A 121,896-nucleotide genomic window follows, 5' to 3' on the forward strand; every position below is an offset into this window, starting at 1 on the left:
TCTATTATTACCTAACGGTAAGGATATAACATAATATATTACATAACACATTTAGATTTTGTGACAAATTTTGAACTTTACATCTTATAAAAACCTTTTGAGGCAATTCTACAAATTCCAAAGAATTGAACTTCCTAAAGACATTATCACTGTATTTACAGTACACTTAGTCCATAAACCCCGCCCGAACAACAATAATTTAAAGCGAAAGTAATACCTTACTGTCTTTTTACTAAACTACAGCCGTAGCTCAAATTGTCCCCGTAGAGTTACGTGGTTTTTCCCAAGAATTTATGTTGTACAATAGATAGTTACCTGAATATACAGAGTTTCGCTAATCACCGCAGGACAAACAAAAAGCCGAAGGTTTTTGTGGCGTCAGTTAACAGCGTTGGAATTGTGCCAGCGACCAGTTCCAAGCGCTTATAACCTAACAATCAAGCTTATGGCGAATAAACGTGTTGCTATGTAACTATTCAATGGAGATCGCAGTATTGTCAATTGTCAAGTTTGAATCATAGGTTTTTGAAAATCGAATCCGATCGTCCGTCAAATTGGATTTGTGAATTGGAGTGGATTGTGGTGAGACATATGTTTTAATAAAAAAAACAATGGCGCTATAACCTTTTGAGGTCAGGTCCTCAGGTTTTGGCACTGTTTTAAGATCATTTGTTAATCTAATAGGTAAGGTGATCAGCCTTCAGTGCCTACTTGTTGGATCAAAGGCAAGCCAGTTTCCTCACGATGTGTTCCTTCGGCTTTCGAGCGAATGTTAAATACGCACATAGATAGAGCACCGTGCGACAATAGCTGTGTACAAGTCGACGGCTTCAGGGATGACAGTCGCTGAAGCCATTTTCCAAACATTGCTTTATATGCATATTAACATATAATAAAAATTCCAAATACAATACATATAAGTATTTGGAATTTTTAAGTTTCTTCTAAGTAAGTAAAAAGTAAGAAGTTTAAAAGTCCTTTTTCGATGGAGAACTTTTTTAGTATCCACACTTATGAAATGTCAAAATTATACGGCATAAAAAATCAGAGTATATAATATATATGTCAGTAATAAATGAAGTTATAATTACTCAGTTCGCAATTGTATCGCGTTAAATGAAACACAAACGTATGAGTTAAAATGAGACTGAAATTATGTCGCGGTTGGTTATATTAAAAAAGTTTTCGGTTTGAAAGTCGGCCTTCGTTTCTATTGCGATCACACTCCACTTTCATAAAATATGAAAAAAGTTTAAGGACCCTATTTGTAGAAACGTTTAGGGAGGAAATTTTTATAACTTTAATATTATGTGTTTTGGAACGATTGCTACAGATATATATAAACTTTTTTACTCTGAAATAGAGTTAGTTTAATTTTTTTAAGACTTCAATTAAATGTGTATTTTATGTTACTAAAATTGAATAATTATTGAATGTAAGTATTTAGGGTTTAAATTCAAGATGTGTATACTATATAGGGCTAGCTCATATCCGTACTTTCATCTGGCTAGACTATTTGTATTAAGTATTTCCAAACCAACTTGACGTAGGGTCCTTTAATTTTGCTATATTTGTTTTAAATATTGTAGTATTGTTTGATGATTTGCTTTTTTACGCCGGCTTTTTCTCTCGGCCTACACCCTCTGTCTGCTTTGCCGATGAGTAGTGATGCCTACAGGTTTCAATTTAATGACGTGGAATAAGTGATCAAGGTATCACTTATTCCAAAATAAATTATCTTATTTTCCAAAATAAACGGATTTTTTTTTAAGAAAAAAACCTTAATCTTTAAAACGACGGCAACGCACTTGCGAGCCTTCTAGCACTGTAAGTGTCCATGGGCAGCAGTATCTCTTAACCATCAGATGAGCCTTCTGCCCGTTTGCCTTCTATTACATAAAAAGAAAATCTTCATTAAGTGCTACACTAAGTCAAAATGAATCATTTGATACGTATATTATCTATCTATTGGTGAATCTGAACATTCCGTTCGGTAGTTTATCGTCGTACAAATGCCATCGTTCATTTATAGAATATGCTTACAAATCTTTAAAATAAATTTGAAATTCGAAGTTTACAATTCCGCACCGGTTATAGAAAGTGGTACATAGTTCCTTGGCGGATATTAGAGTATCCTTCAATGCTAGCGGTATGTCCGTGATCTATGGTCCGCGTCCAACAAAATGTCATCCATTTCTTAGAAGATCGCCCGCAGGACACGAATTTATGTCATGTAATTCCTTTCTTGTGTTCCTAGTTTATTTTTCGTATTAGAACGATCGATGCTTAACAAATAATGTTATGATTTAAATCATACGAAAACTTACTTAACAAGTATTTGTGTTTTTTTTTAATATTTTACTTATTTTAAAAATATTAAGCGTTAAATTATTATGTAATTGTATTACGCGAAAAAAAACATTAGTTGTTATTTTAATATAAAGTCTGCATTAGGAGAAACCCAAATTAAATGTATCAGTTAAATAACGATAATTTGTTTTTGAACGAATTTCTTTGAATTTCCTTCTTTGTTTTCACAAAGTACGGTTGCCGCTTATTATATTTTCTTGATATTGAGAAAGTTAATTTTAGTATTTTTCAATTAAATTTAGTAATTGTAACAAAGTTATTATGATCTAACCAAAGTCAATCTTTTAATGTGTTATAATCACAAATAAATAAATAGTGCTTGTTCGTAGCAGGACAAAAACCTTTAGCATGGGCTTCTGGACTGACTGGCAAACGGAATAGACATCCTGGTATATAATAGAATAGAAAACAAATGTTGCTCTGCCAAAATCTTCATTGCCCCAGTTAATAAGACATCCTGAACATGGAGAACAGGTAGTTCAGAAACTTCAAGTACGAAATAAATTATAGGCTCTTTCTTCCGTAGAAGACGTAAGTAGATATAAAAAAGGATCTCATAACAATTATTTTAACAGTATAAAATAACTCTGTAATGACATATATTTGATATATTTGTTATTCACCTTATTTAAATAACTTCAGTATTAAAAATTTCCAAGTTAATCTAGTTTAAGTACAGTTAAATTGCATTGTAATTAATAAAATGCCGAGAGTGAAGCGAAGTGACAGTGAAAAAGTAGTGGTAGAGGAACAAATAATAGCAGTGTTTATTTCAGCGGTAATGGCTAAACTGCTCGTTTGTACCTTGTCTAATCCCCGGTAATAAATACCTAATTAGAGGAGGTTTCATTTTTAACTATCCTCTAACAGCTATTTATTATAGGAAATAGAAATTTTTATAAACCCTTAGAAGCTATGTTATATAGCTTATTTTGCTCATATGCAACCTTTAATTCTATATACGAAAATAGATAAAAAAACTATTATTACTATTTTATGAGCAGTGTTGGCCTAGTGGCTTGAGCATGCGACTCTCATCTCTGAGTTCGTAGGTTCGACCCCCACTGCTGCTGTGCACCACTTTCTTTCTATTTGCGCATTTAACCTTCCCTCGAACGTCAAAGGATAACATCGTAAGGAAACTGGCTTGTCTTAGAACCAATAAGTCGAGAGCGTCAAGCACAGTAGGCTGATCACCTACTTGCCTATTAGATTAAAAAAATATCATGATACAGATAGTCTGAGGCCCAGAGCTCAAAAGGTTGTATATATTAATCAGGTCGAATAGCTATTTCTGCAAGTAAATAGCTACTTGCAGAAATAGCTATTCGACCTGATTATGTATTCATTTATAACCAAGAAATCCTCAGTTTTATCATAATTGAGGCATTGTAACCATTTGGTTACTTCGTTTTTACACAAGACTCTATTATAACTACATATATTTAATATTTAATTAACTTTATTATTTAAATAGGGGCTTAGGAAGGATAAAATCTTTGTTTAAAAGTAGTTGAGCAATGATGAACGAATGAAGCCTGCCTTCAATTATATACCTTAGCTTGAAATATATTAATATTAGCTTGAAGTATTCCAAATTCAAAATTAAATATCAATGTCCTGACCAAAACTAAACGTTCTAAGACAGTTTTACTGACTACGATATCAAACCGACGGTCCATACATGTATTTCCGCCTTGTTTTAAAATACACAAGAAACGTACTGACAAGCCTTTTTGGCAATGTGATTGCTTTATACATAGTAATAGTATTACCATACGTGGCTTGAAGTTACCCACTTGATCCTTTCACCGATATAATCACGAAAAGCTTGGAAAAGTAACACAAATAACACTCAATAACAAAATCTCAGTGCCTTGTATAGTAACACTTTATACTTCACAAAGAAAATTGCAACACTGAAGATTCTTAGGGAGCCGGCTGTTAAGGTGAAATAAATTAAATGAAGGTAACAGTTTTAATTAACTGCAACGCAAAATGGAGCGAAAATTTTACTATGGATTTTGCACTCCAAATTGGCCTTTGTACGTTTAATTAAATGTACATGCAATTAATGTCAAATTGAAATTTAAATGTGATAATAAAATTATAACATGTGGTTTTTATACATGTCATTATAACTATAAAAAATAATGGAATGTTTTTCATTACTCACAAACTGTAATTTTTAGTATATGAATATCGAAATTTCCTTCCTAAATTTTATTCAGTGTGTGGTAATCAGTGCAGTAGCAGCCCTTATTATATTTCTAACCGACATGTCTTTAACCCCAAAAAGTCGACGTCGTGTGTCAGGCACTGGAGGCTGATCACCTACTTGCCCATTAGATTTAAAAATTATCATAAAACAGATTCAGAAATTTGAGGCCAAGACCTAAAGAGATTGTAGCGCCACTGAATATTATTATTATTACTCTAGTTAACCATGTAGTCATTTAAAACTAAAGTCTTATACGTAGCTAATATATAGCGATGAATTTCTCATCTGAAATAAAATTTATTATTATTAAAATAACTTTGACGTAAAAATATAAAAAATAAAAGCAGAGCATCTGTAGTACATTATAACCCGCTTTTACATTTAAGAAATATGAAAATAATGGAAACTCAGCCTCTTTTGTGTGTATTTTTCTCTGGAGCAGCTGTTCGCTAAAAGGGTCGCAGCTAATTAAAGCTTAGATGTAAATCTTAATCTCATTTGGATTGTTAATTGAAAAAAGCCTTGATAATCCGTCCTGCTGCATTGCGGTGTCGGTGGGAACGTGAACTTATTCTGGACGGGTTTATTTTATAAAGTAAAACAAGTCATACATTATTCGCATAAAGAATTAAAATAAACAATTAAAAACCTTGAATTTTAGATAAGCAATGGACTTTTCTTTATAGTAAAACTTGTACTAAGCGGCTTATCTTAATCTCAATATAGAGAAATAAAGTACAGGAGACTTATCAAATACTTGTCTATAATGTAAAACGTATCAAAGAAACGGATGCAACCTCTAACTATAATAATCCAGCGCCACTGGATTATTATTGTATGTACCAAAATGTTAGGCTAAGTTTGTAGAGGTCGTAAAGTTTATTGGGATCATGATAATAAATATGAGCAGTGTGAGAAAAAAGACGTTACGACAAGGATACGAAAAATAATACTAGAAAAATAACCGTGTTTCGCCATGTAGAACGGATGTATGCCGAGCGGTTAAGTATATATGTCGCAGTAAACCAGTTAAATCAGAGAGTTGAATCTAGACAGTTAATTAAAGATCAATATTCATTCAAGTCGCTAGCATTTTGATTAAAATATAGCAGCGTTGAAAACGTTTAACTACCTGTTTGACCGAAAGCCAGCGTGTTGATTGTTGAATTAACTGTCTAGAGATTCAATTAACCTTCTGATTTAACTACTTTACTGGGATATGTCTCATCATACCTCGGTAATAAATTAAAAGTTGCATTTCTCTTCTTTTTTGAAGAAGGCGTGATGATATAATTAAATAAAATTAAAATAATATTAGTGAAATTTAATCACACACACATACTCACTGTTATATTATTATATATGTACATCATTTTGTGTGTAGTCTTTTACTAAATCGCTATTAGTTACTTTAAAGTTTGTTAGTATTTCCTATACCCAGAATAACTACACTTGCAGTCAGCAGGATTTGTGAATAAGCCACCGCTCACCCAGTTATGTTTGTTGCCAGATATTCGAGCTAACTAGCTAGCACTTTGAGTTTTATTAAAATACTAAGGATATGCCCTGGATCGTTTATTATAATTGAGATCCTGTAAAACGTTACGTTGCGTTACAGGGTCTTTGAACTATGGGTTTTTTTCTTTAAATGGAAGGTCCAAAAAAAATTTTTTTTTAGTTATTTGATCGTCATATAACCTTTTTTAATGGGTTAAAAATCTTCAAAAATTGGATTATGTAACTGGAACGCTATCAAAGCTCGAATTGTCGAATTATGTAAATAATGCAATAAAATTTCAAAGAAGCTTTATCCATCTATGGATTATATTTATTATACTCGCATAAACTAATACCGAAAGTATTGAATACGAAGGTCGATGTTAATTTTTTAAACATTGTTTTGTACATTGTGTGTATTTTGCTCCTTCGCTTATACATTCTAGACAACTTAAAACATTTTGTTGACTTTAAGGAAATGTTATAACTCCGTTTTAATTATAAATATATATCTATAATAGAAAGTACAAAAAATTCATACAATCCTGTTTTTTCAGTTCATGAATTACTTTTTTTTATGGAACAATACTTACTGCCGATCATCCACGGGCTCACCAGGAGTCATGCAAGTGCGTTGTCGTCCTATCACCCAGTGGTACGCACCTCTCTTCGTTTTGTTATACATATATGTTATAAGTACAGACAACAAATACATACAATATTATCGTGTGTTTTTATCTGCATGCTAATGAAAATAATATACTCACGTTTTTACCTCGGTGTTGTTTTAGTGTTCAGGCTTGTTAAAATTTAAAATTAATTTCTCGTTTCTAGGCACTCGTTAATTGTTAGAATTTTTGGTTTACTTTTTCTGGGCTAATATTAACTACAATTATATTGGTATCCTATCCTACCAAAGTACAAAAAACTGACATTAAATTACTGTGTAAATACTACTCGTATATATAAAGTATATGTACCTAACTTCCCTATTTATTACGGTTAAAATATCTTTCTATTATTTGAGACGTCAGACCTTGTCGCATCGCGTTAGGATAAGTTTGACAAATCGACGATTGTGTAAGTCCAAATTCATCCATTTCTTATCCACTGCGTTTTGACACGTGAGATTCATACTTAGCACTTCGCGACTCTAAATCTTATTCTTACAAACTGATAAGTTATAACCAAAGCACTAATTTGCGTACAGAACAGAGTTCAAAACACCCGCTTGATACAATTACTTTCTGCTTAAACAAGTTTTACATATTATATCTTACTACAACAAAAAAGTGTTTCGTAGGAAGAAATATAATTACTTATGCAATTAACTTTCTTTAAATATTATTAAATCCTAATATTTAATTACAGAAACATGAAAAAAGCAAAATCAGTAAATATTGAGAAGCAGCGTAAAAATTCCCATCTGTCTGCAAATTAAAATGTCCGGAACACGTTAATTATTAACAAATTTTCTTGAATTATATCTTCTCTGAGAGATCTAAGGACTTAACAAATAAGTACCTTAAATATAAATTAACGTTTTGTTGGCTTTATTCCATGATGACATCTTATTTTTTTATCTCAATCATAAATTATTTGAATAAAAATCCATCATAAATTGTTTGATTAAATATTTATCGTAGTTATTTTCAGGAACATTGTTATTTTAGTACGCAGTTGGTAAAGAAGAATGCATATAACTCGGAGAGTTCGATTACTATTTATTTAGATATTTAAGAATTATTAGTATGTGTGTTTACGTTAAAATAGTTGTGCAAATACAAATAAAAGTTATTAGGTGCATAGCTGGGGATCGAACCTTTAATCAAAAAAATGAGAATGCTCAAGTCCCTAGGCCAACATTGCTATATATAGAATAAATAAAAGTTTACCACTAATTAAGAAGGAAAAATGTAGCTCAGTGTATAGTATAAATTTTCTTTACTTATGTAACTTAACATTCTTGCGTAAAATCTCTATTTAATCTGTGTAATCTGTTTTGGCTTTGTGTATTGTATTTGTATTTTGTATAATAATATGTATTAAGTAGCTACTAGATTACTTATAATTAAATAAATAAATTATTTATTTTATAACAAAAAGAAAAAAAATAAGTAGAGTGTACTAGTGAGGTGCTAGCAATTTGATAAATGTAATATTATTAGCCACAGGGCATTAAAACTTAAAAGAACATTCAATTGTTTGTGAAAATTCTACTCAAATAAAGTCGTAAAAACAATTTTAAATTCTTGTTATGCAATTGAATGAATATAGGAAAACTATTAGGAAATTGTTTCAGTGGGTGCAAATCGCCCTCATTGGGTGGGCGGCCATAATCTATGATCGTAATTAGGGACACATCAACGCCTCTATCCGTCTCACTCTAATCACTCAGCCGGACACAGTACGCCAATTTTTCACCGATGTCTAATTATGTTCCGTTGGGATTGTGGAATTTTCCTCATTTTCATTAGAGGCCTAAGCTATTATTAAAGGTTATTTTCTAACAATGTTCTTATAGAATAACAAGAAGAAGAAATCCTGGCGTACCTCTATTGGCACGTATGATAAAACATGAAAAATGGATAACAGGTATAAAGTTTTTTCTTTTTAATCCCGCACCAAATAAACATCTTATAACTAGGGGCCTATAGTTGCAATGCTGGACTATTTTATATATGAAAATAAATATACTCTCACGGGAAATTTTTAATTTCGGCTCAGTAATATTTACACAACACAAATAGAAAAAATGTAATAGTTTTTATATACATATAAAAAAAAATTTACTTTATTTTACTCAAAACAAACGTCACATTCTAAATACAATATTCACTGTGGTTTCATAATATACTAATATACTGAGATGAGCATTAGCGTTTAAAAGCCCTAGTCTGTATCTAAATCTTTATATATATATATATAATTCTTCTGTGAGTGTGTATGTCACTGAACTTCTCTCAAACGACTGGACCGATTTCGACGAATTTTTTTGTGTGTGTTCAAGGGGATCTGGGAATGGTTTAGATTCACAATTTTGACCGCTGGACAATGTTTTTTTAATTAATTTTTAATTTATAAGTAGTTGTTGATTTTGGAATGTTTTACATTGGATCCGACAGACGGCGCTACCATCGCAGTGTCAAATTTTTAATAATATTCGAATTTTAATTTTAGTCTGTCTCGACAGTTAGCGCTGCGATCAAATTAAAAAAAAGTTTTGTTATCATTGTGTTATTGTAGACCATGTGCTGGATCGTTAGATTTTGTCATAACATTTGAACAATAATTTTCATCAAAATGGTCCAGAATGTTTTAGCTTATTAAAAAAAGTTTGAAATTTTCAAATTAAAGACGTGTCGACAGGACAACAAGTCCTGTCGACACGTCTTTAATAATAGGGTCCGCAAGTATAAAAGTATAGTACGGTATTTATTTTACTTATTAACTGATTGCTAAAGACTTTCTTGTATAGTTCTTTTACTAAGAGAAAAATGAGAAAATTGTTTATTGATTAGGTTCATGGGCGGCGGTATCACTTAACATCAGATGAGCCTCCTGCCCGTTTGCCCTCTGTTCTATAAAAAAATAATGAAAATTGAAACAAAAAACCATTTCCTAAAACCGTACATTAAGACTATTTTAAACGTTAATACTGTTTTTATATTCTACTCGATGCGAGGCACTGCACCATTGAAACACTTTAAATTTTAAATGAACGTTAAAATGTACCTACGGCAGTTCTGTGTGATATGTAGCCGCCGTAAAATGTTGGCAATCTTTTAAAACTTTTCTGTTTTTCTGTCTTATGTTTTGAAAAATAGTATTTATGTAAAACTTTGTTCAGAATGTTATATTCATGATTATATATACAATATACATTATCGATCGCGACTTAAAAACTCAAAACATCGTTATGTAAAAAAATAAATGTACGATGTACATTGTACACGTACGATGCGTTTGAATCTTAAAAAAAGCTTAATTTTTACATTAACTGAATTTTATGTTATACTATACATATATACATGTTATGTTATAACATATTTAGAGCAGTATTGGCCTAGTGGCGACTCTCATACCTGAGGTTGTAGGTTCGAACCCCGGTTGTGCACCGGTGGACTTTCTTTCTATGTGTCTATTATATCGAACTGTGACATGGAAAACATCGTGAGGAAACCGATATGTCTTAGACCCAAAAAGTCGACAACGTGTCAGGCACTGGAGGCTGATCACCTACTTGCTAAGATTTAAAAATTGATCATGAAACCGATTCAGAAATCTGAGGCCAAGACCTTAAAGAGGTTGTAGTGCCACTGATTTATTATTTATTTTATACGTATAAGCTACTCAAAGAGGTATATAAATAACATGTATAGTTTATTTCTTGAAATATTACAAATGATATTTAGGTTTAAAAAAGTAGGTATTTCATAGCGAAAAGCATGACCACCGAGTAACACAAAGGACTGGCTTATAAGAAACTTTAAAAGTAATATTTTAAGACAAACTTGGCCACAATTGTGCTATAAACTTGGGAATAGTCAGTAAATGTGACAAGTTTTAATTGTTTCATCGCTATATTTGTTGCTTAAAGTCTTAACGTCTTTATGGAGCTTTTAAAAGAATAAGTTGCATTTATGATTATCATATATATTACTACGGAATAATACAAATATGTTAAATTAATACCTTTTTTTCTATATACATGTGTCTTCACTAAAATATCATGGAACATTACGATCTAGCCTAACTTAAGACTAATAAGTAATTTACGTCTAACCTAATTTACTAAAAAGGATTATTATATTATAGTGTCCAATAACACTACTTACAGTCTCTATTAAAGGGAAGAAGACACTCTGTTCTTGTGTTCTATTTTACAGACACTCTTTAACACTTGATATTTACGTACATTATCACTAAATCACTAATCAATGGTTTTCTCCTTTTCAGTCTTCTCACTAAGCCCGTTTGTATCAAGGAGTTGAATAGCTTCGACATTCACGTGATGGTGGAGCCTAAAAGAATACCTAATCGACTATACTAATCTGTTTTTCGCTTTAACTAAAGGTATATTTGCAAGTTGCAACTACACTTTAAACTACACGCAATATTTGCGATAGCAAATGCACAAATATTGCAAATTAATTAGAAGTAAATCCTTCACACTTAAACACGTTTACATTTCTATCTCTTTATGTATCTGTGTGCCAAAGGCCTCCTCCACATTCCGCCATTCCTGTCTGCAGTGTACCAGTCTCTGCCATGTACCACCTAACCAGGTTTATAATTAATATCCACAAAAAAAAACGTAAGGCGCGAAAAAGCATTTGTGTTCTAATATAAACGTTTTTCTAAAAACAAATGAATACGTTATTTATAAGGTTTTAGATGTATTAATAGAATTTCTTTTACAAAATTGTTAATATTGGGTACAAAGGAGTTGGAAACGAGGAGCACTTAGAAGTGTAGTGTAAGTGACGAATGGGTGGATTCTCTACGGCTTCACGCAGCCTTTGATTGTAGCTATTCTGTCTTAGTCGGGTTATGTACTGCCATAAACAGAATCTAACCTTGCTTTAGTATATCTAGAAGGATCAATACCTAAAATATGATTCTTTATTTATTTGGAAACAAAACAGATACATCTATATATAAAGTTTAAGATAAACACATTGGATGTATCCACAAAAGGTTTCACTAATAAAAAATATGATACAGAGAAAAGCAAAACAAAAAATTACAGCACAAAATGTATAAATCCGGACAACGACAAACATACCAGTTTAATAAAGAAGAAAGATACAAGGATTAGGACATTAACAGTAGTTTTAAATTAATTAATGAAGCAGTAGAGGAGTGTCGATTTTATTGACAGAATCTAAAGCAGAAGTGCCTGTAAAGTGACAAGAGGGGCCTGTGAATAACCTGGGAGTCGCAAGGTTAAAAGTTATGTGTAAGCGTAGCGCGTTCCACTTATTATATGTTTATAATTAAATTTTAGTTAAGTTGTGCGTAATTTTTAACGTGGCTGCACGCATACGCTGTTAAAGACGCAAACTCAAAATAACTTTATTAAGGTCACAGTTACTAAAATCGGTCAACTACATTTTGAGCCATTCCGATACAAACATACATACAAATCGGTGCTCTTTATAATATTAGCATAAATGTATTTATAGCCTAACGTTGATTTGGACTAAAGCGATCGAAAATTTATAACATTGTATTTGACTAAACAATGCTCGTAATACTGATCTAACTTTATACTTCGCTTAATGATTCAGATTATATCCATAGTTTAAGTAAGAGTTAGTAACAATTCTCTAAATTGCTATATTAGTATTGGTTAACAAAACAAAAAAGTATTTTCAATACAAACCTTCCAGTTTCTTTAATATAGGAATACATTTCGCCTAGACGTCCCTAAAAATGTTGAGATCATTTGGTGCCTTTCTAGAAAGAGTCTTGACTCGAAATCTTTGCTTGAGCGTTCTTTGAATGCGTGCCTCATTTGCCGAAGGGCGTAACGAGAGGCCCTGATTATATCACAAGCCATACACAATGCTTATCTTTGCGAGGGGTAATTTTTATTCCCTATTCAATTTAATTAGCAAAACGGTTTAAGCCTGAAATCAATACCACTTACATGTAAACCGCTAATTATAACGATTCCTGTAATCTATAAAGATCGACAATCGACAAAAGACCAAGTATAATTGAGATGAATGAAGTAAACACATTTAGAAAACTTTTGTGAGGATTTTTATGAGCATTTTAATGTGGGTTAGGCTCGTGGTTTCAAACTCAGATTATTTAACAATCAATTTTTCAAAAAATTTTTTATAGTTATTTATTTTTAGAGGGGTAAAATTTTTTGGATTTAATTCAGTATATTGTCTCATATGCAAGTGTAATAAGAATAATATATAATTATAATTATTTAAGTCTGAAATTAATAGTTTATTAGGTAATAGCTAATTCGGCTAATTCGTTCCTCCTTATTTTAAGATTTCGTAATTAATTCATTTATTTTTGCAAATTCAGAAATGTTTTATTACTCGCCATTGCGAAAGAAGAATTGCAGTTTTACATAATATTAAGTCTCTTCGCTAATATTACTATACTGCATGTTAAAGCATTTTTTGATATAAGTACAATATTTTGTGATGATGTACATGCGATACACATAATATCTGCGATCAAGATCAAAGCCTGGTTATGCATCTCCTCATTCACCTCAAAATTAATACTGACACAGACTGACTGTCAACAGATGGCACCACATGCGCTTTGCATTCGTAAAATGATTTAATTTATTGTTATTCGATACTTATCCGCTATTTTATTACTTATTCGGAGCGGAGAAGAATCCACAAAAAAGTGATATCTTACATCGGGCCAGCCGTTCTTGAGTTATAAATGGTATAACTAACACGACTTAGTTTTATATATTTAGATTTAGTATAGGTACAGTCGTTATTAAAATGTCCGTGGTGAGAATCACACGCCTAGACACGGCTGACAATGCTCCTAACTAGCGTTATTTACAATTTCAATATCAAGTTATTAATACCTAATTTTACAACCTGATATAATTTCCAAAGGTTTATATTCCTCAAGATATGAGCCAAGTATAGAGGCCAAGAATAAGCCGTGCCAAACTTGCGTTGGTTAGCCTCAAATGCGGTTCTTACCTACAGTTCAACGGAATTAAGTTCTACACAGTTACAAACTGAAATACTAGCCCCGTCTCCAGTGTAAGGTGATTTACTAATTAACTGTTTTCGTGTTTGAATGAATGTCTTTTATTACAGATAACGTATAAGCTTGTTAAATTTTCACAGTAATAATATTTTAGGAAAAAGGTTTCTTTACCAAAACAATAAAAGACGATCACGTTATTTTCTACAAAAGGATGTTAGGTTAGGTTTTGTTCGTTGCTTGCAGGTTGCCATGGCAACGAGGTTGTAAAGCCCATCTTAAGAGAGTCAGCCTCAGCATCAGGTTTCTATTAAGTGATTTAGCGGAAGGCCTCGATATCCCTTTGACTAGCTGAAGGTTCCGAGTGTAGGAACCGTCCCACTGATCACAGTCATCTGTGGGACTGCGTAAGCGAATTTTTGCCTTATTAAAAAATCTATCCCTAGCGGTCATAATAAGTAGATAACTTTGTAGCGACATCTACAATTTCTTTGCTATAACGTCGTCTATAACTGCACACATCAAAGTTATTTAGATAAAGAAATTCTGAATCTTAGCTACTGTTACTGTTAGTTCGAGGATTCTGACGTTAGGTTGGACAGACTGTTCACGATCTTTCCTCCACAACTCATTGTTTGAGAATGAGATTGACAAGGGCCGCATTTAGAGGTCTGAAGTCCTCGGGGCAACAAAGGAGTGGAGTCCTCATTATTTTCCAAAAAAAAAAAAAATTGTGGAGTTTTTAATCAATAATTTATTGTGAAATAAAGTAGACTCTTAGTATTTAACAAAAATATAAAAACAAATCAAAAGAAAAGATGGTTACTAGTGTTTATTAGTCAGAATTTCTCTCTTGTGGGGCCCCTCTTATGTCCTCCACATAAAAGGGGCCAGTTCTCCTACCCTAAATCTCAGACTGATAATTAAAAAGAGCAGTAATTACTACATCCTCCCTCGCGGGGGGATGTTTAAGCCCGTTCGGGGCATATGCCCCCTTCGGGTGGTGTGCGGGTTCGCGCCCTGCTGATACAGGGCGGTACGGGGCCGGGCTATTAGCCCTTGGTGAGGCTGCTTCGCGCGAGGAGGCATTGGCTCGACTCGCTGCGCGCAGCCGATGGGGTCTAGTCCGGGGTGTCAATCCGGTGGTGTGGGGTCAAGAAGTAATCTTGACTTGACCCTGGTGTCTTGGTAGGTGGTATCGGGCGGCAAGCTACGCGGCTCGCGGTCAAGCTCCGCCGGGTGAGACCCCCGGTAAGCCCGGGGGAGGCCCAGCTGCACTAGTGATTTCTTAAATAGGCAGAAATCCTGGGTTCGTGTTTATATAAAAGTTATGTAGGTGAATTAATAATTTTTGGGTTGGCACTCAGAGCTGTCGATTTGGAGCAGCTTGTCTTATATACACAGTCACATGATAATTATATATAAATAGATATACATAACTCGATTTCATTGCTCGAATGTGTTCGCGTTTATATTTATGTCCGTGAAAGACGTTTTATGTCAATATAGTCTATGTTTTGTAGTAGGCTAAAATTAAATGGCATTTTGGGCACTGGTTAACCGAAATCGTGAACCGTTATTCGAAAATTCGTTTTCAAATAACTGCCCACAAAACCTAGCAAGTTAGTTTTCCAGTAGCCCACTGCAATAGTTTATTTTATGTGGCAGTTAAATTCAAATTGCAACGAACACTGCGACCTTTTATCGGAATAATAAAGAGGGATGTCCATCGTAAAAATTATTTTATGTCACCATTTTGGAGACGTGGCCTGAGTGAAACAAAGGCAGTAAAACTGATTTAACAATAAATCGTAACTTATTTTAAATAGTAGACTAACTACCAACTGTTCGAATCAATCGAGTTCGAACGAACACTTAATTCATTATTTTGAATTCTGGTTCAGCGCTCAATAGTAGGTATTTATTATAATTTAACGAATGTAAATCGAAATATTCATGAATATTAACGTCATAAAACTATTTCATTTATTAGTTACAGATATGTTTCTGTTTTAAAGAATTCTAACAGACACAAAGCACCTGTATATCAAGTCACACTCTAAAAATCCAGAGTGTAACACACCCATACTCATACATTCACGCATACATGGTCGTCATTTGTTTGATTACATGTAATTAAGACTACTTGCTCTTAAAAAAAACTATTTCAAACATACAAAATACCACGGAATAATTTAATTTTGTTACCAACAACCGTGGGCTAGATAGATCAATTAGTCACAACCAAATGTCTCATGAATAAAGTTTTATTATTATTTAACACGTCGGTTCATCTAATTGTTTTGACAAAATGGTATTTTTTTATAATTTCCAATACAATCACAATCTTGCAGACAACAAACAAATGAACGTCGAGACAATATAAATGATAGCGTTTTATTTACCTGCAAGTTGAAAACGCAAGATTTTCCTCAATGTGTTTACTTGAGAGAAGTTAATGCAGCATACTTGAATTTTAAATTGAAACTGTAGTCACTTCATTGAATATTCTTAAGAGCTCTAGTATTTTTAAGAACGCTTTTAACGTTTGATATTCATCCTGGAATTAATTTGATTTTAAAACTAGTGATGGGCAATCGCGTTGTGTGATTTATTCGTTATTATCTGTTATTTCACAGTTTCATAACATGTATATACTCCTAGAGGTACGCAGGCTTTTATTTATGAGTTTTTGCTTTAGATTTCTACGTCAATTTTATTGACAATATTTCGGTATTTATAGATAGTTAATCCAATTATATATACGTACATTTTACCGCTGAGACATGCCGCTTTTGGTACGTGGGGGTAAAATTTAGTACACAGCCGGGATTTGAACGCAAGAACTCTGATTAAGAATCGCACAGTTTACAGTTAAAGTAAATGTTTTATAGATCAATTCGGGATAAAAATTATCACGGTTCTGTTTTCAATTAAAAACCTTATATTAAAATACCCAAAAAAGGAAATTAATAAGCGATAGCTTATCGCCAATTTTGTATCTATCTTAAAAGGAAACCCTAAGTAAGTAGTAAATTAATATTTCCTCATATTATAAGAAGTAGCATTGACGGCTTTTATTTACGTCAACAAAAAAAAGGATGTATGTAATTTAATATGAAATTGTTTGTTTAAAACGACTTTAATTTCTTCCAGTGTAATTCAATTATTCTTTATTATTCTATTATATTTTTTTCCAATGTTAAAGTGTGTATAAAAACATCATAAAGGTTAGGTTTTGTAATGACAAAAGATTTTTCTTATTAATTTATTTATTTCCATTTTTCCTCAACTAAATATAAACAATAACATGAAAGGCGACAGCTGATTTCTACTTTAACTTACATAAGATACATACAATAAATACAAATGATTGAATTTAAATGATAATATTAATTTACATCTTAAGACTAGTCAGGAAGCTATTTCGATATCATAACAAGTTACAAAATAACAGTTATTTATAACAGCTATTTTTATTCAAATAAGTTTTGCAAAGTAGCTTTTTTTCATTAACGTCGGGATATCACAGCTATCATTTTAATATTTAAATTTTATAGTTAATCATACATTACTTTTTCTTTTGAATTACACAAACGTTTTAAATATTTTTAACTCTATTCAACGCTGAAAGAGAAGGTATTACGTTTATGTACAACAGAAGATATTCAATACTAAATTTTGGTTTTATTTTACGCTAAAATAGTGGCAAAAATTACCTTAAAATATAGGAATTAACTTATTAAATATAAATATTACGTATTGAAGAATACAACAATTTATGTAGTTTCAAAGAATTCTCGCATTTGAAAAAGAAACAGAAAGATCTCTACTTTGCACTCGATAAATGCATCCAATGAATGAAACTTTGTTTGGTACAAATGCTGTATTCTTGTGAATGAAGATTAAACTTTACTAAAACTTATTCGATCTGAACCGATCTCCAAGTATTCGCTCACATCGAAATAAATATCCAATTAAAAAACCAATTTCTGATTTCGTTTCAAATATATTTGAACTTATTGTGGTCTGTAAAATAAAGTTTTGTAAAGTTCAATCGCTATTCAAAACTATTGTGATCTTAGATAATATATTGTAACAACTTAAGACCAGTTTCGCTTCTCAAACTGTCACTTTAAGCATGCGTAACTGAAATAAATCCCATTTTCATCGGATTGTAAGTGATTATGAACTTATAGGCAGAAGTTTTTAGCTTGTGATTCTATAATTTTTTGCTTAACACATTGTATTAATAACATTTAGGCAAAGTGTTATATCAAACACACAAACACTCGCGATGAAATTTATTATTAATTTCTAGTCAACATAGGGTTAATCATAATATTGGCAAGGGCGTTGCGACGTTTTCTCCATGCGCCTGCGCCTTGTGCGTGATACTGCAATTGACGGTACCAAGTCCGAGTGCGTGTATTCTCATCCGCCTGAAATTCAGAAATATTAAATCAGATTTTCAAACATCTTCATGAGATGGTGTAATGGTTGCAGCTCCTTACAAACGTTGTGTAAAACGAAGGTAATAGATATTATCATAAAGTAGACCTCTCTTGGAATTCGATTGACTTGATATTGGAAAATTGAATCCTTAACTAGAATTGGCTACGAAGGCAAAAGTCGTCTTGTTTAAACTGTTAATAACAAAGAACTACTTTTACCCTTACTGAAATAGTACAAAAATATATAATTTCTATAACAGAGGATAACATAAATATATATAATACATAACCAGGTTTAGTTGTAAAATCACTTGCAAATGCTAAAACCAACATCAACCGTAGAATTTTTTCAAAACAAAAAAATTCACTACAAATCCAACTATATTCGATAACAAAAATTCCAGTACTAAACAAACGCATTCTCCCGTAAATAGAGTGCAATGGTTCGTACCAAATGTATAGCGAGTGAGTTTGCTTTTCTACGCTGAGGTAACTTGCATTCGAATCGACTTATGGCCTTCGATTTATAGGTATACCGGATATAGGCTTTCAGCTTGACATATCAGCTTGAAGTCGTTTAGATCATGCTTGTGGTTTCTATTTTCCACAAATTGTACCGGTATATTGCGGTCCTTAAGCTTTCAAACCAATGAAGTTGTAAGAAACGATAGTGTTTTGTTACCTTTCCTAATGTCCCTAACTAACAAAAAAATGAATAATAATTTAAGGATATTAACATTTGACCTATTTCATGCGTTTAATAAACTAAATCCTTCTGAACATAAATTTATCAATATTAACATGATTTCTCCCGATAGTGAAGTTTTGAGATTTCCAGTCAACAACTTACCTTAAAAATATAAGAATCTTTAGTGGTTATCTCGTGAACTTCGAAGAAGTGTTCAGGCTCGTGATCGGCAGCCACAACGCAACGGTCGAGGAAGAGTGGCTCCCTCTGTAAAGTGTATCTTCCAGCCTTTTCCCTAACGAGGAGTAGAACAGCTTCTCTAACGCCACTTCTAGCGAATAAAGCCTCCCCTTCTTTCTCGCGAGCCTCCCGATCCCTTGCTTCTCTCGTCTCACGTATTTCGTTCGTTTTGTGCGAGTTCGTTGGCTGAAAGATATATAATAATATGTTAGGATGGAGGTAGTTTTCTTAATGTACATATAAGTATTAACTTAAAATGAGCTTCAGGCATCCATGAACATACAACATACGTTGTTATTATTCTAACTGACCCAACTGCTACTTTTTTATTAGTTATTAAGTAAAAATGTAGCGTCCTGTCAGCCCTTAGATTAAGCTTTGTAACAAACAACATACCTATGTTTTGTTTTATATATATTTTCATATATGTACTTCAAATTATTGTTTCGAACATATTATATATCTAGCAAGTATACTAACAGGTTAAAGTGTTCATTAGAGTTTGTTGATGAGCGATTTAATGAGTTTTATCTGATATTGTAACTAGATACATCTCTTGTGTTCCTAATATAATAATGGAGAAAATGGAATAACATGAAAATATTTGCATTTATATTATAAATAAGAGATCATTATCAATATAATATAAGTAGTTTTTGTGTCTAAATTTGATGTGGAATATGCAATACATGCATTCGAAAATAAGACTATTTATTTTATTTAAGTCTTTACAGTTTCCCTAGTTGTAATATATTACATAAATATTTGTTGTGTATTTTATACCAATGCTTGTTATCGGACTTTGTTAAACCCCACTTTAGTAAGGTTACGTAACTCAAAAACAATTTCCAAATATTTTTCTAATATGATAATAAAAAAAACATAAATATTTTACCAGCATTCATTCAATAATTAAAATCGCGTGACGTAAGTGGCGATACAATCTCTAGGTTCTCTTACCTCAGCCTTTATGACTGACACACGTTGTCAATGTTTAGAGGACAAGTCGTTCACTTATATAAAAACACCTTAAATTATATATAGTCTCACCTTTCCATTAGTTACCAAAAGAGCATTTATCGGCATCAATTTGATAGTGCGTCCTTTACGCCAGTTGTTGTCGTTCGGTTGAGTGAACAGCAGCTTGCCCTCCATAGCGAATCTGTACATTGAAATACATCAATAATTCCCGCTGTGCATACGTCTAGAAACAGGCGAGTTATGTGTAGTGCTTTCTACACAAACACGTTATACAATCTTCGGATCATATGTCATTTTAGGTATAGGTAGATATGCAATTTTTTTTTAGTTTGGAATAGTGCATTATCTTTGAATGTATTTTATTACTAATGTTTTTTTTCTCGATATTACAAATAAATAATATCGTCACAGTATATTACACATTTTTAAATGAAGGTAACCACGTTAAATTAAGTATTAAGCTCGTGATTATATATATAGCATATGCATTATAAATATGTTATTAAAGAAAGGTTTTGGACTCATTTAACGTTTTTACGTTATAAACCCTGTGACATACTTTGACATTGGTCCGATTATAGAAATAAAATCTTCTCAAAAGAGCCCTCAAGTTGAAAAAAGACAAATATTAACGCACAAATAAAACACAATGGAATACTTCGAGGGTGATAATTCGGATTTTCAGTGTGGTAAGCGATAAAACTCGTATCTTAAACTTGGGCGTATAAGAGCAATGATTCTCGTAATAGAGCAATTTGTTACTCCATCCATTTTAGTATATCTCTTAAAATTTTCCAAACGTTATCTTTTATTTTATAAATATCGCTTCTTTACGATAAACTTTTTTGGCTAGATATTTTTATTTTGACTAAGACCTATTAAAAATGTGATGTTATTAAAGGTAATAAAAAGGTAAATTTTGTAAAAAGCCGATCCTATTTTTTTAGAAAAAGGTCTACAAAAATAACTCATTTTAAGAAAAGGTGTTTTAATCTTTAATGCTTAAGAGGTTAACCTCCACAATTACCACAGATCAAAACTAACCTGGCATCATCATGATTCCAGTCAAGCACGTCAACCGCCATCTTCCTCAGTCTTATATCAGCTACGTGAAGGTCATGTGCTGTTCGTCGAGCGGCGGCCAGCCTTCTCCAGAGAGGAACGTCTCTTGCAGCAGCCGCGGCCGCTGCAGCCGCTGCGTTGATTTCTTCAAGTCTAGACTCAACGCAGCGCTGCGCATTCTTGACATCATCTCTTTCGCAGGCACAAGAGGCAGTTGCACGATGTAAACGAGAGAGAAGGAGCGGATATTTTGTCACGCGTTGAACGGGTACCTGTAGTAGTAGTGTTTATGATTTTCTTAATTTTGTGGTTGAGTCAGAAATTAAATTCGGCTTAGATGTATGATGCGTACAAATATTTTATAAATATTCGTATTTATATGATCTTCCATATCTGATCTTAAAATCTACTAAAACTTCTTTAGGTCTTGGCCTCAGATTTCTGAATCTGTTTCATGATAATTTTTTAATCTTATAGGCAAATTGGTGATCAGCCTCCAGTGCCTGACGCACGTCGTTTTAGGTCTAAGACATGTCGGTTTCCTCACGATGTTTTCCTTCACCGTTCGAGCAAACGTTAAATGTGCATATAGAATGAAAATCCATTGGTGCACAGCCGGGGATTGAACCTACGACCTCTGGTATGAGAGTCGCACGCTGAAACCGTTAAGCCAACACTGCTGCTGTTGCACTGGACCAATTTACAATAATATAAAACTAGAAAATTACATTGTATCTGAGTAACCATATTACTTACTATTATAAATTATAACAAATGAATGTCGCCGTCCGAAGCACGATATATTTAGATGTAAATATGTTATGGAAGAACTTAGAGTACTTAGACTATATTACTTTTAAATACAAACCATGAGAAAAGAATTTAGATTCATACGCCTCAACACCGTATTTTCCATTTGTGAAACGCGTAAGAATATCCTCAGAAGTTCTTTCTCCTTCTCAAGACCAGCCAAAAGCAAGGCGGCACCGGCTTGCTTCACACAATAGGATTGGAATGCTGTCAACATTCCGGAACATTCCAGGAGAATTTTTCCAACATTCACGGTCAGTAAATCCTATAAATAACCAATAAAATAAGTACCGGGTATTACAGCACAATAGATTATAATTGAAATCTCTGATAATATATACGCAAATATTTCATTCCGTATACTTTTTCATATAAATGAAGGGTTTAATTAAAGTCTTAAAAAGGCGTTGAACATATATAATGTGCTATTCGTTTCTACTCTATAGAATTTTGAATATATAATTGTGAGAGGACTGAAAAATATATGTATAGTTTATTATATACATAGCCTATGCATACATGAATACAAAACACTATTGTAATATATATCCGTTTACGTGCCTCATCTCCTTGTTCCACGGCAATTTCTAGACCATCTCTTAATTTTTCCGACAAAACCTGATTGTTATCAATAAGTTCCTCTACGTTTAAGAAAATAGCGCTTAATTGTTCTTGGGTAAGTAAGCCTGCCACAAGCATGGGTTTGTAGAACTCCTCTAGAATTATTTGAAGATCTCGTCCGTATTTTTCCTCAGTTTCAACTATTTCTGTTATTATTTCTTTTCTCTCCGCTCTCTTTTTGGCACATTTACGGCATACCAGGGGTGCATATATTGAACCTGTAAATAAATATATCCAATATACGTTAATCAATAAAAGTACCTTGTTGTATACAAAGCCATAGAAATGCTTATTTATATATTTATTTAAATTAATTATTACCTTGCTCTGTAACTTGTGTCTCAACTGCAGTATCACAATCTTCACATAAGTGTATTGGAGTATCTTTATCACTTATTGAATTTCTGGGAGAAATTTTTCCTTGAAGTCTGCTCCTTGATGATTTACTTGTCTCTGAACCTACGCCTGAATCATTTCTTTCAATTTCTGTCGATGATTTTTTACAAAGTAAAGTTTTTTCAGCATTATCGTTTGTAATGATTAATGAATTATCTTCACTTGAATCAGATGCATTCGATACTTGACTGGTATTCCTTTCAACTCCATTGGGTTTTGTATCGCTTTTTCTATTGCTATGAAGTTCTGAAGTATTACCATAGTTAGTTATATATGTTTCTTCATCATCAATACCTCTTTCTTTAGCATCAACCAAATATGATAAGATATCATATTTTGATGCACCTTCAAATATTGAACGGGAACCACTCCTTTTTTCTTCATCAGTGATTATAAGTGAATTTGGCGGTGGATTTACTGGTAGGGGAGGTGGCATATCTCCTATTTCTTCGTATATTGGATCACTATTCAGACGGATCGATTCGTAATGATGATCATCATCAGTGTTATTAGCTGTTTCAATATCACAAATCGCTGCATCTACCAACATTTGATAAAATTTGGATCTTGTTGAATTAGTATCGTCTTCTGTTGATAGTTCACTTGCAGATGCATTATAACAATCCGACATTGGTTCCAAGTCTGAAAAAACTCCAGCTACCCCGCTTTCATACTCCATACTTTCATAGGGAGCTGAGCAGATATTATTTTCATTTTGAAAATACACAGTATTCCCGATATTGTTAGTAACATTTTCATTTTTACATTCTCCGTCAGATATAATACAAGATTTATTCATTTCCTCTTTCATACTTATAAGAGAACTTTCAATTAACTTTTCTATGGTAACCTTGCTATTATTAACTCCTTCCTGATGTTTCGTTTCTTGCAATTTAATTAATGAATTTTCTATTAACTTCTTGACTAAATCAGAGTCTAAGCCATCTGCCAGATGTGCAAAAAACGGATCGTCAAATAACTTAGCAACCAGATTTCTACCTTCTGAAGTCTTTTTAGTGTCACAATCAGATAGACGTAAACTGTTATCTTTTTTCCCACAGACGTGTGGAATAAGATTGCGTTTCACAGCTTCTACTGGATCATTAAGTATTGAAGAAATACTAGAATTGACACTTGCTGAATTATTTTCATTACAGTACTCTTCATAAGTATTATTGAATTCATCATTTTTATTCTCTCCAGGAAACACAGCTCCAATATAAACTTGACTTTTAGATTTTTTACCATCATTTTGTGGAGACCCAACGCTTATAGTAACGGTTGTTCCTGTCTGATATGTATTACACGAAGTACTGGACCCATCATTTACGACAACCGAAGATAAATAAATTGGAGTATCGTTACTGACATTCATTGTGGAATAACACTCATTCCCATTTATCTGTATAGACGTCTTTCTAGGCTCGTTATCTATAAATTTAAGGATTCTAGTAGATTCCTTTGAACTTTCCTGAGTATCTTCTGATTCGAACTGTTTCACTTTTAAAACAGTCTTTTGTTCGTTATCATTTGAATCTGACCACTCATCACTAGTGGAACTTATAGAATCATTACGAACAAAACGGGTTTTAACATAATTCTGTCTTTTAGAACGCGATTTTAATCTCGGTGGGGGCTCTGGTAACTCAGTTATTCCGTTACGTAAATTTTTCAAAACTTTACGTGTTATTTCACTACTATCACTTAGATTTTCAATATCATTATCATCCTTAGATGTTAGTGTAGCTGTAATATTACTAACAGAATCTGCATTCTGTTGTAAATTAACATCATTTTCAGTAAAAGATTCCAAAAATACTTGGCTTGTATGACAGTGTTTAGATTTGGATCTTAAAGCCATAGTGTCTAAAAATTTTGGTGGAGTTATACTTATAGTTGATGTTAATCTCTCAGATTCAGAACGTCGTAGTGTTGGTACTTTTGGCACGTCGTTATCTGTAAATTTAAAAAAATTATAAATTAAAGAAAATATTAAATGAAAATATGCCATATTTTTCATTATAATTACCTTCAATGTCAATGTTTTCCTGTACTGAATTAATTTTATCTTCAGTAGATTGAATGAGCGCCGCCTTTATGTCACAAGTAGACATTGTAGAAGCATCAAGTGACGATTCTTCCTTTTCTAGGTTGATCACTGCAGATTGTTGTAAATTAAGTTCAGTCAACGGTTTGTGTTTTGTTTGTTGTAAACTCTTACTAACTATATCACCTTCCGCAATGCTGTCGTCACTGCTTTCTACTTTAAGATTTTCAGGCATTTCTTTTATTATATCATCGTGAAGATTAAGTTCAGCGGTAAAAATTACTTTGGTTTCATTACTATCCACTTGAAATTGAACCCGTTTTCTGTGTAAAATATTTTGCGAAGTAGATATATTTTTAGTGTCCTTCGGTTTAGGTAGATAAAAATGCGAATGATTCATACTTTTTCGATCAACCGAATTATCCGTTACTTCAACTTTAGTGGTTGATTCTGTTGAGTTTGTTTTAGGTTTTTTGAGAATTGATTTTATGGCATCTGGTTTGTGATTTTTATTTTTCACGTTACGTAAATGTTCCATTGAGGCCTTCTTGTAGTTTCTTTCTGGGATTCTTTGATTGTCACTCTCGCTATCATCCTCAATTTTTGTATTTCTGAGTTTTCTAGGAGGTCGTTTCGGTGAAACACTTTTCTGTTTTGTACGATTTGAGGTGGTATTAATTATTCTCTTACTACTAGCTTTACTTAGTGTGCCTAATTTACTGCTTTCATTTTTAATACTTGGTAAACTTAAAGCTGAAGACATATCTGTTGATTTAAAGTCATAATTTTTGAGATCAAAGTTAACAGGATCATAGACAGATAATTCATCAACAATGTTTGTTTTAGAGTCATTCGAAACTCTTATTCTTTGTCCACTTATATTTTTTACATTTTTATCTGGTGAAACTTTATTTAATCGATGGCCACCGTTTTTGTTTGAATCTTGAAAGGGTCCATTAAAATCATCATCAAATTCAACTTCCGAGTTTGATTTTGATATTTTCATTAAATCGTACGGATTTATATCACACGATAAAATAGATTTCTTTGTGTCTGTCACGTTAATGTCTTCATCAACCCAGACCTCATTTACGCGACTAACAGATTTACTTCTATTTTTAATCAAACCTTCGGGACTTGGTTTTTTATTTTTAATTCGACATGGACTTATACTTTTTGCTCGAGATCGTGATGTTGAAAATTGACTTCCGATTCGTGTTTCATGCGGAGGTGCTAATCTACTTCGACGCATTAAATCATATGGATCGGGATCTCCATTAGATTTGAGGATGCTAGGTCTAGACTTACTGCCCTGAACACGAACAGTGCCTGCTCTTAATAAACCAGCATCACGATTCACTTGTGGTCCTCTCACCGTTCCGCCAACAAGCAACCGTGGGCTGTCAGTTATTGTTAAAGGTAAACGAGATCCTTTACATTTCTTACAAATACTGACTTTGGTTGAGCTGGTTTTCTTTGTACCATTAAGGTATTCAGGACAGGAACATAGTATGACTGCGTAGTTATGTGGTGTCGGCTTCTGAGGAGTACTGATCAAGACAGGTCCTGAACTTTCTGGGTAAGATGTAAATACGCTCGGCCGTAAAGGCGGAGTCTGGGTCCTAACAGACCCGTACAACCAGGTTTCCGCATACTTCATCGATTTAGATAAAGCTGAACCCCCTGGTCCACTAATAGTTCCATATAAATATGGACTATCTGGTGATTTCTCTGAAGATTTGCTGCTCCCTGATGTATTTAGTTTCAATTTTGAAGACCATTTCTTCGGACGCGTACTTTCTGCCGTGTCGTAAACCTGAAAACAATAAATATATTATTTATATTTAATAAATAAAATTGTCACTTTCTTGTTAAAGATATTTATATATAATATATTCAAGCCAGCTTTCAGAGCGATATTTAGAGTTAAATCCACAGTAAACCACATAAACGAGAGAAAATAACCTTCGTTTGTTCTCATTCACTTAACGTTTCATTTGTTATTCAAACAAGGATATACCAATTAAAACCTGAAACTGAATCGGCAGTTTTCAAAACAAACCTTCATTGACGACGATTATCAAAGCCTCCAAATTTACAAAGCGTTTCCGTTGTTCTGTATTTGTTCCTAACAAGGTACTCTCATGTCAGGCTTTAAGCAAGTTATTTTTGGAAAACATTGGTCATACGCATATTTACTATCATTACTTAAGTTTTCATAAATTACCGTAATAGATTAATGATTAAACATTGTGTGAATATTACAAGTCCGAACATAAAAAAGTTTAGCTTCTAAAAAAAATTAAGTTTTTGAAATTCGGAATAAACTTAGCTAACTATTCAGAGAGTGGCCTAATGAAAGTGACCGTGGCGTATTGTCCTCCGGGATCTGCTTGGACAAAGCACGTGCCAGACAATCCGGACTCGTGATTGGAATCGAACAATCCCTGCTGGGATTTAAGTCGAATCTGAATCGAAACCTCTGGATTGCAATACGGAAGTTTCGTTTTGAAATGAGAACTGTGACTGAACAATAAGCTGCCTCTGACACGTGAAAAGGTGTAAAGCTTCAAAATTCGAATGTGTAACATGACAGGTGTTATTGTGAACTTTGCTGAATAAAGCTTTTGTTTAAATTTATTATAAGCATGCATAGACACACACAATTATGTCATTTTCGTTTCTTAACTAAAAAATATTCACTCAACTATCGCCGCAGATTTCGGTGACTTAGTAGCTAACAACAAAATTCCTTTTCTAAATTTTCACAAGACTTTTTTACATTGGAGAGGAGACGTGACCTGTTAGCGTATCTTTATAAATCGTTTAATAACTAAGTAAAATAAATACGGACATAACACAATGTAAAATCACTATGTGTTTTATGTATATAATTTTATTGTCTGCATTCAAGTGTAAATATATTTAAATAAAATAATTTAGTGGCGCCTACACCTATCTAGGTACCTACCTTATAGGTACCTAGATACCTTTCTAGGTCAGGGCCTCAGATTTCTGTATCTATTAGGTAAGCAGGTGCAGGCATCACCTGTGCTTGACACACCGTCGACTTTTGGGTCTAAGGCGGTCTCCTTACTTTGTTATGAGCGAATGAACCGTTAGAGCGAATGTTAAATACGCACATAGAAATTACCTTGATGCACAACCAGGTATCAAACCTACGACCTCAAAGATCGCACGCTTAAGCTGCTAAATAATTAATACCTAATTTAATAAGCCCCTTTTGTATTCTGATGAAAACAAAGCTCGTCTTAAGTCGTTCAATTATAACATTAAACTTTAACCTTCTAGGCACCAAGAAGTAAATAGAGCCTGACCCTAGTTAACGTGAACAACGGCAAGGCTTTTAGTATTGCAGATATTCTGCGGTTTTCAATTAACTACAACAATGGATTTAACCGGATAATACAGGACTCTGAGATACTTGCTGGTAATCAAAGTCACTTATTAGAACTCAGTTCACTCAATCTCTAAGCTTTAAATGCCATAATCTAATGTTTGAAAGGTTATAAAAAATATCTGCGAAAATGCAGTGGTGAAATTAATAATACTATATTTTAATGAACCGATAATTAATTAAGTAAATAGATCATCTTCAGGTAAAAAAAAATCAATTAAACTGTACGGAATACTATTTAGCAAGGATTTAAATGCGGTCAGTTATCTGATACTGAAGTATTATTATACTGGCCTTACCTAGATGCTAAGAGACCGTCATTAGTATTGAGTTACTGAGGTAACATAACTCTAAGCATTTAATTCATGAACAAGCATCAATTTACAAATAATGTTTTCTCACTTTTCTGGATAGAAATTAGGAAAACATCTGCATCTGTTTAAAAACATATTAAACTTCAAGTTTTTTTCCTCAAATTTTTTATTGCTTTTGTATTAGTCGAATTAAATATTCATTACTAGTGAGTTTTTTGAGATTTAATTAAACCCCTTTGTAGTTTTTGGGTACCCGTTTTTATTTATAAATTTAATTTTAAAAATAATGCTTATTAGGTAAGTTGATGACTCAAACTCATAAGATGTGTCAGTCTGTATTTTTATAAAAACAAAGACAAAATAATCAGAAAAGTTGATAAACATTGCTGACACGCTTACAGACTGTAGATATATATACCGCAGCGATTTAATAAATAAAGTAGATCGATTCTATCTATTATGACTACCGGGGTCCCGTCTCAATATAGGGTAATATCCCAAAAAAAGCCAAAAAAACCCGGCAACCAGGCTGTGTTGGAGGGATGGAGTTGTCAAGAACCTCGAAACAATAGGTATTTGTTGTAGACGCAAGAAGCATAAAATAGATTGCGATGGCGAAAGATACTTCTAAGATGTAAATAAAATATTTCGCTAAAGCTCATAAGAGGCTGTACAGCTATTGATGATGATCCTTTGGGTAGAATTCTCCTTGGGTAGAATGCCTGGCGAACCCCGAGGACCCATCTACACGGCGTGTGGGGTCTACCCCTCTGAATAGCTGAGGGATTTCAGTCGACCCAGCCCCAAGTCCCCACGTCATGCTCGACATCCATAGCGCGGCCTGCGTAAGCGCATTTTTACTTTAATAATAAAAAAAGCTATTGATGATAATGTTCACATGCAAACGAACGAACGTACATGACAAACAAATTATCACAAATCCAGCCGAATCGGGTATTACTCAATTGAAAGTGTGAACCTTTTTGGATATATTATGTATATATATATGTGTATACTAACTTTAATATTTTCAAAGTAGGAATATTCAAGATGTTGATTATACAAGAAATAAAAATGTTATATGTGAAAAACTTGAAGCCTTCAAGATGCAAGCGTCGGAAACTTCATCCAGAGAAAATATCGGTTTTTACTTCTAGAAACTCGATAAGTATGCCGTTATCCAACTTCAAACTTTTCACAAATAATGTTGTTGACAACATATCTCGTAAACTTGGTTGGGTATAACTTTAGTTATAGGTACTATATTAATTTACTACAACAAATAAGTACATTTGAAAATTTATGTTGTTTATAATTTGTAATTTACATTGAACAACACCCCATAGCAACAACGAAATCCAACTCAAATGTAATTCATTGACAACGAGAACGAAACTACGACGAAAATATTTGTCACAAGGATAAAATTCTGAAACACTACCTAAATCATATTACATATTTCCCTACATTACTTTCAATTGTCACACAATATTGTGTTACAGTAACATATTTACGAAAGTGTAACAAACGGGTTGCTGTTCGCAGTTTGGATCAAATTCACGCAGCGATTTCTTTTCTGATTTTCTCTTATCTCTTATTACCATAACTAAATCTATTTGTAGATACTGTAATGCTAATTGGAGGTAGTACTATATATAGTTTAAATATTAAATTTCAATCCGAATTAATAAGCGGTTTACATTGATGTGTTTTTTTTATATTTCGCAGTTTTTTTTAATTTAAATAATACGCATTAAGTATCTTACCACGCAATTTCAATTGGTATAGATAACGAAGGTACAATAATTAAACAATGTTATATCAAAAATGGTAATTATTAAGGTGTAAAGAGATTAAAATATACAGTTTAAAACAACACGGAATATTGTTGTCAACGAAAATATTGTATGCGTTTGGTAAGTATGTTAAAAGAAACGTGTTATATTCATTTAATCGAATCATACGTAGAACCAAAAGCTGCGGTTCACTGGAAAATTCTTTTTTCATCAACTAATGGTTTTCGCATCGTATTCGTTTTGGAATCGAATTTTTCTTTGAAAATTTTCTGTATTTCCATTTATAACATTATATCCGGATGTATAACCGAATGCTAACGTAGTTATTGTCTCTGTTATCTATGCTTAGACACAAAATAATGTTATTTAAATACAGCCTCCATGCAAGACGTATCATTATCATATCAAAAAATATTTCTTCAATTGCCCTCGGGTTATCTAAGTTTAAACTGCTTCTAATTCAACTAAGTGAGAAGTTTGAAACTTATGCAGAACATTTAAGAACGGAAATTTTCCTATCAGGGTCACGTGTTGCGCCATGACGGCTACCTATAATAACCTACCTTCAATGGATTTTAAAGGGGTTAAAACCAGGGTAAACGCCGTGTTGGTAGAAGGAAAAATCATGGGTTCACAATGATATGGAGTGGACAGGTATGGCGATAGCGGAATAGTTGCTGAACATGGCACAACACAGGACACGCTTCAACAGACTGACAGCTAACCTCCAGTAATAGAGATACACTAAAATAAGAAGAATTCAATGAGTCTTACAACAAAAATTTCTGACAGATCAAACACATCTTCAATACAAGTTTGTACATCCTTTTTTAAATTATTGAAATTGGTTGCATCCTTAGTATACAATATTAACAGCTTGATTTAACTTAATACAGCATTTACATTCATCTGTAGTGAGCAGGTAAGGACGAGTGTGTAAACGCGATACTTCATCGTATGTATTACAGTGTTCCACTGCCCATTTGGTTCAAAGTAAAATATTTTTGTGTCGAATAATCATATCAATCAATAATCGATTAGAGGTGTGTTTTGCATCACTTATTATTTTATGTTTTTAATTTGTTTATTACTATATAAATATAAATTAAAAAATAGTATAATATATATAGTAATAATAATATAGTTCAGATTTCAGTATCTGTTTCTTGTTCTAACCCTTCACCAAGCGAATGTTAAATGCAGACATAGTAAGAAAAGTCAGGGTAGCCAGGGTTCTACCTTAGGGATTAGAGTCACTCGCTCGATTGTGCGTAGGGGATTCCCTAGGTCAACACTGCTCTTTATCTAATCTAATAAAAATATTTATATCCATTAAATAATATTATTGAAGTAAAGTGTTTTCGTTTCAGACTAATCATATTATTTTCTGAAATATATTTAGAAAAGCTTTTATGCCAAAAAAAGGGAAGTAATGAATTTACACTTGAGTAAGCATAACCGCGAAGGCAAGAATTAAGGTAACATTGTTACCCTAACGTTTATTAATATAATTTACTTCGAACAATATTAATATTAAATTATCTAATATTAATCATACTAGGATCAGTACTAATGTCCGTTTGTTTATGTAAAATATGTTGTATCGGAGTATGAAATACTTAAATAAAATTATATTATTATTATAGTGCATTACTTTTTTGTCCCAAATATTTATTTTGATTTGAAATTAGAATGCTCACAAAAAATCACACATCGAATTTTGCATGCATGCACGACTGTTTTGTCAGTAGCTCATGTCTGCGAGTTGTGGTCAACATAGCATAATGCACAAATGCTCTGTCCATAACTCTCAAACCTACGAACCTACCAACAACACATGCTCATTCGCATCACGAGAAATAATACGGTATATATCTATAGTTTGATTTTGTTTTCATACTATTCGAGAGACATATCAGGATACCAGTCTAGTCCATTAACGCAGTGGAGGATTATTAAAGAACCAGACAGAACAAGGGGAATGCCTAGTCAATATATGAACGTTTCTATCTGAACGCATTCCTATAACGTAACACACTTCACTGAGTCCATGATTTTTATCGAGCTGTTTATTCAGGATTCGCGTTCAATAGAATTAATGTGGGGAAAATTTACTGGGGATTTAAGTATTAAAACGATTGCATTTTTAATAGTTAAGTGTAATTATAATGAGCACGTAACTATAGTACTTACTGACAAGTTGTGTTTACGCTCGCAAAGGGATATACGTGCTTAGTCAAAAAGGTGTAATTAGAATTTAGTTTTTAATTTTGGTAAGACTTGCACCGAATATTCGGTTATTATTCGGTATTCGGCCTATTCGGCTGCTTTTATTATATTCGGCTGTATACCGAATATCTGCATATTATTCGACCAAATACCGAATACTTAAGTATTATATTTTATCAATTGGTAAAATTAAAAATTATAATCGATTGCTTACGTATGTATATTTCATGCATATTTTCATTTCTTTTATAATCATTTCAGTCAAAACTAAGAGAGATTAGTCTCTATTCTATATCTCTGTTATTGAAAGTGCTATCTTAAACCTTCTATAACATACAATTAACAATTTTAATGTTTGGCAAAATTCTTAAGCTTTTCCAAATAAAAATGTTATCTTCGGATAATTAACAATTAATAAAACCATTCTGTTTATAATGAATTACAACAATCGCATTTGCATCGAGGCTGCATAATATGTTCTAAATGTTTTTTTTATATTCATGCTTTCAACACAGAATTGCGCGCATTCGTGTATAATTCAGGCTTTATATTTTTTGAATAGAGGCAAATACGCGATTTTCATTGAAAATTATGGTTAGCAAACGTAGACTTTTTTCCATTGTTTACGATAAAATTGAATGGATAATACACGGCACATATATTTAGGTCGCAAAACTTTTTATTTAAACTGCGTAGTTTGCCTATGGGCTCTAGTTAGACAAGGGTTTACCAAGGACAACGATTGTCCAGGGAATTGCTGGATTGGTTTCTTTTGTATTCAATATACGCCTTTAACTTAACAGTATCTGATCATTTGGTCAGGTCCTCACGACCCACTGGTAGCTCAACTGGTAATCACAGCTTGAAACTGGCGTTACTATTTCCTTTACTCTGTAGATCCATGTTCGAAGATTACTATAACTCGATCCTGAATTCTCTAACTGATACTTCCTTGGTTATCGAAGTAACTGAATTCACTCGCCTATATACTTTTGTTAATTGTTATTATATATTAATATTATCGCTTCTTCTTCTTCAAGTGCCTCTCCATTACTGGAGGTTGGCCGTCAGTTTTCTGAACCGCGTCTTGTCCAGATGCAGCCATATTATCGCACGTAAACTAAATAATTTGAAGAATGTATATAAGCATTTCTGCTTGTTTTGGACGAGTGTCGCTGCTAGTCGTCGGTAAATGATTGGTTTTTCAGTAAGTCGTGAACGTAAGTTTAAGAGCAGTATTGGCCTAGAGGCTTCAGCGTGCGACTCTCATACCTGAGGTCGTAGGTTCGATCCCCGGCTGTGCACCAATGCACTTTCTTTCTCTGTGCGTATTTAACATTTGCTCGAACGGTGAAGGAAAACATCGTGAGGAAACTGACATGTCTTAGACCCAAAAAGTCGACGACGTGTAGGCACTGGAGGCTGATCACCTACTTGCCTAATAGATTTAAAAATGATCATGAAACAGATTCAGAAATCTCAGACCATGATCTATAGAGGTTGTAGCGCCACTGATTTATTTATTTTAAGTCGTCAATTATATAAATCCGAGCAACATTATAAAACATAAGGTCACCTAAGATAGCCGTATTAAGGAGATGCGATTCGTAGTCCGCCATTAAATTTTTATTGAACTTTTACGTCCTCATATAAAAATCCCGTATGAGATCTTCCGACGTGTAAAATCGGTCTATTTTTATGTGAAAGAGCGTCGTAACGTTCGAGTGCTTTTTACCCTACGATACTTTCGCCAAAGCTCAGGTTTTCAATAAAATTTGGTTGATATTCCATTTAGATAGCACTAGCTGCCGTGGTTACATTAGCGTTAATTCGATCGTAGCGTTATATTTAATGGTAAAACCTTTCTAAATAAATTTAAATAGATGACTTTATTACTCAGTGATATAATTTTTTTTCATTGGAACGGATTCCAATTCAATTTGTATCAGATGTTTTTTTCAAAATTAATTTGTATTCATCTGATAAAAACATATCGTTAATATAATACACATATTAGTTTTCTGTATTGTAAAAATGTTTGAAAATATTAATAATACATACGCATTGTGAGGATTCCACATTACATACCTGAAACAAAAATTTACAAATTAGTTAAATGAATAAGTCAACATCTCTCGATTTTAACTGGAAAACTTATAATAAAGTATCATAATAGTAAACATGGCGGAAGTATTTGTTCAGTACAAATAGAAGTTCTCCTGTATCATTCAAATTTTAATCAGGCATGAAATAGTCGAAGAGTTAATTTTTAGCTATTGACGTCCCTTTAGGTGTTTATTTAAACTGTTTGTAAATATACTTGCTCCACAGACTCGCTCCCAAATTTCCCTTAAAAAATAAGGAGCATTTTTGAATGGTGAAGTATATTTATTTATTTCAGAAATAAACAAATTATCTTTACAGCCTATGCCAATACGACAATGTGGAGAAACATTTAATAAAATATAATAAAGTAAGATACATGTAATGTATGATGTAAGTGATTAGATTAAGATTCATCTAAATGCTGAATACGTTGGTAAAATGCTTCACATAACAAAACATATTGTTTTAAAGTTTAGTTTCATTTCATTCTGTGCCAATTTGGATTTTTACTAACACATTTAGGGTTTCTTTCACAATGTCCGGATAAGTTCCAAATAAGCTATTTATTGGTAGGATAAACACTATTGTTGCGTTTCACGACTGACAGATATTCGTCATGAAACGCGAAGTTTCTTATTCGGAACTTTTATCTTCCAAATAATTTATGTATTGCTTTACTTTATCCATACATTGTGAAACAGACCCTTAGCATGACAATAATTTTTAAATTAGTATTAAAAGTGTTCAAGCTAATTCTATCCGACGCATAAATTTATTGCCAGCCAAAATTATACGCTCGACCAAGGGTTGTCAAAAGATGAACCTCAGGGGTATAGGCCACGTAATTATCGGTTCCGACAAAGGACCCCACAATAACCGGTGAACAAAATTCATATCCATATGAATTTACGTAAAGTATGTAAGTGTATACCTTTTTTGTAGTTATACTTCTTTTGGCGCGTTATGGATGTATGATGAGAGTATTTTTTTACTATGCACGCGCACACACAAGAAACCGACATATTTCTATAATTATGAAGAATTTTTTTTTTTATATTTAAATAAACTTTATTTTAAATTATCGAGTAATATAAATTTAATTTAATTTAATAATAAACAGTGCCTTTTAAACAATTATGCGTAAGTACAAAAACATGGTAACATTAAAAATATACGTAGGTATTAAGTAAAATATTAAATGAACGAGAAATTAAAAAGCTAAATGAACGAGGAACGATGACCTCAAAACGTACATAAAATCTTTATCAAGCTCGAATTATGGGTTTTATTCATAAAATTAAATGGCGTTAATTTCTTATAGCAATTTTCTTGAAACACGCGATATCAAAGCTATTAATCATCAGTTATCGTTACATACATACAGTAGGTAACATATTAAGTTGGTATTACTTTTTAGGCCCTTGAGCTCCGCGGATATATAATGTGATGATTACTATGATAAGCATAAGGTTGTATTGCCAGAACAATCTAGTTAGTGGATCGCCTACAAATATCCTTTACTACTTAATACATACAAAACTGAAAAACAGTCTTAGGCCCGTATTCCTAAAACTCTAGTACCTAAATTATCAGGAACTGTTACCTTTTTTAATGTTGGAAGTGTCACATATCTGATATTATTCTGATATAAAAGAAAAAAAAAACGAATACAATAATAGAAATTAAAACTAAAACCTTACCTTAAAAAATATTTATAATTTCTAGAAATTAAAAGGAGTCCCTTTAGGCAAGGTTCCGAAGATACTGGCAGCTTCCCCTTTGAGTAGACTAAGTCTTTGTCCGAGGTAGCTGCCAGCTCTTTGGATATTGTTTCACATAGTGATATTAGAACGGCCTAACCAGACCTTAATACAAATTGGTTTGTACTTTGCTTATAGTATAGTATATGAAGCTGGACTCAAAATAAACAAAATTCAGCAATTCAGATCTTTGTCCTATGAAGATGCGAACATCTTCCCTGAGCTAGGTTCGATCTCCAACTTTCAAATCAATGGGCTTGCTCTCTATATGTTCGTACTTATTTCGCCTGTACGTAGAAGAAAATATTGAGGTAACTGGCATTAGACCGAAAAGTTCAACGTTGTTGTAAAGAATCACGAAATACAGAAATTTAAATGTTAGCCATTGTTAGTATATTTTTAATGCACTTCATAAACTTCTTGGCTTAGAATCATAATCGTAGCATAAATTACTAATACTAAAGTAATTACGTGAAGTTCTAGATTACTATTACAAGCAAACTTTCCAAAATCGAACTTCAAAGGGATCCTTTCACACGCAAGTAGCTGTATTGTATTCATTAGAACTTTCTAAATTAGCGATATAATGCCACCGAGAGTGAGAGTATTAGTCTATCAATGTAGTATTGATTTGTCGTAATCCCATTAATACGTTGATTGTCTAATAAAAACTCAATTTTGTATGGCACAGCCCAGTCATTGTATGTCCACTATTTATGCATTGACCTGCCTTTAAACTTTCGAAAACAAAATTCAATGGGAGTATAAATTCCATCCATATTACTAAATTAAGTGCATGATACACACCCTCTCGAACAAACGTTCACACTGTTAAATGTATATACATTTTTTAATTGATTTTTCCATTAATATGTATTCCATCTGTGGTTATATCTTTCGTAGAATAGTTTTTTGTTATATATTATTCACGTAAGGTGTAGGTTAAGGAAATAAATAAATAATTGTATTATGCGTTAAAGAAGTGTCTAATTCAGTGCTTTATAGAGACACGCTTATGTTTTGTTATTTCTAAGACGTAGGCTACCAACGCCAATACATGGGCTATTTCACATTTTTAACATTAGATTTAAAAAAACATTTCAGATTGTTAGTGTCTAGAACCTATATACATTGTTATATTGATATTATTTTAAGGATTTAAATTTCTAGATAAGATGGCGTTGCACTGGAACCTATTTAGTATCATAAGTGTAAACAAACGACCAGTTTGTTTCGTGTTAATTTGATAATTCTTAAACTACAGAAATAAACATTTTAATCAATAATGAAGTCGCTCATCGCACACTTGTAGCCAGAATGAATGCTCGGCAGTTCTCTTAATCTCACTCGCTCTCTCACTTTCTCACGTCAGACAGTTTTAGTTACACTTACTGTAAGAAAAATTGTCAGAGTAACCTGGTATTAGTTAACCTAATACGATTGAAGATATTAAACGATAAATTTTTAATTAAAGCCAAGTTAAACCACTATTAGCACGGTCTCATCAACCCGTACGTGATCCTGATACAAACACGATCTCTATATCTTCGCTAAGATAATACTTAAGTTTTATACTTCAAAGATATCAAGCTTTACTTTTTTTTGTAGTGTAGTAATAAATGCACAACTATTAATTCAAGTTAATTAAGGTAAGTTCAGTCTATACCGAGCAGAGTGTTTTAAATGTTACTCAAATTTTCATATAAAGAAGAGATTATGTTGATGAACATTTAAATAAAGATTAAAATTTTCATCCCACGTACTACTACTACTGTGTACTGTGTACTGAATTCGCTAGACTTTTATTTATACTATAAACAGATTTATTATTTTTATTTTCGTTATAGCTCAATATTTTACATGTGCACAGTTTTGTAAACAAAATATACAATATAACTAAAATTCGTTAATTCAAACGAAAATCATTTCACTAAATCTAAATCTTTACATCTACTAAAAAAATAATAAATACATTATCAATTGTCTATGTTATAATACATACAAAAGCCAAGACGCAGAAGTAGAAACTTAAAATTTTGGTATTTGGACAAAATAGAATGCATAAAATGTAAATTATTTACATTATGGACATTTAATTTTCAATTGTATAACATACAAATTTGCATACAAATTGTTTACAATGTGTTATACACGTAGCAGGCAGAATGCAAAATACTCGTATTATATATCCTATATCGAAACATTATTACCGTTTTTGTGTATTAGTCATATGGATTATTTAGGTAGTTATCAACAGGAATAGTAATCAAAGTTGTGGTCGTAAATACAAACAACGGATTTTTCTTCCAAAGCTATCGCAAAAACATTGCGAGGAAACGCAAAAATCTATGCCGTACAAAAGGCTGATCAAGTATAAGCAGAGGACTTGATGCAGAAATCTGAATTGTGGTTGTGGAATTATTGTACAAAATGTTCCCATTCAATCCTGTTAGTCAAAACAATATCAATACCTTCGTTTACCTACAGTTTACCAGATCTACAACTTGGGTGCTTAGTATGAACTCCCGATGGATGCAGCTTCGTCACTTGTAAACTAAATTGGATATTGCTTGAATACTAGTTGACAAACTCGATAAGCGCATTACTTATGTAACATAAATGTTAACTTTACATTTATGTTAATTACATTCAAATTCAAATTCATTTATATATGTAGGTAACATGATGTACACTTACAAACATTAAAAAAGAAATGTACAAGAAATGCTTCTAATTTTACATTTACTGCCAGTTTTCAAATCAAGGGCGTAGAACGAAAGAAAAGAACTGGCGCTAAACTCTCCGACCCTTTTTTATCGCCAAGTTTTTTTCTTTTAATGTAGAACGATTATAATTGAATAATTAATTCATTATAAAAATCAGCAATATAAAAATAGGTGTACAAATGTATTAATATTCATAATGTCATAATAATAAGTTAAGTATATATATTATAATATATATATAAAGTAAAAAAATAAAATAATAATATATATAAAGGCACCTTGCCTTTGAAAATCTAATCAGCCTTGGAGAGCTTTACATCGCAGTGATCTATAACTTCTAGGAAGGTGATCAAATAGTTTGATAGCCACACACACAAAGTCATGTTGGAACTCTCGGTTTATACAGGCAAGTTTCTGTAAATGATGAAACAATTTTGGATACTTTTTTACAGTGTAGCCTTGAAGCAGTCAAGGACATATAAACTTGTTACTGTCAAAATACTGAGTTCGTATAAAAATTACGTATTATTTACTTTAAATGTTTTTCTGTCCGCTTTTCTAAGGCTATACATTTTTCATACAAAGGACTGCATTAGAATTAGGAGTAAATTAGCCAATTAATCTTTACGTACTTTAGTATTAATAATAACACTTTATTTACATTACGATAACATAAAAAAAAAAATTAATGAAAACAAAGGGTAGCTTAGTCTTAGTGCTAAAAGCAGTTAAGACTTGCAGACAAAACCGCACTTGGAACAACACGAAACTACTCAATTTAAAAATACAAAAAGGTAAAAATAACTATGATGCTAATTTTTATTGTTATACGTAACTTAAGTACGAATATTACCAATACAGTTATTTATTAAAAAGTCATTGTATTTATAAGGAGCAGCTCAAATCACTTTTGAACAAACGAAGTTATTCTGGATTAGCTTATGAAATTAAGATAGCGTAGGAGAGTGTTTTTTTTTTTAATTTGCATATACTTCCTGTATATCATAAGTTAAAATATGTGTTTAATTTAGTTCAGTTTATTGAAAAGTTTTTTTTAAATCAACCCAGTTCGTATTCCATTTATTTATATATATGAACAGTTAACTTTTCTATTAGATGTACATCTTTTTATAGAAAATCAAGTTTTCTAGTCCATGTATAGACACTACCTTTCCGCTCCCTTCACTATAAATGACAGGCTTTTATTCCAGTTATGATAATAAATTAACAATGTAAGACTTGTCATAATGTCTCAAGAATTAAATATCACAATACCACTGCGTTTATTTGTCAGCTAACAATGCAATTTAATATAAATCACACCATCGCACAACACAGCCGATATAGGTATTACTTATTTATTATTTCAGATATTTCGTTTCTATTATTTATTTATTAAAGTATATATATTTTGTAAAATACATTACAATAATGGTAGACATAAATGTTACAAGAATAAAAAATCAAAATAGGACAAAAATATTATACATCCAATACTAGATGTTATTAGTATTTTTTTTGCTCCTTTTGCAAATGTTTGAACTTTTTTGTACATATTGTGAAACTTTGTCTATCTTTAGTACAATCGTTTTGTGTTTTATATAATTTATGTTAGCTGTTGATTACGAAATAAATAATTGTCCTAGATTCGATTATCGTTTGTTTTATCAAAAAACTAAATATATCATTGTAATAAAAGTAAAAAGTAATGAATGGCTTATTTGAAAAGATTTTTTGTTTTTTCCATATTAATTTTTGTCTTTTTATAAAAAAGTGATGATGGAAGAAATAATTGACAAATATAGAAATTATATATCTTTTTATCAACTAGTATATGTGTTATACAATTATAGAACGATGAACGTGAAAATTTACACACGTCAATCGACTATTGACAATTGTGTTAAATTTAGTCTGTATCCAATCTATCATAGGTTTATAAATTGAATTTGGTTTTGCATATTAATATTCGGTTTAAACAAACAAATCATAGCCTTCACGTTTTTGTGAACGCATAGTTTAAGCCTAACGAATTGCTCTAATAAAAATATTCAAATGTATTTCCTCATTCATGTCATTTAAGTAAATAGTTTGAATTTATTAAATCAATATCATAATATTTGCATTCCATTCATATCTTAAAAGTTATATTATTTCTGTTTGGAAGTAACAATAGCTGTTCCATTTTCAAAAATAATAATTTTACAGATCCCACTACTTGTTTCATAAAAATCAAAATGAATCAAAATCAAAATTCATTTATTCAGTCCAGATGCGACCTAAGGCATGCTTGTGAATGTCAAAAACGTTTACAAAATTCGCGAAAGAGCAAAACTACGCCATCCGTTCGCAAGACTACCAGGAGGTCTTGTTCTGAGAAGAACGGGCAAGAAACTCAGCATAATATTACAAACGTCTATTTTATTAGCACCGTGTTTGATATTCTGTGATTTTCTATACGATAGTTCTTAATAGCAAATATTTATATAGTATTGTATCTATTTTCATTCTACTGTTAGGCTTTCTGTCATAACGAACACAGGCAAAACAGTCGTTTCTAGCCAAACATACTTGCAAATCCATTGTTTCACGTGTGGAAGTAAATTAGTTCGTTTTCTTTTTAGTTCCTAATAATTTAAAAACCATTTAAACTAACCTACCACTTCATTTTAAACCAGTAAAATTCATGAACTTTAGATAGATACGTATGACAATAAAAATGATAAAACAATTTTAAACAACTTTATTTCTCATAACAAAACAACAGAGGGAACATCTGAGTATTATACAAACCTATGTATATATAGTATAAGTAATTAGCACGTGTCCTATTTCCATAACGACTTCCAAAGCGTACTTCTGGAATATACAATATTTACGTTCCCTGTAAAACTTTTAGGAGTTTAATTACAAACAAAGCTATCTCAGACAATAAACCTACATCTGGGATGAACAAAAATCCTTCGCAATCTCAACTGCTATAGGGAGGTAAAATTTATGGCAACAATAAAATGTGGGATGCTTCCGTGGTCGGAGTAAGAGCGATACATCTGTACCATAGTTCTTTACAAAGTACAACATGCCTCGAACGTTTTACTTCGTTGCGTCTGTGTGAATGATGGTGCAAACAAGCTTCGAATGGAGTGTATACAATATTTTAAGGTTATTTATGATTTAAAGATTATTTTTATAGTATAAACTAATTGAAAGTACTTTACACTATAAAAATAATCTTTATGCAAGGTATGTTCAAAACAAAATTTTTCTTTCAATTTTGGCAAATGTGATGTTGTGTTATATATTATTGTTTTTTCTAATTTTATCTTTGTATATTATTTCCTTTTTAAGAAAGATTTTTATTTTATTTTGGTTCGGAAATATTTTATATAATTTTACAACAGTCGGTTATAATTATTAGTCGCTGCAAACTATACATTTTGTGTGTAAAATTGTCATCTCAAAATTTCGTAAGAAACTCAACTACTAGATCGCTTTCAAATTTAATCCATTAGAATGCTACAATATCCCTGAGTAACAAAGACCGTTTCAACATTCCTAATTATTACGAATGTCATCAACACTTCATACAAAGACAGAGTAATTCCATGCTAAAGTAAAATTTATATGAATTTCCCAATTCTCAAACGCTTTCCAGCTATTGTAAAGTAACATTTACAAATCGCGAGGGCCACGAGATACTTTCGAAATCGTTTTACTCTCACCGTTCGCTAGGCCTTCGACTCTTGACTAACTTGCGGTTACAATGAACTCAAGATACCAGAACTATCTAGTTCTGTTCACATAAATCTTTATGTGTACGATGTTTTTTTCATAGTTATATACATTGCTCATTCAATTACTGGATTGTAAGGAGATACCAGGTGCGATTCCACGTGATGGATATTTTTTTATATAAGATAGAAGTAATATAAAAGAATTGCTGTTCGTTTGTCTCTCTAAAGCTCGAGAATGGCTGGACTGATTTGACATATGATCCTATGAAGATGATGATGATGATGAAGTTATCGGTAGAGATTTTGAATAAATGCATTAATCGAATTGCAAGCCTTGACATTTCGATGCATTTTTGTCAGTTCCCTGGAGAGTCAACACTGGAAAACTTAAATAATAAGTAAAGAACTAAAACCGACTATTAAATATTCCAACAAAAACTATTTCTAGATAGGAAATGTTTGATGTTTAGAAATAAAAAAAATGTCACTTGTAGCTATGAGATCTGGTTTATAAATGTTGTATTAAGTTTTGGCACATACCTATGTTTTATACACGATACGAATAAATTAAATAAATTAGGAAGAAAAGTGTTTGTTATTATTACAGCGGCTTACACACAATTGTAGTAAAGTAATTACAGTCGCAGAAAACCTTAAAAAAAGCAAGAAAAACTAGTGCCGAACAATTCTTTTCTAAATCTATACAATAAAGTGTTTTAAGTTGCAGTGTTAAATTCTATAAACCTTTATTTAATATAATAATTTATTCACACATTATTAATAAAACGGTAATTTTGAATAGATGCATTAATCGAATTGCAAGCCTTGACATTTCGATGCGTTTTTTGTCAGTTCCTTGCAAATATTTACCTTGACCAACATGGTCACAGTATTATTAAATGTGTAAATCTAATACGTATCTAAACACTCGACTAACATTATGAATAGAAATGATGTTATAAAGGTGTTTAACACACAATAATGAACCAATTAATCTTACTATAAACTTTATATTTGTCTAACATATATTTTTGACACGGGCCTGTTTTACAATGTCCGGAAAAGTTCCAAATAAGCTATTTATTACTTATTGGTAGGATAAACAGTATTTTTGCATTTCACTACTGTCAGATAGCGCTTTTCGCCATGAATCTCTTATTCGGAACTTTTATCTTTCGAATAATTTATGTGTTGCATAGCTATTTGGTACTTTATTCATTCATTGTGAAACAGGCCCTAAGAGTACCAACAAAACAATTGTGGTTTAAAAAAATTAAAGTTTAGTAACATAATATTTTTGTAATATAATTTGTGTTATTATACATTATCTCATATAATACTAAGAGTATACAAAGCACTAAATAAGCCATGTCAATAATATTAATTTTAAAAAATTAATATAGTATTACGCGTCTTCGAGGATTCAACGTTTTGCAATACTAAATATAATTAATATCAGTTGTTTAAAAATAATGTCCAAGTAGAAGCAGATATTAAGTGAGGTTGTAAATTCAATCCTCGGTTGTGTAATCCATATCAAAGCACGTTTTGGAGCACGAAAGATAAACGTGAAGAAATCGACATCGTTATATTCAAAAATCAACAGCAATATTATATTTCTTATATATAAATCACATGTCACGTTGTTTGTCCGCGTTGGACTCCGACACTACCAAACCGATATCAATCAAATTTACACTTCGTGTGCAGTTTGATCTTAGCTTAATAGATAGGATAGCATCTCAATTTATGCCCGCAATATTATTTTAGTGCTAATATTTGTTTATTATTTGATACAATTCTAACAGATGGCGCTGTGTTATAAGTACCAACGTTTCACATAAGCTATCTACATTTCACATAAGTTCTCCGACCGTTTCCCTTGAATAGTTTACTACTATTTAATATAACAAAAACCTTAGCTAGAGCAACGCTTGGCTAGTAGACTGCTAGTATTATTATAAGAAAAATTACCAATGAAACAGATACTGTCTGAGGTCTAATACAAATATTCTAGCGCCATTGAATTATTATATAGTATATATCATTATGAGATGGATTGGGTCTGTGGTATATAATCAAAGTAATATCAGACGCTAATAAATGGCCATTAAGTACAGAAGCCGGTTGTCCGATTACGCCTACTCCTGTGAGTCTAAATACATATTTATTTATTAAATACTTAAGGTGACCGTACACCTTACGCACTATAAACCTTAATAAAATAGACAATAATAGTCAAAAAAAAAATTGTTATTCAACTGTCTTTGAGTATATAATAAGATTTTCCTTGACAATCTTAATTCTGGAAACTGCTATACTAAGCAAAATGGCCTCGTTACTTCTTTTAAAATTTATAAATCTTCATTTTGAGCATTTATCTTCTGTCTCGTAATTAGATACATATATTTATTCATTGTCACTATCCCCATGACTAACATTTACATTTTTTTTTATATTGTACATAAAACTCCGTAGGTAATTTTTTATTTTTCCATACTATGAAAAATAAAAAACACCCACGGAGCCTACACGCCTGTAGGAAATCGCTTTTTAGCGACAAAGGCCGCCCGTTGTCTAAAAACTTATGTAGCCTGCTACATAAGTTAATTAATGTTTTGTAAAGTAACGAAGTGTTAATGAATAAGTGATAAAGTAATTATTTGAAGGACATATAAAAACTCTTTGATTTAATTTTTAATATGACTATTATAATAGACCATTCTAATTAAACGAAAGACTAGTATGTCCTTTGCTAATTTTGCAAACTTAGTAATGCCTTAAAATACCGGCTGTTAACCATTATATTCTTCTCATAAGTGCAATTAATATTGGTTCGAATTGTGAAGGTATCACGATAAAACTGGCATTGTCTTGTCTACTTTAAACATAATGGCAAAGAAACGAATGCAATCTGATGCCAAGAAACATGGATGCTTGTAGCACCTTTATTTATCAATTAATAAATACATAAAAATAAAAGTATAGTATGTTCGAAGGTCCTTATTTTACTCAAGGTGTTGTCGTGTCGTGAATACCTTGGACATTTAATACTTAAAGTGAAAGCTATGTAACAAGTCATTCCTTTTCAACGGACAATGCGCAATTTTTGCAATTTCATTCACTTAAATATATATATTACAAAAACAATTTACGTAATTTTTCAGACAAATAGTATACCACACACGTGTATTCTAAGTAAGTTGCAAATACTTAAGAAGTTTACCTAAAGATATATGTAATTATATACAATTAGACATTAAAAAACAAACAACACAACACAAACCTGTCAGGTTAATAAGTACTAGCGTGTTAAAAAACATTAACATGACAGTAAAATTATTCACCGTATTTGAAACGTGGAAGGTCACCAAAGACATCTCGCACCGACTCCAAGTCTTCGTCAACCGCTGTCTTCGCCATATTCTGGGTATCTACGGGCCTGAAAAAATCTCCAACGAGCAACTTTGGGAGCGCTGCCGAGAAACCCCGATCAGTCAGCAGATCAAGAGGCGCAAGTGGAATTGGATAGGCCATACACCTCGAAGGGATCCCAGTCATATTCCCAAACAGGCGCTTGATTGGAACCCGCAAGGAAAGCGAAGGCGTGGCCGTCCCAAACAAACCTGGCGCCGTACAGTAGCGGACGAGGTAAAGAGAGCTGGTAGGACTTGGAGCGAGGTGAAGCACGAGGCGCAAGACCGAACGGGATGGAGGCTCGCTGTGGACGCCCTCTGCCCCACCTAGGGGTTATAGGACATAAAGAAAGAAGAAGAAAATTATTCACCAATTCCTTAGAAACATCATAATTTAACTTGCTCATAATATGAATACATCGTTAGCTATTTATCTCGTTTAAAACAACCGTTATATCTCATAAACGGTGGCTCTTAGGAAAAAAAGTATTTCGACATTTTTTATAGATAATTATCTGATCTACAAATTTTGTAATTTTATGATAAACCATACCATTTTCCTGAAAACCGCGAATAACCCGTTTTTGTGACCTTTGACCCCGAGTAAATTTTTTTTGCACGTGCCGGATCGCTGAGGACTTTTCACATTTCCTTTCTAATAGTGTATTGATCAATCCTACCAATATTCAGCTAAGTGGGAATTTTCTTACGAATAGAAAAATAAACTATTAATTAGGTTTCATCATAGATATATTCATTATTTCATTATAAATATAAAAAACGGTACCACTTTAAAGGGTTTCTCTAAATAACATTTAATATATGTTAATCGCTATAAAAACTCTTGAAGAAATGAATTGGTGGAAAACGTCGTTAGATGAATCAGAAGATTTATAAAATGCAGCCAGAACGTTTTGTATTTTCTTTTCCTACTGCTCTATTATGAAGCTAAACTTTTAATTTCTGTGGAGACCAACAATAACAACTTTAACTCTGTTAATGTTGAAACTTGAAATAGCTTTGTGAGCGTAGAATTTATGTGATTTTTCGAATGCTGCGTCAGATAAGGTGTGGTTAACTTTTTGATTTCGTACGATGAATGGGTTAAAACTTTTCTGCTTTGACAGAATAGTCGTGGTTGACACTTAGAATAGGTAACTATTAAGTATTAACCCTGTGCCAATCATCCTTATGCAAATTATGGATCGCGCGCAGCGCGTTCTGATTTGATCGGACTGGTCCCTCATAAGTACGGTACTTCAAATGTACTGGTACCTTATACGTACTGGTATCTCATAGATATTGGTACCAGTATCTATGTGGCCGTAATATCTAGTACTTGCATACCTCATTGGTACTTGTGCCACACAGGCACTAGTTCGCAAAAGAAAATGCCTTGTGACCGGACTGTGAAAGATTTCCAGCCATCAAGCTGAGTTTAGAAGAAGAGTTATAAGGTGTAATACGAGTCGTATATATCTAATATATTTTTTATAGAACAGGAGGCAAACGGGCAGTTTACGTTTACCCCCCTAGCATATATAAAAAATAATAATTTATAATTACATCTAATATTTCGGTATTTGATACCACTAAAGGTTTATTATTTTTGTTAAGCGTACAGCTGTCACTTGAAGCGGTCAGAAAAAAAAAAAGAGTTGTGTTAAGATCAAAAGCAACTTAAAACTAAGTTGGGACTACTTGTTATTAAATTGTTTTTTTTTATATATTATGTATTACTTAATCGAAAATATTTCTTCCTTCTTTTCTGATATAATTTTATCACAGTTTGAAATAAATTGGTAGATCCATGACGTTGATTGATACTTTACCAAGTGATATAAGAAAAAACAACCAAGAGACAAAAGCTGAAATGTATGACAGACTTACGATTTCAATAATTACATCATCACAATTTAAAATTACAACCAAGATTCGAGTTGACAAAATAATTTCGAAACTCCAATTAAGAGGTTTCTTTACAATCGAAGTTTTTACTTCAATTAAATTTCACATCTGTTTATATGGGCCATTTCCCTTACTGTTTATGGTGTGTACGAATTAAGATGCTTTAAGTACCATGTCATAATTAGCCTTTGACTTTAGTGAGGGGACCTAAGTACTTAGTCCGTACGTATACTACCTAGTATAATAATATTTGCTGGTGATTCCATACGTATACTAGCTAGTATTATAATATTTGAAAGTGATTTAGATTATTTTAAAATTAATTTGTTCATTTCACCCAATTGTACACAAAGCGTATTTGACAAATTCATTATTATATTACAAATACAATAAGTTATAAATCCTTAAGTAGATTTGAGGGAATAAAACAAAACAATAATCGTATTTTAAATAATAAACATTTAAAAGTCTTTTTTAATAAACATTTGTAACTTACCGAAGATCCCTACATATACGGACAACATTCAAATACTTGAGAGTATGTATAATGTAGCCCATATCTACGTAATTGTCCTGAATAACTGATACCCCGTTAAATAAACCTGTCCATAAATTGCCTTGGACATTACTGAAAAAAGCTCATTCCGATAGGCGATAACCTGTTAAAGAGTGAACATTAACCCGTACAGCCCGTTTCATTACTCCACATCGGCGATTATACCGCAATGTGGAATGGCACTTTTTGTGGACACCGTCATCTATCGGTAAACGACGTAATTAGGGCAAGCTCTAGGAAAATTCGCTTTTTGCTAAATGCTCAAAGATCACAATACGTTTTGTTTTCTTCTATGAAAATAATTGCTTATAATAGTTATATTGAACAAAAAGCGGGACTAATTATAAACAATAAGTTAGAAATAAACTTAAAAATTACAACAAAGAAACAAGCCAAAATCGATTACATTGTTAAAAAAAATGTTCGAAATAGCAAATATAAGTTTATGAATAGATAAAAAATGTGACACGTACATTTAACAAACTACTTTAAAGTAAAAAGAGATTGTTACTATTGCTAAATAAAGTACTTCCGCTTCCTTAAATATTTCGTCATATCCTTTTTCATACTATGGAAAAATAATTATTTGTTTGTTAATTATAAGACTATAACTATAAATTATATTGATATTAGATATTATAAATGAATAAGTATAAATTTAATTGATATGAATGCAGATTGTTTTGACGCTGCAACACTACTTGATTTTTTTTGAATTAAATTTTATTTACAAAAAAATCAATAGAAATATTTACGCCAAACGAAAGAAAATTTTAATTTTTTACAAAGTTGTAACCGAATACTGTAACCGAGCTTCCAAACTTATCTAGGTGAAGTTTTTGAATATATAATAAAGTTTTATTTAAAAAAATGTATAGAAAGATTTACGCCAAGCTAATACACGAAACAAAATTTTAATTTTTTACGAAGTTGTAACCGAATAGCCTGGAGCCCAATAACTTTTTGAGGAACAAAATTGCACTGAGACCGAGGGTGACTTCGCTGTAATAAAGCTGGAATTTGAAAACATTTCTTTTTCCTACGTCACTTTCAATATACCTACATCTAATTTTTATTTATACAAATAGTTAATAAGTAATTCTATAAATAGTAATCTCTATACAGTGGTATAGACTTTATTCTAAACTAAAGTTCTTTTCCCTTGAAAAAAAAAATTGTAGGCCACATTTCCATAATCAGTGAAGACAGTAGACGGGGAGTAAATAGGAGAAGATATGCCCATCGCCTACCTCCCACGTAGTATGTACCTACTGCACCGGAGGGTTTTGAGTGTAACATGCTGTTGAGTAAAATACGAGACCTCGGAGCCTTTGTAACGCGGCTTTGTAGGAATTATTCGAGGTCGTTTTAATGTCTATTGCCCACCCAGTATCTAACTAGCAGAGATCCTGATGTGGGTCGAGTCCCAAACACCCCTGCAACTTTTGATGGCATCCTTGCCTGCAAAGGTCATGTAAATACCTCAGAAATAAAAAAAATTCTCAATTGTATCTGTATAAATCTATTAAAAGAAATTATAACCAATTATAAATAATAATTACTTCTTTACTCGATTTTGAAGTCATTGCATAAATTGTCTTGTAATGTATATGAAATAAATTCACTTACATTATTAAAACTTACAAAAGATTGCAATTGTGGCTACAACGCTTCATTTGCAAGCTGTTGAAGACAGCCTCACTGCAATTGTGAGAACAATAGCGAGAAATTTGAAAGCTTTAGTGGGTGTTAATTGACAAAAGCACCTGCTCTACTGCCTTTACTTTTGGGTTCCAACTCCTACTGACTTGCTAAGTATTGATATTATATTAAAACATATGACGACCGACACATTACCGACATCTTGGTAGAATGGTTTCGCAACACAAGGTTTTTCCTATGTGTGTTTTTAAAATGTTCAGTTGGAAGACGTACCTTAACCACTGGGACGTCTAGATACCTATTAACATATGTAGTTTTAGGTGATCAGCCTGCTGCGTCTGACAACACAAATTATTTAATTAGAATTAGCGACCATATCACCGGACCTTATCTGTGTAACCCACTAAGCCTACATGTCGAACTCGTTTATCTGAGACGGTCTAAGGTGAATTAATAAGTATGTGATGAATACTATTTAAAATATTTGAATTACAAATATATAAGGAACATCTTATTTTAATTTGTGATGCGTGAGTTTATCCAAAGATGTATAAAACTTTTCTTTTGAAGTAAAATTTTCTTAAGAAAACGCCCACTTTATAAACTTGTGATACCAAGATTAAACTTTATATCAACGATCGGCTTTTACTTGATACATTATTTCGTAAATTGTAATTTTAATATATTATGTCTTTATGAACTTCATAAATAATTAAGTAAATTATACTATCATGAAATTATCTAAATGCCTTATTTCCGCATAAAAAATCTTAAAAAATCTACAGTTAGTCTCAAAGCTCCAAACACTCTCTATTTAATAAGTACCCTTCCTTTCGAAGCTCGATCGATATTACTCTAGTGCACTGAAAACCTAATCTAGACATCACGACTTCTAATAATGAAATGAGGTCACTTGGTTCACGACCTGCTAATCACTTCCCTTTGAAATGAATTCGAAACATTTTTTAAATTCTTGTATTAGAATAGCATTTTTATATTTCCGTTCTAGCTTTATTTCACTGATTAATTTTGTTAAACATTTTTTATTAAAAGCATAAACGAATTTCTTTAACGTTTCATTTGACAGTACGACAACTATCAACTAGGGGTAATACATATTTGCAGTGTGTAAGAAAAATTTGAGACGCGCGTATATTTGTGGAAATTCTATCGGGTTATGTTTTTTTTATTACTAGAGGGCCTTTCTCCCGGGCGACTAACGTCACGGCCCAGGAAGCTAAGCTTAAATAAGCTACACATGTTTTGTTTATTTGGTCAAAAAAGAATATATACATTGGACCTAGGATAGGTGGTTGAGGGTTAGTTTTGCTGTTAGATACAAGACTTTTCCGTCAACCGCCTTATTAGAGTCCGCATATCGGGTTTGAAGAAACACTGCTTGAATCTGGGTAACAACTAATTCTTTAAAGCATGAATTTATAACTGAGATACTTTTAGGGGGTATTAGGGTAACAACGCTGGATTAACAAATATAATAAGTTGACTCATTTAAAAGTTCGTAAATCTAAGACACATATGTTATTCGGTATTATCGGAAACGAGAATATTAAATTTCAAGTAATCAGTGTGGTGAAAACTAAAGGCCTCGTATAGCCAATGTGTGCATATGTGCGAATCATCGAAAATATCATAATATTTTATATATATATACATATATGTAACTTAACTAATGTTAGGTTGCATAAGTCCTAGTGAGGAGTGTCCATGGGCGATATCACTTAACATCAATCGAGCCATTTGCCCGCTTGCTCTATTTTCTGTTTTAATAGATTTAACAAAGAGTTTTACCTTGGGTACTGTTGTATACGTACCTCAGCGAACAAGTCTAACCTCAACATTACGCATTCGCCTCGCGCAAAACGCGTATTCACTTTCCAAGGAATGCTATTTACATACAGTTTTATGATAATATCATAGATACCGAAAGTTGTAATCCTTGCTTATCGTTGAAATGGAAATCTCGGGTTAAAATGAATACATTATCCAAGAAGTTACTCAAGATAATATTTACGCGATCTCATAAGTTTATGTCGAAATATGGGAGCTTTTGATATGTAAATAATATTAACTATAAATATATGTTAAATTGAAATTATGTTAGAAAATACATAATAAGATGTAGATATTCTAAGTTCTTTGTTTCTGTTACTTAAATATATAAAAACGTCCCAAAGTCAATGCGGTCAAACTACAAGTATTTTTTTTAAATTAACCGCTTTTCCGGAGCATGTACCAGTCGTATCAGAGTGCCACTCTCAGTCCTGGGGTGATAGATTCGATCCTCGGCTGTGCACCAATGAACTATAAATTTCGCTCGGGAAGGATAAACATGGTGAGGAAACCGGTTTGCCTTAGACCCAAAAACGATGGCGTATGTTATGCTCAGGAGGCAGATCACCTACTTGCCTATTATATTGACAAACGATAATGAAACAGTTACAGAAATCTGAGTCCGAGACCAAAAAAGCTTGTAGCGCCACCGATGTATTTTAGTCGCGGCTTTCATAAACAGTGATGATACAACTGTACTACCAGTCTTGTATCTTATCTTGCATACATTTCCCTCGATGGTCAAAAGTTTTATACCTGGCACATATTTTAGAATACATAGCGGCTTATGTATGACATTTCCTATACCTTGAAGTGTTAAAAGTGCACAAAGTAGCAATAGTATGGACACGCACTTCTTGAGGCACAATTAAGATATCAATAAAATTATTAGCAAAAAGCATCATAAAGTGTATTCTCGATATAACTACATAATTGCAATATCTTGGGCGGTAATTACTAGTAAAGTGGTAATGCAAGTAAATTTTCACTTTTCTTCTATTTCACAGTTACTTTCATAAACAAATGTGCATTCCCACGATGTCGAGTTTTCTCATTTAAAGATATGACTATAGAATATAGATAGATTGTATATTTCACATCGCATCATACCTATATCAATACCGTGCAGTGTCAATCTAAAAAATAAATAAATCAATCAATGGATTTTTAGTTTCATGATTAATTTTTTAATCTAATAACCAAGTAGGTGATTAGCCTCCTGTGCCTGACATACGCCGTTGACTTTTTGGGTTGTATTAGCTAGTTTTCTCGTGATGCTTTTGTTTACCGTTCGAGCCAATGCTGGGCACATAGAAAGAAAGTCCATTGGTGCACAGCCGGGGCTGGAATCTATGACCTCAGGGATGAGATTCGCACACTGAAGGCACTTGGCCAACATGTTTTTTTAAATATGAGTATTACGATGGAATTACAAAAAACAAACATTTCCAAAAAAAGCATTCAAGAAACAAAAGAACTCAACAATTACATATTCAAAGGTCATTCCCAGATCCGATGCTTAATAGGAAACTACTTTTTTATCATCGCATATTAAAGATAAAATAATTTGTAATTTGTAATTATACATACAATTACGAAGCTGTACACCCAAAAGCATTAATAGATTACCTAAATATTCAATTTCAACTTTATCACATACAGAAGTCGGTTAATGAAAACAATATGATAATAATCAATTTTAATTATAATCAAATTTAATGAAACAGACATGATTTAAATTTAAACCATTACAACCCAATGGAGATTGCGATCCATTGGGTTATTATGGTTTGGATTGTTGCGATCGATACATATATTATACAGCATAATACATACAATGCCATCACATCATCAGATGTCGGGAAAATACTTATCTGAAACGTTTTGTGCTGCATGCACCAAGTAGTTTTAGATAATTTATAGGTAGCAAACCCTAATCAAATGGTGTAATATTATTGTTGATGAGCGAAGATGATATAATACTCATGTTTAGGTCAGGTATACTCGAAATCCATTAATATCACCGTCGAACTGGGTTTGTCCGGCGACACGCCACAGGCGATTACAAGCACGTGTTCTCGCATAATCATTACATTGCCAACAATAATATTCGCATAATTAATTGGGCATACAATGGTTATTTTGGATTGCATAACCTGTACAAGATTTATTACTGGTTTTTGTCTGTGAACTAGAAATACTCTCATTCCATATAATAGTATTCGTGAAACATTATGTATAAATTATAATTAAGAACTGTAACAAGTGTAAGGTATGAATTGAATTAATTTTACAATAGCAAAAACCTATAGGATCACAAATATTTTATTTGTGTAAAATATTTTTTGAAACAATAAAACTTATTTAAACGCCATCTAGTGTAATAAGGTCAAACTACGTACCCTTTGAGACGCGTAGCAAGGGGGGTCAAGAGCGCCCCCGGGCCGGAACATCGCCGCACTTACAGCTGCCATCTGCCGGCTACCTCACTTTACCCTTCCACCGAGACATTTCTCTGAAAATAAAATATAAACAAATTAACTCTAAGATATCTTAACGAGCAGGAATTTCTGGCATTTTTTACACCTATCTAAGTTCACTTTTGTTTTTTATTGGTATGGAAAAACTAAAACAATGTAATAAATATCGTAGTAGTTTTATCTAGAGCGTTTTAGATTTAACGATATAAATAAATTTTAGAAAATTAACTGTAATGTAAGCAAGTTTGGTATTGTTTTATATTTTTCGAAGCAGGTTGTTTGAACAATCAAACAAAACAGGTACCTAATAACCCATAAAGATAGAAAAACGAATACCTTTGGTGAACCACAGTAATTATTCAAGTATTATGCATAGTTTTACCACTAACAAGTACTAAGAAACCACCTGTGTGGGAAACTCAGTGGTTGTAGGAAGCGGGGTCAACGACCTATCTACGGATGCGAGCGTGTTGCACAATGCTTTACAAAAAACTTTTGCCTTGTCATAATGACACGCGTTATTAAAGTGTCAGTTATTACTTTCCATCAAGAATCGATAATTATAAATTCGCGTAGATGCATATTAGTGTTTTTTTAAATAATCACTGTAATATTTTACTTTTTAATTTTGTAATGTCGAGGTCTGTTTAATGTTGAAGATTTTGAAGAAGCCATAAATAACAAAGCAACTGCTCATATTATACTCATACAAAAGATGCTAAATTCGACTAAACCAATATTTTTGTTTATAAAAGAACAGATAAGGCACACATTTGAAATAGATATATTGCCTCACGTTAATTGACCTGGGTTTAAAGATTACTTAAGTCTTAGGTAAAATATTATAAATCTAAGTCCAATTATAGTATTAATTATAATAACTAGATAAACCTGTTGTCGCAACAACCAATTAGGCAAAGATTTAACGCCCTTATTCATAAACTTGTCTATCAATAAGACCGGGTAAAGTACCTCACCAAAGTAGGTAAAGCTATAAATAATTATCTTAGAGTAAACATATTAAAGTAAAATTTACTTTACGGGGTCTAACTTTCACGTGAATTTAGGTTTAGTACAGAAAGTCAAATATTCGTTAAGCTGAGTTCTACTTTTAAACATAACACATTTTTTTAATATAACACAGCTGGTTTAATTAACCTACTTAAGGGTACTTTCATTCAGTACTTTAGTTAAGTACAACGTATATCAGAGAATGATAATAAACATGTTCTGTATTTTAATAATATTCGCAAGAATATGGTATAAAAATGTTATGGAGGTACAATCAAAAGTTCGCATATTCTGCCACACATTATGGCGTACAAATTTGTCTTAAAAGGAATTTTCAAAGAAGTTACAGGGATCAAATATCACCTTATTATGTATATTATAATATTATCATATTAATTATAATGTTTATTCATATCTTCTTTGACGAAACCATTTTTAATGTAATTTGTGGAAGACAGGAGTGATTTTTCGAGACTGGTTTAAAACTATTTATTAATCATCTTTTGTATTTTCTGGGATGAATTAGTTTTTTTTAAATAATTCGTGACAATTATAGAAAAACAAAAAATACATCAAAATTATAAGAGATGCAACAGACGGCCTTATCGCTATCAAGCAATCTCTTCCACGCGAGCCTATTAAGGAATTGTATTTATTATTGTCGCAATGCAAAACAATCATAAATACAAGATTAGAAGAGAAAAAAGTCACATTAAGCAGGATGGTTAAGAAATAAAACCAATTATGGTACGGACATACGTACGTATACGTACTCTTGTCTGCTATCTATCTATCCAAGTTATTTTGCGCATATCGAGTGTACGAAAACGGATTAAGCTAAGATGAGTATTCTCTGCTTGATGGTACTGTAAAAGTTCTACTTTTGGGCATTAAGAACTTCATCTATTATATCTAACTAGGAATTATTTCAACACGTAGTGCTAAAGTCATATTTGTAGGGAAACCGAAGATTTCACTGCACACACAAGTAAATAAGTTAGTACTAAGCAATAATTGATACAGGAATTTGCTCAACAATTAAAAAATTTGATATTTTGAAGGCATGGTTTTATCTTCTGCCTTTCTCTCTTGCTGACCATTCTGTTCTACCCTGAGCTTCATTTCTTCAGCAGACCATCTGCCCATCTTTTTACTTGACGCGCCCTCTTGTGAAGGAAACCATTCTTATAGGTACATCTTTTATCCAATATATTTTTAGTTCTTAAAATGTGCCTAACGCCATTCCATGTCTATATAAACATATAAGTTAATCTTTAGCATAAGATACATATGAGAACAATGTTGTAACTGGGTCACTGGACCGAAGGGTGTCAATACCGGAACGAAAAACAAACTAAAAACTGCATTAGCAGTCACCGTGCATCTCCGCTTTCTAGTATGGAGAAACGCGTAATGTCCAATACGACTTATGCCTATTTAGACCCACTTCGTTAGGCAATACTACTATAGAACTATTGAATATGGTTATCTAGTATCCATGAAATATGCATTATGTGACGTTCCAATCCTATGCTTTTCATAAAAAACCTTCTGCAAACTTACTGCAATAAAATAATTTATTACAACAAAAAAAAATATGTTATGAAAAGTCTTTTTATTTTACTTCGTTTGTTTCTTGTGATAGATAATTTCGTAATAGTATATAAATCACGTTTATGGTAAAAACTAAAAATAATTTATTTATATACGTTCGAATCAAACACATAGTTAGCATGGATTTTTTAAATATAGATATACATATTTAGGTATAGATAGCACGATTAATAAGTATGAATGAACAATGTAGCACCGCGGAAGTGCCGCAAGTGTTTCATGTTATTAAACAATTATACACAGGATTTTGCATATATGTGCAAAATGATGTTTCTCTATTCAAGTTTATCTATTCCGTGAATAGAGAGATAATCATATTTTATAAACGCACATCAAATGACGCTACGTGTCCGTTAGAAATTATCTCACTCGATATAACGTAACTGCGCGTGCGTCGCGCTTCTATTAATTTTTATTACAATCACGTTTTAAACTGTTTACGACATAACTTCAGTTTTTCTCACGTTCTGTTATATGACAATTCAAAACTACTATATTATATACAGTGAATAATTCCTAATTACGTTCACCATATATACAGATATTATAATTAATTAATTATAAACATGTTTAATAACAAGCTGCTTTTAATTTCGAGTCTCGTAATTCACACACTAAGTAGTCTGACATTATTAGCTGAGTGATTAAAGTTTAAGCATCTAATAAGACCTAAGCTAACACTCATATTTTTGATAAAAAAGACGAAAATCATTCTTTCATCATCGGACAATGAGCATTATTTAATGCGGTTTTTGTCGCGCACCACTAAAGTGTTTCCAAATCAATTCAACTTAAGGCCTTCAAGAAAGGTTATTTCTAATTCCTCAAATTCTAGAAATGCACTTGCGAGCGTTCTGGCAATGTGAGTGTCCATGAGCGATATCACTTAACTTTAGGTGTGCCTCCTGCCCGTTGATTGTTATTAAAAAAATTATTGAGTCACTAGCTGCTCCCGCGAACTTCGTTTTGCCTCAACGTGATTTTTTTACTTAGCCTGCCTTTTTAGTGGCTACATACCAACATATGGAACATCTTGCTATGCCATCCTATACAGTTCGCTTTTCCGCAATATTAACTTAAGTAAAATAAAACAACTTTTTTTATATTTTCCAAATATTTCTCTTCATAAAAATATCCTCAGTATTCAAGGATTAAATTAAAATCGAATTGGACCAGCCGTTTCAAGTTTATATATATGTATACTAGCGGATCCGACAGACGTTGTCCTGTCTACACGTCTTTAATTTCAAAATTTCAATTTTTAATAAGCCATTTTGATGAAAATTATTATTCAAATGTTATGACAATATCTAACGATCCAGCACATGGTCACACACGATATAACACAATGATAACAAAACTTTTTTTAAATTTCGGGACAGATTAAAATTCGAATATTATTTAAAATTTGACACTGCGATGGTAGCGCCGTCTGTCGGATCCAATGTAAAACATTCCAAAATCAACAACAACTAATAAATTGAAAATTAATTAAAAAAACATTGTCCAGCGGACAAAATTGTGAATCTAAACCATTCCCAGATCTCCTTGAACACACACAAAAAATTTCGTCTAAATCGGTCCAGTCGTTTAGGAGGAGTTCAGTCACATACACACGCACACAAGAAATATATATATTAAGATATGTATTATATTTCTCATATACGAGAAGAGGATGGAAACTATGCTAGTGCGTCCGACCGGACCTCACGTTTAGTCCATCTTGTAGTATTACAAGATTATTATTTTTATTTATTGTTACGGAATAAATGTGAAAAGTATATAAATTTTGAGTTTGCATTCGTGATTTCAAAAATTTAATTCACAATAAATTTATTTTGGGTGAAATACGAGCGAAATATTTAGCACATAACCACAGAAAGTTGAAGTTTTCTGTTATAAACATTTGAGGCAGATAATTCCTATCCATTGAGTCATGATAGAGCTACATTGATATCCGTTCATGACCAGCTATCTATAATGGGATTTATCGTCATAATTAGATAATAAAGAAGCGGAAGGAACAAAATAGCAATTAATTATAGCTAGCAGTTATAGGTCAGTGCTAATAATGCCCAATGCGAAGCGCCATTAGTACCGGATCACCGTTACTGAGACCGGTAGAAACAAATAAAAAATGGCGTATGGTGTATGTGATGAAGCTGGCGAGATTTGATGAAGTATAGAACTAACAATCCCATTTGGAAAATAAGTATTCAATAATTTTGTTATGATCCGCTAAAACAAATTCATAGCAGGCGGCCTAAAATACTTTTAAACTGCATAACTAGAACGACGCGAATGATGCCTTTGATTACTGTTAAAACTGTAAAAACAAATAATTTTTTATGTCTCAAGTTTATGCCACAGTTGGATTTAGAAATTCTAAAACAATATAGTCAAATCGAAGGCAGAGGATTCTCCTTTTTACTTCTCAATTTCGTCTCTAAACATTTTTATAAATATTATTATTACATAATTAAAAAAAGTTCGATAATGCAAAGAGATTTTACGGATTAATGAGCTCTTAACTCTTTTAATTATGGTTCTGTTATAAATAAAGTAATCGATTATTTACCGCCCTACTTTTCCTCTAGCGTTGAATACATAATCGCTATAATCTTACTCTCAAAGCCACAGATAAAAGTGCCAACTTGCAAGCTCGCTGTCCTTAATTAAAGCTAGGTATGTGGTAGACCGGTGATATGCTACAGGGCTTTACTTACAAATAGAAAACTCATTACAAACAGCTCAATACATACGATAATACAATATTTAAGACCTCTTGACTCTGCCGTATTTGGCTGATATGCAGGCTCTAATAATATCATCGTTGTGTAATTAATATCAGTAATAATATACTGTAATAAACTTAAAAATTAAAAATAAGCACCCCTATATGAACGGGTATAAAATCAATGCGTGGTATCAGTCTGAAAAAAAAATTTCAACTATTTTAAAATAAATTTATTTTTATACGAAAATTTGAATGGCGTCGGATTCTACGGACTATATAAATAGAATTAAGAAACTAAAAACATTTTTTTTGTTACCAAACCGAATTAAACTAGGAATAAACTATACAGTAACCATTATGGGGCACGGGATAAAGATTTTTGTAATAATTTTATTTCATTCTGAGTCTAATTTCTTACTTATGTAAAATTAGAAATTATCTTCAAAATCATAATATCAGACACGCACGGTGCATACCCAAAATCTTTAAAGTAATTGAAAAACGTAATACATTTTAATATGCTTTGACTATAAAGTCGCACTTGTAAGAGATACTTTAAAAAATAATTATTACCGGAAACAGTCACAAATTATCGAAGCGATAGCGCGTAACGGTCCCCATAAACCAGTTAATTCGTTTTAATTGAATCGTATCAATTACAAAATATATAAACTTTTCATTATCAAATAAGACTTATTCAAGAGATAAACTTATCTATACTATTAATATTATAAAGAGGAAAGTATGTTTGTAATTGTGTAATCGGCTCAAAATGTTGGACTGGATTAACTGGATGGTTGGACGGAATGGACTGATTTAAAAAATTCCTTTAACATTTAAATACTACACTATCACTGATGAATATTTTAATTGCAAGAAAAACAACGCATATATATGCTAAATAAGTTAAGTTAATTCAATTTTGTTGGTAGTACAAAGTTTCTTTAATTCCGCAAAGCGACAGCGATCCAGACTGGGACAACATCGCACTATTATTGAGACAACATCGCAATTCAGAATCAGCATACAAAACGTCAAATCGTTGTCACGGTCGTCATTAGAAGTTACTATGTACTGATAGAAGGTGAACAACATGAAAGAAATATGCTCAATATGCCCCAAGGTCTGATCTAACATTTTCAGTTAATGAGATGCTAATTTATCCTGTTTCAAGCGTATCACCTGTTTAATGTAACAGGCACATACGCAGTTTAATTGGCCATTGTTATGTTAGCCTACTTGGTAAATAGAGCGATGAATTACATATTATAATGCGTTTGTCTCGAAACGGCGGGCTGATACAAATAATTATTTAGTGTTATCATGTCAAAATTGTCGTCTAGGATATGAGCAATATGATACAGGCTTGTAGATAGCGTTTAAGCAGTTTTTACTCATTTTGGCTACAATTATATTAATGTCGAAAGAATGCTTTTCTTCGGTACTCAGAAATTCTAGAGAAATGTGTAGGTATTCCTAAAAGCTGACACATCCATAGATCATCGGATGCTGTAAATCTAAGGATTTCTGTCACCCCTAATTAGCTAGTCTGGTTGGTTTGACTCTAATTTACGAGAGTTACTTACGAGACATCCGCCAATTACCTGTAAAACAAGACGTTATCAATTAGTGATTGTAGATGTGAATATAATGAGGTACAGTGTAAGGTATGCACTATATGTGCATTTGGGTAGAACTCTTTTCGAACCCAGTTCCCGTCTTAAGGGCATGTGACGTGCTGAAGTGTTTTTCGTGGGTGAGGGTTCTGAAAAGCAGAGGACTTTGAGTGTAGAACCAGCCCACAGACAAGCTTGACATTCATGGCGCGGGCATTTTCACCTCATTTAAAAAAACATGTACTACACGCACAAATCAACTGATTTGGCGATAATGACACTTGGCGAGGTGCCTACTTAACTACAGCGTGAAGTAACTGCGTTTTGAAGTACAACTATAAAAATATAATTAACCCTTAGTCTAAGCCTGGTTTTGAAACCTTGAAAACAAATTGCATAATTTATTCTATTTTTTTTTCAATAATAATAAAAATTTTAAGAAAACTTTTTTTTACCGGATTGAAGCTATGTATTATTGTTCTGTAAACATAATTTTAATTTATCCCACGTTTCGCGTGCTTTACAGCTGGCGTGGTCACGGTGACTGAAGACAAGAATAGATGTTGAATGTCAAAAAAAGTATCACAGCCGTAGAAAAGGTTGTATTATCTAGTTGTATATATTTATTTCCCCGGAGTACACAATTACAATAATACATCGCTTAAATCCGGTAAATAGTGATTTCTTTAAATGTGTAAAAGCTATGTTAAAAAAGACAATACTAATAATAATAATGTTTAATAAACGATACCCTACCTAATATAGGCCAGACACGAGACAAGTTTGATTACAAGATAGTTGAAACTTAAATACTTAAGGGCCTTGAATTATTTTAATTACAGTTAAACTACTAGCATTCACACGTTATGAAAATGTACACCTTACAGTGTCTATGGGCGGCGCTATCACTTAACATCAGGTGAGCGTCCTGCCCGTTTGCCCCCTGTTCTATAATAAAAAAACCTTTTCCACTGCTATCTTATCCTGTTGAGATGAACATTGGAGTGTCGTGAGAGCAGCTCAACTACTTCACGTTTTCATCCAAGGCACAGAGTTCCTCACACACCGTTTAAATCGCGTATTTATTTTACTTTGGTCAGCACTTTAATTTCCAGTGTAAAAACAATTGCATCAAATCCTATTGAAACTTTTCACGTCTAACTTAGATCACAGCCAATTCAAACACTAATAAAACCAAAACAAAACCACAGCTGTCAAAAACGTGCATAATAAAATCGTTCGACAAGTAGGTAAAGTTAACGATATTTTTACAAAGTCTCAAGATAATTATATGCAAACGTTTAGTACCTCACGCGATGTCGATGCAAAAATACGACAAAAGAAAACACACGCAATCACAAACAATAAAAATAAAATGGCAATCGCACGATAACATAAAAAAGCTCAGTAAAATTTTCTAACAAGTTATTTTTGTAACAAATACAGTGTCTATTTTTTATAACATCAAATTTCTAGTAAAATCAATTGGATTTTAAATAACGAAAAGACTTATAATATTTACTTACCAACGCTTCCAGATGTATAAACAAAAATCTGAATATTGGTATCATTATATTCAATGTAGCCTCATTTGTTTTAATACTAATATAAGAGTCAAAACCTTTTCAGGGTTTTGGTCCTAATGTTTTATGAGAAAGTAAGACAACTTGTCGACGTCATATCTAAAACACTTCGGTTTCCTCGCGTTTTCCTTCATCGTCAACCTACTTTTAATAGCCTAAATAAGTAAAAAACTAATTTAATCATTCGTAATAAGGGTAACTAATCATATGCTTAGACTTAATCACTGGGCTTGCCCTTTTTGATTTAACTTCTACGTATTAGCCTTCCTACTAAATAGCAAAAACCCTACAAATCGGCAGTCATTATTTTTTTAGTGAATACTTAATTAATAGTATTATTCAATTAAAAATTAAACGCTTGACTTGATCTTAATTACATCACAATGATTACATCAAGAACCTAACAGTACCAATTACTGGCGATTAATTGTCGAAAAATCGAAACTTCCAAACGCGGAAGCGAATTCAATTATAGTATCAAAACGCGCATTATGCAAGCATAATGTAGGTCGAATTCTGCGCAAACGCTTACAATAATTTTATCTTAATAGAGCGCTGTAGATGTATGCAACTATACCGTATGTAAACATAGTATGAGCGTAATACCGTTGTGCAATAGATATTTTTTTTGTAGAAAACTCTAGTATCAAGACTATTTTTTAAATTAATTATTTATAACGATTTTCAAACTCGTACTTACAGAATCATTACCACCAGAGACAGATGTCTTGCGAGCATAATTTAAAATCACTGATATAGGAAGAAGAGTCTGATCCAGTTATTTTAAGAAGACATGAAGGGGGATATTATAAGAATTCCCCTTGAATTGTGGTTAATTTTTAAAGGCTTTCATTTTCTGGGCGAGTATTTAGACTATAAGCTTGATAACAATTATGTTAATATTAATATCATATGATTTTATAAATATTATTAAGACACTTACATGGCTTTCTTCTATGGCTGAATGTACTGATTTTACAGTTAATCGATTTAATGTACTTTTTTGCAAGTAATTAATTATTTATAATTTTATTTTTTAACTATGATTTTAATTTAGAAATATAATAGAATTCATATTATTATTAAGTCTAAAACACACACGACCTACTGACTGAGGAAAACATACAAAATGTAACAAGATCGGTAGTTTTAATTCACTTGCACATTTGATTCAAAGTCACAATATTTCTTTTTTCTTACCTTTATATTTCCCTTAACTGCTAAACTGACGTCACGTGTAAACGCGGTTGTACACTTTACATATTGGCAAAAATCTATCAACATAACACGAATCACAAAAAATAAGGTGAGGGTATGTCAAGGCTGGTATAACACATGTTATGTTATGTACAAGCGGCACTATTGAATTGCAAAGAACATTTCAATTATTCGGAGGAGAAAGTTTACGATTTACTATGCTTGGGATTTGATGGAATGGTCAGTTGGACATTTTATATTTTATGATTGACGTAAGACGGCTTATTTACAAATTTTCTACAGAAATCTTCTGAGAAATAGTTTCTACCTTATATAGATTTAGGGTTATACCACATATTGAAGTAATAAAAAAAATACAATACGTCTTTAAAAAAAGATAAAGAAGACTTCTTTATGAACACTGAGCTTATTGAAATAAGATCTTTGATAACAGTTAAAATGAAACAAAAATATACGGAATGTTAAATAAAGTAGATACGAAAAGCCTTAGGCCTGCCCATTCGCTACGTTTTCACAATAATTTTGCAATAATTCGTGCACTTCGTGGTATAAGCACGAATTTCTAATTGCTATAATTGAGTTACATACAACCGTTATTTTTATCAATATAAGAGATTTAAATTGTATTTTTTTATTATGCCTAGTATTTAATTGTAATTATAACTGCAAAGTAGTAACAATGTATATTACTTTGCAGTTATAATTCATTATAATTGTTAGGCAATGTTTTTTTTTGGGCGTAAATATTGCGCGTAATGTTACAACAATTTATCTTTCTTCTTATTTATTTTCACGCAAAAATAGTAACATGTGAAATTAATGGTTAGCAAGGCTATTCTAAAGATCTAAGTAAAAAAAGCTTCTTAATTAATATAAAAAATAAAACTTTATAAATGCAAATTAAATATCACCACGTTAAACACTTAACCCCGGACGCATTAAAACATATGATTCTTCAACCGTACATAACATACCTTCAGGTATTGAACTTGACCTTTTATACTGTGCATTACGTCCTACGTCAAACAACGTTCCGTGAAAAACTTCATCTAACTTTGTACGGTTGTACCTGTTAGTACCACATATACCAGAGGACTGCATCTGCATTGCAGTAAAAGGGGCAATTAATATGCTTAAGTTCGATACAGCACCTGTCTTCTGCAACCTCAGAGTTCTAGCTAATTATGCAGTTGTTCTTGAAACGCAATTAAGACAAAATTCAACATTTTAAAATAACTAGACATGCAACGAATAGTATATTCGGCTGTATACCGAATACCCAATATTCGGCGAGGCCTATGACCGAATAGCCGAATATTAGGCTAAAATAATTGGGTGCATTTTAGCCAAAAACTTGTACAGACGTGATTGTTTCGCACTCCTTTGTTTTGTTCTGATGTGCTCATCGCCCACGCACCCACTGGGTACTGTGCGGTTTAGTGCTAACGTATGACTACTTAATGAATGATTATGAAAGAATTGAGAACCTTACCCTTCTAAATTTTTATTACCGCACTAATTCAAATACATAGAATTCTCCATTTCTCCAATTCAGAAGATGATTATGTACCAATGATGCATTAAATTATTATAACAGAAATGAAAATATGAATATACATATACGCAATCAATCAATCGATTTAAATTTTTCATTTTACCAATTATTTCTCTATGACAAAATATACCATTTAAGTATTCGGTATTCGGCTGAATATTATAAAAGCAGCTGAATAGGCCGAATACCGAATAGTAACCGAATATTCGTTGCAAGTATATAAATATCTCTTAATGTAATTAAAACGGATATACGAACGTATAGACGAAATACGAACGTATATAAATAAAACTTCTATCTATACTCTCTCGCCATATTCCCGGACCTCTGATCTCCTCTTGCTGCGGTCATGCTTACCTCTCTCGCTTCATGTCTAATTGTCATTTACCATGCATGCTCGTCGTTTGCTTGATGTTTAGATTCATCTAGCCTATATTACCAGAACTGACATGTTTTTTTTTTGGTTGGGTAAACATTTCTTTTAGGTAAGTTTTTAATGAAATGATCTCTGTTTTTACAAAAGCGAAATATACAAAATTTACCACAAATATAAAGCAATTTGATGGTTCGAATTCTACTTTACATTTAGGCACAGTGAAAGTTGATCTCAATGTTGATAATAAACGCAATTTGGCAGAATTTGATAATCCATTCAACAATTTGTGGCAGATACTAACCTAGAACACAATGTGTAATTTAATATTTGTTTTGGATTTGAATTAGTGTTTTACATTATAATTATTTAAATACTGCCTCCAGGTAATACATAGGATATAGTTAATATGTTTAATAAGTGGAATGTAGGAATTACATTACATAAAAGTCACTTTTTCAATGTTTTTATGTTTTTGTGCTCTCCTACTGTTTTCAAGCGCATTTTAAAAACGTTGTTGTAATTATTACGTCTTGTGTATGTATTATAAATTGGTATGTTTACTTTTTCGAGTTGTCGTTTCTTTAATTAGTTTAAGAGACACGTTTATAAATATAATTTGTATTTTTTTTTACATTGTCTATTTGGGTTTAAAGTATTAGCTATCCTCTCAATTTTATTACTGTTAAGAGCGTACATAATATAAAAATCTGGTACAGAGTCATGCTTCTAACACACAGTCTTAGTGTTGAAAGACTCCCACTGAAATTCAAAAATTATTTATTCATGTTGGTAACATAATGTACTACTTATGAACGTCAAACAAGAAATATTCATTGAATGCTTCTAACTTTACTGCCAGTTCTCAAATCAAGGGCGTAGAACGGAAAAGGAGAACTGGCAATAAACACTCAAGCGACTAGGCTAGCAGCATTACTTAACTATAAAAATACATTTTTACGTTACAATTTAGCCAACAAATGGTTCTATTCGTCCAAACCTCCGTTCCCAATTTGCATACGAAAACATTGAAAAATAAAGTCAATTTCACGCACCACTTAAAGTCTCTAATTGTAATACAGCCATCGTAAAACAGTTAACAATTCGATTTCTATGTTAGCAGTTACCACTTTCTAAATTGTCTTGTAACAATAAACAACCATTGTTCTATGTGAAGTATTTTAAACACCACAATTAGTAGATAAACAAAACAACTTGATTGACGATAATTCTCTGTGAAGATATGGAATTGCAGTTGTTGTGTTTTATGAGGTTTTAAATGGACTTTATATCACACTTTTAATAGCAAGACCTATTTGAAAAACTATGGTGGGTCAGAGAAAATTTTGATTTTATAACTTAATATTGTATATTTAAATATCTGTGTATGTACTAAAAACCTGGAACCTAAAGATGGGCCTAACTTAATTGTTTTGAACCAACTGTAATTCATAGATATTAAATAATGTAATGTGTAATTAATGTGATCAAAGCACAAATCTATATAGTTTAACAATCATGAGTTTAATAAAATGCATTTTAACGAAGTGGAGCATCAAGCAATCAACTCGATTTCCTATTTCCTTTGTATTAATAAGGGTGTGATTGTTTTTCACATAAAAGTAAGTGTTCAGCCTTCTAAACGTGACTAGACTATCGTTATACACGTTCATATTAAAGTTTTTCATTATCCTTTAAAATACACTATTAAAATATCTACGATTACCCCTTACTAGTTAAGTAATTCAATTTTCTTCACTCAAATCGGAGCAATATATCAGAATTCCATTCATCATTCCGAAAGCCATTCTTACGTTCACCGGAGCATCAAATCGGTCCATTGAAAAACGGACACATTACAAATAGATGAAAGTAAATTGCATTGTTCGCATTTCCGTGTTTTGGTGATCTCATTCTTTACTTCAAGTTAACACCAGTTTTTATTAACTTTAACGTCGTACGGCTTTATTAATAAATCAATATTATTGCACTATCCTAACTGAAAAACTCTTTTGCTTCAGTCATTTAATTTAGGCTATAATGAAAGACACAAACAGTGAAACTAGAGATGCTTTTTAGTAAACATCTTGACATATAGAGCATTCTTGACCTTTAGTTCTAGCTTCAGCGTGCAACTCCCATCCCTAAGACTGAACTGGATTGAGTTTCTTTCTATTCGCGCATTTCAGATTCGCTCGAACGGTAAAGGAAAACGTGGTAAGGAAGCTTGCCTGATCCAAAACATCGAGTGTCCCAAGCACAGGAGGCTGATCACCTACTTACCTATCATTGATTCATAATTCTGAGGCCTAGGCCTTAAAAGGTTGTAGTACCAACGATTATTATATAAAACATTCCATTATGCTAAAACGAAAACCATTAAGTCACTGCCATAAAACGAATCAAATAAACATGGAATTAAGGTATAAAAATTATTTAAAATAAAAACTTTTTAGGTAGACAATAATTTTCGAGTGTGTTGTGATTTTTGTCTAAATTCAACAATTGTCTATACTTTTCAAAATTACCAGAAACTAATGATAAATTCGTGATCCTTCTTTGAAAGTATCAGCTATTAGATTCATATAAAATATCCATTAGCAACAACCACGAACTACGCAGCAAAGCAAAATAAATCACTAAAGCAAGCGGTGCTATCAATAAAGTCTACAGTTATCTTGTCAGTGAAATGATAGCTTTTACTTAGGTCTATTATTCGCGGATTATTGGCCGCACATTCAATTGTTTCTTCGCTTTGAAATCAATTCAAACGACCGCCTAGGGTTTCCGGAGCCTCGGGAGTGCTTTTCCATACTGGAATATAAATATTTATTCATCAATAAAGAAAAAAATTATTTCTTTTAGAGTCATGTGTCAAAACTGAGGTTACATGTAATAGTAATATTATTATGTTTGTTAGTCTGTGGAAAAAGACTCGAGTTTTGGCTTGACATTTCAATTTTGCAAGATTTTTTTAGATCATTTTCGAATTTGAATTAGGAATATGATTAAAATTGTTCTGAAGAACTTTTATGAAATAACATTAACAACAATCTAAATGTTATTTCTATAAATATATCACGTATATATAATTAGATTTTGGTTATTTATTAGGTTTAATTTTTTTTTAATGAAGGCTAAAATAATCTATAATAATTTTAGCGACATATTGGAGTTCTAAATAACACGTTATACCTACATAAAGTATAGAAAGCCAATAGTCTCGGTACAATAAGCTGAACCAGATTCCATGCCGGAACACTATGACAATTCAGTAAATAGACTTGAAAATGCAAATTGGACATGGAAAACCGATGAAGCCTGATAAGAAAGCGATTTTTAAACGATCAAATCTAGTTCGTTTAAACTTGCTATTTAAAATGTTCCGTTTTTATTGTGATTAAATTTTTTACTTATTTAGTAAGTATATAGTTTTAATTTCCTTTTTTGTATCCTTTTGGGGGTAGAACTATTTTCAAAAAAGGGAACATATTTGCGATATTGTCAAAGTCATAATATTTGAGTAGAACGTACTATTTAGACTTGCAAGCACTAAATTAAATATACGTTTGCCCACAAATTTCAAAAACCGAAAGTCGATATGACTACTAAGTATATTGCAACTTAAGAAACAATTCATAAAATTTGTGTTTTTGTGATAGTTAACTTATATTGAGGGGCTATACATAATTGTAACATAGTAGAATATTGTTTTTTTTTTTTAATTTTTGAGATAGAAAACGTCCCTGGACACGATGGCAAAAAAATAAATAAAATTTAGTATTTAGTACAGTACATAATAAATAAAAAACATGTTAGGATGGGTACATATACAATTGCGTTACTTTTATTATCATCGTCTCGATTAAAGTTAAGGAATCATAAATCTGTAGGTAAAGAAGCCAAATTAATATCACTTTTCGACAGTGATATATTTTTGCAAGCCAAATAAACCGGGATAAAAATACAAAATGATACATAATTATTATTTAAAGTCAGTTAAGAAAAACTATTAAATAAACACAGAAAAATATAGCTCGACGGGTACGGAACCTAATATGTAAATCGAATCTTGTGCAATCATCTCTTCGTATTTTCTGGTATTGAGTCCATCTACTTACGTAAGAAATTGTTCCGCTAAAGATGAACTAAGGCGAAAAGTACTAAAAAGTATTTTTATTGCACTGCATGCCTTACCTAGTGAGTCTACGAAATTTGTTTCGAAGATAAATGGAATTATTTTAATGATTTACCTTGGCTTCGGAAAACTTAAATATAAATGTAATTAGTTAATAATATTGGTATGTGTTATTAATATATAATTATAAGTATATACAATTTATGTAAATTTATAGGTAATCGTATAAATAACAAATAGTTATTACAAAATAAGATCTAATTATATGAACTTAAAGAAGCTTTGTTTGACAAAATCAGCAAATATGTCAATTGTCAACTATCTCGTATTAATCCAATAAATCCCGTCCGTGATCTACTGTTAGTACATATAAGATTTTAGAGCCATTTACTGTCAAATCCAAAAGCTGATGAACCTAATAAAAATACATCTATTAAATCCATTTGCCATGATACTATATTTAGAAAAGTAAAATATAAAAGCTAGTGTACGATCAACCTATGAACCTAAATCACCGTTATGTGAACTAAAAATATCGTTCAGAGCGACCTACTTGTGGTTTCATGTTGAGGATAGCATCCATTGTGCCAGAGAAACCTGAGAAGCCGTGAACGGTAGCTAAGCGATCTTTTAGCTTAGATTCTATATCTTGTCTATCTAGGCTAAGTTGTGTGAAACTACAAGGCATGTTACAAGTATTTTTAATACACATTTTTATTCAAACGACAAAACACTGAAGGATTTCGCAGTACACATCGCAACGTGGTATTGGTTATTACAAATAACTAGGTAACATTAAATATTACTGGGATGTTAAAAATGTAATACTATCTGTATATATAAAAATGAATCCCTATTTCCCTATGTCACGGCATCACGCGTAAACAGCTGGGCCGATTTCGTCTTTTTTTTGCTGTGTTTGTTTTTGTCAGGAGAAGGTTCTTATACGGAGAATTTTTTTTTAAATGCGGGGAAATTTGGATAATGTAGGAATAATTTATTAAGTGATACTGACTTATGTTACGATAACAATTTTTTTTTCAGTGCATAACGCTGTTACAATTCAAACTTTTTTGATATATAACCTTATTGCTTACATTGATAGAATGCATGCTGCAAATATTTTCTAAGAGGATGTAAGACAAATGAATATCGTTTAAAACAAATGCTTCGATCGGAGTTATATATTGATAAAATACATATAAAATAATTACAGTCGCTAATTGTTTGTGGCATCTATCTTTAAAATCTATGTTTGTCACATGTCCATATAGCCTGTTCCCGTGTCGGAATACCAACAAAACTATTTATATACGCGCCAGAAAAACAAACAAAGAATGTTGTATCATAAAGCATTAGCATAAACACATAGTTTCTGAAATATTTTTGAAATTAATAATAGCAAATCGAAACTAATATTTAAAAGACAGACGTCTTCTGTCAGGTCCACTAGTCAACGATACTAACTGCTATCGGGAAGAATTCTCAATATGAAGATTAATATAATAATACAAGAATCTAAGATGAAACAAAAACTATATACTTATTGTCATGTACTGGTTATAATGGGTGCGGACAGTGAGAGGCGGACCACCTTGGTGCAAATACTTCCTTCTAATATAAATCATAAATGATCCGTGTATGGAGGGAAATATGTGCTGATGGGAACACTAATGTCTAGGATATATGCTCGTAGAATTGCTACAATTTTAAGAACTTAAAGCGTAAAATTTGTATCTTTTTGTTATTTTTTTAATTACAGCCATGGCCAAACTCAGACTAAAACTATACTAAAATATAAAATATTAATTATAAAATAACATAAAACACAATAAAACACAATTAATTATTAACAAAATTCCCTCTGGCATTAAGTGTCCATGGGCACCGGTATCACTTAACATCAGGTGAGCCTTCTGCCTGTTTGCCGCAGTTCTATAAAGAAAACTTTTTCTACGAATCTCTCATGTGTTGAGCTTTCCTATTGTACCAAAATATTTTTAAAATAAGAAAGAAAATAAAACCCGCTTCAAGTTTTATTTCCTAAGTTGCAATAGTTTAGTTCGGTTCAAAGCTAGCATACCATTTATTTAGCGAAATTCTGTTTATTTTTGCAAGTTTAATGACTATGAGGGTGTAAATTCACCTGCCCGGAAGTCAAATCCGACAGCTGTTACATTATAAATTATAAGAATTTAGACATCCTTTGGCAATTTAACCTTTTATTATTCTAAATTTCTTTCCTTAATTATTTCACATATTGTTGATTTTCGTAAGATATTAAAAATCTTTAGGTGGTTCTTATGTTGATTCTCCTTCTGATAAGATATACGATTGTGTATCTCCAAACAACAAAATAATATAGATTTATCTAGATTATTTTGTTGTTCCCACAAGAATTTCAGTGCGTGCTCCTTTACCATGCCTACTGATAATAACAACATCTTATAATATCTTATTAATATAGTTAATTACTTAAAGATGTCATGTGGAACATGGTGTAATGGTTGCAGCTCCTAACAAACATTGAGTAAATCAAAAAAAACTTGACCATTGAAAACAGTGGCGGAAAGTTTATTCAAATTCAAAAATCATTTATTCATGTAGGTAACATAATGTACACTTATGAACGTCAAAATAAGAAATTTACATTAAATTCTTCTAAATTTACATTTACGGAAGAGAAGAACTGGCAACAAACTCTCCGCCACATTTTTTCATCGCAGTTTGACAATTCTTCTCGTCCGTACTACGCTCTTGACTTGAGAACTGGCAATAAATGAAAGATTAGAAGCATTTAATATGTACATATTTCGTTGCTTACGTACATAAGTGTACATAGCGTTACCTAAATGAGTAAATGACAATTTGATACTGTAAATCGTCCGTAACACACTATCGAACTTTAACTCAGAAATTGTGTGTTTTCACAACATGTCATCTAACACTTCAACACCAAAAATGACATTATTCAAGTAATAACAAGAGTTCTATCACACAATAACAACGCTTTGTTTCATTAATAACACAATACAGATCATTTATCTTGTAGTTCCGCTATTAAATTATTTTCGATTAGGATACGGGCTGATGAATAGTTCCTCGTGCCTTCGTTAAGTGATTAAGATTTATTGTACATGATAAGAATCGGTAACAATTATTAATCTCATTTTATTGATATTAAATTCATAAGGTCCCGTTTTTTGGAAGAGGCAGACGGTATCAAACTCTTTAAAAAGAAAATTTATTTGTTCATTAGTTCAATTAATAATATTTATCTGCTGCTAAGCACACAAACTATAGTATGTAGAACAATGTCAGAACCTTGTATTTTTTTGGTAGAATTAACAGAGTCGCTCAAAAGTAAATATACGATAAATTGTATAACCGAAAAAGCAACATTTAGCAACAAATATTTAAGAATATAGACATTGTATACTCCATTGTGCAGGCCTTATGTAAGGTCAATATAGAGTCGACTTTTTAATAAACTTATACCAGAGAAGGATTGAAATCTTCACTGGAATTTCCGACAGAGACTCAGATATGAATGTGTATCAAGATATTTTTCATACAAGTCTACGTCCCCACAACAGCAAAAGAAGACGAGCTTGAAACGTATTATACAAACTTCTATCAAGCCTTGGATCTAGCACATAAAACATATTATATGGGTGAGATTACTACCCAAATATATCCTTTATGAGTCTGTTAAAATTTACTTTCAATGTCCAATGCACTGAAAGACGGAACATTCTGATTAGAATCCATGACGCTTCGTCTCGCTTTGATAGCCGGAACCAATGAAATTACACAGAGTTATTGGAAACTATCGTATCGCTTTGAAACATCTAACAGAATGACATTGATCACAGGTCATTTTTTAAAAATATATTTAATGTAGTATATTATATTAAATAACAAAAGCTGACCTGGCAAACATTTTATTTAACAAAAATATGGATTCACAGATTTGGTTTTTTAATAAATAAAAATTACCTTATACATAATATACTTCTATGAGCACTAGCGTTTAAACTAGGCCTAGCCTGTATCATAAAAGCTGCAGTTGTTGCAATTGGTAAGTTTGAACTTCGACAACAAGATATGAATTTAGTGTCATTTAGGTAAGTTAGGAAAGTAATATTTAGTTTTAAGGTGTTCTATTTTAATTAAATTTTCAACAATATTACAGACTGAAGTTAAAAAATTTAAATAGCCTATTTATTATTTTATATTACCAAACAAGTTTTCTACTTCATTATATTTTTGAGTTTTTAGCCATTGTATTTTTTATGTAAAGTATTGTAATTGTAATGTTTGTAACGTCTACGGGTAGGTGTAGTACATAATTATGAAGTATAAATTTGAATAAATACTGTTTATTGAATTATTTAAAACAAATTTTATAACGGTAAAAATGGTGAGTTGTTCTTAAAATAAAGACAAATATACCTTTTTTAATTACATACATACACATAAATTTGCGCACCGCTGATGATGACACGGCTTTCTATGTGTTACTTACTATGCTTTAATCATCGATTACCCAAATGCAAATATAAATATGAAATATATTGTAAAAAAATAAAATAATAATAATTAAATTTTAAGGTTAGTTATTAGATATATTTTTATGTATTAGGTGATGTAGTTGGAATAAAGGTTATTAAATTTGTAAAAAAACGTTCACTTTATTTCTATTTTAACTGGCATGAGTGTGAAGAATTCTCGCAGAATTGAGTATATGAATTATGCAAATATGTCTCTGAAATTGATTGTTTTTGTATTCAAGCAAGTAAATACGGTGTTCCTCACCAGTTATAACATTTTCTGATACGCAAGTAACTAAACAAAAATCAAATTTTATACTTGCCGTGGAACAATTCCAAAATCCGGTATCAATCTTAAAACATCAATGTAGGTCATCAAAATCACATATAAAACTAGGCCGTTTCCCAAATCTCGTGATTCCTACGTGAGGCCAGCTGTAAGGTCACATAATATAAGCTCATTATCAAATATAACAACGATATTACATACGTTTTGTACCTATCAATCAAACTGGAGGTAAACGTTCACCTCCGTTCATTGTCTAGTTCTTGTTTGTTTCTTTAATATAATGATGTTATATTCCTTCGTTCACGCGTAAGATTTGACTATCAATATGACAGGTTTAACAATCGTACCTATATCAATTTCGTTTTCTATGTTCTTCCCGTTGTCTGGATCTTCTTGTAGAACTACTTAAGTCCGTTTTATGATAGACAAAGGGTTTCAACGCTTACTTATTACTTTATTTATATTTATTATTATACAAATTGTGTAGCCGAAGTCGCTGGCTGTAATAATACATTGAAGATCTAATGTTATTCTATCTATCTCTTCTAAATAATATTATAATATAATTATAATATTATTTGTATAATATATATATTAAATCAAATTGTACATATTATAGTAATTCTTATATACCTAATAACTAACCTTAAAATTTAATAATTAAGATATATTATTAAAAGTAGTCCCTTTAGGCAAGGTTCCGAAGATACTGGCAGCGTTCCCCCTTTGAATAGCTAATAGCTAGCTGTCTTTTATTTATATTCGCAGTATAATAGTTTTTAATAAATTAAAGTTCTATTTAAACGCAAAGTTTAATTCCAGCCCCTAAAGTTGTAATGTTGTTGTAATAATAAATATTAATCTATGAAAACAGGGTTAAAATATGACAATTTTAGATTGATTAACAATTATTCACGCCGCCTTATATAGTCTTCAAAGGCCATATTAAATTTTATTACACGCATAATATTTTATTGATACTTCATAGTGTATTAAACATTTTATTGCGACATACAAAGTCATTCCTATTTGACATTTATACATATAACATTGTTGCAATAACCAGATTGTGTACATTAAACCTCAATTGTAGGTTTTAAGTACGCTGTTATGAGTATATAACAATTATACGGGTGAGAGAAGATTCAATTATTGAAATCCATATATTTCTATCTTAATTCTTCTTAAAAATAATTGTACTTAGCTTTTTTTCATTTATAAAAAACATTGACTGCGATGCAACAGGAAATTTATCATCCATCGCCATTTGAGGTAAACTTTAAATTAATTTCATTCACACAACTATTACCACAGCACTTCTATAGGCCTATAATAGGCCAGCCTATACCTGCAGTATGTACCTGTAAAAATCAATATTCACAGTATTGTGAGAGCCAAATAAACTAAACACTTTTAAACTTTGTATAATCTGACTAACATCCAATTTGAATCCAACATTTTCTTCAAAATATTTTTAACAAAAGAGCTATTAGTATAGAGTAGGAGCGGTCAAGTTACTTCATATCCTGAGGGCGTACGTTCATGTAATGTACAACATCCCTAAAATTTCAGGAATAACGTTGAAAGGGTTATTCAATTACACATCAGCAGCTTTGATTGAGCTGAACAACAGTCAGTCTAATATTGATTTATGACACCAAAATAAATTCTATTTTTAAAAGGACTTCCAGTTCCGGTCATTGGTGGCGGTTGGATACGGAAGTCTCCACTGCCCGGTACCGCGCTTCCGCTCGCTCTTTCCGCAGTTCCGAATTTCTTGTTCGTAAAGTGCTTGAAGCTGCGCTTTGCATCAATCGATGTTTCTTAGTACCCAATTAATAATTGCTTTTAAGCAAACAAATGTGCCCTTATGCGTCCTTTACAAAAAATTATCAAGGACATAGAAATCTAATGTATTAACCAAGACTTTTAGCACTGATGGTTTTAGATTCTTAAATTCAACATAAACTTAGCGTTATACAAGTTGACAAACACGCCATAAGTTACATTATTTGTGAGTGCTTTCGCCACGTCAACACTGATTATCTGGGACTAAGTAATTAGTAATTAGCAATTACTGTAGTTAATAAGCAAGCTTACTTAAGCTTAATTGATTTGAGAAGGTACAATTTCACAAACATACCACGTACATATCGACTGTTTAGCATTACAAAATTACATGATTTCATTGCGTTATGTGTATAAAAAAAAACTAAAAGCAACAAATTATTTCAAAGTAATGATTATTTTTTCATTTTCTTTATTGAAGAAGATTTACAGCTTATTACATACTAATATACTTAACATAATGTTCTATTTACGCCATTAATAAATCTCTACAAATAGTCAAGTACTTATAATATTAACTGGATAGGTAACAATAAATGATTTTATTCAACGATATAAATATATTATATCAAAGAAAGTAATAAAATACGTAGCAATTGGTTAAGTAACACTCAACAGATTAGTATAACTTATACACTTATAAAAACTTATGATTATTTATTATATCTATTTTCACTTGCCGACGCCACACTTGAGGTGAATAGGTCAATATCACAAGTTAAACTGTTAAACTTATACCTAAATAAAGTCAATTAATTAGATGTATATTCAAGTTTCCATCTAACAACTAGGAATTAGTATATAATTCTTGTTAGTTTAATGCTCGCGAGGGAGGGCTGGTTGCTAGTTACCAGTTTGTTTTTCAAGTTTATGGTGAAAGTGTAAAAAGAGAATAGCGTTATTATTAGCCAGGTCTATAACCTTGGGTCATAGCCCTTAGGCTTTCTGTCCCTGACAGAACTCTGAAGTTCTGTAGCTTCTTCTTGGATAATTATTTTTCTTAAACCGCAAAATTGGTTGTCAGCCTGATATATTACGCCGACTTAGGATCTGTATGGAATGTTAAATGCGCAGATAGAAATAACAGCGCTTCAATTTGGAGGTGTTCAATTGCAAAAACCATGACACCATTTCATTACATTTGAATTTGTAGAAATCTTTTTTAGGCAAGTGGAGCTGTTTCTGATCAGTATTTAAATAACAAAACTCTTTAATCTAACTATATCAGATGTATTATTTTATATTTCGAAATAAAAGTAATATACCAACGCGCAGGTCATCCATCAACCCAAGGGCCAAGTAGAAGCAATTTTGTAACAGTTGGTAAAAATTAATCTATCAACGCCATTCAGTTATAATCTCAAAATTATTTCCATAGAACATTACACAACACCAGTAACATTCAACTGTGAAAGCAACGCAAAAACAAAAGTGAGAAAGATGAAAGTATGATCGAATTTTTTTTCGCAATCTTCCCAGACCTTTACAATGGCGTTTGTAAATAAAACGAGATAACGTAATATTCTCGACGATCTCGTGCATAAGTAATGAAAGCGTTGCGCCATCGCTCATAGAAGTTTTGAACTTAATTTTTTAGATGTAATTAATTAAACGTTTTCACTTTCGTTTGACGCTCAGCGTGAGAATACGCAACGCTTTTGGCGTGGGCGCCATTCACGATTCTAATACGCTTAGTTCTATATATTATAGGTAGTATAATAAGCCAGGTGTTGAAATATCAAGAACACGACTTCTAGTGGTTCCGGATCATATTGATTAAACGGAGAATAGATTAAAAGGTTTTTAACTTTTTCTATAGGGAATGATATATTAAAAATACATTTTGGGCGTTTCCCTTTGGGTCAAATTGTTTCCTTCCTAAGTGATTCCTTAGTAATTCCTTAGTATTCTAGTAGTAGTCTTATAATGTAATTGTAATTCCTTAACAACAACTAACAGCCCAAACTGAGCTGTAAATGGCCTTAAAGCGTAATTCTATTAACAAAAATTAAGAACTCAAATAAATTAAGCATATTAAAAGTTCTATCGTTTAACGCCCAAACCCAATAACATATCTCAATCCGTTATTGACCATCCGAGATAGACATCTTAATCCAAATATTCTTGAATGTGCCAGTAACGTACGTAAAATACAAGCGTAAGATAATATGAGAGTTTCCTATTTATAATTTTCCATAAATATTGTAATATTTCTATATTATTAAGTCCTGCAATTCTATCCTATGAAATCTAGTAAAGGGCGTACGAGGACAAGATGGTAGCAGGTAGCCGTATGAGGCTAACGAAATGTCAATCTAAACTTGTTTAGCTGGACCCCGGCAAGCAACGATGTCAAATGTCAAAGTGTTTGTAAATACTTTAGTTTGTTACAGTTAACTACGCTCGCAGGTATGCAATATTTGATAAAAGACGAGTGACTTTTTATCTCCATTTCGAAACTTGGTATGACTCCTATTTATAAAATCTTAGTCTAAACTCTGGATCTTACGGATTCTTATAGTGGTAAATGTATGCATGTGTGTATGTTCCATCACGTAATTTTTAATAATGAAACCAGCATTCCTGCCTTCCTGATGCTCAGAAGTTTCCTGGACTCTTCGAGGGTTTCTTGGGATGCCATAGCCACCCACTCCAAGCATACATGGGTGACTGATTCCTCTGCGCTGAAACAGCCGTGCCCAAGGGACTGTCACGAGCCTTTGCCCAAGAGATGTTTATTTTTCTCGCTCGTAATTGCTTCTATTGATCCATACAATATTTTCTTCAAAGACACAACATACAATTATATAAGTTATCTTTGTCCGTAAATATATATAAGATATTGTGTGTATTCAGCAGACACGATGATGCTTGAATTTCTATGTTTTTAATAAAATGACCAAGTTCTTTAATTTTTCAATGTTTGTTAAGTTTCTTTACCAGTTTAGATAATATCGATGAAGAATGATTATAATAATATAATACTCCAAAATGCACTGAAAAGTATAAAAGAACTAGAGATTAAATACAGTACAGATATATAATCCTGATCATTGTACCTAATACTTTGGACAATAGAAACAAATTAATAAAAAAGTCAAGGTTATTTAATTTCCTAACCCGATACAATGACAAGCGAAAGTGAATTAACTTCAGTCAATCATAGCAATTACGATTTAATTACTTTGATAATGTGGACAAAATGAATTATTGACACCTGCGGCTAACCAGATAAGCGGTTCCTTATTAGCTTTGTTTCATAATTATCCATTGTTTAATATTTGCATAATATATTAAATTGTTTTTAATTAAACTAGTTAACACAATAGAAATTTCATATCCGCAAGTGTAAATGACAAATAATCAAATGGCGATTTAACGTCCAGCAAAGGACATATTTGTTATGCAAGGAACCGAACTTAGGACTTTTTGTGAGCCCCAGAGACAAAGTTTTATATTAAAAAGCTAACCTGTCTGTGTCATGTCAAACACATGGTATATTTGTTTGACAGTTTGATTAAAATGCTTTACTAAACGCCAGATATAAACATCAGACAGTCTGCCTACGGAATGCCAGTATCAAATTCTATATTCAAGTGTTGAATACGTTACAGAACAAGTGAACTTGTAGGAGACTCATAAGGAATGCGTACAAATGCCAAGCTTAGCCCATAAACGATGCTTGAAATGTCGGAATCGTGATTTTTGCGGAGTAATATTTCACAACTGTGTGTTATATGAACTTGTGTACGTTATTGTAATAACGGAAAAATATATTACATACAGTTTTCATATATTTAATCTACTGTTATCCAAAGAAAGTAAGATTTATGTGAGGTGTTATTTATGTTTTTCTACAAAATACACACATACATATTTTATATCTAATAAATAAATATTAATAGAATATTAAATATAAAATGTGTCCAAGAAAACTTTTAAACTATATTATGATTTTGTGTCATTTGCACATTACTATTAGTTTAAATAATTCAGCCCGAAAATTCGAAAGCCTTCATGAATAACTTCAACCATTTTTAAAAGGCCTTCTAAATATTGGCCTAGTGGCTACAGCGGACGACTATTTTTGGGCAACAAATACAAAAGACAATATGAGGCCAAAACCTAAAAGGTTGTAGCACCACTCTTCTGAAGCTATTTGGTTTCTAATACATAATAGCAGATCATAAATAGCGACAGTAAATTTGCTTAAATATAATAAAATCTTTGTTGTCAACGATTATCGCTCACTTTTTACCTCAAAATGCAAACTCAATTTCGAAAGGGACACAGAACTGCAGAGCTATCTAACTAATGGTTTTATAATGGAATCATAATGCTATAAGGCACCAAGGAAAGTAGGCGAGGTCATTTAAATGAGATTGTAGTCATTTTATCCACTTCCTATCCGCAATTTACATGCAACAATGGAAATTTCTGTTTAGAAATTGCGTGTATGTTTAACACTTTCAAGGTTAAGTGATAGAAAAGTAAGCCGAGATTCTATATATCAGTTGTATATGCAAGTAGTTTTCTATTAAAAAACCATGATACGGATTGTTTATAGAATAATCAGTGTTGAGACAATTCTACCACAATTTTTGATAACTAGCACCGAAGCTTGTGAAGATAGCTTAGCGCAAAAAACGTAAGACACAAGAACACGTAGCTTTTAGTAATAGTAATAAACGAATTTCAAACCTGTCAACTGAAAAAGCAAAACTATAGAATAATATTTTTCATCTATATATAACGTCCTCCAGAAATGCTTGGATAACCAGATCTGAAACGCCACTTAAGGGCTTTGAAGGAGACGCCGAGATTGTAACTTAAGATATTGCCTAAAATTTTGAATAAAAAGACGCCATAAGGTTTAGCCTGGTACATTCGCAATTACGACCTCTATCGAACCTTAATGTAGAGGACGTCGCCTCATTAATAAAAATGACTTCTGGAGCCCACGAACACAGGGTCCACCATCACGTGAATGTCCAGGCTATTCAACTCTTTGATACCACGGGCGTAGTGAGAAGACTGAAAAGAACTAGTGAATTAGTGTTAGTGTACATTAATATTTAGTGCTAAACAGTGAGTGAAAAATAGAACACAAGAACAGTGTCTTCCCTTTAATAGAGACTGTAAGTAGACACTTCCTTATGATAAAAATCCTATTTAGTAAATTAGGTCAGACTTAAATTACTTATTAGTCTTAAGTTAGGCTAGATCGTAATGTTCCATCATATCTTAGTGAAGACATCTAAAGAGAAGGTGTACTTATGTACACGCGTTAGAAGTTATACTTCTTTAGCGTATGTAAAAAAATAACTAAAATGCAGTCGTGATTAACGATAAATATTAAAATTAATCAAAAAGATTTTATTTAAATAATTAAATACTATCACCGTCGTATATGAAATTGATATAAAAACACCATAATAATATTTATTTATTCACATTTAATTGTACTGTTACAAAACACGTGTTTTAAATATAAAAATACTAGAATATACAACTTGAACATAGTTATCGATTTCCATGCCACCTAGACCTAACTTTACGATGTCGAATTTAGGTGTCGGTGTGCGCGCGCATCGTAAAAATTCACTCTCATTATTTTTCTCCATCGCACCAGAAGAACTTCAAAAATAATAATAAGATTTCTTAGAGACAATAATTGAGTTGACAGAAGCAAAAACCCGAATAAACTATGCCGTAGTAAAGCAATAAAAACTAGGTACAAAATCCACAAGATTAATTGCCCTTTAATGGCCGCCATTTTTAATCTATTCACTTGAAGAATTCGCCTTGGTCACGGCTGACCTCCCAACACGGAAGAAAGGTAACAAGCTCCAATTACCTACTTCTTTTGTTTCAATATCAATATCGGTTTGATCCTATTTTTTGTGCGTCTGCGCAGAGTCCAAGCAAACATTATTAATATTTTAAATTTAATTTGTCACGTTGAATGTTTCCTTATTTTTTGTTTAGTTAAAAATATTGCCGCGTAAAATACATAAAAACACGGTTTGCATTTCAGGTTTTTAACGTTCTGAATATTAATTATTCCTTCGCAGGAATTTAATAGGATGTTTCAGTATTACGCAATGTTTTCTAAGCATTGAGTGTCCATGGGCGGCGGTATCATTTAACATCAGGTGAGCCTCTTGCCCGTTTGCCCCCTGTTCATTAAAAAATAGCACTTCCTGATGGAGATGATAATTCCATTATACCAAAATTATTCTTTAAGAAAATTCACAAATATTGTGCAAGAATTTTACAATATTAACAATTCACAGTATTGAGTAATTATCACATGTAAAACAAACTTTTTGAGACTTATTTACTTAACGGTGTGGTTAAAAGGGACACAACGGGACATAGTTGACGTCATGTTATTTAAAGTATTACACATTATTTAATAATAATTTAAGTAATGATTTTGTCAATCAATAAAGTACAGACGGAAGACAGAAATCTTTAACATAATTTATGCAGAAAAAGTAATATTTAAGTATGTATTAATAAACAATAAACATTATCTTCGTTCTAGTTAATAACTAGTATATACAATATTCTTAACCTACAAAGTACATAGTAATAATAATAATTATCTACCAGGCGCCAAGTCTTAATTAGCGCCGTACACTTGAACCCTATGACACAAGAGTCTCTACTCCAATGGGAAAAATTCAAAGTTGGAGGAATATTATTTTTATGTAATAGGAGGCAAACGGCACTTTGCCATAAGGCTCGAAAGTGCGTTACCGACCTTTCAAGACTTTGTACGCTCTATTCTTGAAGGACCCTCATCAGGTGAGCCTCCTGCCCGTTTGCCCCCTGCTCTATAAAAAAAAAAAGAATTGATTCGGATATACATCAGTTGACAGCTGGTTCCACATAGTGGTAGTGCGGCAAAAACTACCGAAAATCATTAACGGCTAGTAAGTATATTGGTGGCTGCGCCAGCATTTGTGCTTGTCCGAGGTAAGACAGGTCTAACTCTTCCACACAAGTAATATCTCATAACAAAGCCAGTGCCTTCAAAGCATCAAGTATTGGGAACCTTAATGCTTCTAGTCATAATTATAGTATAGTCTAGATTGTTAGACCGTATAGTCGGAAATAGTATATTTCGTTTAAATGTTTGCAGTCGATTACCGAATCTAAGAACCTTGCATTCACGTACAACGTAATGATTAGTGATAACTCGAGAAGTGGTCACGCGAACTTTTGCAATATTGGAATTATGTTATTATGATGTGACCTTATCTTTAATCTGAGTAAATCTGTCTGAGAAAAAATAATTGTTTTTATATAATTTTCTATTGCTTGTATTTTAAGGCGTGGCATTCCTTTGTAGTATAATCGAAAGCCGGGTTGTTTCGGGTTTTATGTATTTATGACAAGAATTATGAGGATGTTGATACTTTCCACCTCACCAAAGAGGATGTGAGGAAATATTGTTTTATCTTTGAAATATTTAGTAATGTTAATTGTGGTTTGTATAATGTTAAAATTCAGTTTCATTTTATATGATTTATTTATTCATTTGTAATTATTTTATGTTCTCTGTCTGCTTGTTAGCTGTAAGTACTAACAAATAAATAATATAAGCACATATTATACATATGTTAAACGTCACATAAGTTTCAATGTTTAACTTGTATAAATGACAGGTACTAGAAACGCAACAACTTTGAATTGTCAAGTCCGTACCGTATTTTTCATGCTATTTATAAAATACTTAAACCACTTCTTGCTCGTTTTATTCTGGTTGCCCGGCGATTAATTGAGTTTATATAAATAATTGTAGAACGAAAGGATAAACTTGATTCATTTGCAGCTGTCAGCTTAAAAAGATTAATAAATATGTTTAAGACTTTAAACACGCATTTAAAAGAATTGACTTTGACACACTGTTAGTTTAAATTTATGAAATTGTTATATATACTATCGTAATTGTAACCTGTAATTCATCAGGACGGGTTTGTCAGGAGCTTCCTGTCTTCTCCTTAAAATTAATGGCCTCTTAATGAAAACAAAACAAAAAACGATATCTCTTCTCGTCTGATAATTATTGGTTAAACGAAATGTCAAAGGATATGGGCGTTTCTGTCATGGCTAGAGATACCAATCATAATGTTGACATTTTTTTTCTCTGACATTCAGTTGTCAGTATTCATACCTGATAGGAACTTGAAGCTTCGGGATTTTATATTTAAAATTAAATTAAACTACGCATCTAATCATAATTAAAACTACTTACGGAACTACGGTCAGTAATTATGTTACACAAGGTTTATTGAACATGGAATAATTTTTCCCTATATAATTGTATGGTTTTGAATATTTTTTATAAACATTATACACTTAAACTTAGTAATAGAGAATTAAGAATGTTACAAAAAGATTTTAAAAATTTCCCACTATAATACTAGAAGTTTTGATAGGGACAAAACAAAATTATGTATATATATTACACACTGGCGTTACAGTTGTTACGTATAGTGTCTTTATATAGTTAGTATTTACATAAATTATGCTAAGTCATAGACTAAAGATTTTTCACTGACTTTAATCAGTCGTTAGCTTATCGAACATTAAATTTCGACGTAATAATTAATTGTAAGTAAGGTCTGTGAATCACGCAAAAATAATGAGTATAAAATTGCTCAATCCACAGGCCCCGTCTCTATCCACTATAATAACATGTCCATCATTGTTGATTATAATTTTACATACACAAACTAATAATAATCACGGATTTGCATTTACACTAATGCAAATGGACATCTCCGGCTGGACATAGGTTATGAGTTTGACGGACAGCCCTGATGCATGTTTCGTAGGAAGTAATTGACGTGAGTGACAGTAGACAAGGATGAGCAATGATTTGACAGCTAAGACAAGAGATTTACTTACAACCTATAAGCCCTTTACCAGTATGGGTAAAAAAAACATTTGTGTGTATTTATGTACACGAGTTAATTTTTAAATCTTTTAGTCCATTGAACATTGAACATTGTTACATTTGCTGAACATTTCATAGAGAACGCATCTTTAAATTCCTTAATATTAGTTTTAGTTAAGTTAGTATAAGTATTAAACAAAATTTAAGTTAGATTTATTTTTTTAATTTTTAGTGGTCTAGTTTTTGTATTGCCTCTTTTAGTAAAAGCCTCCTCCATATTTTTCTATTTCTCTTTGTTTTGAGCAAGTTCCCCGTTAGTTCTATAATGTCATCTGTTATAGAACTAACCACTTTTATTACCAAATCTTAAACCTCAATTATACTAAATTAGACAAGCATCACCATCACGCCAATTTCGAAAGTCATTAAAGGATTAATGATGTACTATCGAACTGCATGCTTTCGTGATTATAATAATACCCTCAGGGTAAACGGAACACAAGCATGCCCCCACTTAATTTGGAAATCATCTTGAAAAGCAATTTACATAAATTTTATTGTGTGTATGTAGGTAGCAGGATTTTGTTTGTTGCCGTTTTTAGCTTTGCTATTTATTTATACATACATTCTAAAACACTGTGTATGCCTAAAAATACAAGAAAATGTGACATCACAAATTTAACATACATACACATCAATTACATTAGAACATAAGCAATATATCAAAGGAAAAAACTAAACAAACAACAAAAAAATAATAATAATGGCTAACAATTAATAATAACCAAAACTAAAAATGATAGATAATATGACATTAAGACAAAAAAAAGTGACGCTAAGTTGGTAGACTTGTAAAACACATCAATACCTATTTATAATTCAGTTGTAAGAGCTAGACAGCCAATTCACTGGAGCATTAAAAGAAGCAGATAAGCGAGCCATATATACCTATGAAAGACTTTTAGTTCGAGTAACTCTAGGATTACAAAAAATAAAAGAAAAGGAAAATTGTGTAAGAAGATTAGTGTAAAATTTGATATAAATAAACTAGATCAATGAAGGCACGTCGGAGTTTTAGAGTATCTAACTTGAAATAGTCCAAACGAGCCTCAAACGTTTGCAATACACCACGCAAGTGTAGAAATGTTTTCGTACTGCTTCCATAGTATTTACATGCATTTTGTACTGTGGTGACCAGATTACAGTAGCATACTCTAAAATACAATTATTAGCACATGATTGTTAAACAAAGAACTATATTGATCAAATATATGTAATATAAATTTTTATGATCTAACTGTAGTGTGTAAATAAGCTCTAAGGATTACTGTCCTTTATATACATTTCTTATTTTAGAAGCATATATCTAATGGTACATGGGTTATGGCCGTTACTAGCCAAAAAACCTTTCTCGCCCGCAGGCTTTTTGTGTGCGCAGCGCGATATTGTGAGCTGAAAGCCTACATTAAGAGGCTTTGTATGTAACCACGTGAAGTTTCATTAAATAATGTCGAATAAAGGTATAATTTTGGAATCAAAACCTTTTATAATTCATAATCTTATTTTATATTGTATGGATTTTTATTTATACCTAAAGTTGGGCGTTATGGAGGTTTTTTTATATGCGCAGTTGACATTTTCCTGAACGACATAATACTGTGAAGAAACAGGCAACATTTTTTTATGAAACAGCATACAAAAATACTTACAACCCTTAATTTTCTCCCCTATACGAACAACCCAATAGGGGTTTTATTATAGTAGATAGTTATTTTTCTTGAACTTAAAACAATGTCTTCTAGTAATTTATAAAAATGTTAGTTAGTTAGCTAGCTAGTTATGTATAAAAATTTAAGCAAACCCAATGTCAAGAGCACGTTTTTGCAATTTTTTTCTTCTCTCACGACCTTTCGGAAAGAATATATAATTAATAGATTGGCACTATCTGTTCTTGACATTTAACACGTCCACGTCATAGCATTTATTCGATACTTTATTAATAGATTAATACTGTATTTAAATTTTAGTCATAATTTAAATCGGTATATTGTACTTAATCAGTTAGTTCATATAGCACAGTGGTAATCAAACGGCGATCTCTGAGTTGTTCATTGCACCAACACAACATTGTATTTTCCATGAACCCCAAATTGTGTATATATGTATCGTAAAAATCAAAAACATTTCGTTTCAATGTCTTTGGTAATAGTCAAGTGTGTTCGAAGACAAATATTAAAATTATCACACATATATACAAAAAGGTGATGTAATTCGAGGTTAAAAAACAAAGATCTTACCTTGAACGCAAAGAGAGGTGCTAACTTCAGCAGAAAAATCTGAAATAAAAAGATAATATTATTATTAATTTTACACCAAAACTTTGTCGGAGACGTCATTACTATACGATATTTTGAAACAAACGACAATTCCTATAACACCGACACAGTGGTCACGTGATTACTTTCGAATAATATCTCATTATCCATAAATGATACGTAAAGTATGGAAAAAGTAACGACATATATTTTTCGGTGTATCTAAGAATAAACATATATACGAATTGTTTCTTTCCGTATGTGTAAGTTAAACAAATAAAATGGAAAATTCACGTTCGATCTGTCAAACATTAACATTATCGTATAGTTCGTACCTAAAATTACTTCAAAGTATGAGTAATATGTATCGTCCTTTATAGTCATTTGCATGTTAAACTTAAATGTTAAATGTCAGCTAAATTGAACGAAATTGTTTTTGAACTGTCACAATACTAAATTTAAAATTCGAATTCCGTACTAGTCGTGAGTATTTCTACGAAAGACTAGGCGGTATGATCGAAAAACTATAGCCGGCGCCATGGGCGAAAAAAAATCTTGTGAGTATGGAAGTTTCTATAGTTATTTCAGGAAGAAATTATATGTCATAAATAACATCTCAAGTAAACACGCCCAGCCAAATTAGGTAACGCAATGCAACATTGCTTTATTGAAAGTGAAAATAACGAAAGTAACAGGTGATCAGACTGGTTTGGTCATTTTGACAAAGCCGCGCGTGAGATGAGAATATGATATTCCGTATGTGGGAAAGAGATAGTTTATTTATTAAATAACTATCAGCGTTATGTAATCGGACATGTTTTGGCGCAATTAATATGCATGTTGTTTAATCTGTCAGTCAGTTCAATTACAATAATCTTGGATCTATTTGGACATCCCGTTTCTCACGAGTTATAGGAAACATACATATAGAACTATCGCCTTAATACTTCCATACTAAGTTAGATAATGTCCATAATAATAATGAAATTTTATTAATAATTATAAACTTCATTTTTAGTGTGACAACTGGTGTTAATTCTGACTTTTGTATTTATCACTAATTTCATATTTGTAACCCCCTTTACGAAGAACGCGTTTTGATCAAAGCTCACCGATGCTGGATATTCTTGAGCATTCTGATAAACGAGCAGGGTCTAGCTCCTCTCACTGTTTTTATGATTTTAATTACTTATTTAATTTAATATAAGCAAAGTTAAAAACAAGAAGACAATTATTATAATGTTTACAGAAATTTAACAAGATATCCTATATGATATAATATCAAACATATAATACGTTAATATATATAGTTCTATGGCTACAATTAAAGAAGTCACGCGCGAACCTTATGCGTTACTGTCAACATGACCCTGCAACGAATGATTTTCCCGTACGTCAAAAAGGATTTTGACATAAGGGAGTACGCGCTAGTATCGTTCCTGAATCGTAGAAGTATAGTAGTGGCCTATTTAAACAATTACTTTGGTTCTTAAATTTAATAAGTTCAATTTCAAAGACATAACCATATATCAATATTATAGATAGTATAAAGTAATATCTACATATAAACAGAAAACAAAAATAAATTTAAAAAGTTTGGTCCCTATAGCAGTGTAACTTTGACGCTGTCAACATTTCCTCGCTGTATTGCGAAACTATCTATGATTATTATTTGTATGAAATTAAATCTTAAGTCTTCATTTTGTGCTTCGATAAACCTTAATATAGTTTCTTCTATTATAAAGAATAAAACATCTTATAATTGTTTAGTTACGCGAACGTAATCTCAGTAGTACACTGACACCGGACGTATGCTAAAGGCGCGAAGCGGAAATGCTAACGAAATAATTTTACGACTATAATGAAATTAATCCATCCATTAATCCAATTGTTTCTTCCGTATGGAAACGACCAGTGACGTTGGTTCTATTTGAATAATAACTGACGTATTACAAAAAAGCATTTTTAAAGCATTAGTATTTCTAAGCACTGCACTTTATTGTGTACTTACTATGTGCGAGCGTAAAGTTTATTTATTTTGATCTACTACAAAGCAAGAAAGCGTTGAGACATGACATGACATGGCCGGCAACGCACACGCGAGCCCTATGGCATTGATATTGTCCATGGGTATATAACTTAACATCAGGTGACCCTCCTGCATGTTCTCTGTTCTATAAAACTGTTATTGAATTTAACTTATACGTAAGAAGTTAAGAAAAGGTTATGTAAGAAAAGAAACATATAAAAACAACTAAACTATGAATAACTCAAGGATAAAACAAATCTTGGCAAAATTGTGACGAATATCAAAAATCTATCTATAGTAATGTAATTTTTTTAGTTAGACTACCTAGAGACAACCCATTATCCAAGTTTACATTAACCTGTTAATTAATTTGTCAATTCAACAGTCTCCGCTTATAACATAGACCAACGTCGCCCACAGGCATGATCATAAGACGTTGAACTCATACGCATATTGAATTCTAATCGTTGTAACCAGCAATTAACTCTTGCGCACCTTATACGTCTAAACTGATTCACTGAACTACATCAATATTGGTTATATAATTTTTAATTACTCAATAATTTCCGTGCCTTATAAAAGGTGTTACACAAATATAAGGCGGTTTTGCAGTAGACCGAAAATGGCCATGCATTAATAGCTGTTTAAACGTTGTATTAGATGTTAACAGTCCTGAGGAACCTATCTTAGACCCAAAAAATCGACGGAGATGGTCAGGAGGTTTATTACCGACTTAGAAATAACTAATGATGACCAAAGAGAATGTAGAAATAAAAACATCTGAGTCCCGGACCTTAAAGGTTATAAAGGTACGGGCTTTTTTTATTTGTCCTGATCTTTTTTTGTTTACAGGAGTAAACATTTTATGAGCTGACTATCACCAATATTCGTGTACCTATGTCTGGTAATAAATATCTTTATTTCTGAAAAGATGGGAATACTTTTTACTTAAAAGGGTTCCCAAATCTAAACATAATAAATTGTTGTCAAATGAAAAAATAATTATTTATTATGAATCTGAAATACGAGCCGTAATTATGGATTAGTAGATTGTTTAGAAGACGATTCATAGAAAAAATCAACACGTTAATTATAATGAAACTAAGAGATAGTGTATCGCTTAGTACTAATGATCTATGAAGGCAGAGTTGGGTGCGGCAGTATTCAAATTTTATGTAACTTTTTTGAACATTCATTAGCCGACCGTATTTATCTTAAACTTAAACGGAAAACAATTATTACATTAACATAACGTTGCATAATACTATATCCGGCTTGAACAAGTTTAATTCGATAATTATCTACTTACTGTGAAATGAAATTAGATACTTCTGATTGCTGTATTTATAATAATTATAACGTAATCTTTAAAAGATCTTATCTTCAGTGTTAAAGATTCTGTAATAGTTTATACTTAATAAAATAATTGCTTTAATTTATTTGTTTTCGTATTTAAACCTTGAGTAAAAATCTCGAGCATAACTTTATTACTTATTCTATGTCTTGATTCCTCTCTCTATTGATAACTCAAAACTCAACCACCGTAACCGTCATAACTAAAACAGATATGGCATAAAATAAAAAGGGTCCTAGTGTAATTAAATCTTTTTAAAACATGCAAATCGAACTCGGAATATAGCTTTTATATGAGAAGGTTGAAGCTTGTCATGATGACCAAAATATTTTTTATAACAAATTGGAAACGCGATAAATTTTAAATAATGTCAATAAGCGACTTTCTGCTAACAAGTGCTGTCTTTCGACGAGAAGAAGAAAATAAACAGACTTTTCATGATTTATTTGTATTACCAATAGTTACATTGTTATCTATACAGGCATAAGTATTGTTTTGTTATACCATTTTTGATTATACACACAAAAAATCAAAATCCTTGCAAAGTTCAAGCAAAGATAAAATGCCATCAATGCAAGGAAAATTCGCCTTGCCAATAAACCTATTGTACTATTTGAAGCGCTAATGGAGACAGCTTTTCTTTTGTTCTTAGCGATCTACAAACTAGCCAATAGAAAACCACTTTCATTATCTATTTAACCAAATTTAATCCACGCGTAATGTTATTTTCACGTGCTTTCTATTCACATATTGCCAATGACGATGCGTTGTGTATTGAAAATGACCCTATGGTATATTGGATTTTATTCCGTATTGAATCGTGTTAGAGATCATATTAGCTTGCTTTTAGGGTGCATTTTCTTGTATGACCTATAATATTGTGCTGTATAATTTAATAGTCTTAAAAGTCAGGCGATATTTTACATTGATTGTTTAGTTTTTCATCTCGCCAGACTACGTACTTAAAACCTGCTAGAAAGATTAATTGTACGGGGCGGTAATCCGTGAACCACAATTTACAAGTATTAAGAGTAGAAAATATGGGCTTTAGATATCTATGAATACAAAAAAGTATGAGTCAATAGTTATTGAGATGCAATACAATATTAAAACGGAAAATATAACTTTATTATTTATCCAAACACTGAAAAACAAAGTAATTTTCTGCTGCCTAAAAATTATTTGATATTTTGGAATCATAATTTCGACCTGTTCTAGCCACTTTTTATCACAATGATAGAAGAATCTAAAAACATTGAAATCAGGTCAAACTATAAACTCCTTGTTTAAATATACTTGTATGTGCTGCAATCTTTGTATGTGCTACATATTTCTTTATTATTACCATCATAAACTATAATAAGCATGACATTTTAAAGACAAGTTAATAATCATGTTACAATCAGTTATTTCATCCATTATACGTTTAACAATTTAATAACAGACTCGCGTGTGATGGTTGGTTTATCTGTGCAAAGAAAAAAAACAATGTGTCATATCATTTAACGTCTAGCGATCGTATACCATACCATAGTTTATGATTTTTGATTTATGTTTAAGCCTTTCTTCTCGGCACCAAGCGTTCCATACTCCAGTTGTTTATATTTTTCTGTGCTAAACTTGGTCGTAGGGATCAATCGCAAAAAGACAGGGAGAATATTATACATATTTTTATTTTGGTTTCTATACTTTAGCGAATTAATTTTACACGAAATTACTTAATTTATATTTTAATATTTTTATTTAATGTAGATTTTCTAATAATTTAATAACACGTTCGCTTAATAGTGAACGTAGATTAGTATACATTTTTTTTAAAGAACAGGGGGCAAACCTGATGTTAAGTGATGCCGCCCATGAAACCCACTCTCAATTCCAGAAGATTCGCGAGTGCGTTGCCGGCCTTCTAAGAATTGGTACGCTCTTTTCTTGAAGGACCCTAAGTCGAATTGGTTCGGAAATACTTCAGTCGGCAGCTGGTTCCACAAAGTGGTGGTGCGCGGCAAAAACTGCCTAGAAAAACTGCCTAATACTTTAGACACTTTATACATAATTTTCCATAGTTGATTTTAAATATCTCATTGCTTTCCAGTTATAATACATACAAATGTACAAGATAATTTACGAGTTCAATGGCTATGCAAAAATAAAATAAGTGAAACTATGAAGGTTTGGTGTCACAAATCATTTTTAAATAATTTACATAACAATTTAAATACACTTGTAAAGCTAGACGTGGTAAGATTTTCTAACGCTTAAAAATGTGTCACACAAAAGAATTAACAATGAGACACGTACCAAAATACTACAGTAGAAACTATAGGTAAGAAAACGTGGTCGTACAATGTTTAGTTGGTCTGTGATCAGAAATATGGTTCAAAAGGTTCTGTAACTAGATGGAACATAAAGTGGTCAGCTATGGAGAATCTATTTCAAGGCAAGCAATCAGATTTCGGTGTACGCCAAACATTTTTTTTTATAAAACAGTCAAACGGGCAGGGCTTACCTGATGTTAAGTGATATCGCCGCCTATAAACATTACCATTACCAGTGTGGCAAGTGCGTTACCGGCTTTGTAATGTTTGATATACGTAGTGTGTGCTTACCACTAAGCCGTTACTACTAAGTAGAATTAAAACTACACTTAGATTTAGACTTTTTTTTTATAGAATAGGGGGCACTTTTCACTTTTTCACCATCTGAAATAGACATCTTAATCCAAATATTGAAAATAGCTATCTGTCGATACAAGCTATCCATGGTAGGTCGGTTATGTGTATGTGGATAGAGTATGAAAATGACAAGACAACTGTGCCAATATCCTATCTTAAGATTTGAAATATGCCACTTTTTTAAATATTTAAAAAGCTATTTGATATTTTTTAAACATAGATATGAGTCAAAATGTATATTTTAATATTATTTGTACGGTTTTATTAACTTTTTTTGGTTTATATTGATGATCTTAATATGAGTGTAAAGAGCAGAGTGATGCATCCTATCCGTCGCAAAAATGGATTGTCCTCGTGGGGTTTGGTTATTGGGATGCAGATAGGATATCAATCAACTGTCACGGTCTGATCTCAGATTGTGGATTAATTATTGGGTTCCGACTTAAACAGACAAGGCAATTGCTACTTAATAGCCCTCATTTAACTTCTCATAAGGTGTGTTTTCGTCTTACTTGTTCCCGTCCTACAGAGATACATTTTTACGTAAAGATATTCCACGCAGTATATCTCCACATACGCGAAGATTCGAAATCGACACAAGTCAGGCTTCAATTGTTAGACAAATATGTACCAACGTACTACAATGGCGGGTGAAAGTTACACTTCCTTTTTCTCACAAGATATCTTCATACGATTGAGCCACGGAAACACGTAAGATCGTTTCACTAATTAGTTTTTGTTACAATCATGTCTGTAATAACTGTTATAACTGCTTTACGCATAACAGTATGTAAATTAAAGCATTAGCTCGTATTACTCACTTCTTAATGATACAAAGAAATTTATATATAAAGAAGCTAATATTTTGATTTTATTTAATGCGGTCCACGAAATACGTTCCTAAGAATTTTGTGGACTTAAAACTGTTAATTAATATATATATATATATATATATATAAACCTTTGTTTGTGCTCACTAAAATGGTCCAGATGTGTGCACATATTTAATACAATATTAGGTATACTAAAATTTAACATTGCAATGACAAATAAAAGTATTATTTTATGATATTGTGAAATTCAACAAATCCTTCGATTTAATAATGTCCTATTTCTGCATATTTAAGATAAATTAAATATTCAGTGACCTAAATTTCCCAAGACTGAATACGTATTTCCTTTCGTCATCGACCTTGAGTAAAGGCTTCTATCGTATTTTTAAATACCTATGCTTAAACACCCTGGCCTTATATGACCCCTGAATGCTCATCTTAAAGTTAAACTGATATTGAAGTTAGTACACTTTTTCAAAAGCTGAAATTTGAGTATTTGTTTTGCGCAACATTGTAACAAAGGCAACTAACAAGTATAATTTCTATTTTGAATACAGATTTCGGAGGTTATATAGAAATCACGGAGATAAAGAATGAATGTTCCTGGGTCTTTATTGAAGTCTCACGTTGTCATTACTGTTTTGAATGTACTTATAATAATTATTATTAATAACGTGGTCGAAAAGTATGCCCATAAATTATAAAATCATTTATTCATATAGGTAACACAACGTACACTTATGAACGTCATAAAATGAAAATCACATTAAATGCTTCTAATTTTACTGCCAGTTCTCAAATCAAGGGCATAGAACGAAAAACAAGATCTGGCATTAAACTGTCCATTAGTTATTAAGACTATATCGCTCGAATTCTACCATTTTCAGGAACAGATCTGTCTTATTTAATTATAGCGTTAATGACGGAAAAGGACAAAAGAGTACGTCACTTAAAACAGAGCAATTAAACTGATTGAGTTAAGAATAAGGGCTAAAAAAATTTAAAGCGTTTTGTTTCACTTTCTGTCGCGCACAACCTCTTCGTGGAACCATCTGCCAATAGAGGTAATTCCAAACCAATGCGACTTAAGGGAAAGAAAAAATCGTACCATTCCCTGAAAGGTGGACAACTCACCCGATCTATCTACAGTCAAAATCTGTTATAACGATATCGAAGGGACCTATTTACATTTGATCGTAAAACCAATAGTCGTAACAGTTGATGACGATAATATAAAATACCTAATACAATAGAATTCAGCCGGTACCTTTGATTATGGTCAATATACCCGTTGTTCTAAACGATGTCGTCGTAAACGGTTTTGACTGTATATACACCGGATTTCGGCGTTGCTTAAGTTCATTAAAAAATATATAACTTGTTTGTATAAGGTTTGATGTTCAATAGTTTAATTAAACCATGTCTTAGTGTTGCAATTCATTTTGATCAAGTCACACTCCACCCGCTTAATATCGGTTACATTGACAGTAACTCGATATGAAACACGATAAGACTTACAGTTAAAATGGAATCCAATCTTATGCGTTTCGCAAGGTAAAAGTAATGTATGGATACTGTTATGATTGTACTCTTCACGTCTGGCCTAAATAACTAATGTACGGATGTGATCTGTCTTCCAGTTTTCGTTTACATTTATTAATTATGAAGCAAATTTAATATAATTTCCAAAGTACCCCACAGTTTAATTAGTGTCCCGTTTCGCGAAATTGACATCAAAGCTGGTCACGGGTTACCAAGGTGATGTCATTTCAATAATAGCCCAAGTGTCATTTACGGTATTCAATCGGGCGAATTGAATAAAGTTTTAATATATAAATACTTTTTTGTTTAAAAAATAAAAGACTTTTTATTTGCCACATTTAACACTGGTTGGTGAGAAACAAGTCTTATCACTGTGTAGCTATGTCAGCCTATATTAAAATTCACTCGTTTTTAACATACGGAAGTCACTTGGCGCTATGTTTTCTTAACGAATATGAAGGTTAAAGTTTCGACGACGTGTCAGGCTTAAAGTAACTGCAATAAAACAAATGAAGATATGCGTATGGATATTTATTTAGTTACTAATCAACTAGCAAATCGTTGTTATATATAAAATATTACACCTACTGGTGCGTATTTATGTATTACAAAACAGAAAACAAATAATTAACTCATAATTACATAACAAGGTATACGCTTGTCTACATAATTTCCGTTACTTTATTGTTATATCTTATTATTATCATAAAAATTGTTTACTCGAAATGAATGGAAATGTTCTAACAATATTTTATTGTTCGCGTTTGTTTTATGTTTATTGCTGAAATAGAAATATTGCATTCCCATTATTCTGACTTTAAATACTTCAAGTAATGATAACAAACTACTAAATGTTTAATAAAAGCAATAGAATAGTTCTTGTATTATAGTAGCTGTCCATGCAAGCGCATATATTAATTATACCTTTTAATATAAGGATCAGATTCTCACGATCAAAAATCCTTTGCCACGACATTGACACCTTAACCGCAGCCGGATCTCAAAACTGGTCAAATCGAAACGATCTCGTACACCCCAGTATAAACTTGAAATTGGCGAATCTATTGAAACTGGCCATGCAGGAAATAATGCACATTTAGCCCTGTCTATACAGGAAAGGAAGATTCAATATAAAGAAAATATACTGCTACTTTAAAAGACGAGACGGCTAATGGTGACGTGTATCTCGCTCGTATATATACATACTAAAATTAAATTTCTCATGTATATAAAATTATTTTTTATAATGGGAAATAAAGTTCTTTAAACATTAAAAAGTAGACATCGGGTGCTTTATAAAGAAGTCAAATGAGTCAAATATATTTAGAACATACAAATACAGCTACCAATGCAAATATACCTAGTCTTGCGTCAATTAAAAATTTAAATGTATGCTACGAAATAAAGAATATTTCACAAATCACCATATTGTTCACTGACCGTCGGAATTTAACAAAAATCGAGTACAACGCCCCAGTTTATGCGTTCGTACAAAAAACACCAAATCCATAAAACTAACGGACACTCGCGCCCAAAAGCGTTTAACATGTAAATCACGATTCGTGACTATACGAATTAGACAATCATGAAATCTAAGATCCGATTATATTTCTACACACGTCCTATGAAACTGGAAATGGTTAAAACACACAAGGTCCTTGACTTTAAAAACAAAGAAATTGCGTCACAAAGCTTTGTTAATAGACAATAGAGATTTATCAACGTAGTGAAGTGAGAATTACACACTTAGCGAGAATATTAAAGAAACAAAGTATTTAGGTAGATATGTTTTAATGAGTTTTATTTTCTGCAAAATAGTAAAAATCGAATTTAGCTCGAAAAATAGTGCTGCTAGTGAAACATATTGCAACGCCATCAAATAGGTAATCATAATTGTGTATTAAGTTTAGATAAATGATTTTAAATCATTAATCAAGTCTGAAATATTTAAAATTAGGTCCTCGAATCTGGAGTCAAAAAATAAATGCGTGATATTTAAATTAGTATAAATAAAACAAACTTAGCCTGACAGAACAAATAGGATATTTAGAACAATTAAGTTGACCTGCTTTCTGTGAAATAGCAGGACAGTACAATTATCGGCTTTTAGCGACTAAAGGTACGTCATGCCACCTAAACGTCAAAAATCGGAGATATTTTTTATTAACCGTTTTTTTAGCATGAGGCATCAAACGTTGACAACCACAGCACATGGACAAGAGTAAACTTTGCCTAGATTCGTTCTCTCATCAGACATATCTCTTTAGAAAGACCTGCCTATATGCCATTTATATAATATTCAAAGATAACATTAGACTATAGATTTGTTTCTACATTTACAGGTACCGAACCGAGGAAAGGTTATTGACCTGTCAGGAAATAAAACGATTTTCCACTAGAATAGACGTTTCGAAAAACATCTGTCTGTTTTTAAATTAACTTATTTCTCACTTTATAACCTTTATTCCGAACAATAAGAGTCGTTTTTGTTTCAGTGTCTACATAAAATTGTTGGTTTCGCCTCACTGATTCAGTCAACGACTAATTAGCTCAGATGAAAGTTTCTCATTATTTATTATCGTTTGAAATTTTTTAATTTTAATTATTTACTTCAATGAAGTAAATTATCCCAATCGAAGTTTTAAATCGATTCTTTTTACCCAAATGATTAAAAATCAAGCCAAACTTTGATCATATTCCTTAATAAAACATTTTAAAGGTCATAATTATAGCTAAATTATAGATAATTTATATGTCCTTGCATAACTCTATATGCCTCACACAAGTAAAAATAAAAATTGTCAATGCAGGAGGCATTGACAATTTTTATTTGCAGGTTTGCCGGTTTTACTACATTTTCTTTCCTTAAGGTTCTTGCACATATAAAAAGAGTATTCAGCTGGTGTACAATGCATTACCTCATAATTAGTTCCCCTCTTTATTTATTTATTTATTTATTTTAACTATATTTACATTAGCAATCCATTATAAATGTACTAAAGTACATGTAATCCCCACATCGACTTTCGCAATCCACCTATCGCCCACTAATATAAAAGTACGGTTCTGACGCCGTCGATAAGAATCAATTGATTCAAAACTCATCTTTAAGATTACTGCTAAACTACGTGATAAAATGCCGCGTAGGCAAATGCAAATTTGAAAGTAAAGCAAGGCGAATCTAAAATAATTTAGCATATCTGTGACATTTTATGTTAGATAATTGAGAACGACTCATTTTTATAGTTCTTTGTCATTTTTTTTAATTCATTTTAAGTTAAAATTAATATTAATAAATAATAAATTATGTACAATATTCTTTTTTTGAGATTGTGAATTTAAATCATAGATACATTTGTTGATTTTTGCAATATACAATTTAACATACAGTTCGATCCCCGGCTGTGCACCAATGGAGTTTCTTTCTATGTGCGCATCTAACATTTGCTTGAACGGTGAAGGAAAACATGGTGAGGAAACCGAATTGTCTTAGACCCAAAAAGTCGACGACGTGTGTCAGGCACTGGAGGCTGATCACCTACTGGCCTATTTGATTTTAAAAAATTATCATGAAACAGATTTAGATCTCAGAAGAAGAAGAAGATTAAAGCGCCACTGATTTATTGTATCACTATCTTAGCAAATAAACGATTTCATTTCATTTCAAATTGCACTAAATTCGATTTTATGTTTCAATGCGCGTTTATATAATAATGGAAGTCCAAAAAACGGCAAACTGGTAATGTAACATCGACACATGGCCATATATACGGTCAAGTGATCCGCGTCTACTCAAGTACGTAGCGTTACCAATTCAAAAATCAAGCACCGAATAAAATTTACAATAAAATATACACATTACATTACATGAAATAATACACGTGTGTCTTTATATATTACTAGCAGACTCGGCCAAGCGTTGCTGTGGCTAAGGTTTTTGTTATATTACATAGTAGTAAATTAATCAAGGGAAACCGTAGGAGAACTTATGTGAAACGTTGGTACCACGACACGGACCTAAACTAAACTACCTTTAACTCAGCGCCATCTGTTAGAATTGTATCAAATAATAAACAAATGTTAATGTTATCGTAATTTTAGAAAGGATGCCTATTTTTTTTGAAAATGAAATATAGCCTATGTCACTCAGGAATGATGTAGCTTTCCAACAGTGAAAGAATTTTTCAAATCTGCCAAGTAGTTTCGGAGCCTATTCAATTCATACAAACAAACAAAAAATCAAACCTTTCCTCTTTATAATATTAGTATAGACGAACAATTTCTTATTTATTTATTTATTAAGTCTACAGCATCATACATATGACTAAATCCACTGATAATTTTATAAAATCTTATACCTATCTAATATGTACGACAAAACATGTAAACATAAGTTATGCTAAAAATAGGAATTTAATTTCTTAATGGACATGCGTTTTTCTCTCTGCGTTATTGTTTAGCGCGTCAATTATAAACATTTAATGCGTTGCGATAAACAATGGCGATTCAAGACGCTATACGCTTCGGTGCAGACCTCAATACTTTTTATTCAGTTTTCTATTTGTGACGTGGTCACTCAACAATGATATTAATAAACTTTTATTGATGAAATTATATATTTATTTATTTTATATTAATATTTCATTGTGACGAGAAAAGTACTCCTAATCATCATCTTTATCGAGTACCATTCATATAAAAATCTGCTGGTGAAATCTTGCTGCTATTTTCGTATAGTAGAGCTAATCATAGGATAAGAATTTACCTCAACCAACCTGTGCTACCAGACCTAACCTCTTAACATGCATGCAGTTTTGGGACGGGTATGATTGTATTAGTTTCTTCACAGCTCTATATAACATTTAACATAAACATACTTCTGGTCAACCCTAATGAGATAAAATCATTCGCGTATTTCCTCTAACAATTACTTCCTATAAACAACTATCATAAGCACTTGTCATTAAACGGAAATGGGCTGAGAAAGTTTCATCGGAAGTAATCTAGTGTCATCAAGAGACACTTCAAGTATTAAATAATTACATAATGCCGAAATGTATTTTTGATTCTTGATCGCAGTATCGCACGCCAGGCTTTGCTATATTTAAAAGGTGAAAGTTTTGGAAGTTATTTTATAAGAAATAAGCTCAAAAACTATAGAACGGCTTTCAAAAATTCATAAGAATGTTTTTAAATGGAGTGAAAATGCGCATACGCAGGCCTACGCCGTGTATGACAAGCTTGAAGCGGGGACTATGTGGCTGGGTCTACACTCAAAGCGGTCTGCTATTCAGAGGGGTAGCGAGACCCCCCCCCCCACTAAAAACACCTCAGCAAAACACACACCCTTCAGATGGACCCTCGGGGTTCGCCAGGTATTCTACCCAGACTTACATCCGACATAAATCTCAATCACGGGCTGCGGGTGACTTTAGTCCGAGACCACAGCATTGAACCACCAGACTACGGTCAACCCCAGAAGTCTCCCTCAATCGCTCAGCAGACTTCTTCTGTGAGCATGTAATGCTGCATTGACTACACTCCTGAGTAACATACGCTATATTTATTTTTAAAACAATAAATAACTGAGTATCTAAATGAAACCGGGAAAGAATAACAGCTAATCTTTAAATTCATAAAACGATTCTCTAAATCAGTGATTCCCACGTGTGGCCCACGCCCCGCAGGAGGGCAAGGGAATAGTGTTGCCCAAAATCGGTCTTGGTCTTGCAGTCTTGGTCTTGTTCTTGCATTTTTGCAAGACCAATACTTGAGCAAGACAATACTCAAGCCTGCAATACTCTTGCGTCTTGCAGTTAGGACAAACTGAGATTTGGGCGTTATCAAATTTTCAACTTTATCACTAGAGAAATAAGGTTCAAGGTTGATTGGGAAAATGTGACGTTCTGCGAATAAACTGTTGGTCGGTCGGTGTATTATATACCTACATATTTGATAATTTACCGACAAAGACGCCGCGGTTTGCAACAAGTGTATCACAGCATTTGACATGCTGTCTCGATAGTGGGTGATTTAAACAAATTTGAAACGTGGAAAAACTCCAAATATGAGCGACGTCATATTGCTTTACGCATTTGGTTTTACACATTTCCAAAAATCGAGATTTGCAGTGTCGGTTTATCAACTTCTATCGTATCAACTCTAGTAGCTAGTAACCTCCATAAAAACAGCAGGCAACGTATAGTTCCAATAAAAAAGGAACATAATAAACAATATTATTTGCATAATTATCTACACTTTATTTTTGCGTAGGCACAAAACCTATTTGATTTTGATTCTGATACTTCTGTTTTTTAATTTTTCAAAGATTTATTCTTTCTATCAAAGAATGCCGCATTTTTCTTTGTCGGCCTTCGGCTTGTGTGCTTATGAATATGAGTTTTTATTTCAATTTCAGTCATTTCTAATTGAGTTTCGCTTCGAGTCTATCTTATTTATTATTCTCGCCCATTTACCTAGCTAGGTACTCTAAATTCTTATTGCTTTCGGAGTGAATGTTTACAATTTGACATGAGTGACGAATAAATAGCAATAGGCTAATAGGTATTTGCAAGTCTTGCGAGACTTGCGAGACTCTTGCTGCAAGATCAAGACCAAGACCAAGACTGAGAGCGCAATACCAATACCAAGATCAAGACCAGGTGTATTGACGCAAGACCAATACCAAGACTGGTCTAAGTCTCGTCTTGGTCTTGCATTTGGGCAACACTACAAGGGAATAGGGAATTGTGAAAGGGAGCAATCGAAATCGGCTGGATATAATACAATGTGGAGACTTGAGACCGAAGCTAAGTAAATGTTAGCCTAATATAAAATCTCTATACAGCAAATCTATAATACAGATTTTTTTTTAAATAAAAAAATCAATATATAAATAAATATATATTGATTTTTTATTAACATTATTTGGAGTTTGAGTTTCAGTTTAACAATTTCTGCTTCAAAGCTTTATTTATTCGTTACCATATTGATTTCTCGATATATTTCAATATTACAAATAATATTTGTTAGAGATGCCTTTGAAATGGCTAAGGCGGGGCAAGACAAAAAATTGTGAATCACTGCTATAAATAGTCTAAAAATCAATTCAAAGAATTTCAATTTAAATGCCTAATGTATATAAAAATTGTTTGCGGAATTAAAGTTATGTAAAGTGGTTTGTAATGCAACATCCATAAATGGAAACTGTAAAAAATATTATTCATTATAAGGCAGCAACCAACCGCAGTTTTGATTAATAATTTTCTCACGTGGTAATTGCATAAGAAAGAATAGCCTTTCCAGAGGCTGGGAAATTTTTTCACATAGGAAATGAGACACGAGAAACCACAATGACCCATAAAGAACATTACTGCTGAATGTTTTAAACGTAATTCCTCTATTAAATGTTTGTCCTTCCTCTCTAAGCCCTTAATAATTTATAAATTTGTTAATGTCATCACGATATCTTCTTAACATATATAATTTTTTGTTAACATTCAATTTTAATAGTATATAGTACATAATATTACTTAATTAAAAGATTAAAATATATTATTAGGCAAGGTTCCGAAGATACTGGACAATAAAAAAAATAAATTAAATTTTTAATTAAGGACTTAAAAATTTAATTTATTTTTTTATTTTCCAGTAAGATCAAAACATTACAAGTGTTAATAAGGTGACGGATAAAACAAAGGTAAATAAAATGTCACATGTCAAACTTAAATGCATAGATTATCGTACAGCTCCAAAATGTATTCACAGTGTATATTTTAAAAAGCCCAATTCACCTTAAACTTCGTCAATTTGTTTAATTGCCATCCATTAATCTAACATTTAGCAACACCTGCACGAGCTCAGGTCGTTAGGTAAAATATTTTCGATATTTGTCGCAAAATGGAACCTTGTAAAACTTAATTATAAGTGATGACTTAGACCGATAACATACTTATTTACGCAGGAGTTATGTATCGACTTCAGAAATGGAAAAAGCCTAAGTCAAAGATAACTAGTAAATTTCTGTTATTTTTCGAGAAAGTTAGATAATAACTAGGATTTTTTACAGCTTATATCATAGATTGGCAGTCTTTACAACAAGATCACAGATATTTACGTTTATTAAGACTGGTTACACAAAATAATGTGGCAACGTTTTAAAAGGTCTATCTTTCAACCTGATGTGACCGCCACCGCAGTGCGACGGCTAAATCCGAAGTAGTAACCTCGCAGAGAGTTTGTTAAATGTGAAAAATCCCTAATTTCAGTTATAAATGCTTATCAAACAGCCCAAACTGATCTGTAACTGATCTTTCCTTCCTTCCTCCACCTTCGGTCAGGTTTCTAATTATGTGGCAGTATATAAATATCTAATATTTTTACGTTTTAATAAAACCTCTTTAGGTATTCCTTAAAGAGGTTTCATATGTATTAAAAAGCTTGATAAACGCTCGTTTCCTTTATCCTACGTAATATTCACAAATGCACTTTTAATACATATTAGCAATTGTGTCATGGGCGATAATCGCTTGCGCAACAAACAACAGCTCGGTACCAGCATTTACCGCGTTCCCATAGTGAATGCAAGCTATTATAAACTAATTGAGCATTAAGGATCGAGGACGTTATGTAACGCCTGGATATGGCATTGGATGAGCGACTCACAGATATCTAGAAGTCTGTATGTCATAGTTATCTGTGGTAGAATCACCATTTTCATGTAACAGAAAACCACTGCGGCAATTATATTTTTCTTCTTTAGCATACATTATTACTAAGGCTTGGCTGTTTACAACTTGAATCCGTGTATCTTGGCACGGCAACTATTTATAGTTCCTCGGCGGATGAACCACGACTTGTACCTTCCACCAGCCACAAGCATATCGAAGGTGACGCGTGTTCACAAAAAAAAACTGTTAAAATACACAACTTTCCGTATTTTAACAGTTTACAAACTTTCGTGTCGCAGACGGCCCGATACGTTGAAGGATTCTTCCATTCACATCTCAAAAGCTTCGAGGCGTCTTTTTGTGTCTTATTTACTAGTCCAGGCCTTACAGTCGTATTTTTAGGTAAAATTTACCAAATTAATTTTGTTTTTTTTATTGAATTTTGTTTATTTTTATTGTTTGCGTAATGGACCTACTTTACGCATGTATAGGTCCATTACTAGATTTGAGTCAGGATAGTTTAAAAATTGAATTGAATTGACACAAATGTTTGAAAACCAAAGACAAGTTTTGAATGGAAAATTTCTAAATGGCTGCAAGCCGTACAAGTGACCTTCATAAATGTGCAATTTAATGCATTTCATCATACATTATGCATTTTTTAATAATTTAAAATCCCAACGCGAGTTGGTCAAGTAAACAGGCAAGGCCGTATCCGAGTTTCAACATTTACAACATCGATGGAGACAAATAGGGTTATCACAAGCTGGATATCTTTAGTATTATTTATGGTTATTGGAAAAGAAAAGAGAATTAAAATTATCACACTTTCTGTAGTATGAGGAATGCTGAATTTCAAATATATTTTTTATCTTTTTTATACAAAACTTGTGGACAAGTGTGAGAGAGTGAGATGTGGCCTATGGAAGAGTAGTCTAGGAGTTCAGAAGATGTTTTACCACCGTTTAAATAAAAGTAATAATAATAATAATAAAAAGTCTTTATTCATTTTAAGTGTTTGAATAAAACTATTATTTCTTCAGTGTGAAATAAAAATTGAAAAAAAATTGTGGCGGCAAAAGTATAAGATGAAAAGCGCGTGACAGCCCTACCATTCGTATCTCTCCTTGAATGTTAAAAGAAATCTCGAATGCGCACGCGACGTTTTCACATGTGCGTCTATAAATGTACTTGAGAATGTCTTCTTGTAGTTGGCCTACGTTAGTTTTTCACTTCCAAGTAACATAACGGATAAGCTTTAATTGGTATGATGTTGTTTAGAACGTGGAAAGTATGGAAAGATTTAGAAATTGTATTTTTCTTTTTGTTTTAGTATCAATATCGTTATTCAATAAGGCGCTAATAATGAAGATTGGAGTATGCTACTGGGCTATTGAGCGTTCTATTCTTCCGTTGAAATTTAAAGACTAAGTTAAATACGATGTTATTCGAGGCCTCGTAAAAAGATGTCGTAACATATACAAAAAAGTTATAGTGCAAATGGGTCGATCATATTACCCGCAACTGTGATGATGGATGGGTTAAAAGACCAGAGAAAGTGGGAAGAAAAAAGAGAGGACGCCCACCAGATATCAGGGAATGGAATAAAAAGGGAATTGTGACGACGTAAAACATCATATCTTTTCGTTTTAAATAACGAACTCGAATAAAGGACATTTTTATTTAGTCTAGTTATCTATAAAATCAAGCCAATGATTAGCAATAATTGTGTATTGAAATTGAAAGGTTTGTTCCTCAAGAGTAAGTTGTTGGATGAAAGTCAAAACATGCACTGATATCAGTCATCGTATTGTTGTTTAAATGTACACATTCCTTAAGAACCTTATATATAAAGCTAATTATATCCAGTATGCAGTCACGTGGTGTTAAAAATGCCCTGAACTGCTTAGAGAAAAGGATAGTACAGCTGTGAAAACGTGGGTGCACTGTCGTGCCCAGATATTCAAAAGTCTGAATTTGACCAAGAACGAGCTTAATTCGAAGCATTTTTAAATTCCTTTTATATGTCAAATAACTTAACGTTCCCAAAGCAAAGTGTATATTGTTTTAGCATTTAATTTTCTAAAAGCCATAGGTCGATTCTCAGACTTAGTCATGAGAATATCTTAGCACATAACGATAAGGTTATATGTAAATAAAATATTTAATGTTCATATATTTAACACGTAGCTGGAAAAAATTGTAATGAAGACAAAAATAAAGTAGGATGGACAGTTGGACCAGGCTTTCTCCTGGACAGGGAGTTTGGAGTAATAAAATTCTATTTGTATATGTATATTTTTCTTTAACGAATGTCAATAAGAAGTGAAAAAAGGATTACTATATTTTGAAAGCCAACACAAATGATCCATCACCAAGAATCACAATACAGACCTCGGCGTTGAAATTCCAAATTTAAAAATTCATAATTCCAAATAATTTTAATAAAATACTTTTTTAATAATTCCTAAAACCAAGTACCAATTCTTAATAAGCAAGGCCCGATCCCTGTGGCAATGTGTTTATGACGGTATGTACATCATATCAGGGGAGCATCCTACCCTCTTGTTATATAAAAAAAATCCTACATTATTTAATAACCCAACCTGGGTTTGGGAAATATAAAAATTGACAAACCAGTGACCATTGTAGCTACATTAAAGAAAATTAAGTTCTCACGGGTTTAAGTAAAAGCTAAAGTTCAGTATGCCACAACAGCACACAATTGTAATGATTGACAGGTTAATGTTATCACTCGATTATAGCATTTATATGAAATTAAATAAGACTTAAATTATATTGCTGATAATCTTCAAACTAGTGAGGTTACAGTAGGACAACGACCTAATTACCTATTATGAACATCTGTCGAATTTTTTTGTTTAACAAAATGACTTTGAAATCTTTTACACGTGAAATTGGAAAGCATGCGATAATTGTAGACATTTTAAATTCATTTAATTACTCATTCATGCTTATCAAAAATATTTATATAACTTCGTTTTAGTTAAATTTAATCTTCCTTGTTGATTTCCAATCGATCAAATATTATAATTAATTTGCATAACAGATAGGCACATATTTGCCTATCTGCCCACTAATTTAAAGAAAATATACTTATTTTAATTAGTAAAACAATCATGATTTCATACCAAGTAAACCTAATTAATATTTCTGAGATTGAATTATAATTGAACACTATTAGGTAGAGGTAAGGAAAATGTTTAGTTTACAATTTCTTTGTTATTATTTTTTATGTTCTATTATTATTTTTCACCTATATAGCTACTAATAAATAATATAATTTACGCTTTCCAATACATAATTGTCAGTAACTTATTATTATGACATTATGTTAATGTTCTTATTATAAAAATGTATATGACATTTGTATGCCTATTGATATATGCCTTATTGTGCGCATTTCCATAATTAATCTTTGTATGCATATGTTTTATACGTCAAAGGAAAATATATTTGTGAAGTTTACTTGCATGTAGAAAGGTTTTGTCATACTATTAGTAGTATAGCATATTACTATGTACGACACAAAACGGTAAACTGATATTAGTTACATTGTCAGTAATTATACAGACAATGCAACTTTGATACCGTTAGAGCCAGTTGCAAGCATCACAATACCTTAGGGACTCTCATGTATTGAGGTAAATAGAACTAACGTTTAGTTTAGTATATTATATGAAACACGTGACTATTTCAGTTTTGTTTTTTTTTATTTCAGTTCAATATATATAAATAATTAATGACATTGACCTCTTTTAGATTAAATGTAAAAGAAGGTAACTAGTATTTGAGTTATTGTTTGTTTTGAACAATTTACATATGCGATATCGATAACGAAGATATATAAGAGAATTTGAAAACCGTTAATGTGACTCCTATGTTGCTGATGCATGTTTGTGTGTTTACTCGTGATATTCTTCACTCTATGGGAATGCAGAAATTAACTGTTAGTATATAAAGGTGATAGTCAAATTAGAGAATAATTATATATAAGGTAACCTGAAAGAGAGGAAAGATTTGAAAATACTTCGCTAATGTTTCAGTAAAATCCATTCAGTGGTTTTTACGTAAAAGAATAACAAACATCCATCCATAATTACAAACTTTCGCGTTTATATTAGTAGGTAATTTTTTGTCCGAAGTTGCATGACTATTTACTCAAACTTTTAATATTAAAGGCTAACACATAAATCACGTTATCATAATAAGCTGATAGACAAGGTGTTTTGCAGCGACAAGATATAGAAAGTCCATTATCAACCTAACATATGCTTTCCAATTTCACCAGGTTATGTAAGAAGACCGGTTATCCAAAATATAGCTTATCATATATGAACAGACTCATAAAATTGCGTCAACATATTTTAACATATTTAATATTAAACTATGGTTTCGTTTATACAGTAGATAACTCCGGATGTTTTATAAAGGCCCATCATCCCATTTGTCCCTCCCAAATCCAGATTAAACATTTTAATGAACGAGCTAGCTTTCACACTTTGAAATCGATTTTGCTTTACCTTTAGATTGCTTATAAGTGCTTGTTACATTACATTGTATTTTATTTTGCACCAATGTATCAGTGTGTACCAATGTATCGCTTATAAATAAATACATTACATACGCTTTCTTAGGATGCAAAGATGAAATTTAAAGGGACCCATGAATACCCTTAGAGGTAGGTACAGGCCAGTCATATGTGGTAGAGCCTTTAGTGGGTCAAGTCCATATTTCATATTCATCAACACAAAAAGGCCAGTATAGCCAACCCAACTCGAAACATACCCATCAAAACAAAACTGTTAACACCTCTATGTTAATTTTGCGTGATTTTCCACGCACTTATATTAGGAAATCGTGATGATTCTATCTATGCAGCAGTGAATACAAAAAGCGAATTTCGTTACAAAAAATGTTAGCCGAACAAACAAGTTTTTGTATCCAAACCTTGTACAGTAACATTGAATTTCTACTATTAATTCAAGTGTACAGTAATTAGGAATGTATTAGGAATGCGTTACAGATACACACAGTATAAATTATATGCATGATTGACACATTTCATTGCTAAAGATATCTCTACTGGAAAACTTGCCATATTGAGAACAAATACGTATAGGATTGTTTTATATCCGTGTAACTTGTCTTTATATTTCATTGTTTTGAAGGCAAATGAGTAGGCGGTAAACCCATGACGCTTTCTCACTATAATCACAACTATTTGATATTAGATAATAATATTTTCGTTTAAAATATTAATAAGTAAATTCAATGTGACAATTATTTTCTTGAACCACGTTTATACAGATTTCAACAATTTTAAAATAATTTGGGTGAAATTTTTTAACCAAAGTTGTTTTTATACTCTTAAGATTTTACTACAAACTATAATATAGCAGTAATAAAACTAGAAGTAAAAAAACTTGAATTCTAACTTTAACGGCGTTCTTTTATGTATGAAACCTCTAAATCCAGGAAAACTTGCTTTTTTGTCGCCGCTGTTTGAAAGCAACTGACTAAATTATCAACGTCTTTACAACTGGATTACAATTGCAACTGTAACTCATTTCACTATACCTCTTAGAGAATGGATGGAAAGTCGAGTTCTGGGCTTAGAAAACATAAAATGTAATAATAAACTGGCAAAAACAAATAGAATCCCCTAAGCTACAAGACCCTTTAGGCATCTAGGGCATACAAGGCTAAAACAATTTAAATACAAATTGCGGGTCACTTTCAAAACAATTGAGATTCATGCGTGCAAGTGATTTTGGCCATTGTTTTCAAAACAATTGGTAAGTGGGCAGTGGGCAATGGACACTCTGTAGGTTCCGGTTTGAGGTCACTATGATATTTTAATTAATGGAACTTTGAAATAAAAATAAAAACTTGATTTGTATGTAAAAGAAAAATTCAAGTACGGGTATAGAGATGCAAGAAGAATTATAACCTATAGCAACATTAAATAATATAGTGACCCTGCATGATGCCTGTATCGTTCAAGACAGAGCCCAAAAAAAAGGTAGAAAAAAAATTACTTATAATTTTTTTTCGTTTCCTCTCATGTCTTTTTCTAGTGTACTATTGTTGATAAATATTACACCAAAATTATGTATATATTATAGTAATTTTCATATTGATACTTACTTTATTATAAAGGTCAAAAAAGTTATTGAAAATCTTTAAGCGCATGTTGCATCGTTGTCTTTATTCATATCTTGGTTACAATTTACTAACATTCATGAAACTATGGCAACGTTTTAACCACAGTTTGACACAATAATTTACTGTAATTGATTTTCGTCTCTAGTTTCTACATGTGTGTCGAAAGATAATGAAAATTGTAACAATTGCTGTCAAGCACGATTCGTGTTATTGCTACACATAAAATTTTATACCTATCCCCGTTTTTGTATGAGCACGACCTACAATATCTCATACTCGTTAAGCTATTCAAGAATTCCGTTGATACGTAATCTGACAAACTAATCTCTCGATTTTCATTTGTTAATTTCCTCCTGGACAATAACTCTTTGAAAAATATATTCGTTCGTTCAAGGATGGCCAACGCGAATCGCCATAGTACCGGAAGGTGAAATAAGTAGAAAATGTTAATGGATATACGATACTTTAAACATGCTTTTAATACTACACTTTATCTTTATAAAAACAAATATGTATCGCTTTGACCTTAGTGCTCTGTTATTATATTTAAATCATAATAAAAGGGCAAAGCGTGCGAACGAATGACCCTCATTACAACTATGATATAATTCACGTTTCGTAACATTTATATCGTTAACTCCAAGGTAATTTACATATTTATATGATCTTATATGTACAATCGCCTACATAAAAGTAAGTATACTTTTATTGCCAGAGTAGAAGTTTATTTTGCTTTTAGATCTCTCTAGACCACCTAGACTAACAGACCATGTAAGAGTGAATTTATAGTTCTTTTTTAAGTGTGGTAACCAATATAACACTTATTTTATAATTACCAAACAACAAACAAAAAGCCATCGAATAAACAGTGCATACAATACTGACATATGAAATTGTCTGGTGTTTTTAAATTTGTAAATGTAAAATAACATTTGCACAATATGATTTGCGACATTATTGAATGCAAAAAGAAAAGTTATTGTAAGGTTGATACCAATAAAAACTCTATATTTGGCTGCGATCAGGTATAGCCAATGGCGTTGGTGAATGCATTCAGCGAGGCTGTTGCGAGGTCGCCGCGAGGTCCGACAGTCCACTAAATAAACACAATAAAAGCTCCGATATCTACTTTTCGTTCTGATAATTGAATTATAGAGTTTCCTTTATCGTTAACTAGATGGCGTTAACCCCAATATTATCTTGAATGGCATTGGTCTTGATTTTTTTAAATCCTGCTACGGTACTAGATGTTTCAATACCTTTTTGTTATAAAGTTATATTTAATAATAAAAAATTTGCAAGAATCTGGTACAAAATAAAAAAAATAGGTATGCCACACTGGCGTACAAATTAGTCTTAAAACGAGAACATTATGTATATTTACATAGAACTTACATGTATATAATAATAATATGGTGGTAGTACAATATTAGATAGTGTATTTTAACTCTTTAAAACAATCTATATGGTTAAAACGATAAAAAATACTTTTAATTTAATAAAGGTGTATATATAAAATTTTTTCACTTTAAATCTTTAAATAGTCTACTTTGTGATTGCAAAATAAAGAACAACGCGTCGAAATGGCGCCATTTTTCTCTGATGCAAGAGACCTTACCAAGATCACGATTTTTACAGATCCGTGTTGCCTTTTCTTTAAACCTTGAGACAACATAAAGTTTGAACTAGTTTGCTTTAAAGATCACTAATGTATAATCATGAATAAGGCATGAAAACTAGTATATGTATTTTTTTATTTAAATTTTAAAGCAATCTTTTCTTAATACATATTGATAGGTTTGATATGTATCTTTTACGTTAATAAAGCATTGTTTAGTAGGTTATTATTATAAGGAAAAAAATACTAGTAAAATTGGAAGTATAAAACTTTTTACCTTTTTTTGTAACATAAACTGTAGATATAGCAATATATATGATGAGGTGAACTCTAATAAATACATAGTCTTTAAAAGCGAAGCTGCTAGCAATATTAATCAGTTTGATAAACGCTTCTGAACTTTTGCAGTGTGATATGAAATACCTCGGGATTAAAAATCAAGTTTAAAAGTGGCTTCTATAAAAAAATTGCCTTGCTCCAGTTAAATGCCCTTAATAAACATGTGGGCGAAAATTGTGCAAACACGCATGCTTCGGACGCACAGAATGCGTTTTATTTCATATAATATTCCAGTAGTTATTTTACGAACAATTAAGATTCTTTTACTATGAGACGCCAAATTACTTGAACGAATTTGACATTTATTTAATTTTGTTACAAAAACGCAACGGATTTGAGTTATCCAAGTTTCGGCTTATTTTCTGCTTAACCGTTTCCTCAGTTCTGCATCAGAAAATATTTGTGACTGATTTGGGCAGACCAAGAAATGAATTATTAATATTATTTATTTAATTACGGCATACGCGCCTTTAGATTCACACTGAGTCTATATTTCCAAATTATAACTTTTAAATAATATGATGTAAAACGCAGACTAACAATGCATTAATAACATTAACATGTTTCACAAACGCAAGAAAAATAACAATTCAACATCAAATCAAGCGACGATCAAGTTCTTGTTAAATGGAAAACAAAATATCCCACAGACTAAGTAAACAAGTTTGACACGAGAGAGCTCAAACATCAGTTTCTAGTTAATTAATAACTCGTAGAACGGCCTACGTCATTATCGCTTCGCAATTAAGCATACATAAATAAAATCTTCGCAAACAACGCGGACGCTTAAATGTCAAACTTTTGATCTTGACCTTTTTGGATTTAGAGACAATATGAATTTCATGTATCGCCTTTTGGCGAATGCATACAATAAAAACAAGATACATAGCAACATAAAGCACTTAAATTATAATAAATAGATAAAAAAACATGGGACTGTTGTTTTTTACATTTATTTAAGTCATTTCAAGTTTGTTGGCTTATCCATTTAGTCTGGAAAATGCAAAAGGGACATTAAGGGTTAAATTAACTGTCAAATTGTCAAGGAATGGTAAGTTTTAAAAATGGAACATTGCTAGATTAGATTTTATTTTGTTTAATCACGCACTACATCGTTACAAGTGATGACCAAAATGGTGACTGACTGAAACGCACAGTAAATATTCAAAATTATAAGAAATATTGAGATTGTATGAAATTCAAAGATTTTAACAAATTAAACCATTTTTGTATATACAACAGTTTCATATCACCTATTTTTGTTGATAAAGTACAAGATAAACACACCTAAACAATCATTTTAACTAATCCACGAGTCCCATAAACATAAACGATAGAGATAAGTGAATTCTTGTAAACATCGAATCTACCCTCAGCACCAAGCAGATATTCTTTGAACGTCAACACTCTTATCTATGTACATAATATGTTATCATAGGAACGCGTGTTAACTTTAACGTTCAAACAAGGACGTTATAAAGCTCCTGATAAGTGACAAGGATACGGGGAATGGTATCCCCAACTGTGGCTGATATAATACAAATAGCACTATCGTTTGTATTGACGTCCTTATAGGGACAACAGTTGGGCGATCATCTAAATGTCAATGACAGATTTCACTAGCTATTGCTAAAATTGCAAACGCCATCTGTCGACACAAGCTATGCATGGTAGGTCGGATCGGTGTATGTGGATAACCCTTTGTATGAAAATGACAGCTCAACTGTATCAATATCTTAAGATTTTAACTTACACAAGTTTTTAAATTAATTAACAAGCTTTTTGATATGTTTTAAACAGACATATATTAATATTGTTTGTACGGTTTTATACGGTTTATATTGATAATAAAATATGAGTATAAAGAAAAGATTGCACTCTATCCGTCGCCAAAAATGGATAGTCTTCGTAGGGTTTGGTTATTGAGATGCAGATAGAAGATCGATCGACTGTCTCTGATCATCATTAAAAAAATCTGAGATTGAGGATTAATTATTGGGTTCGGGCGTAACTCAGCTCTGTGATTGGTTTGAGACGCGTAATCGACCAATCACCACAGTGGGTATAATGACTTCGTAAATGCACGCGATGATTTAAGAATACGGTGGCTGACGCAAGCTTTGCGTTGTACAAAAACTCTATATAGAATTCGGGACCAATATTGAAAGTTACTGGCCGGTATTGTTGAGGTAGGTGAAGGTATACGTGGGTTCCAGTATTTTAACGTTGTACTTTGGGAACGTGTGATTGTCATAAATAATGACCAAATAAAATAGTTACGTATATAACATATACAGCGTGAATGAAACAGGTATGTCGGATTTTTTAATTACGCGCCTTGAACTGATCAAAGTGTTCTTAAAGTATTTAATGAAAATATGTATAAAAGGTATTGGCAGCCTTTTCAGCCGAAAAAAAGAACAAACAAATGGTGAAGTACCGTTACGAATTTGTCATCGGTTTATTTTCTTTGTGCACTTAATGTTAGGTAAATATTGAACACATTTTGGACAAACAACAGAAATTAGTGCTCCCTATATACATATATTGTACTGGTATGCTACCGTCGTACTACAGATTAAAAATAGTTCAATTCAAAATAAACAAACAAAAAATGTATTTTTTTTCACAATGTTAACAGCTCTCTATAAAAATATTAAGGGTAATACAAATACTTCGATATCCTATGTCATTATCAGTGCGTTTAATTCTTAATCGGACTTAACTTAAGAGACAAGTTTCACCATTCTCTGACTCATTGGACGACCCAATTCAAGCACAATATTGAACATGGCGAAACAAGTTTGTGATGCCTACTTAGGTATATTGTGGACTATTACGCCCCCGGATTGGAAATTATTCTGCTTGGCCTTTAAAATTCTGTATCAAGTTTATAAATGCTTGCTAGGTTTTCGTGGATAAATGGAGTGGCGATTTAAACGTTTTTCTCTTTCTTTCTTCTCTTTCGTGGTTGGTATTAATCATATATGTTTAAAGTTGTATTTAAAATTAATAAATTGTAGGCGAGTTTTTTGAACGTTTGGTACGCTAAAGTTGATACGAAAGACGAAACATTTTTTATTTGTGACCGATTCAGTCCGACATTTAGTGTTAGCTATAGCATTGTCCTTCCACTGTTGACGTAGTGGCTTTAGCGACTCTCATCATTGACGTAGTAGGTTCGCCCGGTTGTGAACCCAGGTGAAACACCAAAAAAATAAAGGATTTAGACTCTGTGTGAGGCACAAAGGGCTGAGGATGATTTAAAAATCAAATGATCATGAAACATGAGGCCGTGACCAAAAATATGCCACTGATTTCTTTTTGCATTGTATTATATTTGTGATCATTAAATTCGTCGTAATTCATTTATTTCGTACTTAAAAAGATATGTCTAAGAACTAAGAATCAACATGCTGAGGCGTTATTGCTCTCTTATACGGTGAAATTTTACCCCACCAATGTGAGAGTATTTATTATTGCCAACGAAGCCGTAAACCCTTTATTAATTGCACCATCTCGAGAGATTATAATCTGATTGATAATTATCAATTCCATCAAATTGAAAATTCATTACAAAATCTATTCCGCAAATTATAGTGGTGAGGTTATTAACTTGATGTCATGTAATGTGAATATAATATTAGCTTCGAAGCAAGTGCGTGAACGTTATCTGAAGATGACGAAACTGATTCCTAACGTGTTATGAAAATCATTTTACTATCGTTAATCTTAAATACGTCCGTGTTTGAGCAATTAAATGAATTTATTCGTTTTAAAACCGACTCAATAACCTTATCAATTGTATATTTTTAAACACGTATTAATATATACGTCTTTAAATATATATTTATAAACAAAGAATAAACCCGACCTTTAAAAACAGCCTTTGTTACCATGGTTACCATTTTTATAATAGTCATAAATATGGTATTGTCTATAGTCCTGATTTCATAAGGTTGGCTAAATAAAGACACTATTAGCTATATATCAGACATTTTCGTTTATTAAATATGAACGTGATTTAAAAGACCGCATTTTTGATTCAGCCAGATCAGCTAGTTTTTGTAAAACACATACGAGTATATATTTCGCTTTATTTACGTCATAACCATATTTAAACTGAGGCTTTGTATGCGGTCATGTCTTTTAGTTTTCCAGGATTTTTTATATTAAAATTTATATTTGTACATTTTGTGTCTCGTCTCGAAATCAATCGTTTCAATAAAACTCTAAAACTACTAATACAACTAACTGGTTAATTATAGGGTGTTATTGATTTATAATAGATTTATATTTTTAGAGTAAACATGTGTTTTTTCTAGTAAGTGACCTCAGAGTTAAACTGTTATAGTACCATTGTTAGTAAGTATGCAAGTAACGCGAGTTCCTGCACGCTAACTGTATTAATAAACCAGATTAATTACCAGTAAATCGGTCTACGTCACTTAATTTTTTTACTCATTAGAAAATGATAAAAAACATTTTTTCTAAACACTTAAAATTTAAGTTTCTTTAAAATATCTTTAGATTTTTTACATGTACATATTTTATGGTTAAAGACAAATAAATATTTCAGTCTAATACTTATGTGTATATGTACTAATAAATTTTATATAGGATTTTGCATAGGTTTGGTTTTTAAATGTAAACTTTAACCTGCAAAAAAATTATTACCCGCTTATGTCCATTGAATGTTAATCACTTTTAAATTGAAAATAAATTATATCTCATTTATATTTTAAGTAACAAGAAATAATTATAACATTGTTTGTTTGTTCCCTTTTGTAAATCTTTTTGTTATATATAATGTATGTATTCCATCTGTGGCTATGTTCTCGGTGTATTTGTTTGCTATTATATGTATTTTGTGTTAGCTGTAGGAGTACAAAATAAATAAATAAATAATAAGAAAACTATGCTCAAATATAACATAGTTTCTATAAAGCCTTTCTATATTTAAAATAATAATAAATTATATTTTTCGTATATGTTTACGAGACCTTAAGACCTTAAGTTAAAATCTCAATGCCAATAAGACAATGAAATGTCCAAAAGAAAAGGTCGACACCGTCTCTTGTTTACTAAATAGACATTTCAAGTCACGTTAAAAGTAAATTTATTCCAAACAAAAGCCTCACGAGCGCGGCGTATGAGTCAGGAACCTTTTCACTAGTAAATTGTTTATTCTCATGCCTATGTTAACCCGTTGTTTCCACCAGTATTGTCTTATAACCGAGTGCGGAATCCATATTCATAATTTTAACTAGCATTTACGTCCCAAATTTACGTAAACCTTTACTAGATATGAAGAGCCTAAAATCGTGAGAAATGAAATTATAACACCAATAATAGCATAGTGTTATGAGATATAATCAAATGCAACCTGTTGGAGCTTTCACATCGCAGGTTATACAATACGACATAACTGTAAACATCCGATCTTACCTCCACTCAGGCAGTCCGTTAAAATTCTGGCACACAGCTTTTAACACAACACTTATTCGATATTAATCAGCCGATGGACCGTCAGATCACCGTTACACGTCACTTAGTCTAACACTAAACAGTCGGCACACACAAATCCACAGTTCACTGGCTGGTTACAAGAAAAAATTTGAATTTCGAATGGTGCAGCGAGCACTTGAGAAAATGCGCGCGCGTTGTAATGCCAGTTGCGTCGCGCAAGCGTCGTTTTCCCGCTCTCTCGTGCAAGCGACTGGCGATGCCTTCACCTTCGCCGCACGGCTTACCCGTTTCGCAACCTCAGCGTTTTCCTTGCAGAACATCTAGTTGCATGGCAACTGTAAAAAATATGTTGCAATTAAAATTACAACAGAATCTGTAAACAAAGTTTTGTGTGCTTTTATATTTCGACTAAATACACGAAAACCGTTACAGCGGAAGAATGCAAGGCGCAACTGACTTTTACACATTTCTATGCTATAGTATGCAATATTTCATTGAGGAGTGGAATAGATAAATCGGTGTCAATTGTCAAGCATACGTTAAGTTATTTTAGTTAGACTAGACACTTAGAAGTGGGTTAATTGATCTTTTCACTGAATATACTGCCTTGGAACTTAATTCCAGAAATAATATCTAACTTATGCAATGTAATGTTTAATTCATAGCTTAATTGCTAGGAAAAGGTCAGCCAGAGTAGAACAGTCTAATAAGAATATTTAATGAAAACTAATGGTCTTATCAGCCGTATTCCTGAGTAATACCTACTTGTCAGCGATAAACCTGAATAGTATTTAATGTTAATATTGTTATATTGTTAAGAAATATACTTTATTTACTAGAAGCCTAGCTTTATACGGCTGGATATGTTATTCAGGAGCAATGTAGCGTTCTGTGAAATAAGTTTTTTTAAAGAGACCAGATGTTGTTTATTTTATTCCGAAGTTTATTCGTTACAGTCTTTCTTTTTTATTTTATTTGTAGGGGTATGTAGAACATTGTACTACCTGCAGGTTACGAAATTATCAACAAATTACAATAAAATAATGACTATACGAATAATTATTATTTTATTCACAATTATCTCCAAAGATTATTTTTTTATATTATACTAGTGACCCGCCCCGGCTTCGCACGGGTGCCGTGCCGCAATTTCCGTCGCTGGAAAGCTCCGATAATATACGCGACATATACCATATAGACATATACCATATAGACATATACCATCACGGACTTTTCTGTAGACCTTTTCAATGTGTACAATACTTAGTACATTAAAATTGAAATCGCATCAAAATCCGTTGCGTAGTTTCAAAGATTTAAGCATGCAAAGGGACATAGGGACAGAGAAAGCGACTTTGTTTTATTCTATGTAGTGACTTAAAAAGTCATCTTACCTTTTATATTAACCCTTCTACCACCAACCACCATTTAAAAGCGATATTATGATTATCTTTATATTACAAAACATAAGTCAGCTAGTATCATCCAAAAACACCTTTAAAATATTGTCACTTTCACATAGTAAAGGTCACAGATCATTCACATACAATTGTATTTTACATGTAACATGTCAAAAAAATATCCGTAAGTTCTTATGCAAGTTTGCAAAATTACCTCAGTCAATGAGATTTAAATAGCATTTTATGTAACGCAGACTTGTTGCAATTAACCCCAATAGGAACCTATAATTTATGTTCATTTCTATAAATAATGTGGCAAACTGAAAAAATGTTTTGTTCAAGACCCAAATTTGTTTGTCTATACAAACCAATGAAATAGATTGTACACCTGTTTTATTAAGTTGAGTTTTTAATCTAAAGGTCGTTAAAACTCCCATTACTAGATGTCTACGGAAGTTATTGATCTTGTGTTATCTCCTTTTTCAATGTTACCATTTTCATCAACGCCTGCTAAAGTGCGACAGAACGAAGACGCGAAGCAAGGCATCATACGATCTCCAACAGCGGATATACCTGTGCTTCATTATATTTCCCGATATAGATGTAACAATTATTATTACACCGAGAATGGAACGCTGAACGAGGATTGTACTCTAAAAGCGTAAACCAATAAACCACAAAGACATCTTCTTAAACCACAAAAACGACCATTAAAGTATAATTCCAATGAAACATATGATAAAGCAAACATTTAGAAACAAAACCTATTATAAAGCAATACCAAATGTCTTTCCTTCAAATTGGTCACGCGAAGAATATTACGAGTACATTTGTTAATACTTGGATAATATTATGTAACTGGTACTTACATTAATGACATGCTGGTTACAAAATAAATTTATAATAGTGTAGATGCGTATAAATGCGAAGTGTTGTATATTTATATTATATATACAGCCTACATTGCC

The 121,896-nt window shown here is 32.0% G+C and overlaps 1 protein-coding gene across 1 annotated transcript; it reads right to left on the bottom strand.

Annotated features, from left to right (window-relative positions):
* Positions 1-17,052: 17,052 nt before the first annotated feature.
* On the bottom strand, positions 17,053-119,794 carry LOC111003064. Its single transcript, XM_022273424.2, has 11 exons — positions 119,508-119,794; positions 88,797-88,835; positions 54,976-55,088; positions 25,080-26,913; positions 22,976-25,006; positions 22,595-22,872; positions 22,092-22,298; positions 21,206-21,495; positions 20,231-20,342; positions 19,103-19,366; positions 17,053-18,240 (listed from the first exon to the last, which is right to left on the bottom strand). Exons 3-11 carry the CDS (start codon positions 55,045-55,047, stop codon positions 18,109-18,111), a joined length of 5,220 nt encoding a protein of 1,739 aa, XP_022129116.2. The 5' UTR covers positions 55,048-55,088; positions 88,797-88,835; positions 119,508-119,794; the 3' UTR covers positions 17,053-18,108.
* Positions 119,795-121,896: the final 2,102 nt, after the last annotated feature.

Source organism: Pieris rapae, chromosome 4 (genome assembly GCF_905147795.1).
Source record: "Pieris rapae chromosome 4, ilPieRapa1.1, whole genome shotgun sequence".
NCBI lineage: Eukaryota > Metazoa > Arthropoda > Insecta > Lepidoptera > Pieridae > Pieris > Pieris rapae.

What these genes read in the sequence shown, in the direction of transcription:
- LOC111003064 (XM_022273424.2), bottom strand. Translation starts at nt 55,047, where the DNA reads ATGGCAGCTGTAAGTGCGGCGATGTTCCGGCCCGGGGGCGCTCTTGAC. An exon ending in ATCTAAATTCTTTTCTCATG is followed by an intron (nt 21,496 to 22,091) that starts GTTTGTATTTAA and finishes CTACTACTACAG; the next exon opens with GTACCCGTTCAACGCGTGAC. An exon ending in TTTTGGTAACTAATGGAAAG is followed by an intron (nt 19,367 to 20,230) that starts GTGAGACTATAT and finishes TATATCTTTCAG; the next exon opens with CCAACGAACTCGCACAAAAC.